This window comes from Equus caballus, chromosome 21, assembly GCF_041296265.1.
Source record: "Equus caballus isolate H_3958 breed thoroughbred chromosome 21, TB-T2T, whole genome shotgun sequence".
NCBI lineage: Eukaryota > Metazoa > Chordata > Mammalia > Perissodactyla > Equidae > Equus > Equus caballus.
Genome location: NC_091704.1, coordinates 19700724 through 19844902, shown reverse-complemented (window position 1 = coordinate 19844902; position 144179 = coordinate 19700724). Strand labels below are relative to the sequence as shown.

The 144179-nt window shown below is 40.7% G+C and overlaps 1 long non-coding RNA gene across 1 annotated transcript; it reads left to right on the top strand.

Annotated features, from left to right (window-relative positions):
• The first annotated feature begins 27230 nt into the window (after positions 1-27230).
• Positions 27231-75108, top strand: LOC111769706 (uncharacterized). Its single transcript, XR_011430498.1, has 5 exons — positions 27231-27505; positions 59046-59218; positions 61306-61381; positions 67899-68037; positions 74400-75108. It is a non-coding gene; the product is annotated as an uncharacterized lncRNA (long non-coding RNA).
• The last annotated feature ends 69071 nt before the right edge of the window (positions 75109-144179 follow it).

Sequence of the window (144179 nt, the reverse complement as noted above, 5' to 3'; positions counted from 1 at the left end):
CCTGGTACATGTTAACTGTCAGCATAACATCAGGCATCATAGGACTCCATTTTAGCTGTGGAATTTCATTTTTGAGCAGTTCTATTTATAGGGAGTAATATTTCATTGCATTTAGAGAACTTCTCTTTCTGAGAAGTCTTCCAAGGAACAAAGAGAAAATTTGTTTTTTAAAAAATAGAATAAAACATTCTGTCTCGAATTTTTATAAATTTAAGATACATTATAGGTTCACAGCAACTTTATTTTCTCTCTATCTTAAGCTATGTTGCTACTCATCATCTTAGGCATTTGATATTACTCACCAGTTATTCTCAACTATGCTAAAAAAAACACTAAATTTGAAACGGAAAAATAATAGAATTGCCTAAACAGTTGATGTCGTAACAAAATAAACCATCACTATTAACATCACCCTTCAGTTTTCCTGTTGTCTTGACACCAGTATTGCAGCATTTTTCAAGGATTAAGAAAAGACAGGAGATACCATCTTTGTAGTTTTTTTTATTGTGGTAAATTGGTTTATAACATTCTATAAATTTCAGGTGTACATCATCATATTTCGATTTCTGAGTAGACGTCATGTTCACCACCCAAAGACTAATTACAATCACCATACACATGGTGATTCACATGGTGTATTGAATACACCATCCACCATACACACACTCCTTTCACCCTCCTGCCTTCCCCCTTCCCCTCTGGTAACCACCAATACAATCTCTGTCTCTATGAGTTTGTTTGTTGTTTTTATCTTCTACTTATGAGTGAGATCATACGGTATTTGACTTTCTCCCTCTGACTTATTTAGGTTAGCATAATACCCTCAAGGTCCATCCAAGTTGTCACATATGGCCAGATTTCATCCATTTTTATGGCTGAGTAGTATTCCATTGTGTATGTGTACCATATCGTCTTTATCCAACATACCTTGATGGGCACCTAGGTTGCTTCCAAGTCTTGGCTATTGTGAATAATGCTGCAATGAACTTAGGGGTGCATATAGCTTTACGCATTCATGTTTTCATGTTCTTTGGATAAATACCTAGTGGTAGAATAGCTGGATCATATGATAATTCTATTCTTAATTTTTTGAGGAATCTTCACACTGTTTTCCATAGTGGCTGCACCAGTTTGAACTCCCACAAGCAGTGTGTGAGAGTTCCCTTTTCTCCACATCCTCTCCAACGCTTGTTATTTCCTGTCTTGTTAATTATAGCCATTCTGACTGGAGTGAGGTGATATCTCATTGTGGTTTTGATTTGCATTTCCCTGAGAATTAGTGATGTGGAACATCTTTTCATGTGCTGGTAGCCATCTATATATCTTCTTTGGAGAAATCTCTGTTCAGATCTTTTGCCCATTTTTTAATTATGTTGTTAGTTTTTTTATTATTGAGATTATGAGTTCTTTATATATTTTGGATATTAATCCCTTATCTGATATATGGTTTACGAATATCTTCTCCCAATTGTTAGATTGTCTTTTCATTTTGTTAATGGTTCCCTTTGCTATACAGAAGCTTTTTAGTTTGATGTAGTCCTATTTGTTTAATTTTTCTATTGTTTCCCTTGCCCAGTCAGGCATGGTATTTGCAAATATGCTTCTAAGACTGATGTCAAAGAGCATACTGCCTAGATGTTCTTCTGGAAGTTTCATTATATCAAGTCTTAAATTCAAGTCTTTAATGCATTTTGAGTTAATTTTTGTGTATAGTGTACAATAATGGTCTACTTTCATTCTTTTGCATGTGGCTGGCTGTCCAGTTTTCCCAACACCGTTTATTGAAAAGACTTTCCTTTCTCCATTGTAAGTTCTTGGCTCCAGTGTCAAAAATTTGCTATCCAGAGATGGGTGGGATTATTTCTGGGGTCTCAATTCTGTTCCATTGATCTGTGTATCTGTTTTTGTGCCAGTACCATGCAGTTTTGCTTATGATAGCTTTGTAATATATTTTGAATTCAGGAGTATGATACCTCCAGCTTTGTTCTTTTTTCTAAGGATGCCTTTGCTATTCAGGGTCTTTTGTTGTTGCACATAAATTTTAGGATTATTTGTTTTATTTCTGTAGAAAATGTCATTGGAACTTTGATAGGGATTGCATTGAATCCATAGACTGCTTTAGGAAGTATGGACATGTTAACTCTGTTAATTCTTCCAGTCAAAGAGCACAGAATATCTTTCCATTCCTTTGTGTCTTCTTCAATTTCTTTCAACAATGTTTTCTAGTTTTCAGTGTATAGGTCTTTCACCTCTTTGGTTAAGTTTATTCCTAGGTATTTTATTTATTTATTTATTTATTTTTTGCAATTGTAAATGGGATTGCGTTCTTAATTTCTCTTTCTGCTACTTTGTTGTTAGTGTATAGAAATGCAACTAATTTTTGTATATTGATTATGTATCCTGCAAATCCACCATATTCATTTATTATTTATAAAAGATTTTAGTGGGTTCTTTAGGATTTTCTGTACTTAAAATCATTTCATCTGAGAATAGTGACAGTTTCACTTCTTCCTTTCCAATTTGGATCCCTTTTATTTCTTTTTCTTGTCTGATTGCTCTGGTTTGGACTTCCAAACTATATTAAGTAAGAGCAGTGAAAGTGGACATCCTTATCTGATTCCCGTTCTTAGAGGAATAGCTTTCAGGTTTTCTCCATCAAGAATGATATTAACTGTGAGTTTGTCATATATGGCCCTTATTATGTTGAGGTACTTTCCTTCTATACTCATTTTATTTTATTCAGAGTTTTTATCATAAATTGATGCTGTATCTTGTCAAATGCTTTCTCTGCATCTACTGAGATGATCATGTGATTTTTATTCTTCATTTTGTTAATGTGGTTTATCACATTGATAGATTTGCAGATGTTGAACCATCCCTGCATCCCTGGAATGAAACCCACTTGATCATGAGTTTGATCTTTCTAAGGTATTGTTGTATTTGATTTGCTAGTATTTTGTTGTATTTGTCTGTAATTTTCTTGTTTTGTGTAGTCTTTATCTGGTTTTGGTATTAGGATAATGTTGGCTTCATAGAATGAGTTAGGAAGCCTCTCCTCCTCTTCAATTTTTTGGAACAGCTTGAGAAGGATAGGTATTAAGTCTTCTTTGAATGTTTGGTAGACTTCACCAGGGAAGCCATCTGGTCCTGGACTTTTATTTTTGGGGAGGTTTTTGATTGCTATTTTGATCTCCTTACTGGTGATTGGTCTATTCAAATTCTGTACTTCTTCTTGGTCCAGTTTTGGAAGGTTGTATGTTTCTAAGAATTTATCCATTTCTTCTAGATTATCCAATTTGTTGGCATATAGCTTTTCATAGTATTCTCTTGTTATCTTTTGTATTTCTGAGGTGTCCATTGTAATCTCTCCTCTTTCATTTCTGATTTTATTTGAGCCTTCTCTCTTTTTTCTTGGTGAGTCTAGCTAAGGGTTTGTCAATTTTGTTTATCTTTTCGAGGAAGCAGCTCTTGGTTTCATTAATTTTTTCTGTTGTTTTTTTAATCTCTATTTCATTTATTTCTGCTCTGATTTTTATTATTTCCTTCCTTCTGCTGACTTTGGGCTTTGTTTGTTCTTCTTTTTCCAGTACCTTTAGATGCACTTTTATATTGTCTATTTGGGATTTTGCTTGTTTGTTGAGGGAGGCCTGAATTGCTCTAAACGTCCCTCTTAGAACTGCTTTTGCTGTATCCTACAGATTTTGGCATGTTGTGTTTTCATTTTCATTTGTCTCCAGGAATTTTTTGATTTCTCCTTCAATTTCTTCATTGACCCTATTGTTGTTCAGTAGCATTTTGCTTTATCTCCACATTTTTGTGCCTTTTCTGGTTTTCTTCCATTGATCTCTAGTTTCATACCTTAGTGGTCAGAAAAGATGCTTGGTATTATTTCGATCTTCTTAAATTTATTGAGACTTGTTTGTGGCCTAATATGTGATCTATCCTGGAGAATGCTCCATCTGCATTTGAAAAGAATGCATGTTCTGTGGTTTTTGGATGGGATGTTCTATGTATATATATATGCTAAGTCCATCTGGTCTAATGTGTTATTTAAGGTCAATGTTTCCTTATTGATCTTCTATTTGGATGATCTATCCATTGGTGTAAGTGGAGTGTCCATTGACATTTAAAGTGGCTATTCATAAGAATGTACTTATTGACATTTTGCTACTTTTTTCTGGGTGTTTTAGTAGTTCTTCTGTGTTACTTTCTTTTTCTGTTGTTTTCTTCTCGTTTTTGATGGCTTTCTTTGGTATTACCTTTGAATTCTTTTCTCTTAATCTTTTTTGTGTATTTATTATAGATTTATGACTTGTCATTACCATGAAGTTCATATATAATAAGCTACATATATAGCAATCTATATCAAGTTGATGGTCTATTTAGTTTGACCTCTTTCTAAAAGCTCTTCTCTTTTACTCCCTTCCTCCCGCATTTAAAGGTTTTTTTTTTTTTTTTTTTTGTCTAACCTCTTTTTTCATGCATGTTTATCTGTTACCTTTTTATCATGGAAACAGATAACTTTAGTACTTTTATCTTTTGACCTTCATATTAGCTTCATAGGTGGCTGATCTGCTACCTTTGTTGTATATTTGCCTGTACCAGTGATTTTATTGCTTCCTGTTTTCCTGATAATTTTCTTATTCCTATTTGTGGTCTTTTCTTTTCCACTTAAATAAGTCCCTTTAGCATTTCTTGAAATGCTGGTTTCTTGTTGATAAACTCCTTTAGTTTTTGTGTGTCTGGGAAACTCTTTATCTCTCCTTCCATTCTGACTGATAACCTTGCCAGGAAGAGTATTCTTAGCTGTAGGTGTTTTCCTTTCAGCACTTTAAATATATTGTGCACTTCCTTCTACCCAGTAAGGTTTCTGCAGAGAAGTCAGCTAATAGCCTAATGGGGTTTCCTTTGTATGTGACTTGTTGCCTTTCTCTTGCAGCTTTTAGGATTCTCTCCTTATCTTTAGTTATTGATATTTTAATTATAATGTGTCTTGGTCTCTTTCTATTTATCTTGTTTGGTGCTCTCTGTGCTTCCTGTACCTGGATGTCTGTTTCCTTCCTTAGGTTAGGAAAGTTTTCAGCTGTTGTTTCTTCACAGAGATTCTCTGCCCCTTTGTCTCTCTTTTCTCCTTCTTGGACACCTATAATATGAATTCTAGTGAGCTTGATGTTGTCCCAGAGGCCTCTTAGACTGTCCTCATTCTTTTTAATTCTTTTTCCTTTTATCTGTTCAACTTGGTTGAATTCCTCTAGTCTTTTGTCCAGCTTACTGATCCATTCTTCTATATAATCTACACTGCTATTGAGTTCCTCTAATGAATTTTTCACTTCCCAGTATTGTATTCTTCATTTCTGATTGGTTCTATTTTATGTTTTCCAGTGCTTTGGTGAAGTTCTCATTGAGTTCATCCATTCTTCTCCCAAGATCAGTGAGCATCCTTATGGCTGCGTATTTGAACTCTTTGTCAGTTAGATTGTTTATTTCTGTTTTCTTTAGTTCTTTTTCTGGGATTTTGTCCTGTTCCCTTACTTGGAATGTATCCCTTTATCTCCTCATTTTGCCTCTTTCTCTGTGCTTATGTCTATGTATGAGGTAGGTCATCTGCATCTCCTGATCTTGGAGAGGCAGTCTTATGTAAGAGATGGTGTGGGCCAGCCCAGTGGTGCAGCAGTTAAGTTTGCATGTTCTGCTTCAGTGGCCCAGGAGTCACCAGTTCGGATCAGGGTACGGACTTACGCACCACTTGTCAAGCCGTGCTGTGGCAGGCATCCCACATATAAAGTGGAGGAAGATGGGCACAAATGTTAGCTAAGGGCCAGTCTTCCTTGGCAAAAAAGAGGAGGATTGGCAGCAGATGTTAGCTCATGGCTAATCTTCCTCAAAACAAAAACAAAAATCAAAAAAACAAAAAGAGATGCCTTATAGGCCCAGTAGTGTGCTTCCCTCTCATCACTAGTTCCAAATGTTCCAGGAGTGTTCCCTGTGTGGGCTACATGTGTCCTTCTGTTATGGCAAATTTGCTCCTGCTGTAAGTGCCCAGGGAGTCTAGGCTGTCCCCTTAGCCATCAGATTGTAATGTTCAGCCTGCTATGGTCCTTTCAGTCACTTTATCGAGCATGAGGAGACCTGGAACAGTTGGCTACAAGGTCTAATAGCACATTCCTGTTGCAGTTTTTCCATTAAGTGATTAGGCCCTCAGTGTGATGGGTTGCTATGCTCAGGGATTTACAATTTCTGTAGAACTCTGGCCTGCAATGGTGTCAGCTCTCTCAGGGTTGCAGCTGAGTGGCGCTGGCCCCTGGCATGGGAACACCCAATTGTTTCACACTTTGGAAGATTGGGCCAATCCTCTATGTGGCTGTTTGAGAAGCACAAGTCTGCTGCAGCTGTCAGGCCCCATGGCCTGCAGAGCCACACACTCTGTCACCACAGTCCTGCCCTGTGTGTGTACCCCAACCACGGAAGTGGACCCAGTCACCCCACTGCAGAGGCCCCACACACTCCACCATCACAAGCCCATCCTTCATGAATGCCCTGCTTCACAGATGTCAACCCACACCTGGTTGCAGAGGTTCCAGCCACCCCACTTATGCAGGCCCACAAGTTGTCCAAGGGCTTGCTGTTGTGTGCAGCCAGTCCCTAGGGCAGGCTTCCTGCCCTGGCTGAGCTGGATTAAATTGATGCCCTAATGGGTGAGGCAGACCCTGGGCTAACAGGCCAGAGGAAGAAGTCCAATGGTGTCTGCCAGCATCTGTGTCACCATGCCTGTAGTAGATCAAAATAATGGCTGCTGCCAATGTCGCAATCTCTGGAGAGGTCTCACCTCTCACCAAGTTACACCCAAAGCTTGTCAGGTAGGTCTCTTTTCACCAAAGGACTGTGTCCCTTTCTTTCTGGTGATTTTAGGTTGATTTCTGAAATGGGTAAATTTTTGCATGGGTCCTTTAAGAGTAGGCTTTTTTTGCCCTTATGTCCAATATCTTTTCTGGGGTTATTCCCTGTTATAGTTAATAGCCAGCAAAGCCAGGTATTATGACACCAGTCTCAATTGTGCTGAGTCCAAAAGATGCTTATTGTGGTAACACTCCCCAACTCAGACCCCCCACTCTTCAAGAGAAGGCTTCATACCTTAAGGTTGCTCCCAGCCAGCTGTGAAGCATCATGGCTCAAAGGTGGGATTTTTCTTTCCAGAAAGGAATTTCTGCTTCTTCCACCTCAGTCAGCACTGTCCCTTATGGTTGGGGTTCTTTTTATCCGGTTTTAAGTTGTCTCTTGGGGTAATTATTCCAAGAGTAGTTTCAAATTCATTGTGTCCATGAAAGGAGGTGATTTCAGGTCTCCATACACTGCCATCCTGACAATCTCTGTCTGTAGTCTCTTTTTAATCTTTCAGTGAACACAGTTGAGAATTCATAATTTTTATTTTATACTTATTATGGCAAATATAAGGAAATTTACAGAGGAAGATGTTTCATAATTATTAAACAAATCAGAATATTAATGCAATGAGATTATATATAAGTGAAATCTCAGGCTATGAGTCTTCAGATGACCCTATCTTAGATGAATTTTCTCAAATGCTAGACTCCATGAATGAACAATATATTTCTAAAAACAAAAAGGAAATATGGTGTTCTCAATGAGTTAGTCACTCAGTAAGAACTTTATCATGCAATGTTTTGTAATCAGAACCTGGACCGTCCTGTTTTGCTAAAAAGATGGTGACAGTATACTTTTATTTTCTATGATGATTTACACCAAATTTTGTCCAAAATTTGCTTGATAGGTCATAAGTGGATAAGGCAGGTATGTATGAAAAGGTAGATGGAAGAAAATAGTTAATGTAAAAAATGAAACTTCTACTGAATTTGTCACGCTAACTGATGTTTATAAATCTGAAATGTTTTGCAATTATGGAACAAAGATGGCTGTCTTCTCAAACAAAATTATGAGACATCAGAATTTTCAAAAGTATTATATTTTTAAGTGCAAGAAGATAAAATCAGAAGTAATGATAAGCTAAACCTTTTAGAGATGTATTTGAAATCTGGAATCAGTATTCACAAGATAGATGTGTTCCAGAATCATACATGACAGTTGATGAGTTAATGGCATTCAAAGGAAGTTTCCCATCTTACATATATATACCTACAAAACCAGGAAAACACAGAATAAAAAATTTGGATTTCCTATGTTTACATTTTTATTAAAATTTCTAATAAAGTTGTTTTTCACAATGTCTCTGATTTTGCTTCTGTAAATTACTCATAAGATGATTTAAAAATATAAAAACATAAAATGGATTCCTTAGATTCAAATGGTAAATGTTGAGAACTATTCCTGGTATATGAAGGATTAAGCACGCAATATAATTTTGTTGTTATTGTCACTATCATCATCATAAAAGTTCATGGAGTTTCATCAAGTGCTTGATTTATTCTGAAAAAAGAAACCACACCTATGTTCCATGGAACAATAAGGACTCACAGTCACCAGCAGGTTTGAGGTGCGCTGTGACACATCTAAGACAGAAGGGTGCCCAGTGTGTCTTCCCACTGTGGTGTGTAAAAGGCAGATCTGTGGGCCTGATGTGGTCATTCACAAGGTGAGTCTTCTTCCTGGAGTGTGTGCAAGATGCAATGCAAAGCCTGCCAAGATGCATCAGTTTCACGGACCACTACTCACTTCTGCTGATTCATATGGAACTGAACAGCCAGAAAAAGACCTGGTAATATACCTTCCATGTCTTTTAAGAGCTCAGTCTTTAAAAAAAGTGAAAGACTTATACTCCAAGTTCCCTTTGATCAAAGGCTGTGACTTTGAACAACAGAGGAGGCTATATGGGAAGTGGCCATCTGGCTGGCGGAGGCAGTGTCCATAAAAAAATTGTACAAGGGGCCAGCCCGGTGGCCCAGTGGTTAAGTGCACATGTTCCGCTTTCACGGACTGGGGTCCACTGGTTCAGATCCAAGGTGCAGACATGGCACTGCTCATCAAGCCATGCTGTGGCAGGTGTCCCACATATAAAGTAGAGGAAGATGGGCACGGATGTTAGCTCAGGGCCGATCTTCCTCAGCAAAAAGAGGAGAATTGGCAGCAAATCTTAGCTCAGAGCTGATCTTCCTCAAAAAAAAAAGAAAGAAAAAATCATACAACTGAATGGAGAAAAAGGCACGAAGAGGACCAAATAAAGGAAAATGGAAATGCAGGAATTTTCCTAGTAATTATAAAGAGAAAAATACAAACGGGTAAAGAAGAAAACTCAGACTACAGATGTCTATGTATCTACATATACATAGGGTTTTTTTTTTAATTAGTAAATGTGACCTCCTGGATTTGTCCACTCCAAAGGAGAACTTTCCAGTCACAAGAAGGATTCCTCAGTGAAAAAAAAAAAAAAAAACAGACCGCAAGACTGTGGTCGGTCCGCATGTAGGCATATTTAAGTAGTGGCCTGAGGACCACCTGAAAAGTATGCTGCAAAAGCCATTCCTTAGTTGGGAGAGAGGAAAATTGGATTCCCTCTAAGGTCCCTTCCATTTGAACTCAGGATAACAAAATGGTTAAGAGACTGGGTCCTGGGATCAGAGAGTCTGGATTCAAATACCAGCCCAGCATTTACTGAGGAACACTACTTAACCTGAGTAAAGGTAGCTTTCACCATCTGTAAAATAGTAGGCAAGTGGGGGCCAGTGATGACAGTGGTACCCACCTGTGCAGGATATCTTCTGTTTGCTCCTGCAGATCGCCTTGCATCCTTCACTATCCTCCTTTCTGCCCCAGGACACTGAACTGTATGAAATTCCTCAACAGGTTCCCTTGTTGGGTACAATAGCCTCCTGCTCCAGCAGGAGATTACAGGAAAGGAGAAGGGTGAGGGTAGGGTACTGATGCCATTGGTTTACTCCCTGTTGGATCCTATCTGACTGAAGGTCACTGCTGCTCTCCAGGTGGCCCTATCTGTATAATTCTTTCCTTCTGGATTCTGAAAATTTCTCTCTTTCCTCAACCCTCCAGGCCTAGAGGTGGTAACAGTTCCTTTGTTAGTAGCCCAGAAATACTGTATTCTCTCTTACGAGTCCCTTCCCCTTCTCTCACTTTGTAAATAGTCTATTTACTAAACCCTCATCCAATTATCTTAATTTGAGTGCGCATCTGTGCTTTGCTGGCACCATGACTCTCTCTTAAGGGTTGTTGAGATTAAATGTGCCGGGCACTTAGTAAACAATCATTACAAGGTTATTTTTATCCTCCCTTCTCTTGTCTCTCACTCCTCTTTCCACCCATGGTTAACCCTTCTAGCCAGTTCCTCTTCTGATTCTGTAAGAGAGGAGTCAGCAGACTTTGTCTGCAAAGGGCCAGAGAGGCAACATTTTAGGCTTTGTGAGCCACACGGTCTCTGTCACCCCCGCTCAACTCTGCCACGTAGAGAGTTAATAGGCAACACGTAAAAGAATGAGCATGGTTATATTCTAGTAACATTTTATTTACGAACACTGATAATTGAATTTCATATAATTTTCATGCGCCGTGAAATATTATTCTTTTATTTTTCAACCATTTGAAAATTGAAAAGCCATTCTCAGCTTACAAGTCGTACAAAAACAGGCAATGGACAGGGTTTGGACTACAAGGCCATAGTTTGCCAAACCCCAACTTTAACGAGTTCCAAGATTTAGCATGTCCGTTACACCAAAGAGTTTTTATGCTCCAAATCATTATTCTATATTTTTTTCTGTTTTCCTCTTTTTTTTTGAGTAAGATTCTACAAATTCGTTCTTTGAAGCCAAAGCTTGCTGGTTCTTCCCCATCAACTTTGCCAACTGGCTTCCAAATCCTACCCATAGCATGTTCAGACCACTGCCCTGTACAGCATCTCCCAGGGGCAATGTCCTGGAAGCTGTTCCCACACTAGAAACCCATTCCAGCACTGTTTCATCCAGGAAAAGACGCATCCAGGACACACCCAATTTGATTCATTCCACAGAAATCATAACGAGAAGTCTGGTGCATTTGGGGAAAGCCTGGATACTGGCAACATTGAGAAGATAGGCTTGTCTGCAGGATTCCACCTGACTAAGCCCCCCATGGGTGGGTACACATTTGGGACGTTTACCAATATCTGATGACTTACCAGTCTGGTGATTATTCCCTCATCTGCTCCAAAGGCCAATCTGATCAGTCTGTGCAAAACTGCTGGTAGATGCCAAGGGGTTTAACCCACTCCAAGAGATACACAATGACTTACACAGACAAAGACGTTCTTGAATTTTGACAAGTCTTTTCAAAATAATTCCTTACCTGAAGCAGTGGTTTTCAACCCTGGCTACACATCAGAATCACCTGGAAAGCATTTTAAAATGCTGACGTGCAGGACCCATCCTACAATGACTGAAATTTTATCTGCAGTTTTAGAAAGCTTCCCAGGCAGTTCTGGCGCAAGTTGAGGCTTGACAATCACAGACCTGGAGGAATGGCCGAGGGGGACATTTTCAGACAGCTGGATGAGGACAGCATCTGCCCATTCAAATCACGAATCCTTTTCATTTTTCTTACTCTCCCATGAAAAAAAAGAAGGCAATTGGGAGGGTGGGATGGAACTAAAAATTACTGAGCACCTAGATTGTGGTTTGCTTTTATAAGTCACTTTTCACTCACTCATTCATTCATTCATTCATTCATTCATTCAGCATTTGTTAAGCTACTTTGTGCCAGGCACTCTGCAAAACCCCGTGGATACAAAGATAAATAAAACAGGCATGGTCTCTGCCCTCATGAAACTTACATCCTCATAGGTGGGAAGGGTAAAGGGAATTAAGGAACTAACACACAATGATCACATAACAACAATTGTAGTGAGTCTTATGAGGTTCAGGGTGCACCTTCCAGGGGGATCTCACTTACTCAAGGGAGATCAGGGAAGGCTTTCTTGAGGAGGTGATTCTCTGGCTGAACTTTGAGGCATGAATAAGAACTAACTAGACAAAAAGTGGGGAAGACAGAAGAAACTAGATGTGCAAAGGCCCTGTGGTGGGTGGGTAAGAGCTTAGTGCTTTTGAAGAACTGAAAGAAGACAGTGTGGGTGAAATTCAGAGAGCAAAGGAAGAATGGTGAGGCACATGAGGGCCAGTTCAGGCAGGACTTTGAGGATCGTGTTAAGACACTATATGTTACCTCATTTGTACTTCATTAACATCAGCATTTTACAGACTCAGGGCACAAGTAACATGCTCAAGTTTCCATCTGTGGAAAGAGGTGAGGTCAGCACTCAAACCCATTTCCGTTTCACTTCAAAGCCTGTGTCCTTTCTTCTGCCCCATCTGTCTCCCTCTGCAGCTGTCTCCACCTTCTGAGACGAGATGTTTCACTAGACACAGAAATTATAAATCATGTCTGTGTTTCTATATAGAATCTCTCCATCTAGAAATATAGCATCTGTGCTGACATATACATAGGAAAGAACAAAATAGAAAGGAACAAAAATATTAACTTTATGGAAACTGACCTTCACTCTATGAAGAAAAAGATTTGTCTGCACCTCCTAGCCAGTTCTTTGCAGAATTCAAAAAGAATCCTATCACTGGACCACAATATAGGTTAATCTGATAAAGTCATTCATTGATTCATTTATTGGTATTTATCAAGCACTTATGTGCCAAGCACTAGAGACAGATGAAAATACATGATCTTGACACCAGTGGAGTTTACAGTCTTTTCTAGAAGAGTGTAGAGAAGCAACGTACTTAGCCTAATTCAAATTAGAGTGTTCTAAAGGTTGATGGAGATAGGAGAAAAGAGTAGCAATATTTTATATTTGATGTTTATTTCTAACAGGGTTATCTCCTTCTGCCTCCTCATTTATCCCAACGTTTTTCAAACTTGGCCACCCAACAATATTAAGGTCAATAAAAATCGCTAGTATTTGGTAGCTGGGGAAGACCACATTGTGAAGAAAATTTAAGCAACGGGCAAGGACATTCTGGAGCATGATCAACGATGGAAAATTGTATAAATCTTCAAAACAATTTTTCTGACCCCGTTCCAAAATTACCGATGTACATAAGATTGATCCAATCCTCTTCCAGATAGTGTGAGGAAATCTGAGACGAATCCTAGATGTAATGGTTAGTAGAAGAGATATGAAATGAACAAATAAAAACTTCATTAAAACCATAAAATAAAACTGAAAAATCTGCAGCAAATGTTATGGATCACAGATAGTTAAATATCTGACAAAGGCAGTAATGATTTTTTTTTTAATCATCAACAGGGATTTGGGAGAGCGACACAAATATTGAATTATAGGAAATACAGTATTGATTTTTGAAAATGGAAGTAAGATTGATTCTGGCCAGTACCTCAGGTAAACTTCTTCTATCCCTATTAAAATATTCAGTTTGATTCTAACAATCAAGTTGGCACCTCAGCTTACATTCCTGAGACCCAGGGGGAGCTGGCGGGGAAAGAAGAAGGGTACATCTTCCCTTTCCTCTCCAGGAATCACTAAGAGGCAGTCAACAATGTCCCACCCCGTGACCCTGGAGGACAGCGCTCCTGCCCCAGTAAAATTTCCAGCTGACTCTAGGCTCAAAAACACAGTCAAGAGAGTTGGCTGAGTGAGGCAGCCCGCTATGTTTCATATATCAGTTTACTGGACATCAAAAGCACACTGCAGGGACATATGTGTGTGTGCATGTGTATGTGCACGTGCATGTGTGTGTCCACACATATACATATACATCATCAGTTATCCTCCGTACTCTGTTAAGAGTGATTTCTTCTGCCCTGAAGTCCAGCTAGAACCTGGCAAAAAAGAACAAGAAACTCAGGCCATCATAGCATATCAAAGGCCTCCCCCAGTGCCTTCCCCAGACCAAGATCCAGAAGAACCCCTTCCGGGTCCTCTTTGGAGCACTCAGTCAGAGCTGAACCTAAGAACGGCTTTCTTTTCGTCCCTTTCAAGAACACCTCAGAGGTCATCGCTCCTCACACTTCCTGGAGTCACCGTTCCCTCAAGTAAAATGTTAAAATGGCGATAGAGTAGAAGAACTTTGCTTTTGAGGAAAACAAATCTTTACCGCACAATACTTAGTGCCAGCCCCTCCCCGATCAAATATACTCCCACCAAAACATATTCACTTCTCACTTTCTTGTCTTCGAGCCTTAGGACCCTTAATTTGATTGGCCGTTTGTCCCAGTTCTCTAGATTTGCGTATATGTAGCTGTGTGTTCATCACGTCCATTGTGACGAGTGGCCTTGGTAGGTTGTCAGCTGCCTCCGATGTGTAAATTTGTGTTCTAGACTCGCTACTCAAAATGTGGTTCCCAAATTAACAACATCAGCAGAACCCCAGCCCCTGAGAACTGCTGCGTAAAAATCTGCATTTTAACACTATCCACCAGGTGATTCTCATGCACAGTAAAGGTTAAAAAATCATTCCTGAGAAGTAGAGAGTTCTCTGTCTAAACTTCTAGACACTTATCACACTCCTGAATGCAGGTTGGTGATAAATCATTAAATGCCAACTATGCCACTAGAATGGGGTTTTACAGAGAAATAAAGGGAATATATAAGAAATATTTGTTGTTACTATTTACATCTTGACTCCAGAATTTATGCCCCTTATATGAAACACATAGAGACTCAATTATATCATATATTTAAATGGTGAAAGTGCCAGAGAAATTCAAAGAAAGGAGAGATCAATGTGGGATTTCCAGGTAGGGGGAGATACTATGGAGAAAGTAGGACTTGAACTAAAAACAAGTGGGTAAGGTCTTGCTAAAATATGACTACTAGGGAAATTGTCTAAATCCCAAACTGATAGATTGAGTTTTCAGGTAGCACTTACTAATCATGAGAACTTTAATAAATCATTTATTTTCCTTGCATATTAATGAAACCAGGAGGGTGACGTGATGTCGTGGAAACAAAATTGGGTTTCAGAGGGAAGTGGTTCCAATTCTAGCCAGACTGCCACCTTGGAGCAGTTACTTTACCTTGCTGAGCTCACTATCCTACCTAAAAATGAGAATAATACCTGAGAATTATATAAGAAGAGAAGGTGTACCAAGTTCCCAGGTTAGTGTCTGTCCCATGACAAGTGGTCAACCAATATTACTTTACCTTTTCTCTCCCTTTCCTCTGGCAGAGAATTGGGCCAAGACAAATGTGAAGTAAATCTGGGTCTGAGTTGGCACGGACAATCCAGATTAGGAAAGTCCTGAAGAGGTCAGGGTGGATGTGGCAGGAAGAAAGGGTCATTGTGCAAAGGTCATAACATTATTTTAGGAAGGCCAGCCTAGCACTATGTCCAAAATGGACTAGAGAGGCAGGTGATGTTCGTGGCGAACTGGCAAGTTCACTGAAACATGTGAAGGACTTTCTGCCAGCTCTTGCAGCACTTCTGACCACGTCTGTATTGGTCATTTGTCTCTACCCTCAGAACCACTTCTGTACTTCCCCTGCTCTAGCCTGTATATATTTGGAGACTGGATTTCTTGCCAACTGGCTTCCTGGTGGGATCAGCCAATGGGAGTCTAGAAGACTTGAAAGTAGGAGGAGGAGGGAAGCTAAGATGTTTATCTTTTCCTCTCCCTGCCCAAGGTGGCATCTTAGGCAGTGATATTTCTCCTGGAGACTCCAGGTCCATCAGGCAACTCTGTCTTCTGTGCTCCCACTTCCTAGTAGGTAGGCCCTGCAGAGCTCCCCCCTCTGGCCAGCAGCTCCAGCTCTGGGCTTTGGTAACACCTCCTCCCTCTGTGGTCCACCCAGCCTCACAATGGGAGAAGCTTTCAGAAGCAATCTCTGGGTTGCAATACCCTCTCCTCTTTGGCTTCTCGGTTTTACCGTCACTTGGGTAACAATACCAGTTTCCTGTACTGTATTCCCTCTCTTGAAAGACCAAAAGTGGTTTATACTTCCCAACTAGACCTTGGCTGACATAGCATCTAAATCAAAGTATATCTCAGATTATTTTTGTATGATTATATGGGTTTCTAAATCTTGGAAAAATATACAAATGAAAACTACATAATGATTGATCTCCCAGTGAAGAGTTGAGAGAAACTGGGGTCAGAATTCTCCAAGCAAAAAATATCGTAAATCCATTATTAATCTGTGAATGTAGTGGTACCTAAGAGCATGTCACATTTAATTTAGCATTTGCTTGGGTGATCTAGAAAGGTGAATAAAAATGCAGAAATTAATTCCACAGACATAATTGGGAGATGTTGCAAATACGCAAAAGGATGGCAAAATGATCCGAAAGAAAACCACCAAAAACTGGCAGTTACAGAAACATGGGCAGGATATGGTGGTGAGACTCTTAAAAATGCATAGCTGGATCAAGATAAAAAAAAATGAGATACTGCCTGAAAAGTGTACATTTGTATAGGTAAGAGAGAGTAATCAAAAACACAGATATTCCATGGATAGGAAAGAAAACAAGAAATTAATAAAGCTGAAGAAGACCGAGGAGTGACAGTGTGACTTAGATGTAATTTTGAAATACGATGGAAGAAAACAGCCTCATTATTTTTAGTAACTATAGACACCCTATGGTTTTTTTTTTCTAAAAGATTTTATTTTTTCCTTCTTCTGCCCAAAGTCCCCGGGTACATAGATGTATATTCTTCGTTGTGGGTCCTTCTAGTTGTGCCATGTGGGATGCCGCCTCAGCGTGGTTTGATGAGCAGTGCCATGGCCGCGCCCAGGATTCGAACCAATGGAACACTGGGCCGCCTGCAGCGGAGTGCGCGAACTTAACCACTCGGCCACGGGGCCAGCCCCCCAATGGTTTTTTTTCTTTAAACAAACAAAAAAAAGGATATTCTCTCTCTCTCCACTTCCATCACTCCCCCTAATTTATACAATATTGATTGGTCCATGCCTGCTATGCCTTTTCCAATTTTGTGTACCTCAATACAAAAATGAGAAAAATATCAAGAATGCAAGAACTCTGGGAAATAAACTCTGAAAGATAATGAGCTGGAGGATATGGATGATAAGGGAAGTTAAAAGAGCCAGATTGGCTGAACAATCATATTTCTAGCACATACCCATAGAAAATCAGGCATATTATGTGGGACAAACAAATTCCAATTAGAGAATAGATTTCAATGTTGACCTAATTATTTAATATCCAGTTTTCGTTTTTATGGAGTGAATCCAGGCAAGTAAAATTACTTCTTGTGGACAAAATTACTCTTTCTAATAAGGAAAATTACTTCCTTTTTCTCCATGAAGTCCCAGATGGTCCGAAAAGAAAAGCCCAGTATACTATTTTTCGTTCAGTTTGAACCTTAAATATCACTTCTATAAGGAAAATATTGACTTCAAGGGGTCCAGATAGTATGTTTCTATGGTCAAGAAAGGGTTTCTTCTAGGGAAACCAGAATTCAAAATAAGGCCAAGAACTCTCCACTCTGAAAGGACACAGTCAGCACAGTGTAGCAGTCACCAGGAAAATCACTTGCTCCTAAGTAAATTATTAGGTGAAAGTCGAGCAAAGGATTAAAAGGCAAACCCTCACAGCTCACTGTTAAGCTGGCTGTTATACTCTAAGTATTTATGAGAATCCATTTTAGAATTTAGAAGGGGGTGGGAGAGAAGCAACTCCAGTCAACTGTAATATAGTAAGGGTCTGTCACATGATCTAATTACAGAAATGAAAGCAACCCAGGAATTATGTGGTCTGTTCAAGCCTGCGGGGAGTGCGAACAAAGAATATAATTATACATCAAGCCTGTTGATTAAACAATTACTATTTAAAGCAGATATAGATTTAAAATTAATTTGCTTCTGCATTCTGAGGATTTGAGGACTGAGATAAACAGTGTTTGAAGTTTAATTATCCATGTGTAAGATGAAGAGGTTCATTTGAATTGGGCTAGCACTGCAGAGCATTTTGGAGGGTGTAGAAGGAAGAATTTAACTGGGCTGCAAGTCTCGGCACTGCCGAAATGTGTGATTAAAGTGAGCAAGGAGGCTTGCTCAGCCTAATCCCCACGGAGTGTGGCAATATCAGGGGAGAGGTTGTGCAATTGCAAATTAATATTTAAATGAACACTGGTTTGAAGTTTACCTGCAGGGGGAAACACGCTATCTCCAAAAGAACAGAAGAAGGCCAGCCAAAGAGTTCCAGACTCCACAGCGTGAGATCTGGGGAGTGGAGACCTTCACGCATGTTTGAGCAAATAGGACATCTACCTGCCAGCTCCTTTGAATGGAGTGATTCTTATCGGAGGCCACGTGTACAGTGTCCCAGGGCAGAACTGCAGGGCTCAGGGGTGGGCGGGGTGAAAGGGTGAATTGGAGCTGGAGTGCAAGACAATAAACAGAGACTAGAAAATTCAAAAGGTAAAAATTGACTGTTGTGATGCATGGAATTGTGTCTGCATTCACATTTTGACTTCAAAATGCCTGGGAACGGAATTTCCAGACATCAGACCCAACTCAGTGGCTACCCTGGGGAGGTGTGCTCAGTGACCAGCCATGCTCAAAGGCCTGGGAGCAGGAGGGCGCTGCATAGTGTGGTGGTTAAGAGACTGGGCTGTAGAATGGGACGAGCTTGAGTTTAAAGGCCACTCTGCCTCTTTCTAATTTTGTGAACTTTGCAAAGCCTTTGGCTCCCTGAATTCCTTCCATTTTATGGGCAAAATGGCTTTTATTCTTTCCTCATTGGGCAGCTGTAAATATTAAATATAGTAGTGAGGGAAAAACTAAGAGTGTCTTCTCCCTTCTTAAAACCCCCAGGAGCTCCCCATAGCTTTCTGGTTCAAGCTGAATCTCTTTAACATGGCCTGCAAGGCCTGGCAATGGAGTGACCCCACCCACCTCAAGCCACTTCTCCTGCTTTCCCCTCCCCAACCTTCTCTCCACTCCAACCACACTGGCCTTTTCTCAGTGCTCCATTCTCTCCTGCCTCAAGACCTACCCACTTGCTTTTGCCTCTGCCTTGGAACACTTTCCCTTCCCCTTTTCAACCAGTTAACATCTATTCATTCTGCAGATCTCACCTCACGTGTTCTTGGGTGGTAGTTAGAAGCTCAGGATCCGAAGAGAGCTTGGAAGGTTCAAAACTTCATGACTTATTCTCTGTGCAACTTTTGCACATCTAAGAGTCAACTTCCTTCTTCATGCAAAACTGGCCTGAATACTCGTGCCTGCATCACACGGTTGATGTAGGGGGTCATGTGAGTTAGTACATGTGACAGTCTTGGCACAAAACCTGGAATAGAGCTCTACACACAGCTCTATAGAGAGCACTGGAAAACTGCTCTTGTCAGAGTCCCCAAAGGCCTCCCTTCCATACCACTTTTCATGGTCGCCGTTTTATGTTCGTGTGATTATTTCAATATGCTCGTCTCTCCACTAGAATGGAAGCTCCACAGGGGCAGGAGTCGGCCAGTGTTTAGTCCACATTGTAGATTCAGTTCCTGGCAGAAGAGACACTCAAATATTCACCGAGAAATAAACGAATGAAAATGCTGAGCTTAGTGCCTGGCACGTGGTAGAGCCTCAATAAATAATAGCTTTTAAATAATAGCCCACCAATAATGCCAATTGATAAGTGAAAAAATTAATATTCTCTTTGCCCAGTGGTTCTCAACTGGGAATTATTTTGTCCCCTAGGGACGTTTGGCAATGTCTGGACAGGGTGCAGAAAGGGGTGGAGGGTGCTACTGGCATCTAGTGGATAGAGGCCAGGGAGGCTGCTAACATCCTACAATGCACAGGGCAGCCCTCCCCCAACACGGAATTATCCAGCACAGAATGCGAATAGTGCCGAGGTTGAGAAACCCTGAATTTTGCCTTCTGTCATTTTTCCCTGACGACTTAATTCACCATTTGAGTTATAACTGGCAAATCCAGCTTAATGTAATCATTCTTGCCTTTTATCCTGTCCATTCCTGTAGGTACAAGGCCATCTTTGCCTCTCTCTCTCTGTCCCCCAAACTCTGTTGTCCTAGCTGGATAGTCTTATTCCTCTTCATCCCTGGGCCAGGTGTGAGGTTGAAATGTGGGAATGTGGGTGAGGCTGAAGAAAAGCGCACACTCCCAAACATCTCCTACTTTGTTCACTCTTCTGCATCATACATGCATTCCCATTTCAGCAGAGATTTCAACAGAAGTCAAAGGTGAGCACCACTGCTTGGCTTTCAGGACAGAGCTCTGTTTCAAATATGATGGCTCAAAAAAGTTCATGTAGCAAAAAAATAGGGCAGAGGCCAACTCATATAATCTTTCATGTCTAATACAGAAGTCACTCTAAGTTGCAAGAGAATTTACTCCAACAATAAACGCTGTGCTCAAAAAAATATCAAATGTAAATTTGATAATTTACAGGGATAAATTATAGGATCCGAGAAAAAGTAGGATAGTGGAACAAAATTATGAAGTGGCAATCCAGATAATGTCAAATGCACCAATAGACACAAATGCTGGAGGTTAATATACATTTTAAAATTTAATATTTAGTCAACTGCATAAATGACAGTTTCACAATGGTTAAAAATATGTCAGGCAGAAATTACAAGTGTTGGCAAGGATGTGGAGAAATTGGTGCCCTTGTGCATTGTTGACTGGAAGGCACAATGGTTCAGCCACTGTGGAAAATAGTCAGTTCCTCAAAAAGTTAATCACAGAATCACTATATAACCAGCAATTCCACTCCTAGGTATATGCCCAAAGAATTGAAAACAGATAAACAAGAACGTGTAGACACATATTCACAGTAGCACTATTCACAAGAGCCAAAATGTTAAAGCAGGCTGAATGTCCATCAATGGATGAATGGATAAACAAATTGTGGTATATCTATACAATGGACTATTATTCAGCCATAAAAAGGAAACAGTACTGAGACATGCTAAAGTATGGGTAAACCTTTAAAAACAACATGCTAGGTGAAAAAGGTCATGTATTATATGATTTTATTTATATAAAACATCCAGAATAGATAAATCCATAGAGACAAAATACAGATTAGTGGTTACTAAGGGTTGGGGGAAGGGAAATGCAGAAAAACTGCTTAATGGATGAGAAGTTTTACCCATTGATACAGATTATCATCTCATTTAGATTAAAATGGAATGTTTTGGAACTAGATAGATGTGATGATTGCACAACACTGTAAATGTACTAAATGCCACTGGATTGTTCACTTTAAAATGGTTGATTTTCTGTTATATAAATTTCATCACAATAAATTATTTTTTAAAGCAAGCAAAATCACACAAAATGACAAACACTGAAAGAGAGAATACCTCAAAATGGAAATAAACGCATTACTTATTTCCTGAGCAAAATAATGCCTGAGTGATTATAAGTGATTTATTTTTTGCAGTCTTAATATAACTTTATTTTTTTTAAAGTAATACATATTGGGTATAAAATGTTAATTTACCTTTGCAATTAAACACACACACACACAAGATCCTGCACATTAAGTAAGATAAACCAACGCAGTTGAACGTTTATTTCTGTGAAGGCTTTTACTCTAAGCTTATTTCTTTCTATGGGCAGAGGCAAGGCTGGGGGACCAAGAGTTTCCAGGAAAGCAGCTAAGTCTTTGACTTTTTGGATAAGGCCTCTCTTCTACCCTTCGGTCCATCCCAGACCAATGTGTCTGGCCCTTAGCAGGCTGGCAAAGCCTGGTCTCTATGGGACAGAGTTGGAGAGGGCCTCCTTCTCCACATCTGTGCCACCAACTCTCCATGAAAGACACCGGAATTTCTACTCCTGTCACCTGCACAGCCTCTTCCCTGCCCACAGCAAAAGTTCTCCACTAACCATTATACTATTAAGCTCTGGGAATGGGCAAATGGAGGCCTAGTACCCTTGACTTCATGAAAAAGACATTATTTCCAAAAGATTTACAAAAGATGATACAACCGAATGTCTCACCTTCCCTTCTTCTAAACCTTCTGAGCATGAACATGAATAAAATGAAAAAGAAACAAAAAGAGGAGCATAAATTGGGTGTGTGGCCCAGTGCAGCATGAATATGCTGCCAGTGAATCAACAATTGTCAAGGCCCCATGCTGTACCCAGCACTTTCTGGTGCTGGGGTGGTACTGTCTCTAAGAAACGACTCCAGAACATCACCCTGATCCACAAATCCAGAGGTTTCGGTTTTGAATATTCACTCTTACCTTAACCTATTAGTGGCCTCTCTCTCAATCCAACTTCATCATCAAAACTTCAGTTCCAATATCCCTCCTCTTCTTTTAATAGTCGCTCTACTCTTGCAGCAAGACTGCCCTGAATGAGTCACCTCTTCTTGATTAAAAAGATCAGATAATAAAGATATGTAAGTATCCTAAAGAGATTTGCTCCCTGGAGAACCCAGTAGGACCAAAAGAGCACCCAAAACCTAGTAAAGGAAATAAAAATAGGTAACTGTCAGAATCATGAATGTTGAGAAATAAGGCTAGTGGATTTGCCAAGTATGGACTTGCCTCCTGGCATGGGAAGTCTATCCCATAGCTGGTGGGAGGAACTGATTCCTCTCCATTTCCCCAGAGAACTTAACATTAATGGTTTCCCCAAAGACAGTTGCTTGAGGAAACATGACAACAAGCAGTTAGATAGGAGAAGCCTAGCCAGCTGGCCTTGCCTCTGCGTCTTGCTGTATATGATGCACAGGCACACAGAACCCACAGCCGGGTCCCACAGAGTAACACAATCCAGAGGAGAGGAGAGACAAACATTTAGTCAAATGCTCAACGTTCTCTTGTTCTGTCATGACATACAGACATGAGATATCAATAGAAGCCTAAAAAGGAATTAAATTATGATCGTCTTATACCAAGCAAATCACTTCAGTTTTCTTCACATTATATTTCTTATGTCTCAACTCAAAAGTTGCCCTGGTCAAGACTTTGGAGCTCAGTTGCCTAGAATGGGGCCTGATTTCACTCTGGACTGTATGGAACTGGCTAGGGGGTCCAAAGGAAGACTCTGAAGAGGTGGAATTTCATGTCTTCAAAAAGATACATTTCCATATAAACCAAAGCGGCCTCCAGATGTGAGACACTCATACCCCACGCTCTGAGAAAATGGAAAAGTCGAGACGCCCTCATGATCAGTCTGTACCATTGAATTTCTCCTGGGACACTCTGTCCTGCCTGTAAATATTATCAAATTCAATTCTAGGTGGCTTATGAAACAAGGCAAATGGTCAGGATTTATTCAGACCAACATCTGGAAGCATGCATGCTCTACACAGTTAACCCTGTGAAAGAGACAAGTCATACTCTGGGACTGTCCCCAATCTGTTCCTCCTCTACCAGCCTAAAAACCTTCACAGCACAGGGTGTCTTCAAGATGCCTTAAGATAACATCATAAAATTGTGCAATGACTGGCAACCATCATCTCTCAAATTTGCCAGACTTGGGTATGTTTTTTAGAGCAGAAAGCATCTAATGGCCGTGAATACTTCATTTAGTGCTTCTTTTTCTAACGCATTGCAAGAAGTTCATTCTTCAGCACCAGCCTCTGACAAGGACTCCATCTCAAGCTCTCATCCAACTTCTGGAGAAATTTCACTCCAAATCTTCTATTAAGCTTTTCCCAAATGCTCAGTGTTTGTAGAGTACTTTGCAATAATTTAGTAGCCTTCTCCCAAGCCACCACTTAAAGAAAGGAGATTCTCCTCTCATTATCAACCCTTCCTTCACAGAAGGAGACCCTGAAGACTCTGTGGAGGTTTACAGCTAGTTGGCAAGATCTTTTTGGAGTCATAAACGAAGTACAAGTCTAGACTTTCAGATCTCCACCCCAGGGCTCGTCCCACAGACACTAAGGGGCAGCTGACCTCACTGGTAAGGGGACTAGGGACTGAGATGTCTTCCCTTTTGATACTATACTGAAGTATTTTAAGGTTTTCCTTCTCAGGAAAAAGTAACATATTAGTTAGCTAACATACTAGTTAACTTTCATGTTATCGGGACAACCTGGTGTCACCCACTAAGAGAACAGCTCCTGAAACAACCAGACTCAGGACAGGTAAGTTTGAATAACTAGGCTCAAAAGTAAGAGGAGAATGATCCACAGTAGGGGGTAATCTAGGACTAGAATACATGAAATAATAAAGGGGGTAGTATTGGGGGTGGGAGAAGGAGGATGAGGGCATCAGACACATGGCTGGTTTTATATGGAGCAGGAGGAACAGAGGAATTCAAAACCAGACTTGGCTGGATTGAAAAAGCTGCCTGGGGCCAGCACTGCCTTTACTAGCACACAAGGAGGAGACACCAGCGGCAGGGTAATGTGACTTGTTTGCAGGTCACGTCTTGGATGCCCTGCCTTCATTGGCATCACTCCTAATGGAACAATAAGCTCTCAAAGAGCTGTGAGATTGGGTTGAGTGTCAGGAGCAGAGCAGGAGCGGGGGAAGGATGTAGGAAAGGGTCAGAAGTTCTCCAGGTTGGGAGAAGTGGTGTGTGTCAGAGGCCCTGGGATTTCCCATTGGGTGACCACACCTGGGCCCATCTCCTGTGGCCGAATATGGATAAGTGGCTCTCTGAGCCCATCTAGGATCTCTGATCTCCTATGGAAAGAGAACATGTGAGAAACAGCTGGCAACCTCAGATGGCCCTATCCTGATTCTGGTGTGAGAAGTGTGTTTATCAACTTCCGAACGCTCTTCCCATTTCTCATCCTCTCTCCCCACATCTCCTCTATGCTCCCTCTAGGACTGCCAAGACAAAATTTTTAGAAGATATGGTTTATCGCTTTGATAAAATATAATTATTAAGTGGTACATTGATAAATCTTATCTAAAAAATTAAAAATAAATTTAAATATTCAAAGTTGTCTATGGGTTCCCCTCCACATACAAACACTCTTCACTCGTTAGCTTCACAGCTTCCCATGGTCTCATCCTTACTTCCTTGGAAACCCGAACCTTCATGCCGACCTCTGACTGCTTTAGCTTCTAGCAGGATCCACACACAACGGATAAGGCATGATGTTCCTGATCTTTTCTGACAACCTCTCCTGGTAATCTTTTCTACCATCAAAACTTACCTGTCTGATGTTCCATTCCCTGGGGGTTCGCTCAGTGCATTGATTCTGATAAACTAACCCACAACAACAGAAAACAGTTGCTTTATGGTTTGTTGAGAGAACCAACTGAGAAAAATCAAGATACACAAGTGAAGTGTTAATATTGTTATTATAGCGCATTAATACTCATAAGTAATAAACTGACCTTTTAGTAGAGACTCTGAGAACTTTCATCTAACTGAGTGGTTCTGTTCGGGGGGGGTGCGGGGGGTTCCCGGCATCAGGGCAGGTTGGCATGGGAGAGGGGAAGAGAGGGAAAGGCTGCAGCTTGTGGCTCTCCTGCGCTCACATTTTATAAGCCAGCTGCCCACTCCTCTTGTGCTGGCTGACCATCCTATGGCCAGCCCACATTTTGCTTTATTCAACTGAATCTGGAAAAACTTAGTTCGATCTATAGTTAATAAAACAAACTGTTTCAAGGGCACAAGGGCAATAATGTACAGTTAGTTCCCAATTACGGAAAATAGCATGCCATAGGGCCAAATATCTTTTCAAACCTTCTGCAGTTGGCAAAGAACCATTATTTGGGGACTCATTCCCCTAGACAGGGGCAGAATTGCTTTCATTCAGTGGAGTTGGATCTGTCACTTTCTGGCTCTGTGATACGGGACAAGTTGTTCAGCCTCTCTCAGCATCAGGTGCTTTATCTATAAAATGGGGATAAGTATGCCTATCTCACCAGGTTGGAGGATTCAACCTAATAGTTATGTAATATCTGTGAACCACATAACTCAAAGCTTGCTATATTGTAAACAAATGAAATAGTAGCAACCACAACAGTTATTCCCAGGCATTCTGAGAGTGGAAATATTCAGCCTTCAAAAGGTACTCAAAGGTAGCTGTGTGGTCTACATATTAGTCAAGAGGCTTGGAAACCATTTGGGTTTGAGAATTTCACATTACCCTTTGAGACAGCTGGCAAACCCGAGAAGTGTCTCAACCTCAGGGCAGGAATTTCTGCCCTAGAGATAGATGTCACCTATCTCTGGAAGCTCCGGAGACAGACCAGAGGGCCTGGCCACCCCTGCGAGACTTCTCCCTCCCACCAAGCCAAGGGCATACCCATTGCCTGTCCTCTTCCTGACCTCGCCCTCTTCTACCCACCCACTCCCCCCTACCCTCTGGATGGTGGGCGCCTGAGACAGCCTGCCTAATCTCAGCTCCAGGAGCACTCTTTGCTTTCAAAATGACTTGCCCAGCTTAATCAGTAACCAGCAGCCCTCCGCGGCCAGTTAGTCACCTGCCCTGACACGAGTTCCTTCTCCTGCCAGCCGGCAGATGTGACTTTTTTAGGAAGATTCAATTCCAAGCCTGTGCCCTTCTGCCAATGACAGCCTCCCTCTCTGAAGGTTACCTGTCATCCGGCATTCCTGCTCATGAATGCAAAGTAAAGCGGGTGCATGCCCTGACCTTGGAGATGCACACCATTCTCTATACGAGTTCTAAAACAGAACATTTGACATTTGCCGTCTTGTTTGTGTCAGGACTGAGAAAATGAAGCCCCACATGGCTGGATACCCTCTTAGGTTCAGGGATGTGGTTTGTGAATGGCACTTGTCAACTAAAGCTTGCAATGATAATCAGCAGGCATGATGTGGAGAAAATGTTAATGAAATCCTGCCTGACTGCAGGAACACATTAGAATAGAATCAAAGTCATATGTGGGAATTTTTTTTCTCATATACTGTCTTCTCTGCATATATTAACCTTTTGCTAGCTTTAAAAAAACAGCACAAAACTAGGATGATTCACTCATTCAATCATTCTTCAAATATTTATTGAGCACCCATTATATACCAGATCCTGTACCAAGCACTAGGACAAAAAATTGAAGGAGGCATAGATTATTTTAGGCAAATAATCTATTATTCAACATTTTATGCTGAGAACCCAACTTCTCGGTATGTTAAAAACAAAGCAAAAAGATTACAATCATTTCTTCAGAGACCTTTGCTTCCTTTGGAAATAGGGGAAGGGAAGGTCAGGCTCTTAGAGCAAACAGAGTATTAAATTAGCCAGAGCAGGCTGTGGGCTTGTGAACATTTTGCAAAAGAGGAAAGTATGTTGGGTTTGGGAAAGAGACAAGCAAACAATGAGAGTGGATGGCATGACCATGGGCAGTCTTTCAGAAAGACAGTGCCCAGACTTGCCATTGTTTGTGAAATAGTCTCCAAGCAAGAAGGGCCTGCAATGGCCCAGCTGGGCTGGCCCTCCTTGTTCAGTCTCTGCCCTGCTGCCTGACACTACTGATAGTGAAAGCTGGCTGAGCCCTGCTCTGCTGATAGCGATGTGAGGCACCATTTAGCAGAAGTTTCCTGATGCAGAGCTTTTAGAGAATTCACGGACTTGCTCTGTCATCTTCATCAAAAGATGTTTCCTTTTGCTGAGTCAGAAGAAGTAAATTGGATCTGGACCAGAAACAAATGGTGAGTCAAATGAAAGACTATAATTGCAGAGCAAACCCCTCTACTGCTAAGGTTGCCAGGGCGTGATGGGGAGCACTCACCAAATGCCTGGGGCTGGTTCGTTCAGGCAACAAACGGTTATGCTTCCTGCTTCCATGCTTCAAAAACTGTCCTAGGTGCAGAGACAGAGCAGTGACCAGACAGACAAGGTCTCATTCTCATTCTCATGAAGCTTAGATTGCAGTGGAAAGAGATAATACATGAACTGTATAATTTAAATTATGATAAGGAAAAGGAAAAATAAAAAGGAAAGTTGCGCTAAAGAGTAACTTATGGAAGGCACTTATATTTGTCCACACTTTATTGCAAACAACAGAATCCGCTCCAGCTAGTTTAAGCAGAAAGAAATTCTATACAAGGAATGTAGTGATTCTCAATTTTTTTTAAAGGTTGGATGACCAGGCTCTAGGCTGACCTCTCAAGAACCATCCCCAGCCTCTGCACAATCTTTTATAAGAAACTGTGTATTAGGAAGGTGCCACACCCTTACTGACTGCAGAACATTCTAGCCCTTCATACATTTAAAACAGCTGTTGCTGCTATTGCACAGCCACTGAATCAGAAAGCTGCCTTTTGCTGCTACACATTGTAGCCACAGCTATAACTGCTTGCTCGAGAATCACACCACTTCCACCACGATCCAGGCCAGCAAAATGATGCTCAATCCCATCAAAACAGAGACACAAAATGGGGGCCCTGCATTTTGCTGGTTGAAACTAAATTGTTTCTAGAATGCAAGCTCCCAGAGAGTCTGGGAAATGTGATTTCTTTAGTTTCATATTCTTGGCATAGGAAAACAGAGTTTGAATGGATATTAAACTACCTGATCCCCAGTAACTACCACACCACTTTGGAAGGATAATAGGGAACACCTCTGGGGGAGGTGACATTTAAGCTAAAACCACATGGAGAACTGAGGAAGAAACTTTCCCGGCATAGAGAAAAGCAAGAGTCACAACTTCAGGTGTGGTGAGTGTGGGTGATAGGGGCCTTGGATGAGTCGGAGCCCAATCAAGCAGGGCTTAGGGGATCATGCTCAGGAGTCTGAATTTTATTCATAGTACTTGGAAACCACGGAAAGTTCTATGAAGAGGACTGGGATACTCTGATTTGTACTTTTAAAAGACAATTCTGGCCTCAAAGTGGAAATTGGATTATAGATGAGCAAGGATGGAGCCAAGGAGACATGACAGAAAATTTTTGAGGATTAGAGATGATGGTGGCTAGCGCCAGGATGTTGACTGCAGATGTGAAGTTGACATGTTCTATGTATGTTTTATTGGGAGAACCACGGGATTTCAAGATGAATTAGATTCGAGAAGTTACAGAAAGCAAAGCATTAAGGATTGCTCCCATGTTTCTGATCTAAACAAGGGTGGATGATATTCTGTTTACTGGGCTAGGGAACAATGGGGGAGACATGTCTACAACTCACCAAGTCCTTGATGTTTAAAAAAAATCAGTTGTATAAACAGGTTGGATGTAGACTCAACCAGAAAGCCTCATGTTTTACTCTCCCAACTGGCCATCGATTTCGTTCTTCAGAGTATTCTTAAAGTTCTGGTGCAGTGGGTCTCAAACTCTGTGTATGAAAGATTCTGACACAGGTGGAATTCATATTTAGATCTGTATAAAAGTTTACATGGTAAAAGACATGTGGGAGTTGGTGTCTGATCTCCATAAGAAACAAAAATAATAAAATAGAGTTATTTGAAGGTGAACGGCTGAGCTCTGAAAAGTCATAGATTTAGGACAGTGGCAAGCCAAAGCCCCATGTTGCCATTTTGGCACAGCAAAATAATCCTCAGGTCACCTATTCCCACATCCCTCCCCTCTCCTCCCCTCTCTATTCATTCCACCATCAAAACACTTGCTATAATTATAAAAGAATGCTTCTTGGATTTTATGAGCTAATACTGAAATGACAAAATGATGCTAAAAGCAAAAATATAGATTATCTCTTTATAAACGCAAGTACTATTGGTGATCAGCCTGGGAGTCAACCAGAAGAACAAACTCAGAAAAACCACTGCTCTAGACTATGCTATAATCTCTTCAACAAATAAATAAGCCAAGAAGAATTTAAAAATCTAAGTAAGAGACCGAAAGGGAGTCCACGCCTGTGTCCTGCCTCTCTTAAGTGATCAGAGCTCTTACAATACCTCTGTTGCTGGGGCAGAAGCAAATAATCCTTTGCTCTCTCTAAGCATTAAATCTTCCAGTTGGCTTTAGCACTCTCCGTGGGCATACTAGTGCAAAGCAGAAAAAGATTTAATTTAATGTTGCTAGGTTTTCACTTTTTTTGTGGTTAATAAAGAGGCAGGTGTAGTCGGCTGTGCTGTTAGGGAAAAAAAGAGAGACGGTTAAAATTGTTTATTTGACCCACTTCAAATCTTGCTAAACCACAGTGTAAGACAACTCATAATTCGTTCCCAGCACCCATACCTCAATAACTTTCAAGGGAAGTGCTTCTGAAAGTATTTCACACTTACACATGAAATCATCCTCCCAATATAGGACACTCTGAGCTCTGTATATAAGAATTTGGGGGCCCTTCTCCTACTCCTCCAAAAATAAAACATGTAAGTATGTAATATCATAAGCCCAAGAGTAAAGTTGCTAGCTGTCAAATTGACGAGTTGTGGGTGATGGAGATGCATGCCCAATGCTCTCAAGAATTAAAGGTTAAGTCAGTGTAATCTATCATCTGATAAAGAGAAGTTGGACGGTGTAAAAAGAAAGATTGATTCCTCTAAAGCATTGTGTTTAATAAAATAATTGGTTAGAAACTAAGTGGTTGACTGAATTTGGTCCGTTTCCTTGTTTTGGAGTCATCAATTTAGGCTTAGTCTCCATCTTTAGTCCAATCTTTGGCTGTGTTGGGATTTTTGTTGAGTGCTTACACCAAACAGTAGGGAGGAGAAAGCAGAAAGAGCATGAGCTACAGTTTGTCATTTTTGTCACCTAATAGGAAAATGGATTTATGTGTAACTTTTCTGTAGGATCTCTTGGTTCTGAGCAGATGGCAGATATTTAACACATGTCTCTGGAATATGTCAATGATTCATGGTGTCCATCTGGTACAGGCAAATTCTATACTGGGGGCTGTGGTTACCTCTGTCACATACACTCCACTTCTCTCTTATTGATAAAAAGTCATGGTGTCTGAGAGAATGAACTCACTTAAAGAGAGAGACCTGGCTGACTCTGAGTAATCTCAATCCATTTCCCAGAGACTGGCTAAGAAACGGTCATGTGACCCTTGACTCCAGCCAGTGAGAAGAAAAAGAGATTTCTGGGAATGTTCTTCTTGCTTCTTAAGAGAGAGCAATAGGAAGGCGGTGTCTCTTCCTCACTGTATGTGAATAAGGAGACTCGTAGACCCAAATGTTGTTGGCAGTCATTTTGTGAACACAAGGAAAACCAATCTGAGAATGAAGGTGAAGTTTAAGACAGTAGAATGAAGAGGAGAGAAGCTGGCCCTTTGATGACATTTTTTTGAGTCGTCGAATCAGTCAACTATGAAGCCCACTCTACTTCTGAATTGCCTGCTATAAGCCCTAATAAATATTCTCGTTGCTTAAGTCAGTTTAAATTTGGTAGACTGTTTCTTGCAAATAACGTGAATGATGTGAAGACTGACATCATTTGCAAAAAGAGATTTTTTTAAGTATTTAATTATTTAAATATCCAGCTTACCTCTCTTTGAGATGGATAATCAGTAATTAACTTTTATATTGCTTAAGTATCCTTAACAGTCTCTTCTCACTGTAAAGCTGATTTTAAGAATTGAAAGTCTACAAAGGCAATGGGAAATCAGGTCTGATGGCATATAGTCCTCTCAGAACTTATGCTCTCATTTACGTAAGTGTTTACAGCAAATCTTATAATTTAAGTGCAATTTTTGGTTCTTGGAACTTGGTTATATTTAGATAAGTCTTTTTTCTTTATACTTTATTTATTCTTGGGAATCTCTAATCAAAATACATACAGAAGTAACTTAAGCCTGGTTGTAAAATGGAAAGAAAAGCCACGCCCACCTGCTCTGTAATTAATTACCCCTTCTTCTGCACACTCGCTGAAACATCCCTTCTCTGACTGGGTAGTAGTTGGATATGACTGACTGCCCACTTCAGAACAGCATAGCCACTAAGAGCATGAACTCAAATCTTGACTCTGCTATTTATTAGCTGTGTGCTTTTGGGTGAAATACTTAACCTCTGTAAACTTCCATTTATCTCTCGGTAAACGAAGATAATAGTTGTATTTGCCTCATACCATTATTGTGTGGATTATATAAGATAATGCATGTGAAACACTTAGCATAGTGCCTGGCATGTAGAAAGTGCTCATGAAATGTTATTTATATTCACTTTGCGGTGCAAGTAATCGATGGGTTTTACCTGGAGGGATAATTTTGGCATTTTGAAAGTGCAGCTTTCAAATTCTTATATAAAAGAGTGGGGTCCAGGAGAGAGCTGTTTGAGAACAGGCAGAATGGGGCGTTCCTCTCCCTCTTAACATTTATCTCCTATCTCCCTCACGTGGAATTAGTCTATATCCCTCTCTCTCCTCCATCACCATAACACATAAGAATTAACTCTGATTCCTTCACACGGAGCTCCATGAAATAAGTTGTAACACAGAAGGATGGTAATATCATGGCTTGATGTAAAAATACTCAAAATTGTCTTTTTTAATTCTAGAGTACAGAGAATAAATAAATAAAAGAAGGAAAGGAGGAAGAAAACCTCAATATAGCCTGCTTATCTTGGCTCTATTCTAAGAAAAATTAAGAAACAAAGGACACTGGCAGGGGTGGAGGGGCTCCACCCCACTCGCTGAGTGTGACCTTGAGCAAATCACAGCATTCCAGTAGAGGTCAATGTCTTCATCTGTCAAATGAAGGGTTTGGACGTGAACAGTGTTTTACACCTTGTGTTCCCAGAGGCTGGTCAGAGTGTGAGTGAGAGGGGAGGGATGGGGAAGGAGAAAGAAACAGGAATATAAAGGACTAGACTTTGGGGTCTCCCCATTTGCTTTAACCAGAGCAGTTTCATGACCACCTGTTTTACCTACTCTGTTGCAACAAAAGATTTGAATGCACACACACAAAAGCTTAACTGGATGCTCTCTAAAGTTTCTTCCAACACTGACTCTCCAAGTTTTCCCTCCACATGGCTTTGATCATCAGTGCTTTCAGCACAGCCCAGTCTTTCCATTTCCATTGGACAGACAAGGAGATGTTATCAGCCCTACAGCCTCCATGCTCTCGCTGTACTGAAAGGCCTGGAATGCCACAGCTTCATTGCTTCTTGACCACAGCACCTAGAGAAGCGAGTTAATGAGCCCATAGAGACACCAGGATGCAAGGGGATCATGTGAACAGCAGGAAAGCTGAAACTGAGAACAGAACTGGAGAGGCCTTGGGTTAGGCACTGCACAAGTTGCTGAATCTCCTTGGAGGTTCCTGAGCTGAGCTTTTTCCTGGACCAACATTCTTTCCCCTTTCCCAACCTCAGAATCCCCAGAGAAGAGAGACTAAAGAGATTCCCCCTGATGACTTTCAGTACGTTCAATTCATTCATGTCCGCCTATCTTCTTTCAGAGTCCGTGTAAGGTCTGAGATGGAGTTTATCAAGCTAAATGCCATGGTTTATGAAAGTTGGGTTTCATTGGTCAGAAACAAGGATTTGTGACTTTAATTTTAATCAAATTACAACAACAGATTTTTCCTTATATAGTCCGTTTACTTAAACTCAATTTTTTTCTTTTATTAAATTCTGAAGTAATTCAAGCATACCAAAAAGCATAGAAAATAAAACAACAAACTTTCAAGTACCCACCACTCTGCATTGTCAAAGCTTAACATTTTGCCTTCTATCTTTAGAGCTTCAGAGTTTTTCAAGGGAAAAAAAATATTACAGATATGATGAAAGCCCCTTCTTCAGTCCCATTCTTCTCCTTCTCACACTCCCCTCTGCAGAAGGAATTATTATCTTTAATTTGGTTTTTTACTCTCATTCATGTTTTCACAATATTTCATAATAAATTATGTAGGTAATATATGTATAATATGTTGCAAACATGTAATATATGTAATGTATATATGCAATATGTAATAATAATATATATCTGAAATACATAAATGCAACATTATGCTATAAATATTCTAAACTTTTTTTTTTACTTTTGGTTTAAGATTTTACTTTTAAGGCCCATCCACACTGAGACAAGTGGCTCTAGATCACTTTAATTTCAGAATACTATGTCCTTGTATGAATATACTTCAATTTATCCATTCTCGAGTGAGTGGAAATTAAGGCGGTTTCTAATTTCCATCCATTACCAATGATACTAAATCGAACATTCTTATCCACATGGGAAAAATATCTTTAAGGTAGTAGAGAATTGCTGGGGTGAAAATTAAGTTCATTTTAAATTTTATTTGATGTTACCAAATTGCTTTCCAAAGTGGTTGCTCCAATGTCCACTCCCACTAGCAGCATATGAATGTATCCTCGTCCCAAATCCTCACCAACACTTGGGATTTGCAGACTTCTCAATTTTTGCAAACCAGAGCTCCAAAGAAGATTAAGCTCTCAGTTCATACAGTTGGCTGTGTAAGTTCAGAGCCCTGGCTGGGAAAGAATGAACCCTCTCACAGGAACAGGACACCTATGTTGATACACCTGACGCTCTTTAGTCTCCACATTCCCCAGAACGCTCTGAGCTCGTAGAAGTGGCCCACTCCTCCCTGCTAAGGTCTAGCTCTTTCCCTCTTCCTTGCGTATATTGAAGAGGCCTCTCCCCACAGGACAATATGCATCTCTCTTGGGATCCACCTCCACCTCCTCTCCTGACAACTAGGACAGTATCTAAGGTTAACCCAGCCAGGATGCTCTGAGCCTGATAAAGAAGGAAAGAACATACACCAAAAAGGAGCTGTGGGACCTAGAAAACATGTCCCAGCAAGAGCCAGGAGAGTATGCACTGGGCTGGATCCTGAGGATGCTGGTTCATGGGAGGCAGAGTACAAAGTTGAAGAAGGGAAAGTTTATCAGTTGAGGGTCACTGTGGCAGGACATGGGATTGAACACGGGTCCTGTTACGGACCTTTGGAGATTGGGTAAACACCCGGCTAGCAGGGCTCCCAGAAGCACGAAAAAGTGAGAGCCCAGGGGTTTGCAAACTACACTCTGCTGGCCAAATCCAGCTTCGTGCCCACAAGCTAAGAATGTGTTTTTCCATTTTTAAAGGGCTGTAAAAAATAAACAAAGAAGATATGCAAACAAGGCTGGTTGTGGCTCACAAAGCCTAAAAGTTTGTTTTGCCCTTTATAGAAAAAGTTTGTTTGACCCTAGCCTGCACTAAGTGAAGGTAGAAATACCTGAATTGCCAAGGCAGAAATAAGAAGAAACAGTAAAAAAAAACCTCAGATAAGTAGGCATATAAGAGTGGACTTAACATGTAAGACTAAAAAATCCATAGGATGATGATGCTCCAGAGGAGGGCCCAAAGCAATAAGGAACGTGCTGATGGGAGGAGTACTGGCCTCGCTAATTTCAGCAGTGGCTCCCCTCTGCAGGCCAGGAATGACAGTAGCAGAGGCTGTTACAGAACTGGGCTCATTGAGAGCAATGGGATACTAGGACCCTGAAACAATAGAGGCCAGATGGCAGCACTTAACTGTTAGAGGCAATTAGCATAATGAGTTGCAGGTTCAGAGCGGCAGGGGCATTAATACATTACCAGAAGAAGGTAGGGTTACTGTTACACAGTGTAGGCAGGGAAAAATGTATTTGGCATTTAAGTGACGCACCTGGGTGCTTCTTGGTACTCTCCTGCCCAATTTTGATGGTAATTGGACAATTGCAGCAACCCTGGCCTGAGAGGGGCACCACTGACCAGGGTCACAGAACTCTTAGCAATGAACACCTTGGTCACCCACCAGATGGACAATTGAGACGAGCAGAAGTGCTGGCTAAGGATGAAGGGGATTTAGAATGCATAGCACAGCAGGGATCAATGAGGATCAGTTGTGGCCTCAACACCAGCTACAACAACGGGAGCTTTAGTTCATCTCTCTTATCTTCCTCTTACAAATTTCCCCAAAGGAAAAGACTCCCACTGAAATCCTGAAGGAATGGTACCCAGAACTTAGGTGAACAGGTAGATCCCAGTGCCTCCCAGATCCCCCTTCAGCACTCACCCCTCAAGCGCAGGAAGTAATGCCAGCAGTTAGACCTCATCAGCCAAAGAGCTGCCAAGCCCAGAGCAATGCCCCTTCCCAGGGCATCCTGCACCCAGTAACTGGTCAACCTGGGGATATAAAGGCCTGGCCTCCTCTCTCCAACTTGGAACAATTCTAAAGGGACTTGCCAGCTTCAGATCTTCCCATGGGGTTCTCTGGGGCCTTCTTTAGGACTGCATCACAGCTCAGCTTCTCCCTTTGCCCAGTCTTGCTTCACTCCTCTTCCTTCTACAGGTTGCTGATATCAAGAACACAACCTAACAAACTCTCCATGTGCTAATCTCCGCTCAGAGTCAGCTTCCCAGGGAAACCAACCTACAACAATCCTTCATCCAGCAGCTTTATTACTTGAATTAAGTACTTTATTACTTGAAAAAGATTTTTCTTCTTTTCCAACCCTTACATCTTCCATTTCTTTCTTGTCTAATATACTGACTAGAATTTCCAGTACATTGATGAGTAGACCATGTGATGACGAGCATTCTTGTCTTACTCCTGTTTGAAGATCACACCATAGAGTATAAGGTTTGCTCAAAAATTTTGGTAGATATACTTTGCCAAATATTCCCCTCTTTTCCATTTTACTAAGAGTTTTGATGATGAAAATACATTGAATTTTTCGAATGCTTTTTCTGCTTCTGTTTAAATTATTATATATTTCTTCTTTAGTTAATATGCTAAATTACATTAAAGGGGTTCTGTTGTTAACCCCTATTTCATTTACCCACACACACATGCACACAAATACACATATATAAAACTCATAAAGACACAGCTGGATTCTGATTAGCAAATATTGTATTTATGATTTTGGGTCAGACGTTTATTAGTAATTATTGTTCAAATTTCCTTTTTCATTTTGGCATTTTTTTGTTTCTCATATCAAGTTTATCTGATTTTCTATCAAAGTTACACTAGTCTCATAAAATGAATAGGAAAGCATTCACTCCTTTTCTTATCTGTAATGTTTGTGTAAGATTTACTGTTTGACAGAACTCACTGTAAATTAGGAGTTTGAAATGTGTGTGTATAGACATGAACAAGCATGTGTGTAGATTTTTACAAAAGACTGAATTTTGTTAATGGTCGTAACTACTTATCTATTTCTTTTTGATTCTGTTTTAAACTCATATTTTTCTATGAAATAGTCTACTTCATCAAAGTTTTTAAGTTTATTGGCATTTGGTTAGCCATAGTATACTCATTTTTCTTTAATATCTACTACATCTTACCAATGTTTTCTTATTCATTCCTAAAACGATGTATTTGTGTTTTCCCTCTTTTCTTCCTAGGTTATGAACAAATTGAGAAATCAAATAAAGGAGTATCGTTACTACTGATAAAGGCTAGGTTGGAGGTTGTAGATTAATACAAGAGCCAGAACTAGATTGACTTCCTGAGTAAGCAGAATTTCCAAAAGGGCTGCCTGGGTAAGATCTGTGGCACGGAGGAGCAGAGGAAAATTTATCCTGACTCCGGGCGGGTTTCCTCTGAAAGAAGGGCAGAGCTGAGTTGAGTAAGCTCAGTGTATGCCTCTCAAACTTACCAGTTAGGTAAACCACCCCACATTCCTAGGGACAGAATGCATAAGGAAGCACAGGAAGGTTAGTTATTGGATTTTGTTGAAACTTCCTAGCTTTTAGCTTTTAGTTTTCTTAGCTTATATTCCCTGCCTCATATTTTCCTTTCTTTTAATTCTTTTGAGTTATTCTGTTCTTTTATTAGATTCTTAAGTCATTAAGTCCTGATTTTCTTCTCTTCTAGTAGAAATAGTTAAGGCTGTCAATTATACTCTAAGTAGTACTTTGGCCCCATCACACTACTTTTATCTATGACAACTTCATTATTGTATAATTATAAATATTTATTTCCATTGTTATTAATTATTTGATCTATGATTTATTTAGAAATAAAGTTATTTTTAATTGTCTAAAGTATTGGGTTTTTTAAAAAAATCTTTTACTTATTGGTTTCTCTCTTAATCCCATTGTAGTCAGAGAGCTTGGTGTGTATATGCTTTTTTGACATTTACTATATTTACCAAGACTTGCTCTGTAATGATACATGGTTAGGTTTTTTAAATAGCCCATGAGTCCTTGAAAAGAATGTGTATCTTCCTGGGATACTATTTCTTTTATTCTTATTTAAAGCTTATCTTTATCTCTAATAGCTAAACACTACTTTGTTTGCAATTAACTTGGCTATATCAGCTTTCTTTTGGTTAAAATTTGTCTGGCGTATCTGCTGTTATCCTTTCATTTTAACTTTGGGGGTCTTTATGTTTTAGATATGTCTCTGGTTTTTGTTTTGTTTTTATTTTCAACCCAATGTGATAATCTTGATCTTTTAACTGGACAGTTTAGTCTATTTACATTTATTGTAATTACTGATATATGTGAACTTATTACTGTCATCTTATTTTGTGTTTCCTATTTACCCTAAGGTATATTTATCTCCTATTTGGCTTCTACTAAACTAAATGAGTTTTCTTTACTCCTTGCTCTTTCTCTCCTGGTTTGGAAGTTACATGTTTATCTTCTAATTTCTCTTTTTTTTAGTGGTTATCCTTAAAGTTTTAATATGCATACTTACCTTAACAAAATCTAAAGTTAATTAATGCTCTCTATTTTCTTCCAAGAAAATACAAGAACTGAGAGCACATTAGATCCAGTCAGTGCCTCCCCATCTTGCACATTACTTTTGTATAGCTTTTAATTTTCCATTGTCTTTTTACCCTCTAAATCATGCCATTGTCGACACTGTTGTTTTATCAAGTCAATACTAATTTAGATTTATCGCATGCTTACTAATTTATGTGTTCATCATTCCTTCTTGCATCTCACTCATAATTACTGGACTTAATAAAATTTTATACTAGAACTTTGAAAATAATATTCTTTTTGTTATTGAAAAGTCTGTTGTCAGTTCTTATAAATAAAATGCTGTTTCTTTTTTGTTGTTTCTAAGATTTTTCTCTTTGTCTTTTGACTTCTGAGATTTCATTTCAGTATGTCTAGTATATTTTTTTAAGGTAATCTGCTTGAGATTTTTTGCACTTCCTGAATATAAGGACTTAGGACTGTAACTCTGGAAAATTCTTCATCATTATCTCTTCAAGTATTGCCTTTCTCCTACTCCCTTTATTCTTTCCTTTAGGAACTATGATTAACATATGTAAAATTTTAATTTTCTTCTACATGTATTGCCACCTGTCTTACATACTTCCCCTCACTTTATCTCTCAATTTTAGTTTCTGGATAATTTTTTTAGATTTTCTAGTTTACTAATTCTCACTTCAATTGCATTCAGTTACATTCCCTTCTAGCAGTTTTAGTAGTTCTTTTAAAATCTGCCTTTTCTTTTTTTAAATGAATTTTTATAATAGCTTGTTCATTTTTCGTATTTTAAATTCCTACTCTACGTCTTTAATCATTTAAAACATTATTCTCACAGCTTCCATTGAATGATTCTACCACTTAAATTGTGGGGAACTATCTAATTCTAACGTCTTTTTTAATGTCTGCTAATGCACATTTGTGGTAGATTGTTTTCTTGTGTTCTTACAACTATGTATCATGAGCTCATGTTCAAACAGGTATTTATGTGTGGGAATCCTGTGAGACTTGGACTAAGGGTTCATCCCACCATGTCAATGTTGTATTTGCTTCTGCCAGGAACCCCAGGAAACAGCTCTTTTTATAAAAATTTCTCAGCTTAGCGGTTTCCCAAATAACGTAGGCAGGATAAAATCAAATAAATAGGCACAGGTCCATGGAGGATCTTTTTTCTTGTCTTTCAAGCAGCACCTTGCTAATGCTCAGGATACCATAGAAAACAAATGGATTATAAGAATCTTGTTCCATTTTTACCCATGATGGATAAAATGTCCTCATTCTTACCTGCTTCTCAATCCTCATATGCACCCAGAATTATTCCCTAAATAGTGTTTCTCTCTCTCTCGTAATCTTCAGAATGTTTTCCTCCAAAAGGACTAATTGGCTGAAGCAGAGTTTCCTAAAAGAGCAGGCTGATAGCCCACTTTACAAGCAGAAGCTTTATCAACTTCAAGATAAACATCTACCAACATGTTAAGAGGAAAGTCAACAAGAAAAGAAAAAAAGAGAGAGGGAAAATAGAGTGAAGGAGGGAATTGATATTTGTTGGCCATTGACATTACATCAATCCTCAAAAACCACTTTTTTGTGGCAGATGTTCCCTCTCAGCTTGCAGGTGAGGCCCGAGGCTACATAGCCAGAACGGGGGCTAACCCATGTCTCCCTGATTCCCTTGCTCAGAAGGAAAGTTCGTGAGCCAGAAAAGGAGGCCCATAGTAAACATCAAAAATACAGTCTCAGGTAAAGGATCATGGAGTCTGCTCTTTTTGCAAACTCTGCTTTAGCCAATTAGTTCCCTCTGGATATACTGCTCCATTTCAGATTTTCATTTCTTATCCTCTCTAACCACACCTTCCCATCCCCCGAGATTCCAATAACAATCATGATGATTCTCTAGACCGGAAGGCTAAGACCTCAAATGGGGAGGAAGGAACAATTAGAGGAAAGGGTTTTCCAAACCTCCTAATGTCAAAATATCCATGGCACTCCCCCTTGGAGACAGCCCACTTCCTTGAAGGCCAGAAATACCTGTGACATTAGGTTGCAAGGTAATGCGATTCTAGAATTCAGGCCTTCTGATGCTCCAGGACATTTAAAAAAATCATATAGTCATCAAAAAGCTACACTGCCAGCTGTGTGCAAAGTGACTCTGCAGCTCACACTTAATTTTGGTTGCATTACCTCATTCCATACATCATTCATGAGAAGCAAGGAACCATGGGGTTCCCTTGGCTAAATCCTCTTGTCCTTGACCCAGCTATAATTTATTTGGCCATTTGCTTCATAAATGTGGTAAATCCTACAGCTGAAAGAGGTTATGCAGAAGTTTGATGCAGCGGATTCTCTCCTTGTCTCCATAACAAGCAAGAGAAGCCAAGGCAAATAGGAATCCTGACCTGCAACCACTTTCTTGTCCTTCTCATGTGATCTACATTGCCATCATTCTGGCGACAAGGATGGAAAGGGTGAGAGCAAGGAGATGTTTAAAAACTGTTTTCGGATAGGCTATTTGTGTCTTCCAACCTGGCACTTTTCCGTGAACTCAAAGGGAGCGCCAAGACAGACTGCAGCATGATGACTCCGCCCCACATGAATGAACGCGTTTACACTTCCTCAGCTGTTTGTGCTGGGAAAGAGCCAGCAGTCTATGGGCTTCATGGGTCCATCCTGGTTTCTTACATGTCAAGACAGAAACGCAGGAGCACTCGGCCTCAGGACTGAAAGTTCCTGCAGAATAGCTCCTATGAGGGTTTTGTCCTGTTTGTGGACACAGCCCTTCCCTCAGTCTTCATTGTCAGGGCTTCATGACTCTCCTAGGAGGGGATAACATGAAAGCAAAGGATTCGTTCTGGATCTGCTAAAGGAGTAGCAGTATTTGGAGCTAAAGTCTGCAGATATTTAGAACTCAACCAGGAATGCCAGTCTGTTACAGGATTTAAACACAATCATATAATGGAGCCTTTTCAGCTAAGGCTTATACCCATTCCAATCTTCTTTACCTTCTCCCTCTACAAAAAACATTATTAGAATTGGGGGCTACAAGATGCTGAATCATCAGAGCCAGGTTAGACCATGTCCATGCACAGACATAAAAGCAAATGTAAACGTTTTAGAAAGGATTTCAACACCAAGGATTAAAGCAAAAGGGGTTTTATGTTTAACTAGGAGTTAAGCATAAATTCTATTTCCACAGAATTCCATTAACAAAGGTTTTGCTTCTAAAGTATTTGGGGGCACTGTGCAATCTTTGCTTGAGACCTTGGGCCACAGTAGGATAAATAAGCAAGACACAAAAGCACCAAAATTGACTGGAATTTCTTACCAAATTGCAATGCATTTTGAAAACCAAAGTAAGAGACTATCAAAAAGATACATATTGCTCTGTTTTAAAAGGACTATTTTTATGTTTGCTTAAGGAAAAGGGAGCCAGAAAAGAAGCTCACTCAACAAGTTTATCTCTTGAGTCCCCTTCTCATAGAGGCCAACTAATCTGGTAATCGGAATCACTTTCCATCTATCCATGGGTCCTGTTGAGCTCCTTAATTCTTGTATTATTTAGACTTTAAAACCAATTGCTGGAAGAATGTATCAAAGAAAGTTTCAAAGTCAGCTTAAGGGTAATTTCCCTTGAGAAATTCCTGGCTTCTCTTCTTTTGCTGCCTCCTTGTTCCCTCTACTTAATTGCTTCTGTCTTCCTCCAGCCCAACCCCAACTCTCTTACCAAAGTCCGCTGTGGGACTGGCAGAGTAGACAAGAAAAACTCTTCAAGAATATAGAGTTTACTATTAATAGCAGTGACACAGACCATTGAAAGCCAAGACAGTCAAGTAAGGAAATCTGTCAGCCTGGATTAGCTTTCCAGCACCTGGGACGTAGGACTTATTTATAAATAAAAAATAGACAGTAAAAATATCCGGCCCCTCATAGACCCCTGATGTCTGAGAAGGCTTGCATGGATCCAAGTCCAGAGGCTTTTCCAAGCTTTCCTCCAAACCTAGCAGCAAACTTTTGTTTTTGAAACTGTAATTAACAAAAGGATAGCTTGTTTTAGTCCGAATCAAAATCCATGCTTGTACAGACAGTGTACCATCTTCCATGGATTTCCAAACACTTAACCAGATCCACAATCCTGTAACAGGAACCATACATGCCACAGCATCCTCTAGGATTCAGGTATCAAAGTTATTGATGGGGTCTTTACCTGAGTGTGGTCCTTGACTTCTACTTTGCTCTATGGGCCTCCCTGCATCTACTATGGAAGAACCATGCTTCCTCGACGTGAGATCCAAGCCCTCTACTTCTCAGCCATGGTAGAATTCCTTTTGTTATCACAGAATAGACTCTAAGAATCAAATCAATATATTTTTAAGGAAGACTACATTTTAGAGGAGCATTGTCAGGTTCATTTCCTAAGTGTCTGGGTTCTAGGAGCTACACATGGACACTTGTTTCCGAGTTTAGAAACCAGGTGACCACAGGTATAATTCACTTTGATCAAGCAATGAAATTATAAAATATTCTCATAGAGCCCTGTTCTTGGGGCTCTGTAGATTAGGTCATTTAGTGCTGCAATGGTCTCTGATCCAGAGAAGCTTATACTACCATTATACTGAACATCTACTTTCAAATATCTCAGTGATGGAGTCCTCTCTCACACACACACACAAACACACACACACTGGATTTCCTTGGGAAATGGTGTGTTATATCAGCTAATACAGTTGGCCAGAGCATTTTCTTGTGCGATTCAGCCTTTCAATTCCTATCTCTTATCTTCTAAATATACCATCTCCAACTATAAATAATGCTTGCCTTCTAGGGTGTCAGGAATTAGTAGATTATTACCATCCTACTATTAGCTACCCATATTTAGCTCCTTTTAATCTTTCCTCTGATCAGATTCCCTGAGTCTTCCTCATCTCCATACTCCTTCTCCTTACCCTTCTCCAAATTCCCTAAGGTTCTATGCCCTAAACTGAGCTTTACAAAAATCAAAGTGATATTCCAGATGCTTACTCACTGAGGAGCCGAGACACCGGCTGTCACCTTTGGTCTCTGTTGCTCCATGACTCAGGGTACGTGTCCGAAAATAGGCCTGGCCTTTCACGCTGACTTCTCTCATTGCAGTCTGGCTGCTCTCCTATCACCCCAACTCCCCTTTGGCATTACTGCTTTCCAGGTTTCTTATCCCCATCAAATGTACATGTTTCGGATCGTCTTTCTTCCAATTTGACTAGGTCACCCTTCAGCCCTCCCAGAAAGAATACGTCTGTATTACCATCCTGCTTTGGAAATAGCCCCCAAATTTCTATGAACATTTCTACCAAAGAAGTTCTATAAGGCCTTCCACTCTGGAAGGAGAAAGCAAGAAGGAAAAGTATTTATGACTTTAGGCTCTTAATTTCAAACAATATTCTGGAGAAAGTAACATAACATTCCAGGCAAGGCCTGCTTCAGAAAGGATTTGATGTGCTTGTGAAGGGTGACTATGCACCATGCCTGGAGCTATAGAGAGGAAATTGTCCCCTACTAAAGTCAGTTCCCCTGGGGTACATGAAGCTGCCGTAGGCTTCTCTGTGGCGCTTTGTTGCCTGGGAACCCTGCTTTCTTCTCTCCACCTCCCCCAGGATATGTCCTACTCTCCTTTCTGGGGAGCTCAACTACGGCAGGTGGCAGGAAGGGTGTCCACGGGGACCGAGGTGCGCCACCCTCCTCCAGGAAGGTGCAGGGGCCCACGCTGTGCCCTGGGGAAGTCCAGGAGGCACTCAGTTCAGGAACTCCCAGGCCCACAGCACTAATCCCTACAGCTTCAGGGGAAAGAACAGTACTATTTTGAGAGGTCCTGGGTAACATTGTGCTCACCCAGGTCTGAGTCACTACTCCTCTTTAAGGTTTGTGAAAGAAACATGTTTCTAGACCTTTAGCTTTGCATGCTTCATTTTCTTCAGACTCAATGATCAACTGGTTTACCACAAAATGTAAAAGGAGCTGGTACAGCAGTGGTAACCAAGGAAGCTATGGTGTCTGGAATTATGATAACAGAGGCAAAGCTAAGAGTTATATGAAATCTAAAAATAGGTCACTAATCATATCCTACTTCCTCTAACATACACATACAGGTACCTAGAAGAGAAAACCACCCACAGTTCAAAAGAATCAATAAAGAACACCGTAAGCAACCACAGACCACCCTGCCCCAAAGAAGTACCTCTACCCCCTTAGTGAACAGTCTTGTAAGGATATTGGGGATATTTCATCGTACGGTAATTTGTCACTATTATACTTGAGATTATAGAACCATCAGGGTCTCTCCATCAGCCATGGCAGCAATTAGATAAGAATATTGCCTCACATCCACAGCATTTGGTACCTTTGTGTAAACCACTGCGGGTGAATGTTGGTTCTTCCACAGCTTGCCTGCAAAAACATGTATTTCTTCCTCATCAGCAAGTTACCCTTTAAACAACTTTGTGTTTTAATATTGACATAAATAATAATAACAGCTTATATTTATTACACATTTACACACCTCATTATTAACTCACTTAATCCTTATAGCAAGCATATATGGTACCCCTTTTCACACATGCGAAAACAGATGCTTAGAGAGATTAAGTAACTTGACCAAAACCACACTACTTGTAAGTGTTAGATTGTAGTGTCGAATTCAGATCTGCCTAGCTATTTACCTTAAGAACTTAATCGCATTTCCATACTGTTGTTTACAAGCCAAATTTTGGGTAGTTAGGGTTTTAATCTTTATTTTAATGGCAAATTCTCAGTCCCCAGCTAGTCCAGCTGGTTTTTCACACATTTTAAATGATTTCAGTTAAAACACAGTTTGTTCTCTTTTCTGTGACTTCCATATTTAATATTGCATTTTGGGTGTGGCTTAGCAGCCTAAGTAACTGGCGCAGTCAATCCCAAATTCCCAAGCTCCTCTTTAATTTTTTTCCTTTGAGGAAAATAGTGACCAGATCCAGATGGAATCATCCTGGCCCCAAGTTATAAGCTCTCAATTCTTTAGGCCTACCTTGGTATCTGTATTTGTTTGCTGGGGCTGCCAGGGCAAAGTACCACAGACTGCACGGCTTAAACAACAGAAATTTATTTTATTTTCTCACTATTCTGGAGGCTACAAGTCTGAAAGCAAGGTGTCGGCAGGGTTGGTTTCTTCTGAGGCCTCTCTCCGTGGCTTACAGATGGACATCTTCTCCCTGTGTCTTCACTTCATCTTCTCTCTGTACCTGTCTGTGTCCTAATTTCCTCTTCTCATAAAGATGCCAGTTGTATGGCTTTATTTTACCCTGATCACCTCTTTAAAGACCTTATCCCAAATGCAGTCCCATTCTGAGGTCCTGGGGGTTAGGACTTCAGCATATGAACTTGAGGGGGGCACAATAACAACTTCCGTGTATAAAATGGTCTATGTTGTGTGATATAAATGCCTTTGACCCTGACAACCAGAAGTTTCAACCACTTCCTTCTCTAAGTGCTTTTTCGTCACCTCCCTGCAGAGAAGTACCATCCCTGTGACAATGCAGATAAGTTTTTCTGTGACTAAACCATAGTTCTGATTCAAACAGTGCTACCAGCAATATCAACTGTGTTATCATTTTTATCTTAGAAGATATCATGGATCTTGTTTGTAAAAATAAAGTTTAGAAAATGTTTTTACCAATTATGAATTACCAATTATCAATTAGTAAAAAGAAATTCTAGATTTTTTTTAAAATTTATGGAGACCAATAACATCTTAAATTATCATCATTATATATTGGGCACTTAAAATTGCATAACCTCTAGTCAAGATAGAGCCCAGCATAATTTAACCTGGCCCCTCAGAATATGGCACAATTCCTGGTCATTCCATGTGGACATTCAAAATGACCTGACAAGAGGCAGTTCAGATGTGTATAGTTACATCAGTCTACAGGCTATCATCATGGGGTGCCTACTGGTTTCACATGTTGTGTTATCATGCCAGGTGCGTTATGTGCATTAAATCATTTATCCCTTCAAAATCCCTGCAACAGAGATATTATTGTCTCTGTTTTACCAGTAAGTAAATAGAACATTAGAGAGATTAACTAAATTGCCTAAGGTCACACAGCTCACAGATGGTCAAGACAAATCTTAGACGTGAACCTAGTCCCATCTGACTCCAGAACCTTTTTTCGCCACCATATCTTGCTTCTTTGACTTCTTAAGACATGTAACAGTGACCTCTCAGTGGCTCAGTACACTTTTCCTGGGCCATAAAAAATTCCAATCTGGTTCTATCAATTGTTAGTTTTGAGAAATAAAATAACAGCAGCATCTTTGCTTCTATTTCTTAGCTGTAAAATAAATCATGAGGTATTCATCATCAGAAATAAAGTCTACATCTGTCTTTGGGTGGTGATGTATATTAAGGTTATGTAAAACAACAATGGATACATTTATTCTTCATAGAAAATGTTAGTTATACCGAGTAAACCTACTTAGTAATTCCAAGCTGCCTTGTAACATCTCCGAGATTGCAGTCTCGTGTTCCTACAAAACTCTTATTTCATTGTTTAGTTTTGTCTGTTTTGTGCTCTGGCTTCCCAGTCAAGACTGTAAATGTGTTGAGGGCAGGAACTCTTTCTTCTCCTTCTTTGTACCATCCTCAGTGCTAAGTGCAGCGCCTTGCACAGAGCACGTGCTCACTAACATTTAATGACCGGCTTTAAAGTCTTCACAAAATGACTACCAAGAGAAGCTCACTGGCGGACTTGATAAAGAACTTCACAATTGTGTAACAGGGTGGCTAAGAAATCCCTCAAACTGGCCATGCTGAGACAGCTTGCTCAGTTCTGTGAGGTCAGATGTGTACTTTCCAGACCTTGATTTATAAATCTTATATGATGATGCTGGTGAGGCATATTTTTGTAAAAGTTGTGCAATTCTCTTTTTTTATGCAAAGTATGAGCTGTAAGAAATCTTACCAGGTATTATTTGGGGCCCCCAAAGGCAGTCCTAAATAGAGCAGGATTTTACCTGGGGCCCTCATCAACGGCCTGAGAGAAGCCGACTGAAGCACCGAGTCAGTCCAAGGCTACCAGTCTAGCTAGAATTGCCTTCCTCCTTCCTCCTGTTGCTCGGTTATCTTCTTTCTTAGCAGGACCCCATTCTTTTGGCTGAAAAGTACATTAATGAACTCATACCAATAGGCAAAAGCAGGATAGTTCAGATCACCAGCACAGACCTGCTCCACTCATCAGCCATGCTGTGCAGGCATCCCACATACAAAGTAGAGGCACAGATGTTAGCTCGGGGCTAGGCTTCCTCAAGCAAAAAAAAAAAAAAGGAAGAAGAAGAAGATTGGCAATGGATATTAGCTCAGGGCAAATCTTCCTCACAAAAAAAGAAAATTAACAATAACTCAAAGAAACATATGGGCATCCTTCGGCACTTAAGGCTGAGCCTCAGGGCCCCTCAGTGAAAAATAATAGAAACCCCAATGCCAGATAAAGAGATCATTCTCAAAGGAAAGCATTGTCTTCAAAAGATTGAGCCAATAGTGAGAACATAATTAGATGGATACTGGTACATCCAGTCCTCAGGAAAAAGGTAATCTTCAGTGAGCCTGCTAAAATGAACAGAGCCTTTCTTTAGTCTGGCATCTCCTTTCAGTTCAGGACATCTGTCAGCAAGCCTTCCCTAGGTCCTTCTATTTGTCCCAGAGTGACTCTGGGCACCTCTTCTTAAGCTTTCTTCACCTTTGAGAACTAAGAAAACTACAAAACTGCTTGACCTGTGGAGAAAAGGCTTTAAGAACGGCTAATAGATGAGACGAGCTTATGGACTTACTGATCCTTTAAGGAGACACAGATACTTTGATGTGGAGTTTGAGAAAGTTTAGAAAGCGGACAAACTCTAGGCAGCTCTCTCTGACACGTTCAATAGCTTAAGCCATCCTGCAGCTGGAACGAAGCTCTTAGTCCTTTGCCTAGGGAGGCTTTATCTGCACCACATCTCCAGGTAGGGTATAAATGCACTGACACCTAGAAGCAGAAGCAGAGATGGAGGGCAAGGAGCTACTAACCCTCAAGGAAAGGTTCTTTCTGTTAAAACGCCTCTAAATCTGAGTTATCTTTTCTCAGAAGACACAGGTTTGCAGAAGACACTGATTTAGACTAAGGAAGAAAGCCATGAATTTGGATAAGCGAAACAAGCATAAATAAGAACAAAAAAGTAAAATCTAGGCACGAAGTACGGTGGAAGATAAAGCCTAGACTATCTAAGCCACCACTAGTGATGCTTGCAAGTGCATGGTTCTAGCATAAACTCAGTGTACAGCCTAGTACAGAGTGTTCCTCCAAAACAGCAACTCTAGAAAGTGAAACAGGACGGTAAGGCTCCAGAAAAAGTGAGTCACATCAAAGCCGTCACTGCACAGCTAACTCACCCCTTTCATCGGGGCAGAAAGTACTCCATATTAGCCACAACTTCCATGATCTCATTAGCAAAGATATTGAGAATCTGCTCCTCCTCTAGGAGGAAAGATTGAAATTGTGCCACAAATTATTTCACCCAGAACATTTCAGTCTGATTGGATGGGTGTAGGGAAAAGAATCTATCTCCCCATGGTAGTTTCCTTAAGTCGTGTTGTTGGGAGGGTACTTATGTGATGGGAATTGGGGTGCCTCCTGATATTTACTAGTTCATAGAAAGGCCTAACCGTAGAGATTCTGAAGATTTGGAGAATGGTTGAGACACTTGCATTGCAAGTGAGCATCTTGGCCAAAAGGCAATTATGCGCTTACACAAACTAAATGTTCAGGGGTGGATCTGGTCTGGGGCATAGATAGATTCAGGACTCAAATAATATGATCAGGATGTGGCTTTTTTTCCTGAATTAGGCCTGCCTGCCCCAGTCTCAAGTCCCACAACATGACGGCATTGGCATCACAGATCTCTCAGCCTTTCAGGGGGCCCATCCCAGCACACGGGAGCAAGAGTCCTGTTCCCAGTAAAAATCTCAGAGCATCTGATGGGGTCACATGTTCATCTTCAAACCTAGACTGTGCCTGGACCACGTGGAGTCAGGGGATGGAATCAGACACACCAAAGCCAAGTGGACTGAGTTAGAAAAAGAGGAATTCCAGCTATGATTATCATAGGAAGAAATAGTGAACATTGAGTGACAGAAACAACAAATGCTCACTATACTTAGTGAGAGGTCTTGAAGCTGGTGTTTGCAGAAACCTTTTGTCTTAGCTTAGATTTCCCCCAGGAAACAAAGCCTGAGGAAAAGACTTGCACGTGGGTCATTAATTTACAGAGATGAATCCAAGAAACAGTTGGGAGCGGGAAAGAGTTAAAAGGAAAGGAGGAAAAAATGAATGCTAGGTATACTACAGAGTTGGTAGGAGGAGAAATACAGAAGGGAGCATTTATTGACCAACTACCACCCTCCATTGGTCAAGGATTGCCCATGTGTGTTAATTCTCAGTTCCAGATTTGTACATGCCTGCGAACAGCCCAGTGGTTTCCTGCAGGTCCTGCACTGCCAAGACAGAAAATGGAGGCAAAAAGAGGGAGATAGACCGTGTAGCTGGTTTCCATGGTAATAGCTGGAGCAAAAGGTAGGGCAAGAGGATGGGGCACAAGAGTTGGCCTATGCAACTTTCCTCTTGGATACTAAAATTGTTTTGTTTTGTTTTGCTATTGTCGTAGATTAATTTTTCACCAAAAATAACCTGTAAAGAAAAAATGTCACAGGACTAGGCATATAATTATATGAGGAACAGTAGGCAAAGACTTGGGCTTGAATCCTTACTCTGCCACCAGCAGAGTCATTTAGAGCAAGTGGATTAATCTCTTTGACTATCCTCAGTAGAACACAGATGTCAATAATGCCTACTTTATGTGGTCTGGGGGAGTATTATTAGCATATAAAGTCATACTGTCACTTTATTTAAAATGTTATTTTCATTTCTACTATTCTTAATAACACACAAAAGGGGCTCCATACATTTTAAATTGTTCGTACAAACTAAACGGGCTTTTATAAGGGGCCCTTCTAACCACTTCTGCTTCCCTTCAGTTTATGAGGCAATTCATGGTGTTTAAAACAACATCTAATTCACTGCAGAATTGAACGGTGTCCCACACCAACATAAAAGAAAAGTTACAAAATGCCACTGAAACTGCTGCAGGATACACCATCAAGATTTCCCCCCCACAGTCTAGTTTCTCGAAAATGTGTCACCATCATCTTTTAAAATCCACTTAACAATCTACAAGGGAGAGATTATTATATGTCCAGCCATGTGGTAATGCAGTTTCCAGGAATCGAGAAAAATATATATATAATACATTTGTTATCATTGACAGCAGCCCATATGCCTGAGCATTTGCTTTCCACAGTTTCTGAGAAACATGCTGGAAAAAAAAAAATGCTGAACCCAAACATGATCCCAGATCCCTGACACGACACTGTAGCCAGGACCTCTAGCCATGCAGTTTACCCCTCCGGCCCTAAGACAACACTGTGCCACCCCCAGACTTCCATCTTACTCCCACATGGTTTGGTCTCTCTGTGTTGCTCTGCAGAAGCCTTCTCTCAGGTGCTGAGCATCACTGCATCAGTCTCGCTACCCTCTTTCTTTGGCAGATCCTAGCTTCTTAGGGACTAAAGGCAGGAAGTCACCTCTTCTGTCTGACTTTAACTTTCTCCTTCAACCTGGCTTTAATACTAAAGTGATTCAAATATTTTTAGCAGAAAAACCAACCCATCCCTGGGAAAGAGTGGGCAGAGATGGTCTATACCACACTCCAGACTCCTGTGAGAGAAACCTTTAAGCACCCAAACTACCTCAACCTCTACCTCAGATGACACCCTTCAATACTGCTAAAGCCAATTGCCCAAAAGCAATTTGATTACAAGTCAATCTCTGCCGGTGTTTTGGAAAATGTCTATGGAAACAATTCCCTCTTTGAGCTATCCCCATCCATCCCCAAAGGGGGAATTTCATGGATGTCACACAGCCTATATTTTAAGTCAGGCCATCAAAATGTACTCTTCAAATAGGATGAAATCTAACCAGTTGTTCTTCCATGATGTACTAAAAGGTAAACAGACAAACTTCTATGCAGGTGGGAAAGAAACCAACAGGTAAGTCATTCCTGTAAAAATTTCTTAGCTCAAATTTTAAGAAGAGAGAAATGCTGGGGATGATAGGAAGGATAGGCAAAGGCATAATTGAGATGACGCTATAAGGAGCAAACTCGGAGCTGGCCAGGTGGCGCAGCGGTTTAGTTCGCACTTCTGCTTCTCAGCAGCCCAGGGTTCGCCGGTTTGGATCCCGGGTGCAGACATGGCACCGCTTGACAAGCCATGCTGTGGTAGGCGTCCCACATATAAAGTAGAGCAAGATGGGCACGATGTCAGCTCAGGGCCAGTCTTCCTCAGCAAAAAGAGGAGGATTGGCAGTAGTTAGCTCAGGGCTAATCTTCCTCAAAACAATAAATAAATAAATAAATAAATAAATAAATAAATAAATAAAGGAGCAAACTCTAATGCATAGCGGGAGGGGAGGGTGACCCTCAGGTCACATACATGAGGACAGATCGGGACTGGGGTGGACTGGAGAAGAGTATATGTCCTTATAATGAGAGAAGCAGCTACCCAGCTTCTGCCACTTATGGCCACAGGGGTATGCTGGCCCAATGTTGCCAGGTTTGTCTCTATAATTTCAAGTATGGTTATTCTAAGTCTCACAGTTCAAATTCTTGAGAGAGAAAATATCATCGACCAACCCAGCCTAAGGACTGATTCTTCTGGGATCAGGTGCCTACACCTAGTCCAACCAATTTTGTCTCGGGGACCCATGGAGGGCCGGATCGCACAATCTATTGTCTACCCTGGAGGAACTTGGAAAGGGCAACCTGATTCATGAAAAGGGGTTGTGGGAAGGACTAGTGCAGCAAAGCCTGCCTTCACAGACCTAAAGGACAAATGATAGACTCATGACAGCTGTGCAATGATTTCTACTGGGAAACAGAATCTTCTCCACAATCCCTCTGTGCATAGACAGTGCTGCATTGCATTCGCCACTCTGATCCTGCCCTGCTTGTTTAAGCCAAGGTGGGCACAGAGTGTAAATAATGAGGCTGCATCCTTGCTTCTCTATACTGTTATTAAGGATGAACAGACTTGGAAAAGAGGAAGCTGCCTCAGAAGCATGAAAGATGACTCCAAAATATACAATGCCACCAAAACATTATTGTCACATTCAGAATATCAGGTTTGCATCAGGAGAGATGTTTTTCTTCAAACTACAGCAGCGTGTATGTGAGAATGTTCTGCTGCAAAGTGAACATGAACAATGTCCCCAAGAGAGCAATGAAGCTCTCAGCCATGGACAGCCGACCTACTGCAGCATCTTTGTAGACTCTTAGCTTGGGAAGCTGAGGCCAGGGCCTGGGGCAGGTGCATTTTGGTGAGGAAAAGGATAGGGAAGACTTTGGAGTTGTGCCTCCCAGAAACAGTATAATCAGGATCTCACTTCATAGATCGGGAAACTGGAGCCCAGTGAGATTTAGAGTCTAGTGTCTTTAAATAGAACACGGGCTTTACTTCCAGTCCAGGGCTCTTCAAATGTTTATAGCAGGCTCTGGTTTGAGGTGGAAGAACCAGAGAGAATATGGCACTTGCCTATAAAAGCTACATCTTTCTGTAGTCGACTTCCAAACGAAAGACATTTTCGCTTGTCAAAAGTGGGCAGTCGGTGCTTTGAAATACAATGACTGAAGGGCAATGCTCCTTGACTTGACAGAGCCTGTTTATAATTACAGCATTAGCACACACACACTTTAATTAAAAATCTTGAAAAGGACCTTAGCTGTGTTACGAGACCTATACCAAAATCCTGTCTGAGGAGTCACTTTCTAGCCAAACTCTTATTTTCAGAGGCCAGCCCTAAAAATTTCTTAGATTTATTCTCTGATCAATAATGACTCTTCGGCAATATCTGAAAGAGAAAAAGCCAAAGGTACCTCACTCAAGCCTGATCATATAACACTGTTCTATCCCTACTCCGACAAGCTGCGGTTGAGGGGCAGGGCCGTCGAGCCCGGTGACTGTCCACCTTGCAGAAACTTGGAGGGGGGGCACTATAGTGGTCCAAAAGATCGTCTGGCCCAGCTCTGTCATTTTACACATAAAAAATGGAGACTTAGAGAGGTGATTGTCCAGGGCCAATCCAGTGGCAGGAGGGCTGGGACATACTAATAGCCACTCTAGATAATCACTGCTCAGGAAAATGAGCTGCTCAGTCAATTGAAAAAGAGATATAATTTTGAAATTACAAATATCATTCTCTATTACTTCCCTGGTTGTGCTCCTGAAAACACCAGTTTTCTAGATACTTGATTTAATAAATAGAGAAAGGAAGAAAGAAAGAGAGAGAAAAGAAAGTAAATGAGTTCATCCAGAGCACATAAGCATGAGAAATACTACATACCATATTCCCTTCTTGGAGATTCACGTCACACGCTAGGGAATCTGAGAAAGAAGCCCAGCAGGAAAGAAATCTGTTTAACTCAAAGCTCTTTTTCCAAGTCACATCTATTAACATCCTACAGACCCGGTGTGCTAGGAAACGTACGTTGGGACATCCTAGCTTAGTGAGAAGGGAAATGAACTTCAAAATAATTGGGCTGGAAAGTAAAGAAATTGAAACAGTCTGGTTCATGTCAAGCAAGAGTTCGGAAATGGCACCATGTCATCTTCAGTTTCTTCCCCTGGGTCTTTTACACTTGGAACTTGGAAAGAAATGGAAGATAAAGGTGTCCTTCAGCAGCAAAGATAAAGAGAATAAATCTTTTTCTTTAATTTAGCATTAAAGGTTTGTGTAAAGGAGTAAAAACACAGACCCACTCTTCTCCGTAGGTATTTGAGTCCCTACTAGAAATGTAATGCTTAGAATTGTATTTCCGCACATTTATAACTTCTTTACCGTGAACTACCGTGATGTTCTTTTCCTTCAAAGCTGGTAAAGTTACATTCCTACCCAGAAAATGTGAGGAAATCGCATTTGACCTGTAAATAAACTAATTTGAAAAGTTTTTTTAAAATATTAGAGACTTCAAAAAAAAGATTGGGTGTGAAAACTCCAAAAGTTCCAAAAAAATTCCAAAGTGTGAAAACGCGAAATTTTTATACTCAAATGAGTCAAAATAGATGAACAGAATGCTTCCAAACTTTCTAAAAATATGCACCTTCAGGCAATAAAAAAAAATCAATCTAAAGGGTCATTTATTTCAAGAACCTAAAAGCCCGACTTAGCACTCCCGTGATCCCCCACAGCTGACTGGATCTGGGAAAGCAGGGCTGAAGAAAGGTCATTCATACTCCTCTCTAACCCCTTAATGATATGTTTAGCCAGGCTAATTTTAGACCTGTCGGAAGCTTTTGATTCAGTTAACCATACGGTGTTGGTGACAAGACTGTGGTCAATGGCAGGTGTGGGCTGAGCTCCTTTTGAAATCAGTTGGTGAGTTCATTCCTGGAAGAAAGATGTCAATACACAGTTACAGGGAACTGCTCATGATCCACACACATCTCCTAGGAGGTCTTTTCTCTCCTCCCTAAGTACCCAACATGGGCAAGAGATCCTGGGAACCATCAGTGGAGGCAATAACATCTTGCTGATCCTCATCTCATTATAGTCTTTTCTACTGATCCATTCAACCTGTCTTAGCCTTTGGCTTGGCTTATAGTTATTTTGGTTTGAGCAGGAAGTAGCTGGCTTCAACTCAACCTGGATAGGCTGAGGTTATGATCCTCAGTCCTAGGAAATGCTTTACAGATATCAGAGGTGGATCTGTATCATAGCTATTCAGGGATAGAGGCTGACTGACTGGTCTTTTAACAGGTGCTTGAGCATGGACAAGAAAAGTCTCTTTTTTCTTGGATCCAGAGAGGCATGTGCCTACACCAGCTTCCCAAAAAAGGCATCATTACATTTAGCCACCCCTCTGGTTCATATAAGTTTCACCACAGTAATATCTACCCTTTTCTCTACTTTGCTAGATTTTACAGTGGAATTTCATTACCCTACTATTCATTAAAGGGAATTTCTTTAGCCCTTTGAGTTTTCGTACCAATCAGTTCAAATGCTTTCCAGCCTCTCAGGCTTACCATGAATGGATATTTGATGCAGTGTGTGTGTCTGCTCTATATGTGCTCCATAAATCTTTCTATAGCAAAGAAAACATCAATGTTATGCTCAAGAACTCAACAGCCTGAATGAAGAGGAAAACGTCTTTAGTACTGTCTCTTACTAGATTTCAACAAATTCTGATGCTGTAAGGGAACTCAGGGCTAACTCATTTTCACCCTTTCATTTTATAGAATGGGAAAGCAAGACTTCAGTTTTCTCAATGGACATACTAATTCAGCAGAACCAGAAGATTTCCATGGAGCAAGAAATCTAACATGATCTTTCTAAACTTTATCAATCATTCACGGTCCTCACCAAGGGTCATATAGTGTGGAGAACAGGAGGAAGACAAGGGAGATAGGAAAGAGACAAAGGGTGAAAAAATTAAATGAGAAAAAGAAAGTCAGTTAGTGGCTTCCTGTGATTTTCTCATTATCACCCTTTCTTTCCAACTATTTTTTAAATTTTCTCTTTAGCCTCATCAGATAATCCAGATATCATCAAGTTTCACTGGAAATCCTTGGTCACCCATATGCAGGGGACAAAAGAGGAAGAGACAAGTATATATAAGTAAACCCTATTTTTCAGCTTTCGGACTATAGATGCCTCAATGGTTAATATTGAAACTGTGGATTTTAAATGCTCATTTCATTTGGTTGTCAGTCATCTACAGAACATCTGCCATGAGCTAAGAATTCTGCTGTACACTCTAAGAGACATGAGTATGAAGGAGACATAGTCTTGCCTCTAAAAATTTACAAGTTAATAAGAGAGAGGGAATATATTCCTCCTGGTTGCAAAATTCTAAGACATTTCACACTAACAATCATAACACAGAGAAGAATCAGATAGGGGCCCTAAGAGAAATTCAACCTGAGTGTTATGGGAGTCCAAGAAGGAGTATGTCATTTCTCAGTGGCAGGAGCCAAGAAATCTTCATCAAAGTGGTGGGATCTTGAGCTGGGGCTTGGAGGGTAGAAAAGACTTAAACTGTAAGAGGATACTGAAGAGTAAGCCTCCTGAGAAAAAGGAAACGGCTCAAAGGCACAAGAATAAAGATCTGCTTGGGAAAGAGCAAGTGGACCAGCTTGGCTATAGCATGGGATAGATAAATGACAAGAAATGCACAGCTGGAAAATTTTGTTGGAAGCCAAATTGCAGAGCATCTAAAATGATGAACCAGAAAGCTTGGTCTCAATTCTCTAGGTAATGTACAGACACTGAAAATTTTTTGAGGGCTGGCCTTTAGGTAGATCAACCGGCCACAATGAATTGGAGTGAAAGACACTAGAGGAAGGGATCAGCATCTCAGGATGAGCTAAATGAGTGTAAAAGCACCCGCAGTGAGAATGGAAAGGAGGCAGATTCACTAGGCATTGAGGATGCAGAAAGGGCAGGAATAATTTGGGGTGAAGGTTGAAGGAGCATTTCCTAGGGTACTTGTGATGAAAACAAAATTCCACTCTGTCAAATGGATGCCTGGAAGCATGAGATTTTGAACTTACTACTGAGATGGTTTTACCACTGCCTGATATTGGTTGGTTGGTTGAATAATTTTGCTTGTTGTAGGTTAAGGATATATGTGGGTTTTTTTTTTTATTGTATTGTCCCTTCTGTGTCTTTTATGGTCTAGAAAGACCAGAATAAACAAACAGACATTAGATATCACAAACCCAGACCAAAGATCAGAGGAGGTCTCATCATCTCCTTCTTGGTGTGTAAATACAGCAAGAAATACATAGTGGTGGACGCATGGCTATTAATATAAAGGAGACAATCTATTACAAACTGTCCAAATCAATAATTATACTTTACCATGTCCCTCCTATGTGTCAAATTATATTCCTGTCCCCATCCATTTTTATATCAGAGATTCTTTTTAAAAATTGACTTCATTGAATTGGTAAAGAACTTGCTTATGGAAGGTCTTCTATTAATAAGGGTGCAATCTTCACAGTCTCTACCACTTATTCACTGAGCAGCCTCAATCACCTAGTCAGATGCTATACAACTTGGGGGCAGATAATAATCGCCCTTTCACCTTATTTAGCTACTAATGCAAACACATTGTGACCATCTTCTTCAGACAGTCTTCCCAGATAAACTAGAAGAGACCTGACTCCATGTCATTCTCAGAGAGCTCTCTATCTGATTTTGATTTTATTTTTTCCTGCACTCATTCTTCTGGCTACCCACCCCCTACCTCAGCAAACATTTAGTGAGCACTTGGTATATGCCCAGCACTGGGCGCAGGGATGCAGATTCAAAGATAAAAGGCAACAATCCTTCACTTTGTGTAAATATTAATGTAAGGAACTCATTTGCCCTCTGGAACACCTCACCTTGAAGACAGGAACCATCTCTACCTAAACTTGGTGTCATCTAAACATTAGCTCTCCATAGTGGTTAAGCACGTGGACTGCGGAGCCCTAGAGTAGGAGGGTGGCCAGTGCCAGCTGGGCACGTACCAGCCGTGAACCTGGTGAGTTATTTAAACTTCTGAGTCTCAGTTTCCTCCTCTGTAAAATGGGCGTGATAATACTAGTATCTACCTCATAGGGTGGGCTCTGGTAAGAATTAAATGAGACAATTAATGCAAGGAGTTTAGGAGAGCACCTGCTGTACACTAGAAAACATGATAAAAACGATCATTAATTGTATTTTTTTTTAGGGAGGGGCTGTTCTAAAGGGATGTCCATTGGGGGAAATAACAGTTCAGGGTGGCAGCGGCTTCTCAGTGTCTGGGCAGTTACAGAGCGAGGAGAGAAATCTTCGTTCAGTAGCGAAGTGGTTTTATTTCCTGTCCAAAATGCGAGCATCCCTCTCTTCCTGTTTGGTGTAATTGACCATGTGAGCCAGGGCTTGAGAGCTCGCCCTACAGGCCTTCCCGTCTCCAACTTAAGGTTTCTTTTACCAATTTCCACACAGTCCCTAGTCTTCCTTGGCCCCTAAATCTTGGATCATCTCTTTTTTTTTTGAGGAAGGTTAGCCCTGAGCTAACATCTGCTGCCAATCCTCCTCTTTTTGCTGAGGAAGACTGGCCCTGAGCTAACATCCATGCCCATCTTCCTCTATTTTATATGTGGGACACCTACCACGGCATGGCTTGCCAAGCAGATGCCATGTCCGGACCCGGGATCCGAGCCAGCGAAGCCCAGGCAGCTAAAGTGGAACTTGGGCACTTAACCGCTGCACCACCGGGCCGGCCCCCATTAATTGTATTAATGTCTGACCCATGATCAGTCTGCAAATGGCCACCAGTAGCTGTAATGGTGACTGTCCTTTAAGCAAGGAAGAATATACTTAAAAGAGTTGCTAGCACTTCAGAGAAAGGTCTAGGAGGCAATGTCCATTTCAGTTTGCATGTCACAAGAACAATTCTTCTTTAGCCTGTATGTCATGTTTTCTGTTTTCTTTCTCTCATTTTCTTATACCAGAAAATTTTATCTGTTCCCGATGTTCGTTCCCTATTTAAACACACAGCATTCAGTTGGTGAAGCCAGAAGTTCTCTGCCAATGCTGTCACCACCCAGGTCTGTGGTGCTGAAGGCCCAATCTGAAGCAAGAAGTGACACAAAACCACTGCTGCTCCATCCAGAGAGAGTTGCTGGTATGCAAGGCGGGTTGCAGGATTGAGCCCCCAGTGAGGAATAAGTAACAGAAACCATAGAAGGCAAATAAAATAGAAATGTGTTTCTCATGCAAACACTCAGAGCAGTTAAAACTAAAATAAAGGAAAGAATGAAATAAAATAGAAAATTGTGGAGGGGATTTGGTGAAACACTTTAAAATCAAAGACCATGCTTTCCTTTCCTTATTCTGTGAGATGCTAGATCACTGCTTAGATGAATTTACAGCTGTTTCCAACATTTATGTGAAACACAACAAAGAGCTGGACTCTGGTTGCTGAGCAGGCTATACCCCAGGAGGTCGGAATGCATCACTAATTAAAGGGAGGCTGCAGATATTGGTAATCTGGGAGCTGCAGGCACCCCATACATGTACCTCTCCGAGCCAGAGCAGGTTGCATCTAATAAGGTTTTCAAGGTGACTCTGTATTTCTTCAATGCTCCTCACCCTCAACTTCCTCACAGGCATTTCTAGCCAGTTACTCCACATTCCAGGGAAGGCATGATCTCCTTCAAACACCATGCCTATTTCTCGAACATTATCCGCAGAAACAAATTTAGCTTTGTACATTACATCATCACCTCACTGCAGATTACAGACCCAGAAACTATCTCCCACATGGACTAAGGTGATCCGGGGAGCCTGGGGCACCATTCTGTCCAAATTGGAAGGGGGCAGAGCTTCTTGCTGAGCAGATGGTCTTGAGCCCAGCAGATCTAGGAATTCCATTTTATTTTTGCCTTTAAACATGCAGATAGGAATATCAGACCCAGAAGCTTTCCGTGCTGCACAATTTATGCTAGCTCATTACCTCCTGCTACACTCCAAGGCTCTGTAACGGAAATTGGCTCTGATTTCTGAGATGGGCATTACATCATAGTCTTCTTTTAGCACATTATGTCATCCCTGCTGAGACCCATTATCTAGGGTTGGCTCAGCAGTAGCGATTTTTGTGGGCCGACTGCAGCGTTCCCAAAGAACTGCTGGGAACCACAGATTGCAATCTAAAACATTTATCTTCTAAAAAACTGAAAATGGAGAAAGATGTTCACATCGGACCCCATTTATTTTCCTTAACCCTCTGCTGTCTGAGAGCCTTTTAGAGTACATTGCGGCAAATGCCAATGAGCATGTGCGGAGCCTGTGCAGAGACGATCATCTCGAGATAACCACTGCTAAGGGTGCCTGGAATATCGCTCCTCATCGAGGGCTGATATACTCTACACTTGCCATGATTCTGTCTCAAGGGATGTTACGAAATGCTTAAAAGGAGTCACCTTGCATGCTCACAGTGACAACGAGCACCCTGCCTAATTCTTGGCTTATTTAAGAAAAAAATTTCTTCTCATGATCTGTTTATACAGATATAAATAAAAACTATGTACATACATGTAGTTTTTATTTATATATATATGTATTTATATATACACGCTTATCCTCCTAACCATGTTGCAGTCACAAAGGCAAACTTCTAGAAGATTTGTATTAGAAATAATTTTATGCAGAGAACTGAGCTGATATTATCTCTTCTCACTTCAATCATGAAATTAGAAGCCCGTTCTGTATCTCTCCATCCTAGGCAGGATTAGAAACCATTGCACAGAGGGAATAGACGGGAGCTCTCAGGATGAAGCAAAGATATTCCCAGACCCTTGAGAATCCCCATACCTCTCTCATCACAAAAGCATAAATATGATAATAAAAAAAGTCTCTACATCCCGAAATGAGATGAGATACATTCAACCATGGCTAAATTACAATCCCCCTTACCCACCGACTAATGAGACTCATTGGGAGGGAAGTAAGTGCTGGGGGAGGGGTTAGAAAGGAGGCTATGATATTCCCTTCCCCCATCCAATCATGCTGCATTTTGTTTTTCCACGGATTTTTTTTAACCGTGAATACTTTTATGCTCTCAGTTTCTTTTTGTGGCTCTCAAATGGCAGCCGCATCCAAACAAACAACTTCATAATTAAAATGGAGGTAAGTAAAGCTATCATTTGGCCCCATCCCAGAGCCTTGCTCCTACTTCCACCCTCAGTGATTTTCCATCATGTTCTTTTCTAGCGCTCTCCTCTACACCCAGTGGATCATAACGCAAGATGGCAGCCTTCATCCTTCACTCAGCCCGGGGCAAGGCCATGTGAGCAGTCTGAGCATTCTAACAGGGTTTGGGACACCTGGCCCCACATTCAGGGTCTAGAAACTTCCTGGGTGACATTCAGCAACCAACTGATATCCCATCTTTAGCACCTCTTCTTTCATATTTTATGTCTGCTGCCATTTGCCACTTATCTCCTAGAGGGGACGGTGTGAGGATTGATGGTCTGATCCCACAAAGGGCTCGAGGCTTTCAGACGGGCGATGCTCTGTAAAATAGTATTACTTAATAGCTAAGGACATTTATAAGGATCCTCTTACCCTTCTCCTTCCTTTCCTTTGTCCCTTCATCTCCACCTCCTCCCTCTCACTCTAGGAATTTTATGATCAGAAGGCCAAAATGCTTTAAATCTTAATAACTACATGTGCCACTTGGGATACTGAAAGGAAACTATATATGCTCTTTATTTGACTCATTCAAAGCTTTTACTGCAGCCAAAGTAACTGCTCCACCATTTAAAAATTTCACTGAAAAGGCAAGCAGCCTTCAACATGTTAAGCTGATGTTCATGTAAGTTGTGAAATATTAAAGGACCAGGAATTCTATCCAACAATGAAATTACCTGGCCCAACCACCTCCTTTCCCTTTGGAGGAGGCAAGAATTCACATGGATTCACATCCTGAAGGATGTATGCCTCCATCTAGGTGTCGGCTGGCTAGATACCAGCTTCTGAAGATACACTGGAGAGGGGACTGAGCCTTACTTCTCTCTCTGCCTCCAGTGCCCTCTGTGTCCCAGTAGTTGTGCCTAATCCTGCAAAAAAAAGGCTTTCAGGATGCCCAGAGGTCCTCAGTCCACTCCCAATCAGGCCAACTATAGAACAGAGCCACTGTGCTCTTGCACTTGTAACAGGACAGTTACTGGCCATGAGAATCTGAGGGAGGAGTTCTTGTAGAGAAGAGGAAGCTGAACCCAAAATCTGTAGGTGGTTTCTAAGAGTAAGTACATACTAGGGGGATCACATTGCACAGTAAGAAATCAACTATTCCCTAATGGATGTCCCACAATAAAGGTGGAGAGCAGGGGTGGCCAAGTCAGAATGAGGAGATCAAGCACAGAGCTCACTGGCACCTGACATTACAATAAAACCCAGGCTTGGAGTGAGTATAGAATTCTGGGCCTGGCTTCAGCCTCCTTCGCCAACTGTCTTGGCACCAGTCACTACGCTCAGTGGCCTGACAGAGGGGAACAAAACAGTACGGACCTTTCAGGCTTTCCTAGGCAGAGGTGGGGAATTCCACAGCCTCCCACCTGCCCAGAATCACTGTCAGGATCACCTAACGCCTAGAAAAGCAGCCATTGGTCTTATCAACGATGATCTCAATCCTGCTGTCTACAGCAATGCCAGGAGACCAACTGTCCTCACCGGTTGCTCTCTGGGTGCCACCCCAGAGTCCCATTACCAGCCCCCTGGGGGCTTGTGGCATTTCCTAGGCTATAGAGCCTTCCAAACTTCTTAGAGTTAGCCCTCAACAGCTCACCTTCAGACCTGTTTGTTAGCAACAGCAAAAAATTTCTTTTCTGTAAATGTAAGTACATCATGAAGATACAGACTAGAGAAACGTCGAGGTTTACTGTTCAGACCCAAAAAGGTTCTAGAGAGAACTGCTTTATCCAGCTTTGGGGGAAAAAAATTATACAAGTTCCCTTACAATGTGAGTCCAAACTATTTCTGGTCAAGATCCTTCTTAACTTCTGGGAAGTTTGCATCCCCTTCACCTTTATTCCTGGTCCAGGCTGAGTACTTTGCCTTTCCCTTAAAATGTTTTTCCTTCCGGGAGGATTTTCTTCATGATCTCTTGTTTACCCCTTAACAAATTACTACAATAATATTAATCTAGTTAACAAAAGTACTAGATTCTCCTTAATCCTGGACAATAGAACTAGGTAGGCTCCATTCATTCATTCATTCATTCATTCAGCAAATATCTATGGAGCAGGGTCAACTGTGTGCCTATTGTTGTAAAAAGTGTTGTGGAGATGAATCAGACATGGATTCAGCTTTTCAGGCACGAGAGAGACCACAGACAAGCTATGTTAATAAATATATGACAGAGACTGCTAGATTTTCACCCAAGTTCCTCCTCATATTCCTGGGTACACAGCTAGATATACTTTCCAACTTCCTCTACTGTTAGGTGTGGCCATGTGCCTGAGGCCTGGCCAATGAAAAGTGGATGGAAACGATACCACTCCCAGTGTTGCGCCTGTGAGATCAACATGCTTCTTCCTCCTTCTGGCTGTTTGGGATGGCAAGATCACCAAACCCAGGAAGTCATGTGTTGAAGGTGGCAAAGCCTCAGACAGCCAGAATTCCTGCACGCCCCCTTGGAGGAGAGCTGCCCTTGTGGCCTATTTATGTTCAGGACTGGTACAAGAGCAAGAAATAAACTGGCATTGTGTGCGTCCATCACATGGTTGGGTCTGTTCATAACAACAGTCAGGCTGTTCTAATTAATGTAAATGTTGAAATGATTTATTGAAATGGAAAGATATTCAGAGTGTATACTAGGGTAGAACAAGTTTAAAAACCTATAGTGTGATATCACTTTTTAAAAGAATATGTATATAAAGGTACTTATACACCATGGAGAAAGTTCTAGAAGTGTGTACAACAAGGTATAGGTGTTTATCTCTGGAGGGTGATAATACAGCTATGGCTTATCTACATTTTCTGATATGAAATGATATGATTTTATAATTAAAAAATGAAATCTATGTTTAACATTAAAAAGGAAAGTATGTCTTGAGATATAAATACAAAGGCACAGCATCTCAAAGTGGATAAAGATTTCCTGAGGGAAATTAGGAAAGGCTTCTCAAACTAAGCATTTATTAATGACCCTTCCAACACTGAAAATCTATAAATTAGCTACAGCCTGAGAAATAGAACAGGTCAGTTATACAACATTCCTGGTTCCCAGCCTTTATGTATTGAGGTCTTGTCAATGGGGATCAATTCACCAGAAAGGAAGGACGAGCTAAATCTTTTACCTTTACAAAGTGCCAAAAACTAGTCTCAGTGGTTGTTTGGGGTGAGGGAGAGGAATGAAAGAGAGGGCAGTATTAAACGAGTTAGGGGAAGGAAAAAGGATCATACCTACCTTATACCTTTTTGTGCTTTTTCAATATTTTGTTATAGGCATTTATTACTTATCCCAAAAATTCAAAAAAATTTTCTTTATGAATTTTGTGCTATAAGAATTTATTGCCTATTTTTTTAAATCCTAAGTTCTATAATCTTTTGTAAATACTAAGTCAGAAATTCTCCTTGAATTGGTTAAGTGCAGAGATAGATGCTAAGCAAATAAACAAGTCATAATTTACCAGCTGAGTCCTACAAAAACATAGCTCCAATTAGCCATTGTGGCAAAGGTTCACCTTTTTATGTGAGAAGAGCCTAAATATGTCCTCCCCAAACACCAAAGGAAAGGACTGGTCAGTGAAGGGTCACCTCTGCTCTCCTCCACACAGTCTTCAAAAGTGCCTGGAGAAAGATTTTGGTGTACAAACAAGAGTTGGAAACTTTGCAAAACCTCTTATGTCAAAGTCTCAACCCCCGTTCTTTTGCTGTGAAGACTCAGAGGAGTGACGGTGACCCCAGAGAGGAGGGATAGGCCACCAACTCTCTGGATCAAGGAAGAGCGTTGCAGGTTGAGGTCCCTGAAAAACAGACTCCAAGATGGAGATTTGCTCACAGGTGGCTTATGGGCGGGGCTCTTGGGGACAACACCAGCAAGGGAGTAAAGGAAGCAGAATTAGGCACAAGGAGGAGTTGAGCTGTGACACTGTCACAACAAAGGTGTCAGTGGATCCCACAGGGCACTCTGGAGCTGGGATGGCCCTTCAGAATTGTCCCAAGCTGGAGCTAAGCCTTTAAATGCCCTCAGGGTCTGGGGCAAGCAGCTCTCTTCAGCCAGTTTTCTGGGAAGAACTCAGTTGTGAGACATCAGCAGGCAATACTCCCAACAGCTGGGGAGACAAATGCCCAGCGTAGGGCGACACGCTACAGCATCCACTACAGAGTGGCAGGGGGATGTCAACCCTTCTGTCAGTCTATATCTAGTTCTCAAAATATCACATCACAATTGGCTCCGGTTATTCCTCTTTGAAATTCCTCAGCGGCTTCCTATTACTCATGGGAGCAAAAAAGATCTTCCTAAGCAACATTAATGGGCTTTTCACTGGCCTAGAGGCCAAACCCCATGGAACCTAGGATCCAGTCACCCGGGGCTACTCACCAGTCCCAGAAATTACCGTCCTTTTTCATGGCTCTAAGCCTTCATATATGCTCTTCCTTCTGCTAGAATGCCTTCTCCACTCTTATCTTCCTAAAAAACCCTTAGTCATCCCTCAGTCCTCAGGGTAATTTCCGCTGGGAAACATCCCTGGCTCCCCTGGACAACTCAGACTACTTTACTCCAAGTTTCCACTGCGTTGTATGCATCTACACCACCACCCACAGCAGCCCGTGCATATACCAGTTCTTCACGTCTGTGTCCCGCTAGACTGGAGGCTTCTTGAAAACACAGCCAGATCTTTCATCTTGGTATCCCTGCTACATAGGAAGTATTAGATTAAATGTTTGTTGAATGAATAAATAATTCAACGTGGAAGAAATGGTGCTGGTGGTGATAGCTCCGTCAAGGAAGAGTGGATGAATTCTGATAAATTGGTGGAACAGGAGATAGAACTAGGGACACAGGGAGAGGCGAAGTGTTTGTAACCAGCCATGTGCCAGAAACATTTGGCTTTTATGTCATCTTTGGTTTTCAATCTCTATTGTCCAGCTACAGCTTAACAGAATGGAGGGTACATCAGGGGCTCTTATGTTGACAGCAAAATTGCTTTTAGGGTTCAACAACCAGAAAGTCTCCCAAGGATGACTTTAAGGAAGGAGTGTTAGGCTATGTGGACCCCTGGCTGAGGCTATGACTAAACAAGATTGTGGGTCTGAAGAAGCATTCCCCTCTCTGCATATTCTCCTGAAGAATCTCTGCCAAGGACTAGAGGAGCCCCCACACATGAATAACATATTCAACTTTTCTTCCTCATGTTGATCAACGACGGTGTTAACGAGGGGCTGGGCAATGGGGCTGTATGAGCTGAGAGTGTTTAGCCTTCAAAAGCCCTCAAAGGAGAACAAGGTCCCAGGTAACAGATAGAAGGAAGAAAGGACTTAAGTCATCCTGGAGCTTCCTGGTAAGGAGAAAGTGGAAATGCAGGCTCTCATCTTTCTTTTTTTCCTAAGATTGGCACCTGAGCTAACAACTGTCACCAATCATCTTTTTTTTTTCTGCTTTTTCTCCCCAAATCCCCCCAGGACATGGTTGTATAATTTTTTAGTTGTGGGTCCTTCTAGTTGTGGTATGTGGGACGCCACCTCAACATGACCTAATGAGGGGTGCCATCTCTGCGCCCAGGATCCGAACCGGCGAAACCCAGGACCAGCGAAGCGGAGAGCACGAACTTAACCACTCGGCCCCGGGGTTGGCCTCACTCTCATCTTTCTTTGCCTCTCATCTCATACTCATCCCCATTCCATATTTCTATGCTCAAGAGGAATGGAACTAGCCCAAACTATGATGAAAAGTGATTCTCTCTCAGTCATATCCTAAGCAAATAATTTTTTTCCAGAACCCCCAGTACAAACATAATACACTGAGTAATCAAGCAAAATTATCTAAGGTCATTATAAACAGGCATCAAACCAAGTTTGGCTTCAATCAAAATGAATTTTAGGTCCATCTCTATTTATTTTCAAATCTTACTGCCTCATTACAGAACCAGGGACCTGTCATTTTAGGGAGAAAAAAATATTCTGTTTCCTCAGGAAATGCCAAGGGGCCACAAATTTTAATCTGCTCCAGCTGGAGTGGAGGCTGGGGGCTTATTTTAGCTTACAAAATATACCTTCTCACATTTCCTCCTTCTGACAAACCAAAGATCCTCCTCAACCAAGGTTCGGGTAGCTGCTCCCAGTATCCAAAGGAAGGTTGCCCAGCCAAGCAACTGCTCCACCCACCTGAAAGCCTGCTTAGGATTCCATTTGAATGTAGGAGTTGATTCTAAATATAATCCTGAAAGAAGCCTCCACCATCATCCTTGCACTTGTAGCTCCTCTCTTTGCAAAATAATGAAATGGGATGGGTGGGTTTTCAGGCTTTGCCCCTGGGAGGGCAGCTTGCGGTAATGAGACACAAGAGAGCAACCCTTTGCTGACGCTTACCCAACCCTCCCTTTAGGATGGGAGAAGGGGTGAACAACAGCAGTCCTCCAACCAGGAGTTGACACCAAGCCCCAATCCTCCAGTTTCCCACTGGGTCCCTCTCAAAGCAGATGGTCCCTAAGATGTGTAAATTGTCCCAGGGAATTAATTATCCTCAGGAATATCCTTAGAAGTATGCCTCCTCCCCCTGCCCAACCCAGGACTCCTGTTATAAAATTCAGAATCTCAACATATCCTATTCCTAACTGTGATCATTCTTATCTCACCAGATGGTATTCCACTAACCAACCAATACCTGTTCATTGTGGATCTCGCGCACTAACCCTGGGATCTTTGACAGCAGTGCTGTTTCTTCCACATGCTGTTTCTTCCACATCAATGGACCTTCAGCACCTACCACAGTGCCAGGTACATAGAAGATGCCCAGTAAATGCTGGATGGATGGAGGGATGGATGGATGGATGGATGGACAGATGAATGGATGGGGAATTGCCTCAGTGTTGCCCTTGGTAGATAGAAGGACAGATGATAGGAAGTGCAGCTTGAGCAGCTTGACTACAGCTGTGTGCTGCAACTCGGCGCATGATCCTGGAGCCCACACACAGCCCTGGGGCTCCCGGTTAGAGCATGATGGTGCCATGGCTCCTGCCCTCTGAGTCCCCTGACCAAAACTAAATCCATTTGGGGGTGGAGATGGGCCCCCCCATAGCAGGCCCGGGAGGGAATTGTGATGGGATCACCTGTGGAACATAGTGACCCTCATTAACACAACCAAAGGCAGGCTTCCCTTTTCTCTGCTTGCTGCTGTCTGATGTGAGGAGAGAGGGGTGGAGACACAGTCTCTCCCTGGCCCCCAGCCCGGGGAGGGAGGCTGCGCAGGGGTCTGCAATCACAGCCCCCACAGCCACACTGACCATTCATCCCATAAGTGGCTGAGGAGAGCCTAGACATCTGTGCCCGACAGCGATGTTTCCATGTGTGCAGTTGGGCTCTTCTTCCCTGGATCAAGCCCAAAAGGCCACAAGCTTTTGAATGGAAGGTAACTGGTTTCGTGAAAATGCCATTTTACTGGCTCTGCTTTATTTCCAGCCAGGAAGAGCCTTGTTATAAAGCAGAGACAGCTGAGCTGCTCAGGCACTGGGAGTCTGGGCTGGTCTCCTCTGACCAGGGAGAGACCCCAGCACCAGGGCAACTGAGGGGCAGAGGATGAAATTAAGCAAACAAAAAGTCAGGCTGGAGCCAGATTATTCTTGCTCATGGCCAGAGCTCTGCTTCTGTTAAGACCTAGCTTCTGAGAAGATAAGGGCCATCACTTCCCCTTCGCCTACCCTAGTGAGCTCCCTGGGGGATGCAGGGGCCGAAGTGGCCATGCCCATCTAATAGAGAGCACCTCCCTTCTGCTGTGGTCTTTCATCCTGGCTTCTGCTTGGAGTTAAGAACTGATTAGAAACCGAAGAACCTGCCCTTTATGAAGGCTGAACCAGACGCTTCCTGGCAAGGCCAACTGCTCGTTTGGCTTTACTGACTAATTTCAGTTAAACCCAAGCTAGAGGTATTGGTCCTTTCATGTTTTAGTCTTTCAGTTGACAATGAGATATAGAAGTGCATTTCTATCATATTATAGAAAACTCCTTAACTAGGCTTATTGTGGTGATCACTTCACAATGTATACAAATATAAATCATTGTCTTGTACACCTGAAACTAATATAATGTTATACGTCAATTAAACCTCAATTAAAAAAAAGAAAGAAAACTCCATCCTGGTTACACAATAAATGGAAACTGTTTCCACAAAAGCTGAGGTAAAGAAGAGCAGGGAGTTAACATTTTTTCAGTAAACCCTAGGTACTTGCCATAAAGTACTATTTGTTACTTAATTTCGCTTGATCTTCGCGACAACCCCATGAGGTAAGTGTTACTATGTTCAATTTATGAGGAAACCCAAGTTCAGAGAAGTTGATGACATGCCCACAGCAAACAGGTGGAGGATCCATGTCCTTTCTGCTCCACCTGTGATTTTCAGCCCGGGCAGCAGAGTAGGGACTTTTAAAGACTATGGGTACCCGAGTCCCCACCCCAGAGAGTCTGACTTAATTGGTCAGGAGTGGGTTCCAGATTTTTTTGGTAAGAGGATCAGTGGGCTACACCACGTCGAAATGGAGGCCATGTGGATCCTGAAAAAATGCCTTATAGTTTTCATCTCATCTTTACGTGCCATGTGACTCCAGCTTATGCTTGTGAGTGATTCCAGTAAGTCTTAGCTAGGGTGAAAAATCAGACTGACAGCTGAAAATTTTTGTAGCTCATAAATACCTTTAGCCTATCTACAAAGTTATACCAAGTCTCCTAGGTAACTGGGACGATTTTCATGAAATTGGGAAATATTGAGCAAGGTGGATGACAACACTTGCCTTGAAATTTTCATATCGTGTAACTGGTAACTAACTCGTGGTGGGGTTGAAGGTAACTTACCTCTCTGGGATTCAGCCTGCTTCCCCAGGCACAGAAGTAGGAGGGAAGGAGGAGAACCATTGTTCTGACTTACAGGGAAAATTTGGAGGCATGAACAAATTATTCCACGCTTATAAAGTGCTTTGGGCTCCTTGAGTAACAGCGGAATGTGAAGACCTGGAGTTATTAGTTTTCACACAAGTCCCAAGATTAGTTTCACCTCTCATTCTCACTCCCCAGCTCATAAGTTACGATCTGTGCCCAAGTTACTTTCCATGTGCCCCGGCAGATACCAAAGCTAGGCCTTGAGCGCTCCCTGTGGAGAGGCAAGATGGTGTGCATCCCATTAGCAACATTTCTCCTCATAACGGACACCTGTGAGCTGGAATTTCTCCACTGCTAATTCCTGTCATTTGTTTCACACAGGCGGAGGAATCAGATCGACAAATGATCCTATAGTCAGGTGTAAGCGGTTCTTATTGGAAAGATTCTTTTTATGAAGCACAAATAATTTTCAAATAATTAGGCAATTGAGGCCCCAAATTAAGAGATGGGAAGGGTCTCCACTTTATAACTGCAGCCTTGGCCCCTTATCGTCATTTTCCCCATGATCTTCTATTTCAGCACAAAACCAGTTGCTTTTCATAAGCTAAGTCATTCTTTTCTTGAAATGTCACTTCTTTAACAAAGAATATAATAATAATCAGCTTCTCACAACTAAGTGAGCCTGACCTTATTGCAGGCTGCTGATTTGTTGGGGCAGCCTTTGTTGAATGTGTTTGACTTTGACAATATATAATTTTAAGTTCAGATTCAATGATTTATGTATACGTCCTTGTTTCAATTACAGAACCTAAGAATGTTAAGGTGAGAGGGCAGCTTAGAGATCTAGCCCATGTCCCTCATTTTAAAAGGAAGCTAAAATCCAGAAAAACAAAGTGGCCAGCCTGAGGCCAGCCAGAGTGCCCACAACTCTGCCCTTGACCCTCCTTTTTGCTCTATTCCACGTTCTCGCTTTAGAAAACTCATCTAGTCCCATGAGTTTAAATGCCACCATATGTTGATAACTCTCAGCCCAGATCTCTCCACAAAACTGCTGTTTCTCTACCCAAGCCTCTCCCCATCCTATCTCCTGCCCCGTGGCCTTCTCCATCTCAATAGATTGCACCCCCATTCCAGGGTTGTTCAGGTCCAAAACCTTGCCATCATCCTTTAATTCTCCATTTCTCATATATCCCATATCTAAATTAAGGTACTAGTCTCATTTCCAAAAATTAACCACTAATTTAACTCTTCTCCATAATCTCCACTAGTAGGACACTAATTTATACTGTATTTAACTCCTGCCTATCTTGTTTCAATAGCTCTGAACTGGTCTCGCTCCTTCCACTCTTTCCCTTTCCAGTAGATACATCACATAGTAATCAGAATAATCTGCATAAATGCATCATCTCATACCCCTGCTTAAAACCCTTTACACTTAAAATGAAACCTAAACTCCTTTCCATGCTTTCACAACCCTACACAGTCTGACCTGCTAACCCATCCCCGCCATCTCCCTCCACTCATCCCTTTTCACTCAATCCGGTCACACTGTCCATCTTTGTTCCTTGAAAGGACCCTTGTCATTCCTGGCTCTGTCTCCAAATGGTAATTCCTTCTGCTCAGATTGCTGTCTGCACAGATCTTTACATGGCTACCACTTTCTCATCCCTCAGGTCTCAGTTCAGAAAGCCAAGCACTGGCTAGAGCAGCCCGAGTCACTCTCTTTCACATTCCCACATTCTTCATAGCACTTATCCGGGGCTGAGACTATTTTACTCCTTTGTTTGCATCTTATTGCTACCACCCTTACAGGATGTAAACAGAGAGTAGATTTTCTTGGTCACCACCGTGTCCCCGACTTCTGAAAAATGTCAGATTCAGAACAGGCATGAAATCAATACTCATTGACTGACTCATGTGAAGAAATAGCAATAGAACCAGAAGTAGAATCTATGCTTTTCAGTTCTCATTCCAATGATGTTTCAATCCTGTCCTTTGGTTGACTAGAAACAGAGGTCCACTCCAACTAGTTCAAATAAAGGGAATTTCCGTGAGGACGCATATGGGGTGACAAGGTACAATGTCTCTGAAATCCAAAAACAAGAGCCATAGTAGGGCTTGAGCCCTACAGAGACAAAGATGAAGGAGGACTCTGGATTCAAAATGGCCCTGGAGAGCCCTCTCTTGGGGGTGTTCCTTTTGCTCCACCATTAACACTATTAACATGCACTTTGTGTATCTGCTTCTTCCTCTCCTGTTCCAGCTGGCATTTGTTCATTCCCTCACCAAATATGTGCTGAGGGCCAACATGTGCTAAGTCATGCTAACTCTGCTTGCTTGTCATTTCTGCTTTTCCTTTATTTCATCTACACATGGCTTTGGTTTTCCATGTCCCCATCAGCCTTTCTCATGCATTTTTTACTTCAATTCCTTCTTAGGACAATTCTTTCTAGATCGTTATACAAAATCTAGCTCAACAAGTTCATCTTTTAGAGCTGGGTCAACACTAAACAGCTTATGAATTGGCAGCCTTTGGATCAGGAGCCCAACTCTGCTCCAACCAGCTGTGCTCCTGTGTGTTATTCAGCAAGGGCTGTGAATGTGGTAGCTTTTGTCAAAAGGAGAGATGACAGGGCAGATGATTGTATCTCTAGGATAAACTTTAATCTAGTGAGGATACATTAAGCGGTAGGAAAAGACACATTTGGACATTTCAATTAGAATGTTACCATATAATGTTTGCCTAACTCAGTGGGTGATTTGCTGTCATTGAAGGTTTCAGAGCAGATAAGTGATATAATCAGAGCTTTGCTTTGGGAAAATTAATTTTTAAGAAATATGTGAGCTAGGCTATAAAAGTAAAAAACTGATATGAGGAGAAAAAATTAGGAGCCAGCTGCAATACGCTGAGGTGCTAAGTCATGAGAGTCTGAATTAGTGCGTGAGCAGTGCAAAGGGAAGGTGGTACAGGTGGGAGAGACACTAAGTGACAGGAATTGGAATGTGGCATCAATTCCACAATACTTGAGTGCCTACTATATACAAGGTCCTTTATTGAGGCCCTACTATGTGTCAAGCACTGTACTAAAGGTGTCGTAGACATTATCACATTTAAGCCTTTAAAAAATCTATAATGAAATGTACATAATTTTGTATCCATTATATAAATGAGGAAACTTCAGGCCAGAGAACTAAATAACTTTCTCAGGATCACATAACCAGAAAGTGCCCAAGGAAAGGAACCTCGTGGAAAGATGGAAGAATCCTCAGGGCAACTGGAAGAGGCCAACGATATACCCACAAAATGGCCTGAGACTAGAGAACGGGGTTGAAGATGGCAGGAAGCCTTGCATTTCTAACTGGGATGAAGGGTAGGTTCACAACATGGCTTGGAGGATGGATCCAGGCTTTACTCTTGGCCTTGAAGCCCGACCCCATATGGAGCAATGCCATCCCCCTCTCTGAGATTCAGTACCTTCTCCTGTAAAATAGAGAGAACAATATCCATGATCTCACAGGTCTGGGTAGGGATGAGTGACAATGTACCTAAAGTGGCAGACACAAAGCAGGGTCTCAATAAAAAGTATCATTGCTGGGGTTAACAATTTCATTATTATTGCTGATAGATTAGTCAGGGGCAACATACAGACATCAGAAGAGATTAACTAGTCAGAATTCTGTTGTTGAATGGTTTCAGTCTCCACGTTTCAGCCTAAATATTGCTATGATGATGTGGATTATTAGGCATTGGGCTGCTCATCTCTTACAAGCTTGTGTGTACTGGCCAGCTGGTAAAACTGATCTAACTTTCAACGTCAGATAATTTCATCATTTGAGTTAAGCTGTCTGAACAGGAGGGAAGGTTGACTCTGTCTCTGTCAGTGTACTGCACAGCCTAGAACTCCGTGCCCAGAGCTGAAAGTGCTGCCAGAGAAGTGAAGCATGCTCTGGGTGGGTACACTTGGCAAAAAGCAACTCTCATCAGTAGCAGGTAGTGAAAACTCCACTAAGTTAGTGAGAACATCTCAAAGCCCAAAACCCTGGCTTTAAATATTAATTTGACTTCAGCAAGAAAGAGCTAGTTTTTACCCATTAGCTGAAAAGCACTTCAGCTCCTGCTTGTTATTTTTAAGCAATAATGTTTTTTTAAAGAGCCCAGCTCTGCTCCCCACAAGGGAGAGTACAGGCTCGAGCAAACCCCGGTGTCTTTATCTCTTCCGAGTGTGGAGGCAGAGAAGCAGCCAGCTTTCATTCCACTTTTGTCTTCCCCAGGCCACCAAGCCTGAAGTCCACTTATGGATGAGATCAGCTCCAGCTCAAGATCAAACTCTCTCCAGACGCAAGATGGAAAAGTCCCATTAGCCAAACCCTGGGCTGAGCTTCAAGAAACAACAATCTGTTGTTGATTCTTCTCTATACTGGAAACATAGAAAATACAGAAGCTACCTAACCCCCAGGCCACCAAAAACCTATGTTTATTGCCATCTGATGCCATCCTACCCTACATGCACAGTGCCAGGGAAGGGGCAGCAAAATAGCCTGGTGCCCCAACTCTGGGTCTTTTCTCCCTTGCTTTCAGAGCAGAACCCATCTGAGTGAGAATGATTACCTTTTGTTGTTGTTGTTGTTAAGGTCATACTGACTTATAATATTGTGTAAATTTCAGGTGTACATTATCATATTTCAGTTTCTGTATAGACTGTATGGTGCTCATCACCAATAGACTAGCTTTTGTCCATCACCATATATATGTGCCCCTTTACCCCTATCACCCCCCACCACTTGCTTCCCCTCTGGTAACCACTAACCTGTTCTCCTTATCTATGTGTGCATTTATTTGTTTATCTTCCACATATGAGGGACTAGATGTTTGTTTCATTCTTATCAAGGCTTGGGAAGAGGATCGGGGGAAAGTCTCCTCAGAAAAAGAGTCTGAAAGAAGAAGTTGGCAGAATTGCAATAAACACAGGCATTAAAAAAATCTAACAGCATGAATCTGTTCACTAGCTGGAAAGAAAATATCTCATATATTTAAGGCAGAGCAGCGATGTTGTATAAGTCGAGGGTGACGGGTAACTATTCACTTCATAGTCTATGTGAATGCTGCAGGGCACAAACTGTGTAACCAAACTTAGACAGCCCCAATTCACGATATCTAAGTTAGAAAAGTTCCTGTAATAATTTCCACACAGATGTGGCAGTTTTAGGCTATGGAAACATTTAAGTTGTGGATTATTCTGTAGAAAATTCTTAGTGTACATAGCAAAACCCAAATTTCCCACAGAATCATACCCTAAATTATAACCAGGGGAACCTTGGAGGTTGTCTAGATCACCCCCTTGATTTGCAGATGAGGACTGAAGGCCAGAGACATAACGTGTCTTGCCCAAGGTCAGTAAGCCTCTACTGAAAAGGTGAAACAGACTTTCTCTGTTCCCCATAGATAGCCAAAATAGGCCGCTTTGCTGTGAATGGTATTCAGCCTAAACAGAACCAAAATTGAGTCTTATTTGTCAGTATCATCATTTAACATTTATTGAGCACCTTCTAAATGCTAAGGCTTGAAAATACAAAAAGAGTGCCTCCAAATGACCCAGTCCATGAGGCAACAGTAGGGCAGAGCTTTGCACCAATCACACACAACCTTTGGTCCAGGAAATGAGGACTTTTCTAGGAACATTTCAAGGTGCAAAGGTAGTGTACTCTTTCTTGAGCCATAAAAGGTTATGGTCTATTGAACAAATCCTTATTTAGGCTTTTTTTTTTTTCAAATGTGTTTCATCTCCGTTGAAGTTGACCAACTTCTTTGAAGCTGCTTTGGTTTATTGGTTAAATATTTATTCTTTAATATATTTAAAAGCCATATTTACACAATATACTTGGAACCACTCTAGACTTTAGCATAATTATTGCCTACTTAAAATCAGGCTATCCAAAGCAAGAAAATCAATGGCCATTTACAGGGAAAATGGGAAACTGGCAGGTTACTGAGGTTGGCCCTTAATTTAAATCTTATTTTTAACACAGCCATTCTACTTTTTCTAATGGAAGTTTTATGCGTGCTTGAATTTGTGCTGTGAGACTGAGGTGGGAGGATAAAGAAGCTCTTTTATCAAAAACCAATGAAACTTAACCACTTTATGGACAAGCTCTTGCAAATCTCTTACTGAAATCAGACACGTTTGAGTTAGTTATACAAGAGCAGGGCAGAAAGCACCTGCTGTCACGTCTGTTTCTCATTTTGTACTCGTGTGACTCAGATGCCCTGTGGATTAAGTGAAATGTGCTCCTGAGCTGCACTCGTGTATACCACGTGCCAGCTCAGTTTGAAGGTGCAAACAGGAGCTCAGAAGGTGCCACTCAATCACGTAGCTCTGGTTTTCCCCAACTGTAACGTGAACACGGGAGTCATGTTATGCAGGCCTGAGTCTCCAGCTTCGCTGTAAGCAAGAGATACAGCAGAACTATGTTTCCATTTAATGGTGCTCCCCCACACCCAAACCCCATATCAGTTCCCATTTAAACTTCCACGAGGGAAGGTCATGACATGGAACGAGAAGTGCTGTAAATCTTACACGTTGACAGTTGATGACCTGTGCATGAATTTACAACTATGTCCTGACACAGAAAAAGGAAGCCAACCAGAATGCATGATCCAACATCCCCAGGCAGCCAGCTACAGGTCACACTGTTTGTAACCTACATAAATGTATGAAGGAGTCCACAGGTCTGGAGAAATTGCATTAGGGTAAAATTAGTATTCAGCTCTTATGTTAAGACCCCAAATCAAATTCTTTCTTTTTTAACCCAAAGAGGGCTCTTTTAAATATTAGCACTAACAAGGAATTCTGGAACTTGCCTCTTTGATCACATTTTAGAATATTAGCTCCTTGTCGGCCTCTTCATTTGTCCTATTCATTCAACAAATATTTGGTGAGTCCCTACTGTGTGCTCTCAAGCATCAATAGTTATAAAACAGCAAGAACTCTGCTGTCATGGAGTTTCCTTTCTAGATGGAGAAGGGGAGAAATTGGCTTTGAACTAGCTTAGTGAAGGCGTGTTCCAGTTAAAGTCAAGTTTCCATGTGGCATTCCAGATTTACACAGGATAAATTGGGATGTGATAATTTGCTTCAAAAAAAGATTCAATATTTTACCAAAAAAAAAAAATCACATAAGGATTCCCTTTAAATCTGAAACTCCCATAGCACCCCCACCCGAGTCATTTTATTGATTCTGGATTTTTGAAGACTCCACTAAGTGTTAGAGTGTCCGTGCACTGTTCTGGAGCATCCCCTAATCACCACCATGGGTAGACAGTCACTTCCACTGCATAGAAGAAGTGCCCCAAGAAAGCATCACTTATTCTAGAGTAAAAATACAACCCACTCTGAAAAGAACACTCACAAAGGCTACAGACAGGCCTAGGGAGGAAAAGTCTTAGGAACTCCAGTCCTGGTGTCTTCTCTGGAGCCTCTCTGCACCCTCTTCTTTTAACAACTAGGTCAACGGCAAAAGAAGTCTGGAGTCGAGGGGGATTGTCTTTTCAGTTTCTCTGGATTTTTCTCATTGACATGAATGAGGGTAATATGGAGAAAAACAAGCCCAACTAATACAGTTTAAAAAATGAACCTGCTGAGATGAAGACATCATTTTTCTCTCCTGACACTTTCAACCACTTAGATATTTAATTATCTGTCACCAGAATCTCTCCTTGTGAGCACAAGCAATTTCACCCATTAGCAATTAGTGAGAACAGTTCCTCCACTGAGCTTTTGTGTGAGAAAATAAATAGGCAGCTGCCACATACAAACACACAGACTTAGAAGAAGTGAGAAAGAAGCTGAAAAGAGCATTCCTAATATTACAACTGGCCTCTTGTTATGTTCCCCACATTTGGGTTTTATTGATCAGTGACCACATTCTCCTCAGGACCGTTGTAATGCCAGGAAGCTTCCTGGTCCAGCTGCAGAGTGGTTAGTTGGCATAAAAAATTTTTTTTTAAAGAACCAGCTCTACCCTACCGTATTCAGAAAAGTTAATGTTGTATCATTCATTTCAGCTCCAAAAGTTGAAAGGCCATCCTATTTAAATAGAGGAAGCAAAAGTGAAGCCAGCCTTGGGTGTTTCCACAAGTCTTTGAAAGGCTACCCAAGAAGGATTCATACTGAAAGCCTTCATAGTAATTAGATACGTTTAGCAAATACAGGTACAAAAGGGTATTCAGAAGTCAAATGAGCGATTCTCCAATTAACGAGCTTTGCTTGGGAATAAAGGATCATGCTCAGTGGAGTGAGTGTTGCTTAAATTAGCCCTAAAGGAGGAGTCTTCTTAAGAAAGAGAGGAATATATGTACAAATAAAATGAGACCAAACTGGGAAGAAATTGAGTGTTGTTTTCTGTCCCAATGTTAGATCAGTCCAAACAGATGATAGCCAAAGCCAACTTGCCATATATACGTCACAGCCCTAGCTCTGCAAGGTCTCTCCTGGCTGCATCTGGGTTTCCATTGTGCCTGAGACTAGGTCCAACACCCAGTCTGTGTTGCAGTTCCAGAAAAAGACTTTCTGATTCCTCTAGGAGAACCTGTGATAACTGCCACCTGACACACTGGAGAATTGCACCTGACCTTCAGGGGACCAGGAGTTTTTTTGCTGCTATTTAGAGCACTCAGAGTTCATCTTTGGCTGAGACTTGTACTAAATAGCAACTGTGTAACTACCTTGGCAGAATGTGAGGCACAGCATCATTGTTTGGGTCAAGTAGAGAAACTCAATTTACACTTATCGACAGCAGGCCACTCCTCCTGACAGGAAGCACTGAGCAGAGATGTGCCTGGGGTCCACATTTACCCAACTTCTCATTACAAATTACCTGTCCATGTCTGACTTTTATTCATGCCACCATTTTCCTCGACCGATTTGTTTATTTAAATAAAACGAACTGAAGGCTATTTTCATGGGAAAAATTTCCTTGGGCATACTCAGGTTACTGACAACTCCCAAGATAAAAATCAAGCCTTGAAATATTGGTACTCTGACTACAGACCGCATGGCAACAGATAAAAATCTTTGAAAAATCACTCACAAAGGTCAGGAGATTTAAAGTCCATATATCAAAATGCAATCTATTCTTAGGAGGCAGCCACACAGTAAGAAGCTATAAGCCAATGGGTTTTATAATGGCACCACGGCTGTTTAGAGCTGCCTTCCAAGTGCCAGGTGTGATACCAGCAGTATGATGCAAACTCCTATATTCCAAGTAACCACTTAGGTCTTATGGTAAAATAAGATCTCAAAATAGATCCTTAAAAAGGGAAAAAGTAGACATTGACTTCAGCTTGATATTGTAATTCCTAACGAAATCTCTCAAATCAATGGTGAGGAGGTGTACAGAAAGACCAACGCCATTCATGGTAAGAATCATTAGGAATTCATAACAAAAGCAAATACAAAAAGATGAGAGGATTGGGGTTTCGAGTAGGGCACACAGACGTGTGCTTCAGAAATGTGGCTTATTCATTTAGTTTTCCTATGTCCCTGTTTCTTCTGTATGTGCTAGTGGAAGTAGACAATTTAGAAAACTTTCCTGAGACTTGCCTGGACATCATTTTTAAGACCTTGGGCTTACTGCCCCTTTTCATTGTTCCACATTCCTCTCTTGTTTCAGCATTGTTTTTCATTGCCTAGACCAAGACATTGGCACCAGTTAACTCACTCTGAAATTCAAAGATTGAAATGCAAAATTCTATTGAAGAATTAGGGATGGGTTGTCCTATAATAATGTGATAGAACTTTTTTACTTTATGAACTGTCCCAATGTAGCATATCTAAAAGTATAGCACCAATTCTATAGAACACTGTTTCAAACATCCTTAGAAGGGTCAGGATACATTGCTCAGAAATTCTTGAGAGTGAATCAATTAGATGATTAATTGATTCTAATTATCAGAAATTTTTAAAAGTCTATCAACTCTACTAGCCATATTTATACTAATCCAAGTCTGAGGTATTTCCTAGCTCTAAAATTCCACAATTCTACAATTCTGGTCATCATTTTTTCCCTCTATCCTTCTAAGAAGGTCCTATCACGGGGGGCTTCATTTACCATCCCGATCTCTAACTCCTTCTCTTTAGTCCTCTGTATCTCCACTAGAAATAAGGACCAACACATTCTTGTTTATGGCAACTCCATTTTCACAGTGGACATTATTTTCAAGGATTGTAAAGTAGTTGCCATCAGTCCATCTGACAACCTCAATCAAGAACTACTGCTTCGAAAGCAGATCAATCCGAAGGGGTCTCCCGGCCAAACCGAAAGGAAGAGCTAAGGAAAGTTACCTGCCCTCTCTACAAATGTCCTGATGTTATTTGAAGATTACCAGTGCCTACTTCACAATTTCATCGTTGTTAATATCAATAATTTTAGACCTATTTCACACATTTGCTAGTGTTGCTTAAAGATGTTGGGAGATTATAAAGATAGCACTAATTCTTGCTTGATAATTTTCCTCCTTTTGCCCTAGAATGCTGAGTGAGATGTCATTTTTCAAGAATAATTCTGAAAATTCAACCCTGCTGAAACTTCCACACACAGAGTTAAAAGGCTCAAACAGTCATAGATTCAATTTAGCCAAATCACAATCAGATTTGATACTCTAGCCAGACCAAGCAACAGACTGACTGAGTGACCATTATTCATAGACATCTTTCCTTATCACACTTCGTTAACACCAGGAGAGTTTTTATTTCTTTGTCTTAATCATGCAAACATTTGGAGAATTTAATTTATGCATAGAATCACACTGAGTAATCCAGGTCTGAAAGGTAATGTGTGTTAGCTTATATTTGTTGGTTTCTGTGAGGGAAATGGCCGCTTTCATAGACAGCAACCTGAGAAGCACAATGCTTACGTTGGTGGTGTCTAGCACATGGTTTCCAACCCTGGGTCCTTGGTCAGCCTCCCCTCCAGTGATCTACACAATCTTGCTAAGGAAGATCACACATATCATTACTTTATATATCAGTTCACTCATTTGCTCAATGACAATGAAAATATCAACTGTTGTTTCTTTCACAACTACGGTGATTTATATAACAATGATTACTTCATATCAGGTCTTGTGCTAGGCGTCAGGATAAAATGAGTAAACCTCAGCTCTTGCTTTCAAAAAGCTCATAATTCCTTGCACATAACTAGCTATAAAGTAGTGAATGAGATAAGGGAAATGAGAAAGGAAGGTGACAGTTAGTGCCTAGTGTAGGCTGAAAATATAATTAGCCAGCCTTGAGATTTCCACTGCACCATAATGCAAATGCAACCCACCAGATTCTGTCAATCTCCAGTCACACCCTTATTTAGACATAAGGAAGAAGATCTTGTTGAACAGGGGAAAAATGATAAAATCACTCACTGATTTGTAAATACGAAAATGCAAAAATTTCCCCTCAAAATATCCAATTTAATAGGCTGAAATCTATAGAGCAGAAAGAGATTTTATACACAGGGTTTTATAATTTCCTGCCCACCACTTCTCTCAAAGCTCTTTTAAGCCTAAATACTCTCATCCTCCAATTTCACCAATGTCTAAGATGCAGCTAAGATAGCTCAACACTAGTAATGATGCATCCAAAACCACAAAATTCAACTTGGTAGGCATTTATGGCGTGAATAGGATGCTCCAATGTCCTTACCTAAGTTGGACAGTTTCAACTTCAAATGTCATTCTGAATAAGAAGGATTTTTTTAGTTCATATGAAATTTCAAGGATTTTCCCCCCTTACTGGGAAGGTACATAAGAACATTTTTTTTAAGGTATTGCATTTATACACTAAATAAAAAGACCATGTAAATAAAGGATCAATATTATTTGTCATAATATAACTATCAATACATAATTATCCTAAACCCAAGAAGTTTAAAGTTGAGGAAAATGAATTCAATAAACTCTCAAATGAAAATTGTATGTTTCCAAAGAACATTATTATTTAGGATTTTTCCATCTCACTAAACATAAGTTAAATATACTCTGATTAAACACCTACTATGTGCAAGGCACATAATTCCTGGAAGGAGAAAGAAATCATTTCTTTTTTTTTTTCAATATAAGAAGAAATCATTTCTACCCTTACAGAATAACATTTTAACAATCGATTTAACTGGCTGAACTGTCAAGCAGAGTACTATTCATGCTTTTGAGTAAACAGGTCTGAATATTACCAGAAGAATGAAACAACAACAACAACGACAAACTTGATTTAGCTATTTTCCAATGGAGCAAAGATTTGTTTTTATCGTATACTAGGCACAAAGTCAAACATAAATTTCAGGAAATATATTTCCTACATGATAGGTTCACCTGTATATGGAAAGATGCATTCAAAATAGAACTTCTACTTCAATTACACTGATGGCCAGCTAATGAAAGGCCTTGAAGGGAATACGACTAAACTCATTTTCATCAGCAGTTACCTATAATGATAGAACAAATTAAAAAGAAAAACCATAGCGGAATAAGTAAGTGATTGAGCTAATTAAAGTTACTGCAAAAGAAGGATTTAGTCACTGAGAAGCAAATTAATGAAGATCAAATTTAAACCACAAAACTATACCATGAAATGGTGTATCATTTTGCTTTCCAATCTTAAATTTTGATGAGAATGATGTCCACTCAAAGAACTTCTCAAGTAAGTAATATCAAAAAATACAGAAAAAGAGGGAGAAAAAAAAGAAGTTTTTGCAACTCTCATTTCCAAAATATTAGTGCACAACATGTTTGTTATATGAAATAGTTAATGAAGTTTTCCAGTAGTGATTTTAATAAAATTGGAATTTTTCCAGCTTAGACTGATATTATCCAATACTTAAGTATATCTAATGTTTGCTCAATATTATTAGGCTATGTTACAGACTCTGTAAATAAATCTGTAGCATTTTAGTAGGCTGAAAATCAAGTATGTAATATGCTCCAAACTACATTTGAAAATGCTGACAAATGAAAAAGTATCTGTATGGAAAATGCTTCTGACATTTAAACTAATAGAATACTAAACATGAGAGAAAAATTCAATAGGTTTACATTGTGTCTCTGTCTTTAAGTTACTTAACTAGGATTATGTGTACTCTTCCCATGTTTGGAATTGATTAAGATAGTTCAAATCCCATCATAGCCAAGTACACAGGATTGCCTGGGTTCTTTTGTTAGACTGACAATTTTTCATGTCAAATGTGATTTGAAATAAATAAGCCATTATACTAGCCTTGGAATTAACTTCATTATAAAGAGGTAGTTATAACGCTCTTGTTGTAACTAATTTTGCTCTGTTTTAACACAAGGGTATCAGACGGAGCTTTTAACAATTCAGACTTCTAAGAAAGGCTCATAAATGGTGAATGTTTAGCTTGAACAGCATAGTCAGATCCAAGATGACATACATTTTTATGATCTACAGCAACAAAACCCTCTATTTCTCACCTAAGGAGAACTGGTGTACAGCAACCAAGTTTAAGGATAACCTACCAGTGGGGCAGCTCTAGAGTTGGTAAAGGAGTGCTAGCTTTTACAGTCCTACTCCTGACAGGATGTGGTTAAAATCAAAGGCTCAAAAATGATTTAAAGTGGCCAAATAAGCTCTTAATAGACTGAATCTCCCACAGATAACAATCATAAACTCGGGACAAAATTCAAAAACAAAACCAAGAAACCAACTACCTGAAGACATTGGAGAGCCACCAAGAGTAGGCAGAGTCTGGAAGGAAGTTAACACTTGAAAGAAGAAAATAACACTGGGTGAGTTTCCTGTTTTCATGGCTTCTAGCATGAAGGCATGATCTAAAGAAGTAGAGAACTAGAAATGAGGAGCTCCAAATTCTATGTATAAACTCCTCCCAAATCTCTGGCCACTGAACCACACATGTGTGGGCAGATTCCAAGCAGCTTAGGCAAGGATAAAACAACTAAGCTGAGATTGGAGCTGCCGTCCAAGAGACAGTGGTTGCAGTTTTAATACAGTTAAGTTCATCACTTGCTATAACAAAAGAAATCAACTTTATTCAAGGAAATACGCAATATCCAGAGTTTGCACAATGTATCATTCACAATCTTCAGGATGTAATCTAAAAGTACTCTGCATATGGAAAATGTAACCCCTTCTCAAGGGAAAAGACAATCCTGAGAACCCAACTGTGAGATGGCCTAGATGATGGAATTATCAGACAAGGACTTTAAAGCATCTATTGTAACTGTGCTCAGTGACGTAAAGAAAAATGTGCTTTTAATAGATGAAAAGAGAGGAAAAGTCAACGGGTAACCAGAAACTACAATAAAGAACCAGATGGAAATTCTAAAACTGGAAAATAAAATATTTGAAAAAAGAATTCACTGGACAGGCTTGACAATGGAATGGAGGTGCCAGGGATGAAAGAGTCAGTGAATTTAGAGATAGATCAATAGAAATTTTCTAATCTAAAAGAAGAGAGAGGAAGCAGATTGGGAAAAAATGGACAGGAACCTATGGGACAATATCAAGTAACTGTTACCAAACATAAGGTAACTGGAGTTCTAGATGACAGAAAAGAGAGAATAGGACAGAAAATATATCTGAAAAATTAAGAGGCTAAAATGCCACAAATTCAGTAAAAGGCATAAATTTACAGGTTCAAGAAGCTTCGTGACCCCCAACAGGAATGAATACAAGTAATAACATGACTAAATACATCAGAGTTAAACTGTCTAAACCAAAGATAAGGAAGAAATCTAGAAAAAACATTATATACAGGGAAACAGTGATTCAAATACCAGTTGACTTCTCATCACCCACAAACCGGAAAACAATAGAACAACATATTTAAAGTTCTGAAGGAAAAATAATTGCAAACCTAGAATTCTTGATTCAGTGAAGACATCCTTCAAGAATGAAGGTAAAATGAAAATATTTTCAGACAAAAGGAAAAACGATAATTTATCACAGTAGTTCTGCGCTATGAGAAATGCTATAGGAAGTTCTTCAGGCCCATGAAAATCTCAGAATCTTCAGGAAGGAGTGAAGAACATTAGAAATGGTTTGAAATTTTTCAGGATAAAATAATGGACAAAAAAATGTTAAAATATATAAGCCACTGAAACTTCATGAATCTCAACATCCTAGTCTAAAAAGAAGCAATAATGCTATGAGGAATGCATATGAAGATACTTTGCGAAAATGTTAAAAATATAGTATGCCTATAAAGATGCCCAGAATCAGGAGAAAGTAACAAGATTTTAGTGTTGAGCTTGTCATTTATGCAACAAGCATTTATTGGATGCTTGTTATTGCAATATAACATGCTACGTGCTTTATATTTTCTGCTTGAAAAAAAGAAAGTCGTTTTAATTTTAAAACTAATTTGCTAAAAATTGTTGACAAACAAGGATTTTAGGGGATTTAAGAACAAAGTGTAAAATAGCCAAAAACTGTTAAATAATCTACATGTACCTTTATTTTAAAAGCTACCTCCAACAATCTCAGTTATAGAAAATGAATCCGTATGTTTGCATATTACTTGCCTTAGGTTTTTTACGTGATTTGTCTTTGCAAAACAGTGTAAATGATGTTGAGCTCCCAAATTATATTTTTGCCAATCTGTTTTCCTTTCAAACTACTCAAAGTATACATATCTCAGTGTTGCCTACACGACACAGAAAATAAGGACGAGGAAACCAGTGTTATATTTCTGACACCTAGAAATTTGCTTTGACTTCAGACCCACAGAAAGACAATGGGTACCAGCTATCTCTCTTTGTGACATTACAAACACATAAAATAGAAGATGTGTGTGTGTGTGTGTGTGTATAAACAAAAGATGCTAGGCACAAAGCTTTGCGTATTTTTAGAAATATTGGTTCTGGGAGAGATTCAACCTTTATATTCTTTAAGTAGTTCTAAATATCCTTAGCTTTTCCTATTTTATCTTCCCTTCCCACTCTAGGTCGTAAGTTATTTCTAGACTTGCTTAACTCTATACCCTGACAGATTAGGGTCAGAAATTACAAATATTCCATACAGAAATTTCTTTATCACAAATCACTGAAATGTCAGTTAAAGAAAAATCATGAAAGAATATCATATACCAGAGTTTTATCCTAAATTTCTCTTTTGCCTCCTTATATTTCTGTTTTCCATTCCTATCTTTGTACCTGCTTCCAAGCCACTTTCTGAAATGGAAACAACTTTCCACCTCACTTTACAGAGATGTCTTTCCATCCTAGCGGAAAAAGGAGTTAGGGACCAATTTAGTGTGTATGGTGATCTAATTAACCAGCCATTACCTCTCCACTTGACTCTCAACTGTGTCGAATCAGACGCTATTTTCGTTTGTAGATGGTAGTTCGTGTGTTATAAGAGGAAGCAAAAGAGAAGTTAATATAAACACAGGTGTTCCTGTCAAGACTAGATTGTCAGTCTGGCTTGTTCATATCCTTGGCAAACAGAAAAAGGATATTTATGGGCCATGTGGTCTTTGAGTGTACTAATTTTGCAAAGCAGTGACTAGAACTCATTCATGACAGGCCAGACTATCTGACTCAGGCTTTTCTTTTGCCTGTATCTCCAGTGAATATCTGACCCACCCAAATCTTTTGTACCTTTTACGTAAATAAGTTTCAGACAGCACTATTCCACCAAGGCATGCCAATTTCCCAAGGAACTCCCTTTGGATTTCTTAACTTTAGAAAATTAAATCTTTTAATGATGCATTTCATCTTTACATTTTAAGGAGCCAGAAAAGCTGGATGATCATCATCCAAGAGAAACAGACACAGGCAATCCACTTTGCTTGCTGGTACACTCAACTAGAAGTATATTAGCGGTAGTAACTACCCAACAATTGGGATTGAAAGGATGGATTGCCGTGGGGAGCCTGCTTTACAAACATTGCAGTTAGTACCACCTAGGTTTTTTAAGGTAAACTATGTAATAAACAAAAGATTAAATTAATACACAAGTCCAGTCCCCAAAGATAGCCAGATGACTGGCTACAACATCAGATATTTCTTCTTTGCCTTTGCAAAGAATCTCTCCTTTGTGCAGTGAGTGGTACAGTTGACATTTTCTGTGAGCATGGGCATCTGATGGCGGATGACAAGAACCAAGCAGCAGCCTAGCTAGCATGCCCTGAGGACTTTGAGCTCAAAGCCATGCCAGGTGTCCCCAGGGCCAGGAGGCACAAGGATCAGTAATCATAAATTGAATAAAGAGCAGATTTCACAAGCACAATACTGACCACATCACTGTGGACTCACGCTGCCCAGGGAAGAAAGGAGGGGATACAAGGGCTGCAGGACTAGAAAGGTTTATTTTTTCTCTACCTCAGGAGCTGTGAGTGTCTAAGATTTCCCATTTTGTCTGGTCAGGTTGTGACAGAGCCACATACGTAAAGCCCTTTTGTTCCTACTTCACTGTTAGAAAACAAAGGAGCCTTTGTTTGTCTCTAATGTAAGCAGCCATCTCTGCAGCGCGTTTGTCGTATTCCAAAACTAAAAGGCAGTCATCTAAACTAAGCCCCAGGCACAAAGGAAAATCTCAGTGCTGAAGACTGGGCCCTCAGGACAGACCTTCCTCGAAAAAAGCTTTCCCAACGCTCCCTCACTTTTTCCTTCTGCTTATTTTGTCTTTCCTTCTCTCCATCTAAATGCTGCATTTGTGTTTTACTAAGATTTCTCCAACTAACAAATAACTAAGCAGCCAAACACAAAAAGTCCAGGGACTAGAACATAGTGCCAGGACAACAGACAGCATCCCTCCTGCTCTCCACCTCCTCCCCCAGGCTTGGAAGACAAAGAACACACTGTGCATTGAGCACCTAAGCTACTCAGACCTCTGTTCTACACCTTGCACTTGATGCTTTTCTGTGGACTTGGGAAGAATGCTCTCCTCATTCTGCAAATACTGTCAAGAGGTCTTCCTAGGCAACGGAGGGCAAAACACATGGTAGCCTGAAGAACGACAACATCGTGGGCGTTCTTGGTTTATTCAGTAAGCATGGTTCTTTCCAGTGTGGAATAAATCTTGATTTTGTAAATCAAATTCTATTTTAAAGTCCTAAAGAGCTCACAACTTAGAGAAACACTGTGTATATTACTTTGCTGAACCCCATTCTCTAAAGGAGCTCTTAACTGGGGTCCATGGTTCTCCAGGCATCTGGACATAGAATTTACAGAGTGCACGAACTTGGATGGGGAAAACATTCATCTTTATTTTCAATAATCACTCAAACTTTGTACTTTCTTCAATTACGACTGTAGGCACCAAAACACGGTATTAACAGTACCAGTAATTTTGTCACCAGTAGAGATCGCAGATATTTTCATACCACATTACTGTTATTGTAGATATCCCAAAATACCGCTTAAGCTCATCAACTTGGAAATTATAGTCATTATTAGATTGCTGCTAGATTTTGTTATTTATTGTATTAGTAATGAAATATATACATATTACTATATCATAAATGCATTTATTTTATCGATGATGTTATTTCAATACAACTGCTTTCCTTTGCAATCCTATTATTTTAATTTATGTGTCTAACATATTATTTTAAGCAGGCCATAAGCTTCACCAGACTGTCAAACAGATCCCCGGCACAGTAAAGGCTAGGAACCCCTGCTATTAACTAAATGAACTGCTCATTCTTCCCTCAAATACATTTGACACTTTTGGTCAAAGCAATTTCTACTTTCAAAATATCTTCTTCCCTCTCTTGTTACCACAAATCAAAACCTTACCCACCCCTCAGTTTGTAGACCAAATGCCGCCTCCTTCATGAAGCCTCCCCTGTTCCCCTTCCATGGGTCAGGATGGTATTTTGAATGCCTCTTTTTACATGATGACACTCTACCTTGAAACTATCTGCGGACACCTTGATTCCATCCAGCTAGACTAAAATCACCTTGAGGGCAGATACCAGGTGTTCGTTATCACTGAGTGGCCAATAGTGTTGAGTGGCCTCTTAACAACTCTGCCTGTTCTCAGCTGCCCTGTCTGCCATTGCCTCCACTTCTCTACATTTCTAAACCACTGAACTGCTGTTCATGTCACTCCTCTTTTATTGTGCAGAACAAAAACAAAATTCTCCATCTGGCATTCAAGACCCTTCCCAAACTGGCCACCTCCTACAGTTTAAGTCCGTCTCTTCAATCTCTGAGCCTTATGTCTAGCCATTTCCCAAACTCCCACAGTGTCATATTTCTATGCTTTCATTTCTGACGGTCCCTCTTGCTGGAATGCTTTCTGTCCTTTTGGATGGAAAGGAGAAAATGACACCCTCAACACTTCCAAAATAACATTTATTTTCAAGGGGGCCCTGCCCAGATTCACACAGACAAGCCAAGCTGTTTGCAGCAACAGCACTGTTACCTGAGTTTTATCCCTGGAAAACTTTATCACAAAATTCCATTCCAAAATGCTATGTTTGTGTTTTATCACTTGTGACAGAGTTCTGAATGGTTCCGGGCCAGGAGTCAGGTTGAAATTATGCATCCACCTTACCTGTCACCACCTGAAATTCAAGGCCTTTGCCACACCCTCACCCCATATTGCTCTGGGCTTCCTGCCCAGTGACCTAGCCCCCAAAGTTGACCTACATCCTAATTCTTTCTACCAATCCATATGGAATTTCCTCGGCAAACAAACGCCCCCAACACCATGGACTCACATAATGGAATGTTAACCCCAAGTCCCTCACAGCCATCTCTAGGAGATACTGTGAAGACAGATAGTAATGCAAGCATTTTTCCAGTCCACCACTGATCCTTCCTGCCTTCGATGAAACCCCCTCTGCATTGGAAACTCATGCCAGTTAGCTTTGCCACCTTCTACCTTTCCTTCTTTTCCTTGACGTCATTCCCTATTCACCTTCAGTGGCTATCCAGTGATGTCCAATGAGGATGAAAGCACCTGCTTCACAGTCTACACCACTTGTGCCATCTTCTGGGATAACTCTGGGTCACCCAAACCCTGATCTCAAAGTTCCGAAACCTTCTGGACTCCATCATTCTCACTTGCTCTGCACATCAGCAACCATTCCCATGGTTCATACAGGATCTTATCTCCATGTCCTAAATAATTAAGCGTGATGCTCCATTCTCTGACCATCACCATCTATCTTTCCAGTATTAACACTTGGTCATTCCATCTAAGCATTCTCTTCTAGCTCATAGAATCCTCCTTTCCTTTTATGTATTCAACTTCTCTGAGTCTAGAAAACAAAAAATAAAACACTTACTTAAGATCCTTTCTTCCCTACACAACATAATTTTATGCTCCCATCCCACCCCCTGAGTCTCACAGAAACCATAAGATACTTAGAAGAAATAGTGCCTTATTTAATCAGTATTCTCCCAGAACCTAATATAATTCCTGGTATGTAGTAGGTGCTTAATAAATGGACAATTCCATCTGGTCCCATGGGTTTTCTTCTATTGCCTCTATACACACAGATCTACACACTCAGTTCAGAATTCTTATCTGAGCTCAGATCCATAGTTCTGAATGCCCAGTAGACTTTTTTATATTGATATCTAATAGGAACTTCAATGACTCCCTGTGTCTAAAACAGCATTTAATACTCTCCAGCCTCACTCCAACTAAAAGTGTTGTTCATTCTAGCATAATGTTGGTCCCTACAACCTGAGAGTACTAATTCTGGCCTTCCTTCTTTTCACTTCTATATCAACTGGATAAGTCACGTATATTCTCCCTTTAAAAAGTCTTCTCAATTCCATATCATGCATGTCTCCATCCTGAGTCACTACTGACACTCCCCTTAGTTCATGCCATCCTTATTTCTTGCCTCAACTAATGCAGTAGCCTCCTGTCTTGTCTTTTCTCTGGTCTCCTACTTAAATAATATAATAGCTCTCATAGCCTTCTGGGTAAATTTCAAACTCTTTATCATATCAAATGATATGAAATGTCGAACTGTATCTATCTCGCTAACCTCTAACCAGTCTTAGTCCAAAACTCTCAGAGCCTGATCAAAGGAGCTGCTTAATAAATTGATGAACTAATATCTTTGATCACGTTTTCCACACATAAACTTTACACTATAGCCCATACCAAATTACATGCAGTTCCCCAAACACACCACACCCGTATCTTTACGCATGCTCTTCTCTTCTGCCTGAAATGGTTTTCGGTTATCTTCCTGTCTACTTGAAAACTCCCACTCAGTCTTCTGGACCCAAATCAAAGGCTTCTGTAAAGCCTTGACAGATTACTTCCAAGAAGAGCTAACAGTCCCATTGCTGTGTCCCCAGTATGCCCATATCCATTTTGGTGCCTAGCTTACCTCACGGCTGTTTTTGTTTACCAATCTTGTTCCTTTATTAGATTGCGCATTTCCTGCTGGGAGGGACCACAGCAGATCTCTTTAGGTATCTCGGTGCCTAGGAATGGGCCCGCTGCAATGGAAGTGCTGGAAAAATATTGATGAAACAGATCCTTCAAGGCCCAAGGCAGATGTCAGCCCTCCTGTGAAGTTGCCTCATCAGAACACGTTGCTCCTCCCTCTTTGATGACACTTATCACACTCTGAAGACCCACCCCTCACAGTTGCAGGGCCCAGAGTGAGAGAAACAGACTGTTAAGTAAAATAGGCTCATTCTATTTTACCTACTTTGACAAACCACCTTCATGGCGACCTGGAAAGCCAGGTTGGAGTTTAAAATTCTTAGACTCTTCCAAGTTCTGGTTCAGAACCAAGTGGGTGGACGGAGTCAGCCCCTGGCTTGTGGCCCACTCGCCTTCTTTTCTTTTATTATGATGTACCTTATATGAATGCTTACAAGTACCCCAACCTGCACATCCAAGCTCCGTCCACGTCCCTTACAAAGAGCTGCCCTTTGACGTCCTCCTCTTGCCCAGGGATGCTCACACCAACAGCATAAGTGGACCCAAGAAGGGAACCTGCAGAGTCCTAGAAGCTAACTTGAGCCATCTGGGCAGTGAAGTCCAGGCCCCTAGGTACCCACAGTGTCTAGAGCGGGGTAGAGTGGACAGTGAGTGGGCACCTCTCCTTAGCCCCACAGGCTCCTCACACCACAGAGAAGATAATATGGGGACTTTGAAAGGCAAGGCCCAGGGTAAGAGACCTGATGCCTGGGTCTAAAGGACTAGAGTGGAGTCATTGCACCCATGTCTGTCCTCTCACAGATTGTAAGCTCCCTGAGGCTTGGGAGTTTCTATCCTACTTCCTGGAAAAGGAACGGGAGGGTACTCTCATCAGGCTTCTAACCCCACAAAGTATCAGCTTCACCCCTGAGAGGTTGCTTATAAAAGATGCTGAATAAAGAGTTGTTTATTGAATGAATTAACAAAGACTCCTTTTCTACTTTGAACATTTAACAATTCTAGCATTTGGGGTATTCATTGCTAACTTTTACATTGTTTCTCAACCTTATAGTCCCTCATGCTTTATCTTACCTGAAAGATGTTAAGTTGTAACAGGTTTTCTATTTTCCATAAAAATTCCAGTGTCCTAAACATAATCTGCGCTCAATAAATATTTGTCGGGTTTTTTTTTAACAAGTCATCCTCATTAACATATTGAGGTTTTTATTTTTTTCAGTCTTCTCAGGAGTCACATTGTGAGTCATAACCCAAATGGTAATGGTGACTATCACAAATGAAAGCTTCTGAGAGTCATTTTAAGCAATTGTTAGTAACAATTTATTTTTAATTTTTAAAAACAAGTGTAGCTGTAACAATTTTCCTAATAAAACACATTAGCTATTGTTAATAGTGTTCAGCCAACTGAAAACTAACAATTGAATCTATGTTAATGAATCAGAGGAAAGAGTGAATGAAAAGAACAACATGTTTAAAAGACAATATTTGAGAAATTGAATTTGTTTGGAGTTGTCGGGAAAAAAAACCTGGCTGAAGGAAGAATTAATGATAATCCCCAGGGCCAGGACTTCTCACAACTCCAGGAGAGATCTGGCAAGCTCATCAAAATTAAAGCAGCCTTTGATTAATAAAAGGGACTATGGAGGAGATCATTTCAAAGGAAGTAGAGAGATTAATGCAAGCTTCTTGAACCTGACGTTCTTACAGCGACCAAAAAAAGAAAAAAGTGAAGTCCTGGGAGCATTCATTCCATTGACACTGCCTTGCAAAGTTCCTTCAATTTCAATAAAGCAGAGCAACCTTACCTGAATGAGTCTTGTCCCAGGAGAATCAGGGACAATCTCAGCAAAAGGGTGTGCAAGTCTCTTCTGTGCATTAAAGGATGTTTATTAATGGAATTATTTTATGTAACAGCTTTATTGAGATATAATTCACACACCATCCAAATCACCGATGTAAAGTGTACAATTCAGTGGGTTTTGTATATTTACAGGGTTGTGCAACCACCACCAACTCTAATTTTAGAAACTTTTTGTCCCTGCAAAAAGAATCTGTGTACCCAACCCTCCTCCCAACCCTAGGTAACCACTCAGCTACTTTCTATCTCTATGGATTTGCCTATTCTGGGCACTTCAGATAAATGGAATCATACGATATGTGGCTTCTTTCAGTTAGAATAATATTTGCAAGGTGTAACCCTGTCATAGCATCTATCAGTACTGCATTCATTTTTATTGCTGAATAACCTTCCATTGTATGGATATGCCGCATGGAAACTATGCTTTGAAAATAAAAATTCCAGATCTGTTGGTGCTTTTACCTAAACTCTCCTTAGAAGATCTCCAGGTTCTAGATATAGAATAGAATAAGTTCTGCCACCATGTGAACGTGGACAGTTACCTCTCTAACCTTCAAAGCCCTCACTTGTCAGGTGGAAATTATATTAGTTCCTACCTATAGACTTATTAGGATTATTATAACCTATTAAAGTCTAGTATAGTGAATTTCCATAGGAAGAACTCATTAAATATTAAGTTTCATGAGGGCATAAAAACTTTAACATCTTTATTTTAAACTTGATTGGATTTTTAATTACAAAAGTGATGCATGTTTATTGTAACCAATAAAAAATACAGAGATGAGTTTTAAGTTCATAATATTCCTCTCAGTTCTCTACCCATGCCCAGACGTTGCCAATGTAAAGTAAGGAGTATATCTTTTCACACCATTCTCTGTGCTCATACAAAATCATAAAACAAAAACTGCACACATGCAGAAGTTTTTCCCTTTTTCGTTTACTCTAATATGTACTATAGACATTACTTTGAATTTTACATTTTTTAAAAAAACTAAAAAACATCTGGTCATCTTTCCAGGTCAATACTTGTATATCTAACTTTTAATTTTAATAGTCACATCATATTCCACAGTATAAATGCACCCCAATATATTCAGCATTTCCACTACTGACGCACATTCAGATTATTTTCAGTTGGCGTTATAAAAATGCTGTGATAAAGCTGCTATTAGTGAGATAATAAATAGTAATCATGATCACAATTTTATTATCATTATATCCGTATCTTTGCATCCTCAAGCCCAGCCTAGGACCTTCCCCTCCCTGGGGAACATCAAGGAAGAGAATTTTTATGGGCCGAGGATGGAGACTCAGATTAACTATAATAATGGATTTTAAGCAGAAGCAATTCGAGGGAAAATAAACTAATTCAAGTGGACAACTCCAGGAACCTAGACTCTCAGGGAAGACACTACAGGGCATTCGGGACGGGAGAGAAAGGACAATCGAGGAGAAAAGGGAAGAGAAGTGATCAGACTAGGACAGTCAGGGGCAGCAGCTTCCTAAGAAAGCACTGCTCCAAGCCAGCTGCCACCGGAGTGGCGGGTGAATTTTTGACCTTTTAGCCAACCTGGTCTTTTTCCTTAATGTTAAAGATAGCATCCTCTTTTAGATCAACCACTGCTTTCCGGAAATAACTTTTAAATTTTTAATTGATATTTACACTTTTGCAATTAAGCCTAATTACTCCATTTTAAAATAAATACATATATCCGAATTTATTCAAAACTGGGCAATGGAGATGTATGGTAAAATTATGTGACACGCTGAACGAATTTTAATATCATCCTGGAATTTGACCTTCTGTAATGTATTTCTCTATTTCACAGGAGAACCTGTCATTTGAATATATATGTTTATCAAAACCTTTTAATGAACTTCTCTCACTGGGGTTTAGACACCAAAGTACTAAAATAGGAGCTGAAAATGATTGAATTATAAGGTATTTCACCCATGGCTTTCTCATGGCACAGACTCTGGGATACCTTACAGCAGCTCCCAGAGTCTCATGAATGAATTTACTATAAACCTCACATATGGCACTCCCTTTCCAAGAGGCAAATCAATTTAGAGGGAACACAGGGCAAATGATCCAGTTTTGTTTTGTTTTTTTTCCTGAAAATATATGCTATGTGGAGAGAGTTTTTTTTTTCTTTTCTGCTTTTTCTCCCCAAATCCCTCCAGTACATAGTTGTATATTTTAGTTGTAGTGTGGAGAGAGTTTTTATCCAGAGGGAAAACTTCTGGATTTTACTGGCTCACTAAATTATAAACCATTTAGTGGGGGGTTTTTTTAACCTAAGATTAAGCTTTCTTTCGTCTATTTGCAAGTGTAAACCAAAAATAGCAGACTGCATATAAGAAAAAAATATGCTCGGACAAAAAAGAAAATTTATACCCCAAGAGTCATGATCTCCCTTTTGCTGGAGTGTTATTTCATGGATTTTTTTTAATTAGGTGGTTTATCAAATTTCTGTAATAACATGAAAGAGAATAGCGATTGCCTACCAACCCTAAAAATTCTCACAAAAACTTGCAAGGGGCTCACTAAAGATAAGCAAATGCTGACAGCTGAGCAGGAGCAATTGCACAAAAACCCAGTCAGGTAAACACGTGTTAACTGAGATTTAATATTCCGTTACGGGATAGAAAAATTAATAACTCTTTTAATTGGCAGATTCTTTATTTCCTTTTACCAAGGTATAGATGGCCCCCAGAATAACCTCTACTTGTATTAAATCTTGGCAGCACACAGCTATTTCCTCTGTGGTCTTCGAGGTCCTGCCACCCTTCATCTTCCACAAGGCAGCACATTTAAATCTTTCCAGGGGCCTTTTAACTGGGCCGCCCTGTTTCTCTTCACAGAAGATACACGTACTGAAAGCCTGTTTGTCAGGAGCCATAAGAGATCTATCAAAGTCTCCTGACAGGCCCAGAGGAGGCCCACCTGCTCAGTTCCTAACCCAAGGATTATGAATCGTTTCTGTTGGTTGTGGTCTTTCCAACAATTTTGCAATCAACACATTTCACACCTTATCCTTCATAATCAATTTCAGCAACAAATAGCCATTTAACAGCAAGAGAGGCGTCAATATGACACAAATTCACAACATTTCATAATCATATTGTAGGGGAGAAAGAAAATTTTCTCTACCCTCTGGGTCCTTCTGGCTGGGCTATGAATTAAATTGACATGAAACAGAATAACAGGAAAAAATCAAAGTTTTATAACATGTGGACATGGGAGACACTCAGGAAAGCTGAGTAACTCACCAAAACAGCCAAGCTGCCAGCTTAAATATCATCTTCAGCTAAAGACAAAGGAGGGCGTTGGGGGTAGCAATTTGGGGCTTCAAAGGGGAGGAAGGCAATCCACATGGAAATGGAAAAGCAAATGTTTGGTAGGCAGAACTTCGATAAGGATGGGCTTAGCAAGGACCCTCAGAGTCTACTGACACCCAGAGTTAGCTATGGTGATGGGCTGTCCTGGGGGCAGGCCTTTTATCTGAAACTCTTTCAGGCAGAGTTAGGGGGAAAGTCAACGTTTCTTTCAGTCTTTTGTCCTTAAAAATAATCAAGGCAAGGCAAAGAGATACATTTTGGGGTGGCCAATTCTCATCCCCCACAATATCTAACAGACCCCCTGTCATTAGCCCAGTATCATTGTATCATTTATACACGTCAGGAGTTAGAGGCGGCCTGTCCTTTAGCTCTGTGGGCTCCTAAGACTAAAGCAGAGGGTAGAGAAAGCAGATCTCCTCTCTAAGCCACCTTCTCCTGCTTCTCAGTCCTTCCCAGCCAGCCCTGCACATCCACGCTCCCTTCCTGATTTCAATGTTCTCCTTACATCCACACTTGTATTCCTCCATAGCCCTGCTGTTTCCCGAATGAATTAAGATTTCCCAGATTGAGTCCACACATAACCACCTGAGCTGGATCATTTTCCCTGAATAAAAGCTCTTGACTACCTTTTTGCAGCAGCAGGAAGAGGTCTAATTCATCTTTCTATCTCTAGGGTCTGGCACGAGTATATAGTAAGTTGTCAACAAGCATTACTAATAGCAATAGTAATATAAAGATAGAAAAGGAAACATTTCTTGAGCACTTATTTTGCACCAAGAACTCTGTTGAACATCTCATTGCATCAACTCATTTCACCTTCACAAATGCACGGCGAGAGAAGGAGTATAATTATCCCCACTTTAAAGATGAAGACATTGAGGTTTAGGCAAGTCATTTGCTCAAGATCACACAACACCTAAGTGGGAGGAAAGAAGTTGAAATCCAGATTTATCTGACTCCAGAGCCCAAGCTCTTTAGTCTTTCTGATAAATTAGTTTAATTATGCACTCAAATATGTTAACCCTTAGGTGCTGCCAACAGAATCTTACAAACAGAATGAGATAAAGTCTACGCCCCAGAAAATATTTTGGCTGCTGTGATTTCTCTCTATCGCTGACAATTTTCAGTACCAGAGAACTACACTGCCAGCAGATAATGTTGTTTATGAGATCAGCTCTTATCTATTTTGGTGTCATGTAGGAGTGTACCAAACAGTGCACTTGCAATTTTACGCTTTGTTCTTCTTAGGGTGGGCTCCAATTTAACCAGCGCTTCAGAGGGGAGAACCGAACAAGACCCAAGCAAGGAACATGAAGTTGCAACTGGCTTCTAGTTCAATCAACATTTGTGATGCCTTTTACTTGGAGTTTATTCTGCTCCCAGTTGCCTTTCTTGCATAATCACCATCAGTTTAGTTTCCAGTGGGTCTGCATGCTGAGTAGGTGATGAACAATTTCCAGGCGCTAACTTCAACCTGCAAACGGCCCCATCATTACTTCCCCTCACACGCACGCTTATGTTCCTAAGGTGTTATATAAAGTTCGGTTACTAAGCTTTCTGGGCTGTGAGCTGCCTGTCTTCCCGGAACTGTGTAAGCAAGAGGAGAAAACTGTAAGCCATTAGCTTGTTAGCTTGCTTCTAAGATTCAGAGACATGAAGCTTAACTGAGGTTTACTGGCAATTGGATTTGTCTTTATTCCAAATCCCTCCAGCTCTGGTCCTCTTTAAGTTTCTCTGAGTACACCTCTTCTTTTCCCATTTCCCAATACACTGAAGTTTCTTTTCTGGGACTAAATCATAAATTACAAGGTGTAATCCAAAAGAAAACATTTATTTTGGAGTCTCATTAACAACTCAGAGGAGAGTGATAGTGTTTATTCCGGGCATGATGGAGTGGACTCCTGCAGACGTGAAAAAGGCCAAGCCTTCTTCTTAATCCTTAAACACACATACACACATGGTTAATGTTCACAACGGCGAAAGTACTGCAGATAGGCAAAGGTAGGAAACACTTCACTAAATACAGTTTCTTATTCTTCTCTTCAAATACCAAGTTTGAAGCTCCTTTCAGTTGGTGATTCACTGGCACCCTCGCATAATTATTTGCCCCACATGCCCAGTTTTAAGATAACTGTCTCTCAGCTCCAAAACCCAGCCCTTTCTACTCTGCTCTGTGATGCTGGGGCTAGAGCTCTGCAAACCACATTTCTCCTTTGCCAGGTGGCTGTATCTTTGACTCTGCCAACAGGGGGTACTAGAGGGAAACTGCAAGGTAGAAGTCAAGAGAAGCAACATTCTTTTTCCTGTTTGTTTCCTGTTCCTGTTAGCATCCCCCTAACAGTGGCCCTTCATCCTGGAAGTTAGAGCTGGTTCCAATCTCCTGCTTCTTTCTGAACCATCCAGAACCAGCCTTACCACCCACAGCCCCAGGGCCTCTCCCCCGAGCTGCTGAGGTATCTGGAGCTGGGTGGTACCCATTCCTCAGAGGTCTGAGTCCCAACTCTGTGAGACCCTCCTCTGAGCCTCTAGGTTCGGAGCAACCCCACCTCTTGCCTTTGTTCCCCAGCCCTGGGAGTGGTAGCTGCTTCTTGCAATTCTTACCTCTGTGTTACTTCAACGCTGCCTTTATGCTTCTTCTGAAACACTTTTAACCAATTCAGTCTTCTCTGTTGATCGCCCTACTGTGGTTTCTGTTTTTCTGACTGGCCCCAGAGGTGCTCCCTGCGTTAATCATACCCTGTTCCCTGCCTGATCCCTGAACAAAATCCTAACCATTTTTCTCCTGCAAAATTTGTCTTCTAACTGCCATATCTTCTGATTCTCACACTGTAATACCTGGATGGCAATTAATGTTAGTGGATAGGGGTAGAGCAGAGAGCGAGACATCAAAGATCCCAAACCCCAAGAACTAGAGGCACTATCTGAGTATAAATTCTTAGTTGCCTCACTTACGGAAGGGAGTACAGAGGGATCAAATGGAGAAAAACTCCCTGTCAGTCTGTTCTAAAGTGGAAATAATAAAGGAGACTTCTTACTAAAATACTTGGAAAAGAGGTTAGGAAACCAATGAGCTACACTCACATTTTAACAATTCCAGGAATTTGGAATGACATAATAAATAGGCAAGTTAGAGGCACTACCACTGAGTATTAAAAGGGTACCGGGAAGAAAATACTACCCAGTGTTACCCCCAACCCCTCTCATTCTTTTCACGGTCAATGAAATCCCACCTTCAGAGGTTCACTTTCTTGGCTTCCCTCTTAGACTTCTCTGAGGTCTTTTTCCAGAATGGCAGTGAGAGGAGGGACTTGGTAAATGACTTTCAGTCTTTCCCACTTCACTAATTGGCCTGCAGCCACCTTTTACTCAAGATTGCTAGCTAAGATAAGAACTTTGAGAAAACGGGGCTATTTCATGAAAAGAAATGTGGAAGAAGAATCCTGGAGCAATCAGTAGGGCAAAAATACACACATTTCATCAGACACTCTTGAGTGCAAATTGTGGATCTGCCACTTTCTAGCCTGAGCTTCGCTTTTCTCAGCTGCAAAATGGGAGTGATAACGACCTTGCAGGGCATTACCAGGGTGAGATCTCACAGACGGAACGTCGTTGGCATAATGTCTTGGCAGAAAGTCACTTGGCCACAGAAGCTTTTGATTAAACCTGGCTTGGAGAAGAGGGGTCATATGTCAAGGACATTCCTTTAGATGTCTCAGACTCTAGCAAGCTCCCAACTTTTCTTTCATCTTTTGAAGCAGGATCAAAGGCCCGGCATTGGCTTTCCATTTCCTCTTAAAGGTTCCCGCTACTCACCCTGATTCTTGGGGTTCCTCTCCATCTTCTCCAAGATTGGCTATACAGGGAAACATTCACTCCAGCTCTCTTGCTTTTTGTAACCTCCAAAATCATCTGTGGGATTTGTTTTCCTTTTAGACATTTACTACTAAACACTACAGGAAGACAGACATAGAAGAACATAAAATTAACAAGATAGGAAAGGCTCAAAGTCCACAGAGTCCTTACTGTGGTGATTTATACTTTCAGATTCATCTGGAAGGGTGACCTTGGGCTTCTGTCCTGTCATACCTGTGGGTGAAGGATAGGACAGCTGATGCCTTCTCTCCCGTTGCCCTTCATCTCAGGCTAAGAGGAAAAGAAACTATATTTCCTTGAACTTCAGAAGGTCCTGTGCCTCCAGAACAAAAGTCCACTCACCAGGCCTCTGCCCTTCCAGAGACAGAACCCCTTGGGGCGTTCTTTCACTGTGATGCCATTTTTGTGGGTCCAGGTAGCCTGAAGGGGAGGAATTTGGATTTGGGGAAGAGGGAAGAGAGGCAGACAAAAGAGGGAGAGATCTTCGAAAGATCCACTTGGGCTATTTCCCAGCTCCACTCGGGGCTGCCATCTGCAAAGGGCTTGATCACTCCCTCCCCTTCCTGCCTTCCCAGGATTTATGAATAATTATATCATTTTTTGTTGTTAGTGCTGTCAAGTCAGTTCTGACTCCTAGCGACCCTGTGTACAGTAGAGTGGAACCCTGCCCCGTCTTTATGCATCCTCCTTTCACCTTCTGGCTCTCTATCAGACAGTGCTCCACTGCGATTCACAGAGTTTTCGTGGCCAGTTTTTTGAAAGTGGGTGGCCAGGTCCTTCTTCGTAAATTATATAGTTACTATGAATTACATAATTATATAACGTTTAACAGCCACAATAGCAAGGGAATAAGTAAGTCCAACACTTAATATGTCTCAGTCACTGTTATAAATGCTTACTTACACTAATTTTTACAACACCATTAGGTAATTATTACCCATTTTACAGTTACAATAAGGCAAGTAACTTGTTTGCTATCCCACCCTAAGTAAGGGGCAGAGCTGAGATTTGAACCCAGTCCTGTCTGACTCCGAAGCTCACATTCTTTTCCAGTATATTATGCTTTTCCAATAAATTCCCTCCCCTTCCTAATTCTTTGTGAGATTCTCTAATGCTTGGCAAGATCTCCCAGAATTTTTGCTATTCAGTGAGAAAAAGGTAAGTGCTCTCAAACAAATTCCCCAGCTTTCATCTTCTCACTCTAGCTGGAGTATTATTTCAATAGATAAGCCTGAATTTTAAATGTAGTGCTTGGATCTCAGCAATGAAATATGATACATAAGGACCCATGTGCTTTGGAACAGAAATCAAACCTGGCGTGGGGAGACACAGCAGAGGGCGAGCAAAGGCCAGACCGCCACCTCATGTACTTTCAGCCCTTACTGATGCCTGGCTGGCTCAGACCTCTGCATTTCTCCCTTCTCCTCAACGTCATGGGCTTTGCAGGAATCTGTGTGTTCCCTTCAAAAGATACGCAGTATTGGGAGGTTGGAAGGAAGCGGGCCAAAATATTTTTTTCTTGACATTTTTGTTTTGTCCTTTCCCTGCACACTTTTTGTTTATTTGTTGTCTTTGAGATCATGTTGTTTTTAATGACAATGATGTTCTTTGATTTTAATTCCCCTCTAAACTGGGTCACCTCTGAGCAAGCGATTAAGAGCCTTCCTGAAGTCCTTGTAATCCCTAACCTTGGGAAAGAAAAAGGGTTTCCCATATTAGTTGGTGTGTTGTCCCTTCCTCTCCCTTAATCCATGTCAAAATAACACTAGGGAGAAGGTTCAAAGAGGCCAGGCCACAGTGATCCTGGCCACCAGGCCCCTGCACTCCAGCACCATTTTAACCTGCCTTTGTTTCCGTCCTACCTGTACCCAAGTGACACAGGCCACAAGCTGCAGCTGGGAAGAAAACTCTTGCCAGCTGCTTCCATGGAAATAAGCGGCCCTGCTGAGACCATTTTGGCCCCAACCAGGTCAAAAACAATGCTCCCTTCTGGCCTCATCTTGCCTAATGTCCCTCTCTCCCAGCTGGCTGCTTGGGCAGGTTGCCTCTCAGCTGACTATTTACCCAACTCCACTTCAAATAGAAAGTGCCCCTTCTTGTTGGTCTAATAAAATTTCATCTGCTTTTCCAAGCCCCAAGGCAGAAGGAATTTTGGTAAAATTTGTCCAATAGCACTAATCTAATGAAAAAAAGTTTTTAACATTCTGGATTTTTCTCAGACTTTCCTCAGTCAATTTAATTAATATTATTAACACTTCTTCTCTCTACTTGATTCCAGAAATACCTCCTGATCAACTACTACAAATTGGGTGTCGTGCTAGGCACTGAGCGGGCACCACAGACCAAGGCACAGACCCCACCTTAGCGGAGAAATCAACTCAGAGTGGAAAAAACCCACATGGTTAAACAATCTCCACTACGAATTGCTTGCCTGTCATGAGTAATACAGTCACCTGGCATTTCCCACCAAAATACTAAAAGATTCCTATGGTAAGACATCTCATCTCATAGGCCAAATCCAGTCAGCCCTGATCTTGACAGTTGATGTTTTCGCATGTGCAGGATCTGAGCAGAGCTGATAATAATGTCTATTAAGACATAACATGGCAAAGTGTTGCCTTTCTCCTAACACACAAGCATGGAAGAGTTATCCGTTACACACACTGACAGTTTTTCTGATCCAAAACAGCTGTGGCCCTGAAAAGACCAGGGGCTGTGTTTTGATTCTGCTTTGGCGCCAAGTAAGAGCCTAGCCTTTGTGATGCCAATGTTGGCACCTTCTCTTGTGTCCCTCATTGGCACCTTCTTACATACCCTTTCTCTGTTTGTTTATGTACATCCTCCTGACAACAGAAGGGGCCTGAAGGCCAAAACCAAATCCAAATGGTCTGAGGAAGCAAATCCTGGCAGAGAGGCTCCCCGCCCCTGGGCCTCGCCAAAGTGAGTGTCCTGCAAAGGCTTCAGACCCATCCTCTGTTTGCTTTATGCACAGATAATTAATGGGATTTTTGGGGGGTTTGGGAGCTTCTCAACAACTGGCAAGGCACTCAGCAGAATATAGCATAGGTATCGTCCCAGTCACTTGGGGGACTTGCTGATGTAAGGCCAAAACGGGTACATGAATTTATTCAAACTCAAGTGAGAGAAAGAGGGAACTGTGGTTTGAGGAGATAAAAATGGGAATTATACTTCAAGGGTAATGATAATTTACCCTCTCCCACTTGATAATGAGGTAAATACATGGCAGTGCACACAAGTTACATTGGAAATGACATAGTAGAATAAAAAAAAGAAAAAAACTAACATTTGTGAAGAACTTTACAACATGCCTTCACTTGTAATATTTATTGAATTCTCCTAGCTGCCACACTCAGTGGGCCTTTTTCTCATGCACATTGTTACAGATGAGAAAACTGAGAGTCAGAAAGAGTAAGTAACTTGCCTGAGGATCACCACAAACCAGCGACAGCATTTGGGCTTAACTTGCACAGCCTCCTGTGGTGCCAGGCTGCCCCTGGAGAGTACAGGCATCGTGTGAGCCTGAAGAAGGGGCTCTTGTGCCCAGAGAGGCACATGGAAGACCCTATCAGGATGGCCAATGGAAAGTAAAGTGAAATGATGGAGGGAGAATTTACTTGACCCAGATGGAATAGAGCAAGGAAAAGGGCAAGATAAAGAATGTAGAGAGGAGAAGGCTAAAGAGTGATAAAAGAACGTCTGGTTTTACTCGGGATTTGGTTGCACTTGTGATTGAGACTCTCACCCTTATGCTCTCTTGTTCTCTCCCTCTCTCTGCCCTACTTCGTCTTAGAAAACTACCCCCTGACCTCTGCAGCACTGGGCACTCACATAGCAGGGCATATAAGTACAGGCAGATGTTAAATACAACTCTTCCTTTCTTCCTTTTGTCTCATACTTTTGGAAGAGTCCCCTGAAATCAAAACCATAGTTCTAAAGATGCTGGACCATTCTTGAAAGACTTATAAGGAGGGTGGGAGTTGGCCCCTAAAACCACTTCTAGGCTATATAAGAATTTCAAGTTGGGGAGTCAGGAGAGAGGATTTCTTTGAAGAGAGTTATGAGTGCAATGTGCATTTCTCACCCTCACCCAACCCCTATAGAAGAGGCTTAAAGGGGACCATTTGAGAGCTAGGCCTGCATTCCCTGGAATTTGAAGAGCATAATGACAGGTCTATGACTCACACTTGCCCCTGCTAGAATCTCTCAAGCATACATCAGGTGTGCAATAAATATTTGTTGAATGATGGAACAACTGAATGAGTGAGTGAAGAAATGGATGAATACCTAAGATGTGTAAAAGTGAGAGGTTGGGACTACAGCTAATGGGGAGATAGGCACATTAGCTACATAACTGTCACAGAAAGCATATCCACACAGTTGCACAAAAGTTTGTGGAATGAATGAATACAGTGAGGAAATCAAGGCTATGTTAACTAAACATGTTTTCATCATATTAGACATTTTGGCAGAAAAGCCCTCCAAGGCCCAGGAGTTCTCTATATCTTCCTTAAATAACTCTGGCTGTAAGTTAATCCCTAGGAAGAAGACCAGAGAAAACACGGGAAACATTCTAGATGAAAAGATCTGTGGAGTTTAGAATGGTTATCTCTGGCTGATAAGAGATTCTAGTTCCTGAGTCTTCATTTATTTGCCTCTGTCCTTGTGTCATTCTTTCTTCTACTTCTTTAACCTTAACCCAGTCCTTGCTGTGTAACATCACTTGACAGTAGAAGGGAAAGGAGATATAGTCACACTCACTTCTCTAATCAGCACACTGAGAACTTGCTGCAGCATCTAAGCCCAGAGACCCAGGTAAAGTGTCCCCACTGCTGCCCCAGAACAAGCATTATTGTCTGCACCCATCAGCTCTTTTAATGACAAGGCTTTCCTGATTCATGGTAAAAATCCTCCATTTAATTAAGTAGTGAAACAGCATTTATAAGATATCCTAATACCCCAGAACAAGTTCCTGAATTACAGACCCTGTATCTGTGCTCCGCCACTTCCCCTAATAAACAGTGCGCTTCCGTAAACACACTTAATACAGCTACAGCAATAAGAGAGAAGTGTGGATGTTCATGAAAACATACATTTGAAAGACTGAATCCAAACAAAAATCATCAAGAGTGCATTAACACTTGGACTTTGAACACCTTTCACCGGAATGAATTCGCTAGTCCTCCCAATGCTTTCGTGAAGAAGGGAGATCAAACCAGCCTCCAAGATGACTCAAACCAAATCCCATCATACTTCCAATATTGGAGCTATCAAATGAAAGTAGCCAGGGTAAACAAGCATGGGTTATGTGATTTTCAAGACCTATTTATCCAGTCCTATTTGGAATACGGAGGGATTCCAAGGCAAGGAAATTCCAGAAGGCCCCATATGAGGAGCCAAACCTTTGATATAAACCTTCTGTAGCTCCTTGCTTCCCCATGCAAATCTCTCATTACTCCATCCAAATAACTTTCAAACCACAGCTTCCTCTGTGTCCTGCAATAAGAAAATCTGTGCACTTGTACCGGGATAAGCAACGTGCTAAGTACCTGCCCTCACTCCCCCTCACTTGGAGAGGAGGCCTGAATCCATCAATAGCTCAGTTCAGCTTGTTCCTGAATGGAAAGAGGAGGATCAAAGGGCCAGAAATATTCATTTATGGGGAAAAATAAAAGAATTAAATATGTAGAACTTGGCCAAATGACTCCTGAAGGGAGAAATAAATACTCATGAGCATTTGAAGGGTGTAACCAAACCACAAAGAGGGACTTTTTTTTAAGATGGTTTAGGTGGCTGTAACCTGGAGAGACTACAGGAAAGCAAAGGAAAATCTGAACGATGAAGAAAATTCTACCTTCAGCAAGGGCTGTTACACAGAGGGAATTGGTGTCAATACAACCTCTAGATTGTAACATTTATTCTCTAGAATTCACGTGTTTCCGTTTCCAATGCATTTCTCAGATGTGTTTGTTTGGACTTAGAAATATAAGTTTGAGTACTGCCTCTTATGTCTGTATTTTCTGTGTGTACTTTGTTGCCTCTTGTACCTTTGCTTTCTTTGTACTTCCTGCATGTACACCCTACGGTGTGATTTGGGAATGGCCTGGTCTTGTGGCACTATAGGCCAGCAGGTGTGCATCACTTGTTGGAACAAACAAATAAGCTCTATAGTGGTGATTTTAGGAATAAAATGTCAAACAAATAATCCTGCCATATTAGTGACTTCAGCACCTCAAGCAGATCTGAAGTAAGTTCTGGAACACACCTAAGTGCTTCTCAGTCTTCTCCAAGCTCTCTGGAGGACAGATAGGTGAAGTCAGCTGAATATAGCCAGAAAATATATCTTAACAGTTTTCTCCTGAGACACACTATATGGCAAGTCCTTCTGGAATTTCTAGATGGAAAGAAGTATGTACAGTGAGAACAGCTTTTCTGAGTCTTTCAACACATTTATACCCAGATGGGTTCAGTGCAAAAGTGAAAATTATTTTTTTAAAGAGCAAAGAAATTTCAACAAAGGTTTGGTTTGAGTTTCCACTAGAGACTTAGGCCTCTCCATCACCGGGGGGGTTTATGAGGGCCTGTAAGTTTCAGGAACAAGCTCTTACTCGGCTCACGCTCTGCAGCAGCAGGAGCACTGAACCGGAAGTCTGTAGAGCTCAAATCCCTCCCTCATCACTTAAATATCTAGATGAACTTGGATAAGTCAACTTTCCTTTCCAGACCAATTTCCTTACATCTAAAAGTGGGAATTGGGCTAAACTGGTAGGGTTTTTTTTAAACATTTTTCTCATTTTTTTCTTAGGCAGCAGAGTCCCTTTTCAAGTATAATATTACACAAAAGTCCAGTAATATAAACTGGATCAAAACCTTTCTAGTTAAAGCAACACTGAGTGACCTAGAGCTTGGCCACCTACATCCCCCACTATAGGTCGTGACCCTCAGTCCTCCCTCAGAAACCCCTGAGGCACCTCTGTGGGATACCACCCTCCCCAGAGAGAACCTTGTGGAAGTCACTGGATTACATGCTCCCTCAGATTTTTTTCCAACTCTAGTTTCCTATGGATTTAAATGGCAGCCAGCAAAGAAGCAAACTGGGCAGCAATGATGCAGTTGACCCTAAAGACCCCATTGATGAACAGATTAAAATGACTGAGGAATTGGTGGCCCAAAGTCTCCTTTAAGGTTCAAAATCTAAAGAAAACAAACCCAGAAGAGATACATATGAGGACAGAAACAAGAAAGTTGACATTCAACTCTCTCTCTCCCTCCTTCTTTCTCTCCCTTCTCCCTCTACTTCACACTCCCCAGACCAAGGCCCAGGGAAAGCCCAAATGCCAAGGCAACTGCCTGAACCCATGCCTCATGGGATATAACTCCAGGAAATACATGTTCAGGAACTGAGGCCAACAGGTAAGCCAGAACTCGGAAAGGAGAGCACAGAGAGGCTCTAAAAGAAGCACAGAGGACCAACCAAGAGGAAATTGAGGTGCTCCTGGGGTTTGGCTGCCTCCAGCCTTGGGTGTGAACATGCTGGGAAGAGGAGGGTGCCCAGGGCAATCCAGAGCAGAGAAATCTGAAGGCTTCCTCCAAAAGCTCTCCTAGCAATTTAGGCTGGCTTCACAGAAAAAGGGACCACTTATCAACCAGTCACCTGACTTGAAGATGATACTCTTACACGCAGTTGTTAGGCATGTCCCGCCCATCAGAGGGCAATTTGGCAGTACCTACCGGAACTTAAAATCTGCATACCCTTTGATGCAGCCATTCCACTACAAGTATATCTTACAGGTAGACTTACACGTGTGCACAAAAATATCTGCAAAGATGTTCACTGCAGCATGTTGCAGTCACAATAGACTGGAAATTACCTAAATATTGATTGATTGGGATGGAATAAATATATTTAGGTTAGCTCATACGATGGAGTACTCTGGAGCCATTAAAAAGAATGAGTCAACTCTATCTTGATGACAAGGAAAGAGATTTCACACCTAATGCTAAGTGAAAAAAGCAAGGTGCAGATATTGTGTACAATATAGTATATTATGTCTTATGTAAAATGGATATGTATGTATATATGTATGCTTGCATATTCACAGAATATTTCTAGAAAGATACACACAAAATGCTAACAATGGTTACCTTTAGAGAGAGAAATCAAGGTGGGGAGTATGGCAATATCTCTGGGAGGAAAAGGCATTTGTTAAATACCCTTTCATACATTGATTTAATTTCTTTTTATAATGTGCCCTTACAGATTTAAAAGAAAATGAAAACAGAGCCAGCCCTGATGGTCTAGCCATTAAAGTTGGGCATTCTCACTGCTTCAGTGTCCTGGGTTCATTTCCTGGTCCTGGAACCACACCATCCATCTGTCAGTTTCCATGCTGTGGTGGCGACTCACATAGGAGAACGAGAAGAACTTACAACTAGGATATACAACCATGCACTGGGCCTTTGTGCAGGAAAAAAAAAAGAGAAAGATTGGCACCAGATGTTAACTCAGGATGAATCTTTCGAAATAAAGAAAACAAAAATAAAAGCGTGAGTTAGAACAAAATCTGCCAAATTGATTTAGCTTTCAACAAACCATTGCACACTTTAGACGTCCAAAAGTTGGCCAACTGTTACTTTTATCAGAAACTCAGATCTAATGGGTAGACTGGCTGGGTCACTAGACCTTTACTGCAAACCCATCTGACAATGGAGAGCAGTGAGAGAAGCACTGGATGCAAGAGCAGGGGACCAGGTTTCTTGTCGTGTCCTCACCATCTTGAGCAAGTCACATGCACTCTCTCGGCTTGTCTTTCTTCATTCGTAATATGACCACGTGAGCTTGGTGGTCTCTAAGCTTCCTTCCCTCCTCTAGGATGCATCATCCCCGCATGCTGTGATCATAAAATTGGGCTTTGGACTTCTAATCCCAGCCCTGCCGACCTATTACTTGCGTGATCTTGGGTGACGTATTCAATCTTCTAAACCTAAATTTCCTTATTTGAAAAATACAAATACTCATTCTATCTGCCTCACAGGGTTTTGTGAGAATTATATAGGAGACTGCCCTAAAGCACTTGGCCCAAAGGTCCCCTCTATCTGATATGCTCTTCCCCAGATATTTCCAAGCTTAGTTCCTAGCTCACATGTCACCAGCCAATCTAAACTGACCTCCCTGTCCTGGCTGCTCTCTATCACATCAGCTCATTTCCTTCCTTGACAGCATGAATCACAATTTGTAATTAGCTTGAAGATTAGTTTATAATCCACCTCACCCCAACTAGAATGTAAGCTCCATGAGGTCAATGATTTTACTTTTCAAGCTCTACACTCTGTCTCTAGCCCCTAGCACAGTTGCTGGCTTATACAAATCCCTTGAATAAATAAATGAATAAAAGAGTGTTAGCTGCTAGTTGCTGTTGACCCTCACAACAACTCCCTGCCAAAGAAGACTAATGATCTCTCTCCCAAAGAGCGGTTGTGAGAATTTCTAACCCTACTTTGTAGAGGCTCAGAGCAGTTCAATAACATGCCCAAAGTTACCGATCTAATAAGTGGCAGAGCCAAGATAGGAACCCCTCCCTTTGTTGACTCCAATTCTGTTCCCTCAACCACTAGACCATTCTAGGGCAGACAGTTCCTTTGACTGGAGTGACAGACATACAACTCCTTCCTGTCTGCTAATTACATGCCTCAAACAATCATCATGTCTGACCTTTCACTTCAACATTGCCTGAAACATCACTAACGGAGAATCCTATAATGAACAGGAAACCTCATTAATCTATACGATAGCACACCTATCCCTGCAGTCCTCTCCTGCTGACCCTTTAATGGTCTTTGCTGGAGGCAGAAAACAGAAGATAGTCTTGGGCCATGCAACAACACTTCGAAACATCCCAGTTGAAGCTCAGAATTACTCGTGATTACCAAATAGCAAAAGTGACTAGCTGTCATTTGAATAGCATCAAAGTCATAAGAAGTGGTCACATGGAAAGTCTTATTACATTTGGATAAAGAAAAGGAAGCAACTGAGAAGAATGATTGAAATCTTAGAGGCTAATTAATGGCTTACTATGTTGTCATTTTCGAGGTTATGTAAAGTTTATGAGCATTGCTTGTCTTAATGTTGTTGTTATTGAGCTATTCAGCATTTGTAAAGTTCCTGACTATAAAGCCCACAAAAATATAAGAAACTGTGAATAATTCCTTTTTTTAGATGTAAGTTCTTTCATTGGCAAGCAGGAAAAACCTTTTAGACACAAAGCTTGAGAAGGAGAGAGACGTAAATACTGTCTTGGCAAGGATACCTGTAACAGCACTGGCCTTAGGAGAGCAAATCACAGAAAAGGCAAGTACTCGTTACTGATTAGCCAATCACATGCATGTTCTGAGGAAGCCTAGGTTGAAAACATTCAGCAAGAAAAAGCTTCCACATCTCCGTTTTGCTCTTCTATAATGGAATGGGAACATAATAGTTTGCTTGTGCTCAAAACCTAAACAGCATATTCAATTACCTTAAAAAGAAAATTGCTCCATTCTCCCAGTGAATAAGTTAAGAATATGGCTTTGTCACTACAAGTTGATTCATTCAAAATATGTAATTAATTCCATTTCCAAAAAAGTCAAACTGGGTATCTAATAGAAAAACCCATCTCAAAGAATGCTATTTTGGACACAGGTAAATATGGTTACCAGTATGATCTACCCAGAAAAATCTTACAGAATCAAGCTCGCAAATACCCTGGCATCTCAATTAAATAGGTATTTCAGTGACTGAGATATTTAATAGCTCAAGAAAATGGTAAACAGCAATTGGCAGCTCCAGTCTACTAAAGTAGTGTTTCTCAAAATGTGGTCTGTGAGCCACTTTTATCACAAATAACTTGGAAGCTTCTGAAAGCACAGACTTCTAAGCCCTACCCAAGTCCTAGAATTTTGTGGATAGAGTCAATTACTATACAGAAACAAAAACAAACAAACAAAAAACCCTTCTCAGGTGAATATTTTACATTCTAATATTTGAGAACCAGTGGATTATAGAAACGAAGACACCTGTTCAGGCCAGGGAACCTAGGCTTCCCGCACCTACATGATAGAGCAGGACACAGACAACAGCAAAGACTAACACCCATGTGGTAAAAGCAAAAAGGGAAAAATCAAAACTATAGCTTACAGACATCTCATTTCACCTTCTCCTCTTCCTTCAATAAAGCAGAGGGGGACTTCTTCAGGCACAGGAAGTCTCACTTCCTTTTACTATAGGAAATAAATGGTCATTTCATGAACATAAAAACTAATAAACAGGAAGAAAAACAGATTTGGAGACATAGAGAAATGATGAATTAAGTTCGGGACATTGATTCATAAAAAAATTATTAACTCAGTACCATTTCCAGTTTGTACATTGTAGGGTCGTCCAAGTGGAGTTTTCCTATTGGCAGCTGGATACTGTAGCCTCAAATTCAAAGAGAGGTCTAGAGTCTGCAACATATAAATGATACTAGAAGCCTTGAATATAAAGTGGGTAGAACAGCAAAAGAATAAGCACAGAAACTTTGGGAGCATCCGAAAAAAAATTCCTCAGACTAGAGTAACGGATGATGATGATCCAGAAAGAACAAGGAGAGCTGAGAGAGTGATATGATGGAAACCAGAAAAAGTGTCAAGAAAAAGTAATGATCAACAGGGCCAAATACAAAAGAGAGAGCATGCAATATAAGTCCAAAAAGTACCTACTGAATTTGGTAACTGGGTCACTGGTAATCTCTGTAAGAGATGCTTTCTCAGAGTACTGTGGTAGGAAGCCAGATTGCAGAGAACTGAGGAGCAACGAGGAGATGAGGAAGTCAAGATAGCAGGCAGAGATAATACTTTGAAGAAGTTTGGCTGGGAAGGAGGAAGGTGCAGTATTCAGAGAGGGACTTTTAAGAAGGAAGGGATAGGTACTTATTTATGTATGAAGAGAAAGAATCAGTGGAGGGTGAAAGAATAAAGACAGAAAACGAAGAAAAATGTATGGACAAGTTCCCAGGAACAGGAGGATGATATGTGATGTAAAACAGAGGGGAGAATTATCTTTAAACAGGAGAGGGACATTTTTTTACTCGGATATTAGAGTGAAGGATAGATGAAATTCAGATGCAGATGAGTTTGCAGGTGAGGAGGGAAGAAGAGAAATGAGGAAGATCACAACTAACCCTCAATTTCCCCTAGGAGATAGAAAGAAAGGGCATCTGTTTAGACAGAAGGTGGTGGAATTAGAACAGACAGCTTGAGAAGATCAGAGGACTCAGAATGGTAATTATAACACATGGGAAAGAAATCTCACCAGGGGCAAGTGAAAGAACTAGTGAGCTGAGTTGAGGCCTAGTCAAGTTCAGACCATCAGCTATTAGTGGGACCAAGTGCAAGGTTGTGCATTTTCTCCAGCCTCACTCACTATCTTGGTGACAGAATTAGAGAAGGCCACGATAGTGGGCACCTTAAATAAGGTAAAGGTGAAGTTCATAGGAGTCAAAGAGGCTAAATAAATTTAGGTAGAAATGTTAGACAGAAATTGAAGTCAATCAGGAAGTGGAATGAAAAATAAACTTATAAGCTAGGTTCCAAAGCCCTCAGAAATGTTGGGTAAGCCAACATTTATGACAAGACGCAAAGGAAGTGGCATAGGTAGACCGCATAAATTTCAAAGGAAAAGAGACTTTTGCATGAGGATCAAAGAGAAATGGTTTAGTGGGACATGAAGAAATACAAACACCTCCCTCGGCCGAGTGAAATGTGGAATATGAAGGAATGGCCTTCCTTTCCTCAAAAGGGCCACTGGGGAAGCAGGCTCTAGGGAGGAATAAATTTCAGTTAAAGCAAGAGGTGAAGAGAAGGTTCTGTAAGAAGTTCAGGATATAGAAAAGTTAATTTAAAATGAAGCGAGTTTCAGAGGGTGCAGTAGAGGGGTAAGGAGAGAGTAAACAATGGAGGGTGGGTCAGTGAGGAGGGAGTCCACGGCAGTGGGGAGGAGGGTGGGATTCACAAGGAGCTTCTTGTTCCTACTCCCCAGTCCATTCGTTCAATTCTAGCCCACTGTTAACCCCATGGTGTCCCCCTCTTATATTCAGCCTTAGCCCCACCATTGCCTCTTCAACACAACTGACCTTGGCTTCCTAGCTTAGATGGGAAGGCCTTTTTTCCTAAATACGCCTGGCTGCTTAGAGGAATAGATTCTGCCCTCCCTTGGTCCTCCAAGGTGCCCTGTTTCTAACAGTCTCAGGATCTGAGTCCTGTTCCTTGTCCAGCATTCTTTCTTGACTAACTTTTCATCATTATCTAAGCCCCAAACTTTATCTCTGTCCTCCCTTCTGGAATAAGATCCTGGTTTCTGCTCAAATTTCCCTAAAGCATGACACCATGTTCAACTTAACAGAGGCCTGCCTCAGCTGGCTTTCTGCAAATGCATCCTTGGGACTCTTTGCATGCATGATCCCCCAAACCCAAAGGGCCACAAATTATGCCCTTTCCTTTATGCCACTGTGATGTAGCTCCCTGCCCCACATCCAGCCACCTTCAAGGATTTCCCTTTCCTTTCCTTTATTCAGTTTTCTGGCATCATTGGGACAATGATGTCAACTCCATGCTAATTGTGATGTTGAGGGAGCAAGGGAAAGCCACTGATAGGATCGGTCAGGTATTAGAGGCAAATGAAACTCAAGGGAAGTGGCCAGGCCACTTAACTGCGTGACTGTCAGGGATGTGGTAGCTTGGTACAGTCAGATGTGTGCTGGAGGCTTTAGGAAGGCAGATTTCCAAATCCTCAGAGAAGATATCAGCATGATAACGTTGTCTGAGACTCTTGATAGAGAAGATGGAGCAAGAGGATGAGGAAATGTCTGAAAAGTTAGGTTCCAACGAGACCACTACAAACGCGTGACAAGGACAAACGGGCCACCCATGAAAGAAACATACAAATAACCATAAACATGAAACATGTTCCATCTTATTAGCAATCAAAGGAATGCAAATTATAATAATAAGAGTCCATTTTTTACCTAGGCAATGAGCAGAAATTTTTTAGAAAATCGTTGTGTTAATAAGAAGCAGGGAAACCAACAATGGTTCTCTTAAATACTACTGGTAAAAATGTGCATTATCATCTCCTTTTCTGAAAGCAAACTAGCCAGACGAATCAAAAGCTTTATGATACTTTGTAGTCATTAAGAATAAGGTTTTTGGAAGAATAAATGACCTGGGAAAAGAATCATGATATATTGTAGGAGAAAAATGTTACAAAACGTCATGTGTGGTGTGATCTCAATTTTGTGACTATAGGTGTATATTTACATACATACATACACACATATAGTTTTTGTATAGATATGCACAGAAAAATGACTAGAAAGACATCAAACAAAGTGTTAATACTAATTATCTCTGGGTCATGGAGTTATGGGAACTGTTCCTTATTGACGATTCTCTTTACTTTCACATTTTCTACAACGTAAAGTTAATACTTTTGTATTCAGAGGAACACATTGTAAAAGTCGATTCCTTAAAAAGATGGGGCAAGAAAATCAAGTTCACAGCTGAAGAGGAAAACAAAAAGGGAGAAAAGATACCCACCAAAGACAATGTGGCTACAAAAGGAACTTGCTAATACACTGAGGACTTTAAAAATAATTGCAAAGATGAGGAGAAGAGGACACAGCCAGAGATGAATATGAGCGACTGGGAAAGAGGCTTGGAACATCGAGTCGGGAAGCACAAGCCCAAAGGGAGCTGAAGTCTGCACCGTGCGGAGGCACAACAAAAAGAACCACTTCCCCCTAGGTTTAGATTGAGAATAACAAGAAAGAGGTAAGTAAGTAACTATTTGGGGCAAATAGAGTAAAACTAATAAACTTGTATTTCCCAGGCCATGCAAATGTGGGAATAACAACAGGTTAATAATCATGAACAAAAAATACTATTTCTGTAGCTTCAACCTCACCCATTCTGCAGGCCTTCTAACATACACACAGATACACATACACACCCACACACCACATCCCACAAAGTTCCTTTCACATGGCTTTTGGAACTCCCAAGAGTAAACAGAGATAATACCAACTCATCCAGGTTTTGGTGCTGTAATTGTCATTTTTCTCCTTTCCCACTCTGGCTCTCTGTGGAGAATTCTCAGGTCGTGGTCAGCACCAAGGGTGGCAGCTACAAATGATGCTTAAAAAACCGCCACCTCTGTCAATGTCTCTATTCCCAACACCACTGCTACTCACGGCTTGCACCCTGCACGTCCACAAAAGCTGCGAAGAAATGGCCCTTTCAACTTTACTTGCTTTTGTAACAACCTCCTTGCCCTGGGTGCAGGCATGATTTTCTGAGGGCAAGGCCAGAGGACAACTGCAGTGACACACACTAGGCTGTGCTCAAAATGGCCCATCGCTTTGATAATTGTCCCATTCTCCTCAGACCAACTTCTCGGCTTCTCATTTCCCTCTGTTATTTCTGGTAATTCTATCCCTGAAGGATCCTTCTGTCTTCAAGTAAAGAAGCACTGTCAAGCTGGCTCCACAATACTTGGGGCATGCAAGCTCATATCTAACTTCTAGGATGACGCTAAAGCCGGGATCCTTGCTAGGCTAATGGAGGACAGTCAGGTACCATTACTCTTCAACTCCAATTTTGCTTCCAGCTTCTTTGTCAAAAAAAAGATCTGGAAATGGTGGGATAAATTTGACTAAGAGGGAATTCAAATCCAAGGGAAATGAAGAGTTCATGAGATGTTACCTAGGTGTTCAGAATCAGTTATGTACTCTGGGTCTGACAGACCGTGTACTTCTTTTGTGAAAATCTGCAGATGAAATGGGTGAATCATCATCAGTAATTAGTGAAGAACAACAGAAAACCACAGGATTGGTGCTGGAGACAGCCAGTCCCATTTTTAAGCACAGGAAAGGAAGAGAATCCTCAAATGGGAAAATGATGAAATTGATCACCACACGAGCAATATTCTACATTTTTTTTTTTTTGGTATGTAGTTGTTATTCATCTCAGTCCACAGACTCGAGAAGTTTAAATTTCTTGATTTCCTACAACTTAATTTCTCAGTCTGAGCCCTCATTTCCAGGCTAAGGGAAAAATTTAATCTCGTTGCTTCCTGAGATTGTGCCACAATCCTTGGGTCTTCTATAAAGCCAAGATGTGAGATCAGTAGAGTAGGGCAAAGGGGTGTGGGCGGGCAATCTGGTTCTCTAGTTTCCACTGAGACATCCATTACCCCTGTCCTTGTGGCCATCCTGGGTCCAAAAGTGCTAATCTCTCAGGAGAAAAAAAAAAATAGTAGTCACTATTCCAGATGGCCTAGTTAAAAGATGGAAGTAGCCTGTATTCCCAAGTCATCACTTAAAGGAAAGAGTTACCCTAAATGGTCACCCAACCCACAACGAAATATGACGTGAATGAGAAATAATCTTTTTTTGTGTTAAGACATTGAGATTTTGAGGTTTATCTACTGAGGCAGCTGGAGCTAATTATCCTGCCGAATAGATTAATAAAGTATTCACAATAGTGCCCACCAGGTAAAGTGCGCTCAATAAACGTAAGTAATATTTATTGTCAGCAGCAGCAGCAGCAGCAGCATTGGAAGGAACATTGTAGGCTTCAGAATATTTGGGATTAAGTTCTAACTTGCCACTTACTAACTGTAACAGACACGTCGTCTCTCAGGACCTCATTTGATGGAGATAAAAACCCTAGCCTCATAAGATTGTTGTGGGGATTAACACAGAGATGTGAAAACATTTTGGAACTGATACACAAACGTAAAGTATTTTTACCAAATGAATGTTTAATTATTTCTAATTATTCACTGCAATTCGTTGTCATGCTTCTAGAACATTCTTATAGAAGAAGTATGCACCCTTGTCTCATTGATGTTGAGCTCTGTCATTTGACCTGTTTTGGCCAATAGTATGTGAGGGGATGTGGCACATCCACATTCAAATAGAAGCTGTAAGAACCATTGTGTGTGGGGACATCCTGGTGGCATGGTGGTTAAGTTCACGTGCTCCATTTTAGCAGCCCAGGATTCTCAGGTTCGAATCCTGGCCACAGACCTAGCACCACTCATCAAGCCATGCTGTGGCAGCATCCCACGTAAAACAAAGGAAGATTGCCACAGATATTATCTCAGTGACAATCTTCCTCAAGCAAAAAGAGGAAGATTAGCAACAGGTCTTAGCTCAGGGACAATCTCCTTCACAAACAAAACAAAACAAAAAATCATTGTGTGTGGATTAGCAATATCTTTTTTTCTCTTTTTGACATGAAAAAAGTATATTGCAGATTGGGACTTCTTCTTCCTGCACCCGCAATGAAGACAAATGGAGCAGGACCACAGCTGAACAACAGTCAGTACAAGCCGTGAGTCAGAAATAAACCCTTGTTGGAAGCCACTAAGATTTGGGGATTGTTTATTACTGCAGCATAACCTAATTAAGCTTTAGCTAAGTTATATATAAACCAAAAGGAACTGACAGAGTAACGTCAACATACACAACGATGTTTGACAATTTGCTGCACTTTTCCTTCCTTGACATTTCTCTAAACAACTTTTATTGTAATCAATGATTTGAAGGAGGCAATAGTGCTCAAGTGTGCATATGACAAGATCCTGAAGTTAACTGCTAATAGTTTACATGGCAGAATCAAGATCCAAAAAGAGAGAAACTGGAACAACGGGCTAGGCCCAAGATGTTATTTAACTAAAAGAAATATAAGATCTTCCACACAACTGCAGAATAAGGAAATGACAATTCTCATGAAAATAATATGAAGTTTACCTGATAGTCAGCAGACTAGAAGGCAAGAGTGTGAAGTGATTGACAAACGAATATTGGATCTTAGGCTGTATTCATAGAAATGTGGTGCCCCCAGTAGTTAGAGGGTCAAGTATCTTCACAAGTGTGATCACTTTAATTTATTAAATTCCCTCTTAAAGTGTAGAACCTAAACTGAAAAGACTTGCATTTGGAGGGGCTGGCCTGGTGGCACCCCTGTTAAGTTCTCACGTTCCGCTTGTCGGCGGCCCGGGGTTTGCTGGTTCGGATCCTGGGTGCGGACATGGCGCCACTTGGCACACCATGCTGTGGTAGGCGTCCCACGTATAAAGTAGAGGAAGATGGGCACGGATGTTAGCTCAGGGCCAGACTTCCTCAGCAAAAAGAGGAAGATTGGCAGCAGATGTTAGCTCAGGGCTAATCTTCCTCAAAAAAAAAAAAAAAAAAAAGGCTTGCAAGGGTTTAATTAACTCTAAAAAACAGTGATTAGGTTGCATATGTCACATGTAAATCTTGTAGGAGAGGAAAGTAGGGAAACTTAAAGGATGACAGGAGAGGGGAGGAAAGGAAAAACGGGAGGCCACTACCATAGGGGAGTTTAAATATTTGAAAGCCTGTCTTTTGGAATAGGCATTAGAATTATTCTACATGACCCTGAAGCACAAAACAAAGGCACAGGCAGGGGAAAGGAAGGGATTTTCAACAAACAGATCCCTCCAAAAATTGAATGGCCTGCTTAGGATGTGTTTGTTGGGGAGGAGATGTGTGCATTAATACAAATAAGGATTGGTCTCAATGATGGCAAAATTGTCTTCGAAATGAGAAGAATCAGAACCAATTTACACAAGGCAGGGCCAGATTAGGCCAGTGGAATACCTTGGGGAGGATACTGATAATTCACAATTTGCAGTTCATGTTGGAAAATGAATTTCACTTACCAAGGAGAAATGCAAAAATGGTATCATTGAAGTTGATTCTACTCCCACAAAGGGGAGAACCACCCTCACTCTCCTATAGCCGGGATAGCAAATGTGCGTTTAGATTTAGAAATGGGCTGATCCGTCATAGGTGGGTTTTCTTAAACACATCAGCAAAAGAAAGACACATCTTTGGTAAACTCTCTGTTTTAAACCCGGCATTTCCATTTTTTATTGCTCTAAAACAGAGGGGAAAAAAATAGTTGTGGGGATACGAATAGTCCCAACTGGTAAAAGAAAGGCAAGTGGCCAACATAAATACTATAGCATAAGGCTGAACCAGAGGAGAAATGAAAAGAAAAGATCAGTACCTCCAAAACTGTTCTTTCAAAATAAAAGGACATGCCAAGGAAAGCCACAGATGCAACGCCACAAGCCCAAGGAGAGCTTTAATCAGGAAAACCTGGCCCCAGACACACACGCACGTGCAGCTTCCGACCAGCCTTTCTGTGTGCCATTTTCTGAAAGTTAGGAGACAGGAGGTCCATTCATGACCAGGTGAAAAAGCAATACACGCTTTAAATGGCAGCTCTGGCAGGATTCATGTTTCTACAGCTTTCTGCCTCTTCCTCTTCTAAATCTCCGTCTATATATTCTCCCAGGGCCGTCTCACTTGATCTGATGGTCTCACTGTTGTCTTTCGGCTGACCACCCCTAAATCTAAATCTGCAGATTGGATCTTTCAAAGGAACTGAAGACTCTTCTAGCCTATTGCTTCTTAAACATCTCCCCCTTGGATCTCCTACTGACACCTCAAACTTAAAATGTCCAAAACTCCCACATTTATTCTCATACTGTATTCCCATCTCAAGGAATGACAGACACCCAGGTCAGAAATGCGGAAGTTATATTCCTTATTTTCCTCTCTCCATCATCCTCTCCAATCCTCCTCCACCTCCTGCCTCTCCATTCCCGTCTAAGTCCCGTTAATTATATCTCCCGAGCACGTCTCTCTAACCTGGCCAGCACCACCTCAATTTAGCCACCATCATCTCTCACCTGGATAATGGCAACATCCTCCCAATTGTTTTCTGAGATTCTAATCTTACAACCTTCTAACCTGTTTTCTATATAGCATTCAGAATACACTCTGTAAAATATAAATCTGATCATATCACTCTCCCATTTAAAACCCCTCGAATATTCCTTTTGCCATCAAGATGAAGTTCAAAATTCCCAATGCAGAACATAAGGCCCCTGCATTCTGACCTGTGCCTCTTCCCTAACCTCTCTCTAGACATTCTCCTCCTTGCCCTCTCCCCACACACACTCTCTTTTCACACTCAAAAGAGCTTCATAATAAGTTACCAAATTTATCAGACTTTCTTGTCATCTCTGAACCTTTGTACATTCTGTTCCTTTTGTCTGGAAAGTCCTACCTCTTTGCTGCCACTTTCAACCATTACCTCTTACTTAACCTTCAGGACCATTGGAAAGCCTAGAAGACCTTGTCAGTGCCCTCACAAATGCCCTTTGCCTTCAGTAGACTGTTCCCATCCACACCAACAGTTTCCTACATCTCATAGCCTAAAGACATGTTCTGGTCAAGGGAGTACTGTCAGGGAGTTAGCACCCAGGAGCAGCTCTCAACCAGTAAAGAGTGGGAGTGACTAGATAACTTCCCCGCCCTTGGTAGGACAGTTCTGAAATACATTCTATGAGTTTGTAAACATACGTGAAACTTTTAGTAAATATCTGTTGAATTTTTTTTTGTCCATTTTTGCTTAACAAAATTTAAGCATAAATTAGGCCATGAAGACTAGCTGTATAAGATCCAGAAAGCAGTAAAGCCCAAAGTGAGTCAAAAAATTCAATGGAAAATGCTATTATACACTTACAAATTGAGGAAAATTAAAAAAAAAAAAACTTTTCCACAGAATATGGAGTCAAAATGGGGTAGCACAATGGCTATTTTTAAAATAATAAGTGAGACTACTAACTTTCAAAAATTATTATAGCCAAAGCTGTTCTCAAAGGCAAATCCATAGCCTTAAGTATAATACTAATTAAACAAAAAAGCTTGAAAATAAATGAATTAAGCATTAAACTGACTAATTTTTTTAAATGCCATAACCACCTAATAAGTAAATAAAAATGAAGGTGAAGAGCAGAAATCAATGAACCGAAAAGAGAGAAGATCAACACAATTAAAAAGTTCAGGAGCTATTTCTTGGAGTCAGGAGGACAATAAAACAGACGTCGCTGATAAAACAAATCACAAAGAGGAAAGTCAGTACTATATGTAGAACATAAGAAAAAGGTTGAAAATTCTGCATAAGTGTCTTCTTTTATTGAAATCTGTGGTTGGCTTAATGGCTTCCAGACTCAGCATGTCCTCCACAACATGATAATTTGGTAATGCTACAAAAACTACAATGTCATTTCCCTTGTTTAAAAAAAGAAGAAGAGCGGCCAGTCCCGTGGCCAAGTGGTTAAGTTCGAGCGCTCTGCTTCAGAGGCCGAGGGTTTCACCGATTCGGATCCTGGGTGTGGACATGGCACCACTCTTCAGGCCATGCTGAGGGGGCATCCCATATGCCACAACTAGAAGGACCCACAACTAAAATATACAACTATGTACTGGGGGGATTTGGGGAGATAAAGCAGAAAAAAAACGAAAAAAGATTGTCAACAGTTGTTAGCTCAGCTGCCAATCTTTAAAATAAATAAATTAATTAAATAAATAAATTTTAAAAATTAAAAAAGAAGAAATAAAACTGATTTTTTAAAGGCTACAGCCCCATATCAGATTTCAATTTTGATAAAATTTGTCTCTGTTGTAGTAATTACCCCCAACGTCTGTATTTCAAAGCCCTGAGGTTTACAGCGGCAAATGATGGACTGCCTGTGACAATGGGTACAAATGCCAGTGAAGGTTTGACTATGCTAGAGTTTTTATGACAATTGCAATGATTTTGTTATGAAGTAGGCTAGGTTTTTAGTGGCTAAACTTTAAAGTTATTTTCCTCATAATTCTTGTTATTTTTAGTGTACCATTTTGCAGAATGAGAAGTTTTTCAGGAACATATATATTGCATTCAATCAGAAATACCTGTATGAATACGAACTTAGTATATAACAAAAGAATTAAGTACACCAACAGATAAAGTATGTAATGTAAAAAAACGATAATGTTAAAATTAGCTATCAATTTTTGGTGGAAAAATGCGTTAAATATTTACCTTAGATCAAGGGAATTTCCAGATAATTGAACATAACAAATAAAAATATAAGAAAATTTAAAAATAGATAAGTGATTATTTAATATTAGAATGGGGTGGAATTTCTGAACACAAAAGCAATCACAAAGGAAAAAAATTAAGACACGATCAAATAAAATTTCTAAATTTTGTTGGTCAAAAACACATTTTAAAAAATAACAACAAAAACTCTGAGAAATATTTGCAGAGGGTTAATCTCCTTTATTAACTCAAGAATAAGAGAGGAAAAAAACTCCACAAAAACAGCGGAATTGTCAGGATGAAAAAAGGACTACAACAGCAGAGAGAAGAGTGTTTTTTTTTTCTGTTTTTTTGGTTTGTTTGTTTTTTCTGCTTTATTTACCAAACCCCCCCGGTACATAGTTGTATATCTTAGTTGTAGGTCCTTCTAGTTATGGGATGTGGGACGCCGCCTCAATGTGGCCTGATGAGTGGTGCCATGTCCGCACCCAGGATCCAAACCCTGGGCTGCTGCAGCGGAGCACACGAACTTAACCACTCAGCCACGGAGCTGGCCCCGAGAAGAGTGTTTTTAAGGGACAAGAAATAAACATGTATTAACACATTTGAAAATCTTAATGAAGTGGATTTTTTCTGAGGAAAAATCATCTCAAGAAAAAGTAGAAAACCTGAAAAGACTAATGTCCCTCGGAAACATTTTTAAATATGCATATTGAAGGATTGTATTCCTGAAAGAGTTTATTAGTAAGTTCTCTCAAACTTTCAAGAAACAGATACTAACTTTTGCAGAGACTGAAAAGATGGAAAGATACCCAGTTTAGCTCTGGGAACTAGCTAACTGACACCAAAACTCAGCCTCAGGGGACCCTGTTTCTGAGGGACTCTCCGTAGTAAGGGGCCCACACTGTCCTCTCGAAAATGCTCACACATTGTTGTTTCCCAGACTTCCTCAGTCTGATTAGACACACATACCAACGAGCCTGGTGCTGGACTTTTCTCAGGTCCTCTCTTGCCAAGAGAAAGACACTCAGCCTCACGTACTATGGCTGAATAAGTTCTCAAGATGACTTTGGAAGGAAAGGCTGGTGCATGGAAGAGAAAACAAAAGCCCCCTGACCTTACACTCAATCGTTCCATCAAAAAGGTTGCCAGTAGAAATTTCACTCCCAGGTACATACTTAACAGAAATGCTTATGTATGTTCACCATGAAACATTTACTGGAAAGTTCAGAGCAACACTATTCATACTTGCCAAAAACTGTATACAACTCATGTGTCCATCTACAGTAGGCAAGGCTGGACTAAAGTGAGATAAGTGAAGCACTCATCTCAGGAGCAAAATTTAAAGGGATTCCAAAAAACACACAGTCAAGATAAATAATACTTTAATGCAATATTTTTTCAATCAAAATTAATGCAAAAAACCCATATGGGGCCAAGCTGGTGGCATAGCAGTTAAGTTCGGGTGCTCCACTTTGGTGGCCCACAGTTTGCAGTTTCAGACTCCTGTCACAGACCCATGTACCACTTGCCAAGCCATGCTGTGGCAGGCATCCTAAATATAAAGTAGAGGAAGACGGGCATGAATATTAGCTCAGGGCCAATCTTCCTCAAAAAAACAAAACAAACAAATGAAAAAATTCATGATGAACAAAATGTCAAATTTTTAAATAAAGGCAGGATCAGTATTAATGATTTTTCTTTTTGTCTCAGGCTCCAATATGGCTTGGCACAGAACCAATAGTAGAATGGACAAATAAATTTTGGAATGCTATACAGCAATGAGATGAACGAACTACAACTACACACATAGCATAGACAAATCTCACAGATAAAATGTTAAGTAAAATGAGCCAGATGCAAGAGTGTATACACTGGTGATTCAACAACAGGCAAAATTGAAGTTCAAAAGTAGGCAAAACTGACCTAGAATGTTACAAGTCAGGACAGTAGTTTCCCTTGGAAGGGGATGTGAGGAGGTTTCTGGAACTCCAGGAATATTCTGCTTCTTGTCTGTATGTTACATGGGTTTTACACTTTGGGAGAATTCATCAACCTGTTCATTTATGATTTGTGTGATTTTTATATGGGTAATACTTCAATTAAAAAAATTTAAGAGGTGACGTCAGCATCATGGCAGAGTGAGTTTTCCTGGTAATCTCTCCCGTCCACCATACAATGAAAAACACATTCATACTCCAACAGAGGATACCCAAACACAACACAAGAGATGTCTGAGAGACCCATGCAGCCATATGACAGAGGGAGGAGAGCCTGGAGCTCCCCTTGGAGGAGGTGGAATGAGGTAAGAGAAAACTTCGCTCCCTCCCCAAAAGACTGGGATCTGGGACCACAGGCAGCCTCTGAGATGGAAGGAATGGGGGAGAGGATGTTCCTTTGTGGGAACATCAAAAATCCCTGAGGGTCCTCGAAACCTAGGGAAAAGCCCGTACCTAGGTGAAAGCTAACATGGGGCTGACCTTATCAGGCGAACACCACAGGGAAGCAGATAGTGAGGACAGAGTGAGAAAACCCTGAGAGCACACAGAAGAAAGCGCCTCTCCCCGCAACCCACCCAGCACTGGCTCTAGTGTCTGGGATCTCGGTGGAATGCAGGGGCTCTGAATATGTGGCTCTTGACACCCACCCAGTGGTGTAGGCAGTACCAAATAACACTATGATGCGCAAAAAACAGTCACACCCTCCAGCAGTATCAAAAATTACACCAAATCTCCAAACCAGAGATAAAATGACAAGTACCCAGAAATCAGTCCTGAGGACACAGAAATATGCAATCTAAATGACAGAGAATTCAAAATAGCTATCATCAAAAAACAAGTTAAAAGAGAAAGTAGAGAAATAATTCAATGAGTTCAGAAGCTACTTCACAAAAGAGATTGAAACTATAAAGAAGAATCAATCAGAAATATTGGAGATGAAAGACACAATGGAAGTGATAAAACAAAATATGGATTTCCTGAAAGCTCAAGCAGACATCACAGAGGAGTGTATCAGTATAAATGAGGATAGACATGTTGAAATGCTCCAGATAGAGGAGGAGAGAGAACTAAGATGAAAAGGAAATGAAGAAAATCACTGAAAAACATCTGACTCAATTAGGAAATGCAAAATAAGAATTATAGGTATTCCAGAGGGAGAAGAGAAGGAGAATGGAGCAGAAAGCTTGTTCAAGGAAATAATAGCAGAGATCTTCCCAAACCTAGAGAAGGAGATGGAAATCCATGTGGAAGAAGCTATCAGATCTCCTAAATATGTCAACGTAAAAAGACCTATTGCAAGGCATATAGTAGTGAAACTGGCAAAAGTGAATGACAAAGAAAGAATACTAAGGGCAGCAAGGCAGAAGAAAATAACCTACAAAGGAACCGCTACCAGGCTTTTAGCAGATTTCTCTGCATAAACCTTACAGGCTAGGAGAGACTGGAATGACATATTCAAATCTTTGAAGGACAAAAACTTTCAGCAAAGAATACTCTATCCAGTGAAAATATCCTTCAGATATGATAGAGAAATAAAAACTTTCCCAGATAAACAAAAGCTATGGGAGGTCATAGCCATGAGACCCCACCTACAAGAAATCCTCAAGAAGGCCCTCATACCTGAAAAAAAAAGGGGGGGGGGGAGAAAGGGGTTACAAAGCACAGAGTAAGGAGATAAATGGGTAGACAAAATCAGAGAATTGTAGCTATACATCAGAACAAGTTAGCAAATACTCAAGAATAGCATTAAAGATAAAGGGAAGGAAAACACCAAAAGCAAAGATAATCTTGTCATTTTGACCACAAACTGACAAAACAAGATGGAATAAGATGTGAGAAAAACAACTTAGGAGGGAAAGAGGAAAGAGAAGGAATCAGTTTAGTCTAAGGAAATAGCAGGCCATCAGAAAAGCAACTAACTTATCCATGAGATTTTGAATACAAACCTCATGGTAACCACTAAACAAAAAAGCAGAACAGAGACACAAATAGTAAATGAGAAAACAAAGAAACACAACATAAAAAACTACATAATTTAATTGGTAAACCAAAATACACAGGACAAGAAACAAAGGAAATCCAGGAGAACTGGGAAAAGAGTGATAAAATGGCAGCATTAAGCCCTCATATACTGATAATCACCCTAAACATAAATGGATTGAATTCTCCAATAAAAAGACAGAGTGATAAGATGGATTAAAGAACAAGACCCAACAATATGCTGCCTCCAGTAAACACATCTCAGCTCCAAGGATAAACATAAGCTCAGAGTGAAGGGATGGGAGATGATACTCCAAGCTAATGGCAAACAAAAGAAAGCAAGTGTCCCAACACTTAGGCAAAGTAACCTTCAAGATAAGACAGGTAAAGAGAGACAGGGAGGGGCAGTATATAATGATTAAAGGGACACTCCAACAAGAAGACATAACACTTATAAATATCTATGCAACTAACACAGGAGCAGCAAAGTACATAAAGCAACTATTAACAAACCTAAAAGAAGATATTAACAATAACACAATAATAGTGAGGGACCCCAACAATCTACTCACATCAATGGATAGATCATCCAGACAAAAAAATCAATGAGGAAAGAGTGAAATTAAATGAAAAGCTAGACCAGTTGGACTTAATAGACATATATAGAACACTCCATCCAAAAACAGCAGAATACACATTCTTCTCAAGTGCACATGGAACATTCTCAAGGATAGACAATATTTTTGGGAACAAGGCAAGCCTCAATCAATTTAAGAAGACTGAAATAATAACAAGCATCTTTTCTGAACACAATGCTATAAAGCTAGAAATTAATTACAAGAAAAAAGCTGAGAAAGGGACAAAGATGTGGAGACTAAACAACAGGCTCTTGAACAAGCAATGGATCATTGAAGAAATTAAGGGAAATCAAAAAATATCAGTAGACAAATGAAAATGAAAACATATTATACCAACTTTTATGGGATGCAGCAAAAGCCGTATCAAGAGGGAAATTCATCATCATATAGGCTCACCTTAACAAACAAGAAAAATCCCAAATAAGCAATCTCAAACTAAACCTAACTGAATTGGAAAAAGAAGAACAAACAAAGCCCAAATTCAGCAGAAGGAGAGAAATAATAAAAATCAGAGCAGAAATAAACGCTATTGAAACCAAAAAGGTAGAAGAAAGGATCAACTAAACAAAGAGCTGGTTTTTTGAGAAGATAAACAAAATTGACAAGCCCCTAGCCAGACTTACAAATAAAAAAGGGGAGAAAGCCCAGATAAATGAAATTAGAAATGAAAGAGGAGAAATAACAATGGATACCACAGAAACACAACAGATTATAAGAGAATACTATGAAAAGCTATATGCCAACAAACTGGACAATCTAGAGAAAATGGATAAATTCTTAGACTCTCATAACCTCCAAAACCTGAACCAAGAAAAAATAATCAGAATAGACCAATCACAAGTAAAGGAGATTGAAACAGTATTCAAAATCATCCTGAAAAATAAAAGAGAAGGACCATATGGTTTCCCTGGAGAATTCTACCAAACTTTCAGAGAGGATTTAATACCTATCCTTCTCAAGCTATTCCAAAAAATTAGGGACAATGGACCACTTCCTAACACATTCTATGAGGCCAACATCATCACTCTGATACAAAAGCCTGACAAGGGCAACATAAAAAAAGGAAAATTACAGGCCAATATCGTTGAGGAACATAGATGCAAAAATCCTGAACAAATATTGGCAAACTGAATACAGTAATACACCAAAAAGATCATACATCACGATCAAGTGGGATTTATTCCAGGGACACAGGGATGGTTCAACATCCACAAATCAATCAAATTAACAAAACGAGGAATAAAAACCATGTGATCATCTCAACAGATATAGAGAAAGCATTTGACAAGATCCAACACCCATTTATGATAAAAAAAAAAAATTCTTAACAAAATGTAGATAGAAGTAAATTACTTCAACGTAACAAAGGTCATATATGACAAACCCACAGGCAACATCATACTCAATAGGGAAAAACTGAACACCATCCCTCTGAGAACAGGAACAAGACAAGGGTGCCCACTATCACCACTCTTATTCAATGTAGTACTGGAGTTTTGGCCAGAGCAATTAGGCAAGAGAAAGGGATACAAGAAATCCAAACAAGAAAGTTAAGAAGTGAAACTCTCACTGTTTGCAGAGGATGTGATCTTATATATAGAAAATCCTAAAGAATCCATCAGAAAACTATTAGAAATAATTAACAACTACAGTAAAGTTGCAGGATACAAAATCAACTTACAAAAATCAGTTGCATTTCTGTACTCTAATAATGAATTTACAGAAAGAGAACTGAAGAATACAATTCCATTTACAGTTGCAACAAAAGGAATAAAGTACCCAGGAATAAATTTAACTAAGGAGGTGAAGGATTCATACAATGAAAACTATAAGACATTATTGAAATAAAGTGATGACGACATAAAGAGATGGAGAGAGATTTCATGCACATGTATTGCAAGAATAAACATAGTTAAAATGTCCATACTACCCAACACAATCTATAGATTCAATGCAATCCCCATCAGAATCCCAATGACACTCTTCACAGAAATAGAACAAAGAATCCTAAAATTCATATGGGGCAACAAAAGACCAAAAGACCCCGAATTGCTAAAGCAATCCTGGGAAAAAAGAACAAAGCTGGAGGCATCACAATCCTGACTTCAAAATGGACTACAAAGCCATAGCGATCAAAACAGCGTGGTACTGGTACAAAAACAGGCACACAGATCAATGGAACAGAACTGAAAGCCCAGAAATAAAACCATACATCTACGGACAGCTAATCTTCGACAAAGGGTGCCAAGAACATACAATAGAGAAAAGATAGTCTCTTCAACAAATGGTGTTGATAAAACTGGATATCTACATGCAAAAGAATGAAAGTAGACCATTATCTCATGCCATATGCAAAAATAAACTCAAAATGGATCAAATACTTGAAGAGAAGTCCTGAAACCATAAAACTCCTGTAAGATAATACAGGTAGGACACTCTTTGACATGGCACTTAAAAGGATCTTTTCGAATACCATGTCTTCTCTGACAAGGGAAACGAAAGAAAAAATAAACAAGTGGGACTTCATCAGACTAAAGAGCTTCTGCAAGGCAAAAGAAACCAGGATCAAAACAGAGACAACCCACCAATTGGGAGAAAATATTTGCAAATCATATATCCAATAAGGGCTTAATCTCCATAATATATAAGGAACTCACACAACTGAACAACAAAAAAACAAACAGCCCAATCGAAAAATGGGAAGAGGATATGAACAGACAGTTTTCCAAAGAAGATATGCAGATGGCCAATAAACACATGGAAAGATGTTCCACAACACTAATCATCAGGGAAATGCAAATCAAAACTACACTAAGATAGCACCTTACACCTGTTAAAATGGCTACGATCACTAAGACTAAAAATAACAAATGTTGGAGAGGGTGTGGAGAAAAGGGAACCCTCACACACTGCTGGTGGGAATGCAAACTGGTGCAGCCACTATGGAAAACAATATGGAGGTTCCTCAAAAAATTAAAAATAGAAATATCATATGACCCAGCTACCCCACTACTGGGTATCTACACACACAACTTGAAATCAACAATCCAAAGTAACCTATCTACCCCTCTGTTCATTGCAGCACTATTCACAATAGCCAAGACATGGAAACAATCCAAGCGCCCATCAACCAATGACTAAATACAGAAGATGTGATATATATATACATTGGAATACTACTCAGCCATAAAAAATGACAAAATCATCCCATTTGCAATAACATGGGTGCACCTAAAGGGAATTATCCTAAGCAAAATACGCCAGACTGAGAAAGACAAACACCAGATGATTTCACTCAAATGTGGAATATAAACAAACACATGGACAAAGAAAACAGTTCAGTGGTTACCAAGGTAAGGTGGGTGGGGGGTGGGCAGAGGGGATGAAGGGGAGCACTTATGTGGTGACAGACAAGAAATAATGTACAACTGAAATTTCACAATGTAAACTATTATGAACTCAATAAACAAACATATTTGAGTTGTCTTACTTATTTTATATACTTAAAATATATAGGAGCAAGCTAGAATTGAGATGAATCAGAGCTGTAGGAGGCAGCTTTTAGGGCACTGCTTTATATCTGGGCTTCTATCCTTGACTAACCCCAAGGCCAAAATAAGTAAAGTGAATTCTTCATTAGCAAGCATGGCTAGCACGCAACTGACACCATGTGTCCCACCCATTCAGAACGTTGGGCTGTCAGGAGTTATTCCTCCAATGGGCATGATTCAGCAAGTATTAATTACAATTGCTGCTTGCTCAGATTTTTCTGAGGGTAAGACAGGACAGCCCAGATTTCATCCAAATCCCAGAGGAAACTTTTCTCTAGAAACCAGACCCTGCCATATCAGACATGACAAGACTTCCAAGCAGTAGACAAGGCAATTGTCCAGGAGAATGGTAGCCACTGGCCAGCTCTGCCAATACCCCATGTAGCTGTCAGCATGACCGGCACCGAAAGCGGCAGCCTTCCTACAGCCCTCCACAGAAGCCACTCATTGTATGAGGGGGCAGGAGCCACTAGAGACAGGGAAAGGGTACATCAAAACGTGATGAGGACCAAACATGGTAAAGTGTGGTCTAGCTCCTAAACAGAAGCAGAGTCTGTCCTGACTACCAACTGTGCCCAGCCTCACTGCCAAATCTGCAGAGGCTTTTCAGTGGGAAGAGTTGGCTGCTTTGGATTTTAACAACCCCTGAAAAGAGGAAAGCCACAGGCAAAGAGAAAGGTCAATAGATTTTTTTTCCTGGGTGTCCAGGACACACTAACAATGCCATCACCAATCTACCTCAAAGGGAAATGATCACCCAGCCACCTCCTCTCTGAACTCAGGCCTGAGGCCTGAGGCCCACTGGCCAGTGGTCAACTTGCTCATTTTCCTGCTCCCAAAGTAATTTCCAAAAGCAGCTGGGAGCTACAACATGGATGGACCTTGAAGATGTTATGCTCCATGAAATAAGTCAGTCACAATAGGACATATACTGTATGATTCCACTTATATGAGGTACCTAGAGTAGTCAAATTCATAGAGACAGATAACAGAATGGCGGTTGCCAGAGTCTGGTTTTAAGAGGATGATGGGATGGGGAATTATTGTTTAATGGCTATAGAGTTTTAGTTTGGGAAGGTGGAAAAAGTTCTAGAGATAGATGGTGGTGACGGTTGAACAGCAATGTGAATGTACTAAACATCACCGAACCATATGCTTAAAAATGTCTATTTTACCACAATTTTTTAAAAAGCAGCTGTGAAAACTGAAGTTCTCGACAATATCCCCCCTGATGTGAAGTTGTCATGTGCTTTATCGGTTCAGCCCATGGGCTGTGGGCTGACCCAGGTCCACCAGTAAGCTCAGCTCTGTATCTCCAGAATGTGTATTTGGGAGTAGGGGCTTTTCTTCCTCATCCCCCACCCCAGCATACCTCCTCACCACATGTCTACCAGAGAGATAAATTGACCAATCGAACTATATCAAGGGATTGAGCTAAAATATTAAAGAAAAAGTTTCAGAGATGATCTCGAACAAGATGTTAGAGAGGAGGAAGATAGGTAGGCAATCCTGGATGGTGTTTCCAATGTAGTTTTCTGCAGAACTCCTCATTCCACTACCTCCTTACTTCAGCCTTTCTCTCACCAGATACTTCTTCCCCAAACCTAGCCTCAGGTCTCCTGCTCAAGAAAAAAATCCTTTTTCAGGAAAGGAACCCCAAACTCAATCTTAACGAGATAAAGTAAAAGTTTTAACTTGTTAACTCTAGTAAGGGAATCAGCTCACAGATTTTATCAGCAACCACGGCCTTAGGTGAAATCTGACTGTGGGATTTCATGTAACTAAGAGATGCGGTGGGGCAGGAGGTGCTGGGGGTCTTCCGAAAGTCCTGAAGGAACGTTTAATAGATGTTTACTTCTCACCAATTACAGATGGTCTTGAGCTTCTCCTCTGAAAAAATGTATTTCTATTGGGGCCCCTTCGCTGATTCCTGAGCATGTGGAAGAAGAGAACACCAAGAATTCTAGGAAAATAAATACAATAGCCACCCTTTTTAGCCTTTACCATATAAAATACATTATCCTATTTAGTCCTTATAATTGTCTTACAAGGGAGAATATTATTATTCATGTTTGATAAATAAGGAAATTGACTTTGAAAGAAAAAGCAATCACCTATTTTTTAATGTCTATGGCAACACACAAATAGTCATGGAGGGGTTTTTTTTGTTTTTTTTTTTCTCTTCCACATTTCCCTTCCTCTCCTTTATAACTCTCTCTTGGACCCAAAATACCAGCACCCCCAGGCATTAGAGTGAGGAAGTCAAGCCAAGTCTGTCAGCAATACAGTGTGAAATCAGAGAGCCCCCATGTTTGAATTTACCTCTTACTAGTTGAATAATCTGTGTGTGTGTATTTGCAATATCAAATCATGTATCTGAGTGAGCATGGCTGAGAATCAACCCTATCCCATAAATGTCCCTTATGTAACAAAACTAATTGTCTTTAGAATAAAGATCTTGAAAAGATGTCTGAAAATATAAATCAGACCTAAGCACTGTGAACACATTCTATCTGGTTAGATCTGCATGAAAGAAAACATTTTTGCAGTCCAGATTGCATCAACTCCTCCAACATTCAGCATCAAATATATCTCAAGCTATGGGATAGGAGATGCGAAAATGAATCAGATTCATTCCTCGTCCTCAAGTCCCTCACAGTCCAGTAAGGGAAATAGAGAAGCAGACAAGTAAATGAGCAGCATGAGAAGTTATAACACAAAGATGGACACAATGCAGTGGGGTCACAATGAAGACAGCGACTTGATATGAATAGGAACACACCAAGGAACCAAAGGGGGAAAACGTCCCAAGCAGAAGGGAGGAGTGTGCAATGATACAGAGGCCTGAATGAATGTGTGACTCCCAGGTAGCCGCAGGTGGTTCACAGATAGGAAACAGGTGTGGGTGTGGGTGTGGTTGCGGCTGGGGACGGGACTGGGCAGGGCAGCTTAGAAGGCTTGTTGGTCTCTAAAGAGCATGGGCTTCACCCTGTAAGCAACAGGAAGCCATTGAAGGTTTTTAACCAGGTAGAATGTGATGCAAAGTTCATGTCACTAAGATAACTTAGGTCATTGTGTGGGAAATGAACTGGGGGGAAGTGGGGCCAAGGAGACCCATGAACGCTCCTGCACTTATTCAAGTGGGAGAGAACCAGGGCTTGGACAGCAGGTTCAACAGACTGTCTGGGAGACTGGACAGAACTTGGTGAAAAAGAAGAAAGTATTTAAAATTATTCCAATATTTCAGGCTTATAACCCAGAACAGTAGGCCACTATCCAGAAAAGGGAGGGACACCCCTCCTCCAGAGAGCATAAGAGCACACCCTGGAAGCACACAGGTAATCTAAAGCCCCGTGAATGCCTATCTACAAAGTTATGGAGCCTCGTGAATGCAACCCTTAATGCCTGTGATCTGCTCCCTCTCATTGCCTTATCTCTCTCTCTGCTCTAAAGGGCTCAGGACACAGAAAGGCCTTCTTGAAAGCTGGTCCTTCTGCACGCCCTGCTGTCCACACCCGATTCTCAAGGCACAAATGCAGGATGCACCCAGCTCACTTGTGCGTGCTGTGTAGAATCCTTTGGGTTGACAAAATATAACTTCAGGTAGCTTCCCACCATGGAGCAGCACAGCTTTGTTTTAAAAACCACAGTGAAGGCAGATCAGCTGGGCCTCTGAAGACTCCTGAAGCCCATGTATGTCCTTAATGGATCCGTAGGTCTGAGCCCTGCCAGCCAGTTCACCTGGGTCAGCAGAAACGCATCCACACGTGGTTTGCCTGCCCCAATCCAAGCCGTGCGGTCAGCCAAGTCTGTCAGCAATACTCTCTGAGCTCAAGTGTCTTTGAGACTAATTGCCTGTAGGTCACAAGCAGAGAATGCACATTTATTCCCCCTACCTGAGGGAACATTTAGTTTTATTAATTTTCCATTATAGCCTTAATATCTAATAGAGATGTACATACATATTAACTACAAAAATGTCCACCAAATCATTGTTTGTAATAGTAAAACGTTGCAAACATCTGAATTTCCAAGAAACAAACTGAAGTTCATCTGTAGAATGAAATAAGCAGTAGCTCCTAAAAATACTGTTCCATGAATGGATCTGTGGATACAGGAAGATGCTCACTACAGAATGGTCACCAGAACTCAGGCTCCAGGAGGGCAAGCGATTTGTCTTGTTCATTAACGTACCCCCAGTGACTAGAACAGGGCCAGGCATAAAGTAGTCGTTCATTAAATATCTGTTGATTGAATTAATGTAAGAAGGGGGAACAGCAGATGACAAAAGAATGTGATTCCATTTCTGTAAAAAGAAACACGCACAAATACACATAGAAAAGGATCTAGAAGGATATACATCAAAATGTTACCAGGAGTTTTCTCTGAGTGGGTGGGCTCTTTTGTACTCTTGTTTTATCTTTTTTTCTGTTTTTCTGTGCACAGCTCAAGGTGCTATTGTAGCAAGGGCCAAAACAAAAAAGAAACTATTGAGGGGAGGGGGGGTCCCATTAAAAACTCGGCTCTTGCCTCTTGAGTTCACCTATGAACTTGCCGTCCTGTGCATGCCAGAATAACATGACATTATCTGTCCACAGTCTCACATGGGACCCTAAGCACTGATTTGCACTAACACAGAAGAGTCCCTCCAGCTTACATCTCGAATGACCCTTTGGCTTTGACCTCATTATCAGCCTGGGTTCCATCCAGTGCCCTCAGGACCCTATCAGTCTTGGTTGAGTCCCATCCTAGTCCCTCATGACTGAGCTCTGCGACAGCACCCAATTCCTCCTCAACAAAAAAGGAACATTTTACTCCTCTCTTCATAGAAACAGAATGCCCGCATTTGAGGGTAGTCCGCCTCTCCATACTATCCCAGGCATAAGAGTGTGAAGACTTTTCACCCAGTTTCTCCACAGGCAATTAAAAAAGCATCCAAAGACATCACCTCCAGGGCTGGGCCCCAGTTAAACTACGACTGCCCTGGAGGAAAACAGGGCAAGTGAAAACGCTGAAACTTTGTAAAATCAGCTTGCGTAAAGTTCCCCTTTACCAGAACTGGTGTGTATAATTGTCTCCTGGCTGAGCTAATTGGCTTGGCTCACCGATGATTTTATAGCCTGTTCTCTGATTGCAAGAATGAGAGTCGCCAGGTGATCTTAAACCACGGCACAGACAGGCCCAGCTCCACCAGAAGAATATTTGGGGAAAGAGCTATTTTAAACGAATGCTCCTGTGGGTATGAGGATACTTTTCTGTCTAGACTCCTGCTAACACCTGTTGCTCACTCATCCTGCCCCCAGTGCACCTCTCCTTGACAGCAATGTGGCCAAGACAAACCACGGCCACCTAACAGAGCCCTGGGATGTGGCCATGTGAACAGCAAGCCCAGGCAGCCCAGGCATCACATGCTCTGGTGAAGCCTGTCAGGCCCAGACAGCTCTGCTGCCAGTTGTCAGAGAGCCATTTGCAGGCAGAGAGCAGACCTGGCAAGCCATCATTTTAACCTTTCAGAAGGCCAGGGAGTGGAGTCTTCTTCCTGAGTCTATCACAGCTTTGGATCTGGCGTGCAAGTCATCATCAAGCAAGTAGACAGAGAGGATGGCAGCATTCTTGTCCAGTCCAACCCATCCCTCCATACCTTAGTCCCCTTTACCACATCCTCAACAGATGGTTGTCTAGCCTATCCTTGAATCCTTCTGGTGACCATAAAGCTCACTACTTCACCAAACAGCTTATTTTATTTGGGGCAGTCTTCCTTATAGTGAGCTGAATTCCTTCCTATAGCCTTTGCTCCCCTGTTACATCTTAGAAAGTTATGTAGGAAGAATCTCACGTCTCATGCAATTCAAATCACCATACGTTTCTGTGCTAAGCACATAAAACAGTTCAGATACATAGGCTTAGCAAGCACTGGAACCCTGGAGGAATTTTCCAATTCCTGGCAGCGTAGAGCCTGGGTTTTAGTAAGCCCTGGGAACAAGAGATGAAGGCTGGGCTTGGGCAGGGTTGCAGGTCAGATCTGAGCCCACCGTATAAAGCTAGGATTCCAAAGGGCAGCCCTCAGACGAAAGGAAAAACAGAAGTCAGTACACTAAAAGGCACTAAAGATACTGTCTGATTCAAACTAGATTCTGGACGGAACAGGGAAAAAACATTTCCCCAATAACTCCCTAAATACAGGTTCCCAGTTTTTGAAACAAATATTCACACTATATATGTAGACTAAAAAACACCGGTTGAAATCGTCATTTTAAATGGTCCTGAGTTAGTTGTGCAAAAGCAAAGCAAATCTTTTCTGGAGGAACACACTTTAAACTCAAGCCTCAGGAATTTTCACAGATAAAGTTTCCAGTAACATCAGCTTGAAATCACCAAACATAAAAGGAAACAAGTTACCATGATCAAGAATCAGAAGAAAGAAAAAATTTCCAAATCAGAACCACAAAGACTGCAGATACAGAATATGAAATAGGTGCATATAATATGTTTAGAGAATTCTTTTGAAATTTTTGAGAGTGTGGCAAAAGAAAAAGAAAGCTTATCAAAATTAACAATTCAGATTGGAAAAATACCAAAATAGAACTCCTAGAAATAAAAAAAAAAAAATGTAAGAATTGAAATTATAAACTGAGTTGATGAGTTAAACTGTTTAAAACTGGAGAGAGAAAGAGATATTGAAAAACAGATTTGAAAAAATAGCACAGAAATACATAGACAAAAAAATAGCAAGATGTTAAAAGATACAGAGGATAGAATGAGAAGGCCCAACATATGTCTAATCTGAGGTCTAAAAAGACATAACAGAATGAGGTAGAATCAATATGACTGAGAACATTTCCTGGGGAAAAAATCATAGATTCAAGAAGCAATAATAAACCCCAAGAAGATAAAAAAGAAAAAGGACAAAAAGAACAACCTTGACCCATTATAGCAAAACTGCTAACATCAAAAGCAAGGATCTTTAAAACAAGGAGAGAGAAAAAAACAGATTACCTATAAATAATTTAATTAAACTGACAGCTGATTTCTCAATCACAACAACTTAAGCCAGAAACCAGCAAAACGATAAGCTTAAAGTACTGAGAGGAAATAATGTCCACCCATTATTCTCTACCAAATAAAATTTACTTTTAAGACTGAGAGTATGATAAAGATATTTCAAATAAAACTAAGATAGCATGCTACTAGCAGAAAATCACTAAAGAATCTTCTAAAAGATGTATTTAAGGAAGAAAGAGAGGGGCCGGCCCAGGGGCATAGTAGTTAAGTTTGCGTGCTCCACTTCAGCAGCCTGGGGTCTACCAGTTCAGATCCCGGGTACAGACCTACACACCACTCATCAAGCCATGCTGTGGCAGCATCCTACATGTAAAATAGAGGAAAATTGGCACAGATATTAGTTCAGCAACAATCTTCCTCAAGCAAAAAGAGGAAGATTGGCAACAGATGTTAGCTTAAGGCCAATCCTCCACACAAGAAAAAAAAAGAAAGAAAATGATCCTATAAAGTAGGTCTTAGATGCAAGAAGGACTAGAGAACAAAGTAAATGGTAAACATGAGATAAACATAAATAAACATTGACTATATAAATAATAACAATTATGGTCATTTGAGGGAGTAAAAGATCTATATAGAACTAAAACAGTAAGCCATGACAACAATAATTTATTATTAAAGGAGGAGAAGATTGAAGCTAAGGAATTTGATTTCTCATATTGCACATAAGAAGAATAAAGATATTATCTTTAGACATTGTTAAGTTAAATATATCCGTTAAAGCTTCTAGGGTACCATTAAAATGATTGAAATAGAGTATATAGTTTCCAAACTAGTGTAGAAAAACTGGGCAACTGGTGTTAATACAAAACAAAAGGGAAATAAATATTGAAAACAGAGAAAAGCCATGAAATAAGATAAAAATAAATCCAAATCAAGCAGTAATCATGATTTAATGTAAATATATTAAATTCTCCAGTTAAAAGCAAAGATTATTTTTTAATCCAGCTGTATGCTAACTATAAGAAACAGAAAAACATAAGAATACAGAAACGTTAAAAGTAAAAGGATGAAATATGCCCAGCAAATAATAATGAAAAGAAAGCTGAGATATTTACATCAGACAAAATACATTTTAAGGGAAAAGGGTATTATTTAGACATTAAAAGGATCATTGCACATTAATACAAAGTTTTATTCACTAGGAAGATATAATACTTACGAACCTGTATGCCTCTAACAAGTAGGGCTTCAAATATATAAGGCAAAAGTTGAAGGAATCAGAGAGAAAAATTGATAAATTCACTATCATGGAGGGAAATTGTACACAGCTCTCTCAGTGATTGATAGATCAGACAATATCACTAAGGATATGCGGATTTTCTCATTCAACATCCATTCTAAACTCTCCCTGGTATGTCTTCCTGTGCTGTGGGGCTGGAGACCTGAAACTACATTTCCCAGATTCCCCTGTATGACCCAGTTTCCCTGGGACAATCCTGGTCTACGCCCATTTCCCTGGCATAATTACAAACAGCACTCCCTTTATGCCCTCGAAAGAGTCTGGTATGGATAATAAATTACATTGTTACTCTGCTTATATGTATAACACCATCAAAGAAAAAGCTTTTTGCAAGCATGCCATACTGGTGACTCAAATATCAAAAGCCATGTTATTTTCAGACGTGTAATTTTTTCACATAGGTGAACAACTCTTCCAAACAAAACAAGATCCACACAGTCTTCCCTGGGATTTACATGATAGTGACACTCCTAGAAAAATCAGTGTATATTCAAAGCATGCAACACATCTTTATTATTTATATACAAAATGTAGGTTGAATCTGGGTTTAGATAATTTTAAACATGTTTTCCACCTAAATAGAAGTACAGAGATACTTTAGAAAGCCATGTAGTACAGGAGACAATTCTTCACTGTATGAGTCTGTTCCACACATTGCAGGACATTAAGCATTTACTGCTTCTTGCCCTTTAAGTGCCAGTTGTGCATCCCCCAATTATTACAACAAAATCAAAATACCCCCAATATGGTAGTTTCACCCCAGCTCAGTACCACTGAGTGCAGGTAGCAGAGGCCTTTAAGAGACCATTTCACGTTACAGGTGAACAAAAATCTGAATAACATGCCACGGGCTCTGAGGCCTTTCAGTACATGTGGTTTTCCTGCAGGTAAATGACCTTCCCTTAGCATCCAGAGTAAGCTAGACAGTGGCTGTGGGGCTGAATTTAACATATCTCTACCCTAGAAGGTGTTTCCAAAAATTATCTTTAAAAAAAGAAAACTGTTTTAGAACAGTTTTATACTGACAGAAAAAATTGCAAAGATGTACGGAGAGTTGCCACACACCCCATACCCCGTTTCCCCCATTCCTAACATCCTACATTAGGATGGGACATTTGTTGCAATTAAATGAACCAATATTTATACATTATTAACTAAAATCCCTACTTAATTCATATTTCCTTACTCTTTACCTAATGTCCTTTTTCTGTTCCAGGATCCCACCCAGGATAACATTACATTTAATAGTTGTATCTCCTTAGGCTCCTCTTGACTGTGACAGTCTCTCAGACTTTCCTTGTTTTCGAAGACCTTAACAGTTTTGCAGAGTCTTAGGTATTTTGTAGAATATCCCTCAATTGAGATTTATCTCATGATTGAAGTGGAGTTACATGTTCTTGGGAGGAAGACCCCAGAGGTAAAGCACCATTCTCATCACATCTTATCAAGGGTACCTAACTTGACGTACCACTGTTGATGGTCATGTTGATCACCCAGGTCAGGTAGTGCTTGTCAGGCTTCTCCACTGTGAAGTTACTTCTTATTCCCTCTTTTTGGAATGCACAGCTCATACTTAAGGCGTATGGTGTTATGCTCCACCTCCGTGAGGCAGAGTGTCTACACAAATTATTTAGAATTCTTCTACATGGAAGATATCTACGATCTCTCATTTATCTATTTATTCAATTATTTATTTACGTCAGTGTGAACTCACGGATGTTTATGTATATTTTGGGTTATGATCCAATACTACTTTATCTTGTTTCTCAAATTGTTCCAGCTTTGCCATTGGGAGCCTTCCCACCGGCTCCCATGTCCCTTTGACATATTCCCATCCTTGTGGGATTTTGCAAGGGGGTGGGGGGTGTTTTTGGTTTTTTGAGAGTTTCCTTACTTTATGGCACTACAAGATGCTCCAGGACCTCCTGCCCCAGTCCTAGAATCAGCTATTTCATTTATTTTATTGGAGAATGGTGTTAGAACCAAGATCTGGGTGCTAACTATGCTAGTTGCTACCGGAGTGGTGTTCCTTCCAGACTCTTTCAACTGACAGAGCAAAGAAATATATGTGTGCATACTAACCCATGTATATAATCATATCTGTAAGTATTTCTACATGTAACTATCCATATCTATATTAGGCTAGATATGAGTCCATACTGATATCTCCAACTCTATCAATACAAGGATCAGTTTCACCTCCAACCCTTGCTTATCTGTAACCCCCACTCCAACAGTGAGAAACCTGGCCCCCACCATCTACGATCAATTTACTTAATCATTCAATTCCAATATACATTATAGCAGTATCAGAACTATGAATCCATGCTCCCACAGGAAACAACTTTATTAACTAGAGTACAATGATTATGTACACTTTCATTCACCTTTAGTCCTACAGACTCCATTCATTTCCAAAGTTACTAAGGTCATCACCTTTTTCCTCCACCCCATTGAGTGAAGTTGCTTCATACATTTGTAAGGCAGCTAGATTGTTTTGTCACATTCTCCATTCCATCCTGGGATCCTCTGACTTCCTAAATGACCTTTTTATTTGAATATATTAAAGTTCACTCTTTGCACTCTAATAGGTTTTGACAAATGCACACTGTCATATATTCACCACTACAGTGTCCTACAGAATAGTTTGGCTACCTTAAAAAAATTCCCTATGTTTCAACTATTTCACCCTTCCTCCTCACCCCTAAATCCCTGGCAACACTGATGTTTTTACTATCTCTATAGTTTTGCCTGTTCAGAATGTCATATGCTGGGATCACACAGTGTGTAGCCTTTTAGACTGACTTCTTTCACTTAGCAATATACATTTAAGATCCATGCATGTCTTTTCCTAACTTGATAGCTCATTTCCTTTTTTTTTAATTCAAGTTCATAACAGTTTACATATTGTGCAAATTCATTTGTACATTATTTCTTGTCTGTCACCACATAAGTGCTCCCCTTCACCCCCTGCGCCCACCCCCCACCCTCCACCCTCCTTCCCTTAGTAACCACTCAACTGTTCTCTTTGTCCATGTGTTTGTTTATATTCCACATATGAGTGAAATCATCTGGTGTTTGTCCTTCTCAGTCTGGCTTATTTCGCTTAGGATAATTCCCTCCAGGTCCATCCATGTTCTTGCAAATGGGATGATTTTGTCTTTTTTTATGGCTGAGTACTATTCCATTGTGTATATATACATATATATATATATTTACCACCTTTTCTTTATCCAGTCATCAGTCGATGGGCACTTGGATTGTTTCCATGTCTTGGCTATTGTGAATAGTGCTGCAGTGAATATAGGGGTACATATGTTACTTTGGATTGTAGATTTCAAGTTGTTTGAGTAGATACCCAGCAGTGGGATAGCTGGGTCATATGGTATTTCTACTTTTAGTTTTTTGAGGAATCTCCATACTGTTTTCCATAGTGGCTGCACCAGTTTGCATTCCCACCAACAGTGTGTGAGGGTTCCCTTTTCTCCACACCCTCTCCAACATTTGTTATTTTTAGTCTTAGTGATTGTAGCCATTTTAACAGGTGTAAGGTGCTATCTTAGTGTAGTTTTGATTTGAATTTCCCTGATGATTAGTGATGTGGAACATCTGTTCCATGTTTATTGGCCATCTGCATATGTTCTTTGGAAAACTGTTTATATCCTCTGCCTGTTATTCTATTGGGCTGTTTGTTTTTTTGTTGTTGTTCAGTAGTGTAAGTTCTTTATATATTATGGAGAATAAGGCCTTGTTGGATATATGATTTGCAAATATTTTCTCCCAACTAGTGGGTTGTCTTTTTGTTTTGATCCTGGTTTCTTTTGCCTTGCAGAAGCTCTTTAGTGTGATGAAGTCCCACTTGTTTATTTTTGCTTTTTTTTCCCTTGTCTGAGAAGACATGGTATTCGAAAAGATCCTTTTAAGTGCCATGTCAAAGAGCGTCCTACCTATATTATCTTCCAGGAGTTTAATGGTTTCAGGACTTATCTTCAAGTCTTTGATCCATTTGGAATTTATTTTTGCATATGGCATGAGATAATGGTCTTCTTACATTCTGTTGCATGTTACTGCCCAGTTTTCCCAACAGCATTTATTGAGGAGACTGTCTTTTCTCCATTGTATGTTCTTGGCACCTCTGTCAAAGATTAGCTGTCTGTACATGTCCGATTTTATTTCTGGGCTTTCAGTTCTGTTCCATTGATCTGTGTGCCTGTTTTTGTACCAGTACTATGCTGTTTTTATCATCATGCCTTTGTAGTCCATTTTGAAGTCAGGGTTGTGATGCCTCCAGCTTTGTTCTTTTTTCTCAGGATTGCCTTAGCAATTCGGGGTCTTTTGTTGCCCCATAGGAATTTTAGGATTCTTTGTTCTATTTCTGTGAAGAGTGTCATTGGGATTCTGATTGGGATTGCATTGAATGTGTAGATTGTGTTGGGTAGTGTGGACATTTTAACTATGTTTATCCTTCCAATCCATGTGTGTGGAATCTCTTTATGTCATCATCTGTTTATTTCAGTAGTCGTATGGTTTTCATTGTATAAATCCTTCACCTCGTTAGTTAAATTTATTCCTGGGTGCTTTATTGTTTTTGTTGCAATTGTAAATGGAATTGTATTCTTGAGTTCTCTTTCTGTAAATTCATTATTAGAGTAAAGAAATGCAACTGATTTTTGTAAGTCGATTTTGTATCCTGCAACTTTACTGTAGTTGTTAATTATTTCTAATAGTTTGCCGATGGATTCTTTAGGGTTTTCTATATATAAGATCACATCCTCTGCAAACAGTTAGAGTTTCACTTCTTCACTCCCTGTTTGGATTCCTTTTATTCCTTTCTCTTGCCGAATTGCTCTGGCCAAAACCTCCGGTACTATATTGAATAAGAGTGGTGATAGTGGGCACCCTTGTCTTGTTCCTGTTCTCAGAGGGATGGTGTTCAGTTTTTCCCCACTGAGTATGATGTTGCCTGTGGGCTTGTCATATATGGCCTTTATTATGGCCTTCTATCTGCATTTTGTTAAGTTTTTATCATAAATGGGGGTTGGATCTTGTCAAATGCTTTCTCTGCATCCACTGAGATGATCATGTGGTTTTTATTCCTCGTTTTGTTAATGTGGTGTATCA